This window comes from Trachypithecus francoisi, unplaced genomic scaffold (genome assembly GCF_009764315.1).
Source record: "Trachypithecus francoisi isolate TF-2019V2 unplaced genomic scaffold, Tfra_2.0 Lachesis_group6, whole genome shotgun sequence".
NCBI classification, from domain to species: Eukaryota; Metazoa; Chordata; class Mammalia; order Primates; family Cercopithecidae; genus Trachypithecus; species Trachypithecus francoisi.
The window spans coordinates 45,525,729-45,669,907 of NW_022681471.1; the positions used below are offsets into that span (position 1 = coordinate 45,525,729).

A 144,179-nucleotide genomic window follows, 5' to 3' on the forward strand; every position below is an offset into this window, starting at 1 on the left:
ATGATGCTCCAAGGCATAAACAGGCATTTATAGAAAAGGAGATGCAAATGTATAATAAACATTTGAAAAGATACTCAACCTTACTGGTAATCAGGAAAATGCAAATTAAAACAATAAGGAGATATTACTTTTTATTGAAAAGACTGTCAAAAAGTTAAAAGATTGGGACCATCTAGTGCTATGAACATGGCAAAATGACGCTAATGGTTGCTGGGAGGGCAAATTGCCTATCTTACAGCATTTATTAAGATTAAACCATGCACATGCTATTAGATGCAGCAATCTCATCTTTTGGAATTCATTCTGTGGAGATAACAGTATCAGAAATTAATGACCTGTACATGACTGTGTGAAGGAGCATTTTTTGTATTGTCAAAATTAAAAAAACAGGACAACCTAAATTACCATAAAGGAATGGTCAAATAAATTATAGTTCATTCATGCCATAGAATGTTACATATATTTTTAACGAATCTATTTTTCTATTATCAGGGTATATTTATAGAACATTAGAAAATACAGGTAAGAAAAAAGGAAAAAGTGTCTAGTTCCAGACCCAGAGATGGTCATCTTGCTGTATATCAAGTGGTTTTCGTTGTATGTGTGTATGTATGTGTATATGTGTGTATATGTGTGTATGCATGCATATATATGTATATACGCATACACATATACTTGTTTTTGCAATAGAAAAGGCATCATGCGTTCCACAATATGTTGCAACTCCTTGTTTTCTTCATTCCTTCATGAATATTTTTCTACATCAACACATACTTATCTACAAACATGGCCTTTAACAACTGCACGGCATTTCATTTTATGCATACTTCATAACTCGACCAATCCCCTACTTGGCGGTATTTAAGTGAATCAAATTTCTCCTTTTAGAAACACCGTCCCTGCATTCTAGCAAGACTTTGGAGACAGTTTGCTAAATGCCTTCCAGAAAGTTCTGGGTGCTTCTGGAGGCATTTGAGGCAGAGTAGGTAGAATGTTTTCCCATCAGGCGAGCTTGCTATCTTCCCAGATAGCAACACTGTAGTCTTTAGAACTTGAAAGACTTGTCTTATCTTGCCTGTTAGTCATGCAGCCTAAGCGGGACTAGGTTCCAGAAATCCCATACATCCTCTCCCTCCTCTTGCTTCATTCACGCCCCTCCCCACGCGCCCTCCCCTCGGCCCCCGCGCTTTCCCGCTCGGCGGCCTGGCCTATGGCAAACGCCAAGAATTAATTAGGGGCGGGGATCAAGGAGTGGCTGTCAGGAGGTCGCCATATTTCTGTACGGCCCAGAGGCAGCCCGAGCAGTCGCCGGGTCGGGAGAGGTGCTGACAGGGCGGAGCCGCCGCTTGGCGCAGCCGGCCTCACCCCTCCCGCCTGGGACAGGTGGCTGGAGCCGCGCCCCGCCTCCGCCAGCTGCGAGTGGGAGCCAGGGAGGGCCGGTCCCGGACGGTCGCCGCCAGCTGCGAGTGGGAGTGAGCAAGGGCTAGTCCCGGACCGCCGGGCCAGGGGTCCGGCGGCAGCAGACGGGTACCCTGGCGGCCAAAAAAATGCTCCTGTACCGAGGGGCCCCCGCCGGCCCTGGCGCGCCGGGCTGCGGGCTGGCCCGGCCCGGCGGCGGCCCGCAGGCCTTCGGGATCCGCCTGAGCACGGTAGGTCCGGGGCCCGAGGGGGCGGGCGCGCGCGCGGGCCCCTGGGCTGCGGGGGGCGCGCGGGGAGGGCCCGGCGGGCCGAGGCCTCACGCGGGACGGGACCTTCTCTCGCCCCCAGATGAGCCCCCGCTACCTCCAGAGCAACTCCAGCAGCCACACGCGACCCTTCAGTGCCATCGCGGAGCTGCTAGGTGAGTGGCGAGGGCGGGCCCGGCAGTGTTCGCCCGAGGCAGTGGTGCCAGCGTGGTGCCGCGGACGCGAGAGGAATGCGCAGAGCCGCGCAGGGCGGGCCGGGGCTGGGGTGGGGGCCTCGGAACCGGCCCCGGCTCCGCAGGCGGAGGAGGGGGATGGCTCTCTCGCCAGGAACTGGGTTCCGCTCATAAAACGGAGGAAACGAGGTGTGTCCGAAGCGTTAAAGACACCAGTGTGTTTTTTCTCTCGCGCTCGTGATGTTCGGGCACTTTAGGATAGCTTAGTTAGTAATCAAAAGGAGATGCATAAAAACCTCAGGCCCCGAGGCAGCTGGGCTCAGTAGGGGCTGGCGACCTACGGAGGATGCCCAACTAGCAAAGGGGGGTTGTAGAGGACCGAGGCGCGTCCTGGGGAAAGGTCTGGAAAGCGGAGTTCCTTAACTTTTGAGACAAGAAAGTTAGGAATGATGGGACATCTCTTAAGAGATGACACGAGTGCATTTGGCTCCCTGCTACTGCGGAGGGCTGGGTCCGTGGTCCACGAGCGCCCTCACACCGCTGGAATGAATATTGAGTACTTAACCTCTCGCTCCACCGGTGTTTGCTTTTAAAGTGTTTTCAGTTGATCCCTTCAAGCTAAGTACACCAATTTTTGCAGTAGTGTGCTACTGTGTGGAAAGCAAAGAAGAACCGCAGTCCTGCACAAAATGCAGCAGCATACAGGGCGCATTATACATGCTTTGAAAATCGAAAGAAGGAAGAAGTGTTTATGGACGAAGTTGCACAGAACAAACTCTTGAAAATGTTTTCAAAGCTCCCCAAATGAACCCCAGTCTCTACTTAAGCAATCGCTGTGGCCATGCCATGAGAGTTATCTTGGGTAAGAAGTCAATGGGTAGCAGGAGACTTAGTTGGAAGGTTAATAAGAATGATAGAGACCTTTGATGATTAACCTTAACACGGAATGCTTTACAATATGTATAATTTAATTAGAAGGTGAAAGGCAAAAAGTGGAATTGATATGTTTGGAACCCTAGAGCAGAGGGACTGTATCTTTGAGGTTTGGTACTGTGCCTTGGGGCTGTGCACTGAACCTCTGCAGAATGGAATACAATCCAAGTTAAGTATGTAATTTGCAAGAAAGACTACAAGGGAGCAAAAAATAATGATTTACATAGTGGGGAATGGGAAACCGAAATGTCTTGTTCTCTCATGGTTGGCACGGTGCAGAATGTGATATACCTGTGCTGTGCTTACTGTACTTTCCAGGTGATTTAATAAGTTTTTAATTTGTAATTTTGAATATTTGTGATTTTGGCCATAAGCATTACCTTAAAGAACCTAAGTCAGATCTAAGATGTCCAGTATGAGAGCAAATATGTGTATGTATTATGCACACACATGCATGCATACATGTATACAAACACAGATTTTAAGACCAAATAACAACTATTTGTGGAAATATTAATAATAGGGAAAAGGGAGAGCAAAGTGTTAACTGGCAATCCAAAGCTTTCATTTTAGGTTTTTCCTTCAATCATTTTATCCACTTAGGCATTAATTTTCTAGTGAATCATTCATTTGGTAAATATTTATTGAGCACCCACTGTGTGCAAGACCACTGTGGTAGGCACAAAAATGAATGTAACACAGATTCACTCTTCTAGTAGGGGAGATAAAACATGTACAGAAGGTTTATGCTTTGTATAACAACAAAATAGAAATCGATATATAAACAAAGATAAAAACAAGTGCTGTGGGAGTTCAGAGGAAGGAGGAATGGCTTCCAGTTTATCAGGAAGAGGAAGGTTAGGAAATGCTTTGTGGAGGAGGTGACATTTAAACTGAGATTTGAAGGATTGGGACATGTGGATATGGGTGGGGAGGAATTCCAGGCAAAAAGAACAACTGCTTGAACAAAGGCATGAAGAATATTGAGTGGAGTTTAATTAGAGCATGGGGTTCACAAATAGTAAAAACGATAGGTACTTAAAAAGTTTACAAACAGTTTTCACAAATAACTTTTTAACATTACCCTTTAAGGTAAACATTTACTTTCATCCTGCAGATGAAGAAAAAGAGGTTCAGAAAATTTAATTGACTTTTCCAAGGTTACGTGTATACTAAACAGCAGATCCAGGACTCAAACACAGGCCTTTTTACTCCAGATACTAAGTAAGGATGAGGTTATAAAGGTCATCTGGGATCAGGATGTGACTGGGAGGCTTCAGTATTTGGCTTTTTAGCCTGAAGTTTTCTGAGCAGGGGAATGTCATGATCAGAGCTGTGTTTCAGGAAAGTCAATCTTGCAGCAGTGTATAAAATTGAAGGAGAGAGAGATATAGATTTATATGACTAGTTAGGAGGTTATTGCAATAATCCAGATGAGGGGAAATAAACTCTAAGAGACTGACAATGGAAATAGAGTAAATAGGATATGAGAGAGTCTAGGGATGTATAGGGTAAAGGAGAGGGAGGGATAAGAAAAGTACTTAAATTTCAAATTTGTGGTCTCTTCAGTGCTAACCTTGTGTGTGTTTGTAACAAAGGAAGAATAGGCTTGTGACAAAAGGTGATGACCTTACCTTTAGGCAGGAATACTTTTAGATACCTGTAGGATTTCTGTAGGACAGTAGCTCCACCCTTGGCAATCTTTCATGTAGCCACTTGTAGGCCATCCTTCTGGAACAGGGGAGGATGGGAGCCTTGTGATGCTATGAAACAGAAAAGGATGAGAGGCTTGTGAAGCACTACCTCAAAGCCATCTCCCACTTGCCATCTTATCTCTCCTGGGAGGCTGTCATGGAATAGTTTCTCATTGCCTCCTAGATTCTGATGAGATACGAGAGCAAGGGGAAGGTAGAGATGGGGTCCTCCCACGAAGGGATAGGACAAGCCAAGTTAGCAGAGAGAAGACTCCTTGTGATTTGGTAGCACATGGGATTGTGTGGCCAGGTTAGGGAATGAAGACACTCCAGCATCTGATAGCACACTTCTCACTTAACTGGTGGGCAGGGAGAGAGGAGTAAGGGTTCCTTCATTGCGCTACCTGTTCATTGGCTGGATGGGCCGGGTTAGGAGAGAAGATAGATTTTCTGGGATCCAATAGCATTTGCCATGTATTAGTAAATGTTTGGAGGGTTAAGCATCAAGAAGTAGGATTGAAACCAGCCTCCAGATCGGTGCCTTGTTATCATAAGTTCATTTATTGAGGCCAGCCTTGTTATTATTGTAATTTCATTTGCTGAGACCAAATGAAAGGCCATGTAAAACTGAAAGTAAGTACAAAACCGTGCTTGCTGGTGCCTCTCTGCTGATCTCTCTTTCCCCACTGCTCCAGCTGACCCTGGCCTCTTGCATGCCCCCTCCCCCTTGTATTCCATGAGCTTCTAGCCAAGGAGATAAAATGTTGAGCTGCTCCTGGCAGCTACCTTGTAACTCCTGAAGTGCCTGTGTTAAAACTATTTGGTGTGTTCCTGTAAAAAAAAAAAAAAAAGAAAAAAAAAGTACCTAGTAAAGTTTGGGCAAAATTGTAGTAAAGAGGAAAAGAATTGAGGTGATATTGTGAGAGGCCTTTGAGCTGATTCATTGAATGCACCGTTGGGTAAACATGTAGTTGCAGTTGATAGGTGTTACATGTTTGAATCGTGAATGTTCACAAATTGTTAGAAAAAAATCCCTCTATGTCCAGAGTTTTCAGTGTATAAATGATGTCCAGTTGATTGGCAAGTTGTATCATCAGTCGCAGTGCCTTTGGTTGTCTGCCAGCAGGAGTGTCTGATCAGTCCCAACACAATTCATGGCCTGCTTGCCGAGTAAAGGTTCCTGAAACAGTGTAGACAGCTAAGTAATGCTGAATCCTTTAGTCAGTTAAAGAAAAATACTGCTGCCTCTTACAAAGTAAAGAATTACATTTCTGATAAAGCCACCATTACATGACAGACTTGTAACTCCCGCCAAAACTTAGCCCACTTGTCTTGCCACATTATATGGGCCCTAGGCCCCCCAACCTGGTCCTTAAAGCTTGACTATATCATCCATCAACAGAAGAATGGATAAAGAAAATGTGGTATATAGACACAATGGAATACTGCTCAGCCATAAAAAGAAGGAAATACTGTCATTTGCAGCAACATGGATAAACTTGTAGGACATTATGTTAAATGAAATAAGCCAGGCATAGAAGGCAAACTGTGTGGAATGTTCTAACTTCTACGTGGAAACTAAAAAGTGCTAAGTAGCAGATCCAGGATGCAAATACAGGTCTTTTTACTGGAAATACTCAGTAGGGAATGAGGTTAAAAAGGTCATCTGGGATCAGGGTGTGACTGGGAGGCTCCAGTGTTTAGCCTGAAGTTTTCTGGGCAGAGGAATGTCATGATCAGAGCTGTGCTTCAGGAAAGTTAATCTTCAGCAGTGTATAAAATTGAAAGAGAGATACACGGATTTATAAGAGTAGTTAGGGCCGGGCCGGGCGCGGTGGCTCAAGCCTGTAATCCCAGCACTTGGGAGGCCGAGACGGGTGGATCACGAGGTCAGGAGATCGAGACCATCCTGGTCTACACGGTGAAACCCCGTCTCTACTAAAAAATACAAAAAAAAACTAGCCGGGCGAGGTGGCGGGCGCCTGTAGTCCCAGCTACTCGGGAGGCTGAGGCAGGAGAATGGCGTAAACCCGGGAGGCGGAGCTTGCAGTGAGCCGAGATCGCGCCACTGCACTCCAGCCCGGGCGACAGAGCGAGACTCCGTCTCAAAAAAAAAAAAAAAGTAGTTAGGGCCGGACGCGGTGGCTCACGTCTGTAATCCCAGCACTTTGGGAGGCCGAGGCAGGCGGATCACGAAGTCAGGAGATCAAGACCATCCTGGCTAACACGGTGAAACCCCGTCTCTACTAAAAAATACAAAATATTAGCCAGGCGTGGTGGCGGGCGCCTGTAGTCCCAGCTACTCCGGAAGCTGAGGCAGGATAATGGCATGAACCCGGGAGGTGGAGCTTGCAGTGAGCCGAGATTGCGCCACTGCACTCCAGCCTGGGCGACAGAGCCAGACTCACCTCAAAAAAAAAAAAAAGAGTAGTTAGGAGGTTATTGCAATAAGCTTAGAAGTAGAGAGTGGAATAGTAGTTACTAAAGGCTGGGAAGGGTGGTGGGGGGGATAGCTAGAGATTGGTTAATGACTACAAAATTACAACTAAGATAAAAGAAATAAGTTCTAGTGTTTTATAGCACTGTAGAATGGCTATCATTAATAACAATTAACTGTATATTTTCAAATAGCTAGAAGAATAGATTTTGAATATTCCCAACAAAAGAAGTGATAAATGTTTGAGGTAATGAATATGCTAATTATCCTGATTTGATCATTACACATTGTATAAGTGTATCAAAACATCACATTGTATTCTATAAATATGTACAACTATTATGTGAATTAAAAAAGCAATAAAAACAAAAAAAGTGGCTGCTACTCATATGAAATAAACTTTCCTTAGGGCCTTCTGAATAAATAAAAAAAAAAAGATTGACTATACCAGGCCTCTTAATCCCCTTCTGGGACTATTGGTGATGCCCTACTGCTGTTAAGACTTTTTCCACTTAACAGTCAGTGACAGTTTTATCAGTGACTCTGGCAATACCATTGTGGCCCTTGAAATTAATCTGTGTTTTGTTTTATTTAATGAACATTCCACATATCCAAGTGGCTGTAACTGATATTGTTAATTGTATTATTTAAAAAATGGGTGTTTCGCATATTTGTAATACTGCTCTTGATTGTAAGGGGTGTTCCCGAGAAAAAAATGACATGATTTGATCAGTGGTAATGGAACAAGTATATGGCCAGGACCTGACCTGGCTGTCTCAGCTTAGCTTTTTGGTATCACTAAAGCAGTATAGGATACCAGGGAAAGGGAAGAGGGTGGAAGGCAAGGACTCTGTCTTGCTCAAAGAGCTTAGTAGAGACAGGAACGATTAAGGAACCTATCCAACAGATTGTATAAAGTGCCCCTCAGTTGTGGCCAGTGAGCCACATTTGTCAGTGATTGACAATTATGTAAACTGGTACCTGTGGTAAAAACATGTGACAACTAGACAGTGGCATCCCTGGGGTTGTGAATGTGACACAATTGTTAGACTATGGCAATGTTTGATGTCTTTGGAGTCTTTTTTTTGTTTTTTGCTTTTTGTTTTTTTTTTTTTTGAGATGAAGTCTTGCTCTGTTGCCCAGGTTAGAGTGCAGTGGCGTGATCTCGGCTCACCGCCAGCTCCACCTCCCAGGTTCACGCCGTTCTCCTGCCTCAGCCTCCCAAGTAGCTGGGACTACAGGCTCCTGCCACCATGCCTGGCTAAATTTTTGTATTTTTAGTAGCGACGGGGTTTCACCGTGTTAACCAGGATGGTCTCGATCTCTTGACCTTGTGATCCGCCTGCCTTGGCCTCCCAAAGTGCTGGGATTACAGGCGTGAGCCACCACGCCCGGCCTGGAGTCTTAAATAATTAACTCATTGTGAAGACATAAATCAGGAGGAATCGTGAACCTATGTATTTTTTCTACTTTGATTCTATGTTCTCCATTTCCTGAGAGGATGGACAGCCTTGCCTTTAAAACTATTACAAAATACCTAAGCAAAAATCACTCCTTTTAAGTGTGCTTGCTACCATCACTGAGATCTAGGCAGACAATTAAGTCTTTTGGTTTTAAACTCTAACCCTTTCAGTGCCTCTTAGGCTATAAACAGGAATGGCAGTACTATATGTGTTCTTTAACAGAGGAGGTGATGTAAGAAGAAAATAAAATGATCACAAATAAACTGTAATGTGTGTAATATGCATCATCTTTTACCAAAATTGCTCATTCAGCTTTTCTCTGTAACCACTCTCTGTGTGTATATAAACAGTAAAGGGGCTAAAAGGCAAGAAGAAGTAATAAGACAAAAATGGAGCAAAATGCTTTGTATATGGGAGTAGTTATTAATACTTTTTTCCAAAGACCCTGAAGTTTGAAGTAGAAAGGCAGATTGCAGATCGCTCATGTGAAATCTGGAAATCAGCTTTAGAACTCAATCATCTCTTTTGTTCTCTGTAATTTAGTAAGTGCACTACCATTAATGCTCCCTGATACCTTCTCGAACATCCAAATGAGGGAAAGAAAGGACATTTTCTATGTCTTGGAGTCACTGAACTAGAGATTTTGATACAATATTGGAAAAGGGGATCTAATATCACAGATTTTTACCTTTTGCAGATAATGCTGTAGATCCAGATGTATCTGCCAGGACGGTCTTTATAGATGTTGAGGAGGTCAAGAATAAATCTTGTTTGACCTTTACCGATGATGGATGTGGGATGACACCTCATAAACTACACCGAATGCTCAGGTAAAAATGTCTTCATTGGCTTTTTCTTGTCTTAAGCTCATGAACCCTATTTAAGGCTTCATAATTTTCATTAATATTTTGCTTTCCTTTTGTTTATTCAACAAATATTTATTAAGCATCTCTTATGTGCCAGGACACTGATTATGAAACAAATACTGTCCTGCCCTCACAGAGCTTTCAGCCTAGCTGGCAATTCAGACAATTAAGTAATAAACAGCTATAAGCATAATGATAAGAAGGTACAGAATGCTTGAGATGAGTCATCAGGGGATCCCAATCTGATCCCAGAGGTTAGGAAAAGTATCCTAGACAAAATGATATTTAAGCTGAGATCTAAGAGTGAGTACAGTTTAACCAGGTAAAGGGGCAGGGAGCAAGGGATGACAGTTCGTACAAAGAGAACAGCAAACATAAAGACCCAGAGGCCTTCACTGGTCCGAGACCTCCAATTTATATTAACCTAAACTCCTAAATCAGAAGTATTGGAGTTGGAATGATTTATTGATTAGAACCATGAAGGTGCCTGGGTATAATCAAACCCCATGCAAGATAAATAGAAGGCATTCCGACACATATTCTTTAAAGGTTTTGCAGTAGAATCACAAACTTAGGAAATTCTCGTTTCTAACTGTTGAAGCTGGTGCTAGATTTCTGTTGCCACTCTCAGTTCATTTAATCACTTAAAAACATTTGTAGTTGAGAACGTAAATTTATACTATATCATCTTCGCATATCACTCAGTGGAAGATGAGTGTTCTGTCAACTCCTTCCTTCTCTTTTCCTTTTTAGCAGATGAGGTTGATTACTCTCCCTGTGGCTTCCTGAACTAGAGTGTGTGAAGCATGAGTAACAGTGGAGGAGGGAAAGGGCTCCGAACTATAAAAATGGAAAACAAATTCATGTGGTTGTAGTTACCCTTGTAGGTATTCTAAATGAATTACTCTGTTTGTAGGGAAATCCCTTTGATCCATCAAAGAAACAGACATGAAATTTGGGCAAAGTAAGTGGTTGCATTTTACCACTCAGCAGTCTGTATACCTTGTGTCTCAGACCCTCCTAATTAGAAGACTATTTGAGGAAAACCTCTAAAAGTGAAACAAGAATTGTGACCAGTATGTTAGTGAAGGTAGAGAGTTGGCTCAATCCTTCAACTTATAATATCAGTTTTATATCCTGAAGCTAATATTATATATTAAGAATATATCTATTTTCTTATTATTCTTAACATATATATATTTTCTTATTATATATTAAGAAAAATACAATTTTAGATGGGATGGAACCAAAGCATTTATATATTCAGTTCTGTATGTACTAGTTGGTTTTTTTCCCCCTAAAATTACTTGTCTTCTTATTTTTTGAGACAGTCTCACTCCATCACCCAGGCTGGAGTGCCGTGGCGTTATCTCAGCTCACTGCAACCCCAGCCTCCTGGGTTCAAATGATTCTCATACGTCAGCCTCCCCAGTAGCTGGGATTATAGGCGTGTGCCACCATGCCCGGCTAATTATTTTGTATTTTTAGTAGAGACAGGGTTTTGCCATGTTGTCCAGGCTGGTCTTCAGCTCCTGACCTCAAGTGATTCACCCGCCTCAGCCTCCCAAAGTGCTGGGATCACAGGCATGAACCACCGCACCCATCCAAAATTGCTTATCTTATTAATGATTCCGTCCCATCATACCTTATCCCATTGACATGGGTGTTGAGTAGTGGGCCCAGCAAATCTGATCTTCCATTTTGTGTGTGGGACTACATCTGTGAAATTTGGTTAGAGTTATAAGGTAGAAGGGAGGAGAAGAATGGTTTCAAAATAATTGCCACAATTTTTTTTCCAGAGTCATTCATTTATTCATTCAACAAATTTTTATTGAGCACCTGTGTGCAAGGCACTGGAGATAAAGTAGTGAACCAGATAGACATGATTCTTGGCTGACAGCTTAGTGAGAAAGAACAACATTGACTAGTAATATAACTAAATAGGCTATTCCACCCAGTGGTAAGTGCTATGAAGGTAGAGCACAGTTTCTTTGAGAGCATGTAACAGGGATCTAATCTAGTCTAGAGAATTAAAAAAGGCTCCCCCGAAGAAATGACATTTGAATTGAAATATGAAGGATGAGTATCACCCATTCAAATTTTTTGTTCCCTCCCCAAGAAGAAAAATAGGCCGAAACTTTCTTAGCTGTAGAATTTTCCCTATCATACCAAATATGTTTCCCACCAATTTGAGCTGGGCAGTGTTCCTCCTATTTAAAAAATAATTTTAGAAAATTATTTTAATGAGTCCTTAATGTAGTATATGTACTGACTTTTATTTGTGATTGTATCTTGAAACAAACTTGAATCAGCTAGAAGATACCTTTTTTTTTTTTTTTGAGACGGAGTCTTGCTCTGTCGCCCAGGCTGGAGTGCAGTGGCCGGATCTCAGCTCACTGCAAGCTCTGCCTCCCGGGTTCACGCCATTCTCCCGCCTCAGCCTCCTGAGTAGCTGGGACTACAGGCGCCCGCCACCTCGCCCGGCTAATTTTTTGTATTTTTTTAGTAGAGACGGGGTTTCACCGTGTTAGCCAGGATGGTTTTGATCTCCTGACCTCGTGATCCGCCCGTCTCGGCGATACCTTTTTTTTTAATTAAAAAAATTTTTTTGAGACGGAGTTTCACTCTTGTCCCCCAGGCTAGAGTGCAGTGGCATGATCTTAGCTCACTGCAACCTCCACCTCCTGGGTTCACACACCTCTCCTGCCTCAGCCTCCCGAGTATCTGGGATTATAGGCAGGTACAACCACGCCCAGCTAGTTTTTGCATTTTTAGTAGAGACAGGGTTTCACCATGTTGGCCAGGCTGGTCTCGAACTCCTGACCCAAAGTGATCAGCCCGCCTCGGCCTCCCACAGGGCTGAGATTACAGGCATGAGCCTCCACGCCCGGTGAAGATACCATTTATTTGAAAGAGATCATTTAAGGCCAAGCATGGTGCATCATGTCTATAATTCTAGCACTTCCAAAGGCCAAGGCAGGCAGATCGCCTGAGTCCAGGAGTTTGATACCTGCCTGGGCAACACAGGGGGATCCCCTTCTTACAAAAAAAAAATACAAAAATTAGCTGAACATTTTGGCATGCATCTGCAGTCCCTGCTACTCGGAAGGCTGAGGTGGGAAGATCACTTGAACCCAGGAGGTGGAGGTTGCAGTGAGCTGAGATTGTGCCATTGTAATCCAGCTTGGGCAACAGAGGGAGACCTTGTCTCAAAAATAAATAAATAAATAAAAATAAAAGATTATTTAGTCCAATCCTAACTTCTAGCGAAGGATTCTACTTTTTTTTTTTTTTTTGATGGAGTTTTGCTCTGTCGCCAGGCTGGAGTACAGTGGTGTGATCTCGGCTCACTGCAACCTCCACCTCCTGGGTTCAAGCAATTCTCCTGCCTCAGCCTCCCGAGTAGCTGGGATTACAGGTGTGTGCCACCACGCCCAGCTAATTTTTGCATTTTTAGTAGAGACGGGGTTTTACCATGTTGGCAGCTAGAATGGTCCCGCCTCGGCCTCCCAAAATGCTGGGATTACAGACATGAGCCACCATGCCTAGCCGGAAGGATTCTGTTTTCTGTTTTGTTTTGTTTTTTTTTAAAGGAGTTTCACTCTTGTTGCCCAGGCTGGAGTGCAATGGTGCGATCTTGGCTCACTGCAACCTCTGCCTCCCGGATTCAAGTGATTCTCCTGCTTCAGCCTCCCAAGTAGCTGGGATTATAGGCATGCGCCACCATGCCCGGCTACTTTTGTATATTTAATAGAGACGGGGTTTCACCATGTTGGTCAGCTGGTCTCAAACTCCCGACCTGAAGTGATCCACCCGCCTCGGCCTCCCAAAGTGCTGGGATTACAGGTGTGAGCCACCGCGCCTGGCGCTGTTTTTTATTGAAGGCATATTACTTTTGTATTTGGAAAAAATAATAGAAGTAATTATGCAAATTTATTAAGCCTACAGAAGTTCTATTTGACCTCTAACATTGTTGTTACCCTGTCCACACTTTCCAACTCTTTATGCAACTCTGTTTTCAGACTGATAAAATACTTGTGTAACTGTAGCAACAGTTTCTTCCATAAACATAGAATTTCATGAAAATCAAATTAAAAAGGAAAACCTATTATTAAATTCCTTTAAGGTCCACAACTAATTATCTTTACCTTCTGGGGCTACTGTGTGGATCAGTTAGTCTGTATTTTCAGCTGCCTTTTTCAAGCAAGGTGAGAAATCGCTTTCAAAGTTCAAAGACTAAAAACAGCCACAGAACCACAGAGGGTATTTGCTACCTCAGAAGTGCACTTCCTAGCAGGTATATTCTTCTAAAACAATAGCTGGAGAATAACAGTCTGCTTAGCACGCTTTCATTCTTTTATATTTCATATTGAATCACAAAAATACCTAGGAAATAGCAGTGCCTGCCTTTGTGCGCCCATGGATTTTGCCAAGGTTTGTTTCATTGGTCAGAGTCCTTATTTATTTATTTATTTATTTATCTATCTATCTATCTATCTATCTATGTATTATTTTTCTTAACTTTTGTTTTTGGTTTGGAGGTACACGTGAAGATTTGTTACATAGGTAAACACGTGTCACTGCAGAGTCCCAATTTAAATTTACCTCTCTGGATTCTGGTTTCTTGACATTTTAAGATACTCCAGAGCAAGCTGCTGTAGTTTTGAATTCCACTAAAAGTGCTGGTATCCAAGCCACCTTGATGTGTAAACAGTGTTGTCTCTTACATGAGAGGATAGAGCAGGACTGACTTAGCAAATAGAAACCACCTGAGCCAAGTTAGCTCTGTGGAAAATACTACTGAGCTATAGCAAACTATCATATTCATTCCTACAATTCTATTATGTGTGGTGAGGGCTTTTGTATTAGGTAGTTATTTGATTGGTACCTGGCATTCATTCTGCCAGTTTGCATTTAAATGGAATGCCTAATATGAGAACTTAGGTGGAATAAAAGAGCACACAGGAAGAGTTAAGTGAAACACAGTAACAACAACAAAAATCCAGAGTTTATAGCTCCTCTCTTCTCATTTTTCTTATCCTTTTCCATTCTGGTTCTAGCCTCACGCTACTGGTTATCTTCTCAACCTTGTATCATCATTTGGTCTCCCCAAATTAACACAGTGAGGGTTTATACTTTCAAAGGGAAAAAGAGGTGATAGATGGTGGAAGAGGCTAAAAAATTAAGGGAGTTGTAATCTCCCTATTTTCACCACTTTCCCTTGATCACCTAATTGAAGCTTTTGTGGTATAAGAGAAAGTTAAAGTCCGGTTAACCATACAATTCATTTGAAGTGGTGTGTAAGATACTACTTATCAAGAGCCCTGAGTTTTAGATGTGATCTTAGGTCTGAAGTAGGAGTAGGGGATAGCACATGACAACTATCAGAATGACTTCTAGAGTTAGTTTAAAATTAATGTTTGAATACTACTTTATACTTAATGTATTTTGCATACAGTATATAATTTAATCCTCATAACAAACCTATTTTTTTTTTAAAAAGCCAATTCTTCCACAAGAAGAATGGGAATGCTTGAATCTTACTATTATAAGTCTATATCCTAGAATACTAAGGCCCATAGGCAACACAAACTGAATGTTCTTTTTTTTTTTCCAACAGACTGCTGCTGTGGAAATTACTTTTTTCTGTCACTAGATTTATTTGTGGGATACACACAGCTCCTATAAAGTGTTTACTCTAGGAGGACATATGGTATTACTGTATAATGCTTTGAAATAGAAAATTAAAAGATGGTTCCCTTTCCTAGTGAGTAAACACAAAACCATAGCCTTCAGGAAGTAGAAACCAGATACCTCAGCTCTCCATGCTCAAAAGAGTAACATTGTTAAAGATCAGCCTGCTCAGTCATGGTCTGCTCAGAGCATCTATTTTATTGATGTTGAGAAGCACCTAATGTGTAATATATGAAGTCCTTCCTTAGATTGTAAACTCTGAAGGCAAAAATCATGTCTCTTTTATTAAAAATTGTCTCTAGTGCTTAGCCCAATGCATGGCACATCGTAGGTGCTTAGTTTAAATATTTATTGAATGAATGGTAGTGCACAACATTGTAAAATTAGTCAATCTGGAGAGAAACAATCCTTTTTAGTATGATTTTTTTCTTTCATTGATACCTAATATTTTACATATTTATGGGGTACATGTGAGTACTTTATACATGCATAGACTGTGCAGTGATCAAGTGAGGGTGTTTGGGGTTTCCATCACCTTGAGAATTTATATGTTGGTGACATTGGAAGTCCTCTTTTCTAGCTACTTTGAAATATATGATGTATTATTGCTAATTATAGTCACCCTGGTCTGCTATGGAACATTAGAACTTTTTTCTTCTATCTAACTATAAGTTTTGTACTCATTCACCAAACTCTATTCATTTCTCCTTCTCATCCTGAGAAACAATCCTTACAATTAGTTTTATTGATGATGAGGGAAGATATAATCATTAATTTTTAGTTTTTAAAGTTCTGTTATTTTGGTGTGTACCTGAATGGAAAATACAAGAAAGGGAAAGGTTCTGGCTTCCAGATTAAGCTGATCAAAATGGACTACAGAGATTGTTGAGGTGCCTAAGTGAAAGGTCCTTAATAGAGCAAGAGAGACTTTATACTGCAGCTGTTTGCTGATATTCAGAGGCAGAACTACCTATTTTTATCCTTTGGCCACATTCCAATGAACTGTCCCAGCAGATGGAACAGAGACTAAGAATTGGAAGGGTTATCCTTTGAGTGGAGAGTTGAAATTGTCAAGATATATGATCCCTGACTTTCAGATTTCTAGAGGATGATATAAACAGGTTAGGAGATGCCTAATCTAGTACCTCTGACCAATGGCAATATCTGAAACTTCTGTTACCCTCTCTAGATAACTACCCTTTTCACCTTACCCTAACTTTGCTTCCACAGCAATCAGAGCTGTTTTATCTAGACAGGAAAGACAGCTTCCCAAGCCTTTGCCAGCTATGTTAGCTGGTGAAAAGGGGCCCTTTTTTACTTTTATAAAGTGTGACTCTAACGTAATGGAACTATTTATGTACACACAAACCACACAGAAAAATTAGTCCCATTACCCCATAGTAATTTCCTGTGTTTTTAACCTAATAGTTTTGCCCATAAATACCAAAAGGAATAAAAAAGGAGGGACTTTTTACAAGTGTTATTTATTTGTAGGCCAAATATTCTGCCTGTCACCTATCTTAGGATGCTTTTTACCATTCTGATTTCTTTTTTTCTGATTTGTTTTTTCTTCTGTAATTGCAGCTTTGGCTTTACAGATAAAGTAATAAAGAAGAGCCAGTGTCCCATTGGGGTCTTTGGTAATGGTTTCAAGTCAGGCTCCATGCGGCTAGGAAAGGACGCCCTTGTCTTCACCAAGAATGGGGGTACTCTCACTGTTGGACTTCTATCACAGACCTATCTGGAATGTGTCCAGGCCCAGGCAGTTATTGTACCAATTGTTCCATTCAACCAGCAAAACAATATCCTTTCTGGAAATGGAGAATGTTGGTTAAAAATTAGTCTAATCTGAGTGTTTTGATAGGAACCTCTTCAGGTCAAATCCAACTATCAGAAGTTTTAAAAGAGGTATTCAAATGTCTTAAATTTAACTGGGATTTTTCTCTATTAAATATTTAAAAAATAAGACCATCGACAGAAGCTTAGAAATGTTTTTGCTGTATTGAAATTTTCATTGTTACAGAGTTTGATCTATATAGTATGTGTCTGCTCTACCACCACCCCATGGTAAAGCTCCCGGGGCCTGCCTTTCCCCCCCCCCCCCCAAAAGGATAGCTACATTTGCATTGATACGCCTAGAAAACATACTGTTTATCAGCTTATATAATAGCAGAATAGTCATTTCCCTATATCTGCGCAGCTGTTACTTCTGTTAGACACCTGGTTGTCTTGACTGGAACAGTATAGCAATAAGGTTTTAATTTATTGCTTCCAAATAAGTTAAAAATTTAAGCCTTTGATCTTTACTTTTAAATATAAGACTTTGTTTACATTATACCTTTGAAGCTATATTCTGCATGGGCAACTGATTTTGGAGCTTGTCTCTATAACCTTTCTCCATTTTTCACCTTTCTTCTTTCTATAGCAGTAATATGCATGCTTTATGTCTGTAGTTTTGTCTAAATATGCAACCCAAAGGGCAGATCTTCCTTCTCGATAGCATCCTAAGATATTATTTTTTTCTTTGACTACATTTGATTTTACAAAAAATGATTATTACTGAGGATTCATTGCCCAGCCTAGAAGCCATCTTGAACTATTCCATTTTCAACAGTGAAAATGACCTGCTGGCCCAGTTTGATGCCATCCCAGGCAAAAAAGGCACTCGTGTTCTCATTTGGAACATCCGCAGGTATAGTATTACAAGGGTGATAGCTTCTAATAAACAAAGGTAGTATGATGAAACACATTTTTATTTAATTTTAACTTTCAAAGTTTTTATAGAAAGACAGGGTCTCATTTATGTTGCCCAGGCTAGTCTCGAACACCTGGCTTCAAGCGATATTCCCTCCTTAGCCTCCCAAATTATTGGGATTACAAGTGTGAGCCACTGCACTTGGCCTAGCACATTTTAATAACTCTTTTTAGAGAAGCAAAATAGATAAATTTTGATACATATTTATATCTCATTGCATACTTTTATGTAACTTTGTCTTAGAAAAACAAGAGTTCTGGCTGGGCGCGGTGGCTCATGCTTGTAATCTCTGCACTTTGGGAGGCTGAGGTGGGCAGATCACGAGGTTGAGAGACTGAGACCATCCTGGCCAACATGGTGAAACCCCGTCTCTATTAAAAAAAAAAAAAAAAAAACAAAAATTAGCTGGGCGTGGTGGTGCACGCCTGTAGTCCCAGCTACTTGGGAGGTTGAGGCAGGAGAATCGCTTGAACCCAGGAGTTGGAGCTTGCAGTGAGCCAAGATCATGCCACTGCACTCCAGCTTGGCAACTGAGTGAGACTCCGTCTCAAAAAAAAAAAAAAGAAAAAGGAAAACAATTCTGTTTGAGATAGTGGTTCTTGTTGGTAAAATGTGGTATGTTTAAGGTGGAAACACACATATCCTGAGGCTATTGCCACAGATAATTAAGACAGTTTAGCATATTCTAAGCTCCTCAGAATCCTTTATAAATATCTATTTCATATTCATGGGCACTTTTTTTTTTTTTTTTTTTTAGTGAGGCAGAATCTCTCTTGTCCAGGCTGGAGTGCAGTGGTGGAAACTTGGTTCACTGTAACCTTCACCTTCTGGGTTCAAGTGATTCTTGTGCCTCAGCCTCTCGAGTAGCTGGGATTACAGGTGTGTGCTACCACGTCTGGCTAATTTTTATATTTTTTGTAGAGACAGGGTTTTGCCATGTTGTCTAGGCTGATCTTGTACTCCTGACCTCAAGTGATCCACCAACCCCAGCCTCTATTACTGGAGTGAGACACCGTGCCTGGCCAATAGGCATTTTTTTTATGTTTGGTAATTGATAGTTATTTTACTTATTAGACAATGACAATGAAGCATGAGAAAGAAAAATTAGAGCAAACAAAATACAATAAGATCTTTAAAAAATAACGACTTCTGTATTAGTGCTTTCACAGTAGCTGGATTAGAAGTAGAAAAATCTAGCCAGGCATGGTGGCTCACACCTGTAATTCCAGTACTTTGGGAGGCCAAGGCAGGAGAATCACTTGAGGCCAGGAATTTGAAACTGGCCTGGGCAACAAAGTGAGACCCTGTCTCTTCAAAAAAAAAAAAGAAGTAGAAAAAAATCTTCGAAGCAGATAAATATGAACTATAATGAGACTAGGTTAAGATCATGTCTTCAAATCTAATACAACAATCTAGAAATACTTTATGCTATTTCATTTTTTTAATCTTAGCATGTCTAATGGAATACGTTTAAGAATGGATTATGGCTCAAGCCTGTAATCCCAGCAGTTTGGGAGGCTGAGACGGGCGGATCACGAGGTCAGGAGATGGAGACCATCCTGGCTAACACAGTGAAACCCCTTCTCTACTAAAAAAATACAAAGAACTAGCCGGGCGTGTGGGTGGGTGCCTGTAGTCCCAGCTACTCGGGAGGCTGAGGCAGGAGAATGGCGTGAACCCGGGAGGCGGAGCTTGCAGTGAGTGGAGATCACGCCACTGCACTCCAGCCTGGGCAACACAGCAAGACTCCATCTCAAAAAAAAAAAAGAATGGATTAACACCTAAACACTAAAAAATAACCCTAAAAACCTTAATATAAAATAGAGGTATTACTGATATGCTTAATAGAAAAGATTATCAGATACATTTCTTCATCCTTTTCTCCTTAGATGAAGTATTTTGTCTCATTTACCTGGGTAAAACAAATAAAAACAGTGCTGGTTTATATAGAGAGTACTGTACTTAACAATTAAAAGAAGTGTGACTCACACGTTGGTAATTTAGATCCTCACTGTGTCCCACTGAGAAAACCTCAAGTAATATAGTTTGTATTACAAAGAATTTTTTGAGGTATTACAGTGATTTACATATCTTAAACAGAACTTTTTCTTTTTATGTCATTTCCCAGTTATGTATATGGTACTAGGTGCTATACAGGTTGACTTTCCCTAATCCAAAAATCTGAAATGCTACAAAATCTAAAACATTTTGAGCGCAGACATGACAACTCAAAGGAAATGATCATTGGAGCATTTTGGATTTTGGATTTTTAGATTAGGGGTGCTCAACCAGTAAGTATAATGCAAATATTTCAAAATCCAAAAGGATCCAAAACACTTCTGGTCCCAAACATTTCAGTTAAGGGATACTCAACCTGTATAACTAAAGGATTACATGGTCAAATAAATTTGGGAAAAGCTGACTTAAAGTTTACTGTGTTGCTTTATTGTAGGACTTCTGAGAGTCCTGGAGTACTTTAATATACTAATGTATATTGAAAATATGTGAAAGAGCTATACACTATGCAGTGTTTCCCAATCAATTTTGAAAAAGTATTTCTTTAGGTTGGGTGGTGGCTCACACCTCTAATCCCAGCCCTTTGGGAGAACAACATGGGAGAATCGCTTGAACCCAGAAGTTGGAGGCCATGGTGAGCTATGATCATGCCACTGCACTCCAGCCTGGGCAACAGAGCAAGACCCTGTCTCTAACGAAAATGTTTCTACAGACCTTTTTTCCTTAGATGGGGAAGGTGAGGGACAAGGAAGACAGAGAATCTCCTCAGGGCATATGCCTTGGGGTCGGGTGGAGTAGTGAGAATCAGAATTATCCTGGAAAATCCATAATATGCTGTTATACATTGACATGGACATGATGCAGACAAACCATAATGGCTCTGGTGCAGCCCTATAAAAGGAGCTACAATTTCAACACAGCAGCTCTGAGCTTACAGAGCCTGAAGTATGAAGCAAGAGTTATCACTAGAGCTCGAGGTGACTCTGAGGGCTAAGAATTATTTCTCAATTTTATTTGATCTTAGAACTTTTATGTATTTATTTCTTTTTAAGAGTATCTTGTGAGATTACTGTTCCACAGAATAAATTTTGGGAACTACTGTTCTGATATATACGTTTTCTCTAAAACCTGTCATTTGAGTTTTTTTCAAGAATTAAGATGGGTCTTAACCTTTTTTCCCTGGCAGTGGTTAGTGATATAGCTCAGGGTCTTGGAATGGATCAAAACAAGTGGCCCAAAAAGATTATGGGAAGGAGAAAGTTCCTTATGAAAGGAATATTAGTACCATTATATTTAAATGATAATTCTATAAATGGTATCCTAGAGGACTAGTAAATATATGCTGCTTTTATAACAATCTTTTTTCCTTTTAAGAAATAGGATTAGATCTGGGGAGATGTTAGTATCTTTTTTGTTTGAAGTTGGTAGAAGTGGGTTTTGATTCATCTGTTCATTCAGTTGGGGAAAATGATGTTGAGTGACTTACTAACAATACCTAGAAAGCTTGTGTCTATTTTAAGATCCCACTTTGAAGATAGCTGACATCCATTTGATTTATCAGATCATAGACATTCCACATTCTTTTTTTCTTAGGAATGTGGCATCATCACCTCTATGAAAAAGTGGATTTGTTTAGAATGGGAATACCCTTAAGTATCGTATGATCCTCTACCCAAGTGGTTTGTAGTTCCTTTGCACTGGTAGTCAGGGAAAGAAACAGATACCTGAGTTTTGGCTCATACTGTTTTTTTTCTTTTGGGTTCCTGGTGCATTTTTTGTCCTTTGGAGCCAGTTTTTGTTAGATTGGTACTTGTCTGTTTTCCCCAGAAATAAAAATGGAAAATCTGAGTTGGACTTTGATACAGATCAATATGACATCCTGGTATCAGACTTTGACACAGAAGAAAAAATGACTGGCGGTGTTACCTCTGAGCTGCCAGAAACAGAATATTCTTTAAGGGTAAGTAAGAATGGTTTTTCAACAATGAGAGGTAAGATTTCCTATAACCTGAAAATATTATAGAACAAGATCTTCTTTTAGTTATACAAAGATGACAACCCTCCAGCCATGTGCTAGTATTCCTTTTTATTGTCTCCGTTGAGACAGTTTAGATAATATAGTCAGCAGTACTTTAGTGTGGTAGTTTACATAGTGTAAGAAGGTATGGAAACGGAGCCAAATCTTTACCCAGCATAGAATCAGTTGATAGCAGTGTTTTATGGGGATGTCAGCAGAATTGGCAATATCACATAACTTTCCCTTCACCATTCTGTTCCACAGGCATTTTGTGGTATTCTATACATGAAGCCACGGATGAAAATATTTCTGCGTCAAAAGAAGGTGACTACCCAGATGATTGCCAAGAGCCTGGCCAATGTAGAATATGATACATATAAACCTACCTTCACAGTATCCTTACAACTATACCACTACATGAAGGTGACCTCTTTATTTCAGGATTAAGTTTTCAGGTTGACACAGAAAAACAAAAACTTTCCAATTCAAAAATGTATGTCATAGTACACATTTTATTATAGTGTACTCTGAGGAAGTCTTTCTTAAATGCCAATCTATGTACCATTTTTATCAGAAATCACCTGGAAACTGTTGAAATAATAGAATCCTGAGACTGGAGATTCTGGTTCAGTAGTGTCTGAAACCTTTTTTTAAAAAAATAAGAAATATTTTAAAATCATCAGCTGATTCTAATGAGCAGCCAGTTTTGAGAATCTCTACTGTAAGGAATAATACACATCATTTGGTTTGTACTGGGATTTTGATATATATTAAATTTACTGAAATAAGCAAAATACTGACTAGAACTTCTTAATCTTGCAGATACACTGCAATTTTTTGTTGTAACAGGTCCAGACTTACATTGATTGAAGTTAGGAGGGTGGAAATTAAAAGTTGATTTTCTAGAGTGAAATAAATCTTCTTAGGTTTGACATAAATTCCTGGTACTTCTCATAATGGTAGCCACTCAGAGGAGCCATTGCTTGTTTTTCCTTCTACTTCTCCCCCGCATTGCATCGAGAATGGATTTCAGAGACTAGAAAAAAATCTCAAGATGAACTGTGGAAATTAGGTACAACTTCGTTGATGGCTTTTGGGGCAGAAAATGTCTTTGAAAGGCTGAAAACTTGCAAGGTTATGAAAAATTGTCCTTTTAATTTATTTTCTAGTAACTAAGCACAACTCTTGGCCTGAGAAACATGGTCATGCTCTATTTGCTTTATCAAAGGCATTATCTAGCATGCTTTGTCTTTCCCTGACCAAAAATGAGAAATCGTTGGTCTCTTTTTTCTCCTTTTTGGAAACACATATCTTGGCTACTAGGAATGTTTTCTTAAAGCACTAAACAAATCAATTTAATAAAGCCAGAGCTAGCATTGTTTGCTTCTATAGGTGAATTAGTTATAATCTCACCATATGTAGACTAGGATGTTAGTACCATAGGTTTAACAGAGCCAGTCTAAAGAAGTGCTTTCCAACTACTGTTTTAGGATATAACACATACCTGTCTCTAGCTTTTTTCTTTTGTGGGTTTCTATCCGGGAAACTTTTATGCATGCATTCTATATGTTACCTCAGCTCTTCTCAGACTCCCTTCCCATTAAACCAAATTACCTCCCAATATTATGGTTTGGACTAAACAGATTTACTGTAGGCATGGGTAAAATGAAAGTCCTAATAAAATTTCCCCCAAGGTCACTGAGGAACAAGATCATTGATACTAACTTACTTACTTCTCAATTATCAAAGTCCACTTCTTTCATCTTTGTTCTGTCTCCTTACACTAATTTGTCAAGTCTCCTACCCCAGTGTACCCTCACTCCATAATTTGGAATTTTAAAAGTGCACAACAGAAAGAAAAATTTGACAATCTTTATCTTTACAAAGTTAATTTTATGGCATAGGATTTTGGTTTGTTTGCTTGCAGGAGTTTTGTCTTGTTTTGTTTTTGCATTAGAATAGGTCTCATTTGAGGTTTTATGTGAACTGCTAGAGTTCAGAACATTATATATTCTGAGCCAAACATACTGTGTTATGCACCCACTTGAGTCGTGTCTTTATGTCATATGTGACCCATTTGTTATAGGGTTTTGATGCAAGTAGCTTGTCTTTTAAAGGGGGCATGGAGATCATTTTTTGAATAAGTGACAAAAGTAAATTTTCATTTGACTCATTTAGACATGAAGGTTTCTTAGAATTTGTTTTAATGAAAATCTCAGTTTCTGTGTCTCCCCTTTATCTTTCTCACTTACTTACCTTGGTTTTTAAATTAAGTAGGACCTGTTAAAAACTCATCATTATTCATATTTTACTTGTAATAATTAATTGTCTTCATTTCATTTATCCAAGCTTGTTAACTTCTTCCCATGAGATGTATCACTACAGGACTATTCATTGTTCTTTCCCTTGCTTTTGCTTTCATTGTGTTTGGTATGGTAAGAGGATTTACCTGATTGGATATAATTTTACAGATTCGTATTGGCCCATTTACAGCTCTTATCAGAACCTATGAGCCCTAGCAGCAAATTGAGCAACTAGCAAGGGCTAAGAAATGTTTTGTGATTATTTGTGAATTTTATAATCACTGATGGTATTTAGGTATCTTTTCTTACAGTCTTTATGCGTGTGTGTGTGGGGGGTGTGTGTGTGTGATGTTTTTATAATCTGAGCATTTCCTGATATTCTCAAATATTTCAAGGGCATAATTTTAAAAGAGCTGCATGTAGCTGTATCAACATTTATTTAATCATTTCTTTATTGTTGAACATTTAAATTATTTCTGTTTTTCTGCTTTTATAACAAATTGAAAAATCTCTGTAATTCCTAAACCTTTGTGGGCCTCCCTGACTATTTCTGTGGGATAAATTCTTTAAAAGAGAATTACTTGGTCGAATATTAAGAATATTCTCAAAGCGATTGCAACAGATGTTTAAATGCCCTCTCAAAAGGTTGTACCAATTTATGTCCCTTGGTATTTGATGGTTTTTCTATAATATGGTGCAAAATTTATCGTTGAAGTCCCTGGTATGTTTGTCTCCTTAACAATGTTCTTCTCAGAATAAGCAGGTGAGAATCACCTTTGGGTTCTCTTGCAAGAATAGTAACCAGTTTGGAATAATGATGTATCATAACAACCGACTCATAAAATCCTTTGAGAAGGTGGGGTGCCAGGTGAAGGTGAGTGGTTAATATTTCTTTGTCATAGGAGGCTGAAAAGAGTAGGAAGAGAATTTAAAATTTGCAAAGGGGATAGGCTCATTAATGGCTTTTACTCCCATCTTATGATGCTTATTGAATTCTGATTCTGGAATTGTGTTACCAGTGAGCTGTCTTGTGTTGAAAAACTCTTTCTACCTCTCATTCTTCAGATGTTAATCAACCCAACAACTTTACTGAATGCATTTTCTAAGTAGCTGTTACTAAGAGGCAGAATGAGAATACCAGCAAGTTTACCATGTGTCTCAGCTTATTTGTGTTTTAGGTAACTCTTTCCATTTTCTTGGGAAGACAATAAGGCATAGTGAAAGGCATATAAAATATGGTGGTTGAAGACCAGGATTTGGGTCCTGAATTTTCCATTTACAAGCTGTGTAACCTTGGATAAATTGTTTAATTTATCTGAGGATCAATTTCCTGACCTATGAAGTGGAAACAACAATAATAAACATACCTGCTTTGCCTACCTCGCAGCTTACAGGGTTGAGAGATTTAAATGAGATAAATTATGTGAAAATATTTTTTAAACCACTCTATACAAATTTTACCATCATCTTTAATGTCTTAATGATTATTTAAAGTAGCAATGTCTACAAGTATCCCTTTTATTCCTATTTTACAGATAAGATTGCTAAAGCACAAAAATGATGAACTGCTTCATCATAGTAAAATGTTATATAAAGTTATACAAAGCCCAGGATAACTCATTTTCAGCCTATTTTGTTTTTCCTTGTTATATAGCACCTTTAGACAACTCATGTTTGTGTGCCAGTCTAATACTCGGTTTCTTCCATTAAAGAATTAGAATATGATTTAAATCTATAAAACTCTTGCATCAACTTGTAATTAATAATTGCTGTAAGTGTGACTCTCTTTAGTAGTTGTTTGGTGGCCTATGTATGTGGGAAAATTGTTTATTTTAATATAGGATCACATAGCACCCTTAAAATTGTTTTCAGATGAATATTTGTTTCAGTTCTTTAGAACAGTAATATATAACCTTGGTTTTTTAGCATGGTAATTGTTTATTCAAATGCAGTCTTATGGTAGTCCTGGAATATAAAGCAGATAAAAGTTGAGGTAGTGTGGGTGAAGTAGAGATGGCTACTAATTGCGGAAGACTCCTAGTGATCTATGGATCGTATTTTGAAAATCTCTGCCCTAGAATTTGTCAGAATGTCTAGTTCAGTTTAATGTTTGCAGTCTGTTGATGTACATTCTAAGTGTTTCTCTAGATCTTGATGGTCTTTTCTTGCCCATGAACGTTATGTAACCTTTCTATTATTGTTTGGAATCAAAAGGAAATGCCTCCAGGCAGCCAACAGTAATGTAAGTGTTGAAATTAATATTTTCTTCTAAGCCAACTCGTGGAGAAGGTGTAGGAGTAATTGGAGTCATTGAGTGCAATTTCCTAAAACCTGCCTACAACAAACAAGACTTTGAGTATACCAAGGAGTACCGGTGAGTCACTCCCAACCTGAGGTGCTTCCGTTAGTTTGTTCAGATGTGATTCTATTCTCCAAAGCCTCTAAAACCATCTCTAAAAACCTGCTAAATAGGTTAACTGAGAATTACTTCAAATTTGTTTTCCAAGATTAGAGATAAAATGATTTCATTTTAAATTAAAGTTTGCTGAATGATATATGGAGTCTTGTTGAGATAAACCTTACCTTTAGAAATTATGCAAAGAGCATAGGAGTAATTTGGTAAAAGATTTCTGGGGAAATGAAAAGCTTTGGAATTGATCTTAATGGGAACAGATGAATGGATCTGAAGTTATGGAATACATGGGTAAAAAAAAGCGGATTGAAATTTGTTCCAGAAATTTTTCTTGAAGCCAGTGAACAGATTTAGAGCAAAGTGGTGGAACAGCAGGAAAGACATGTGCTTTCATTAAAGCATCTAGATTTAATAGGGCAGGCAAACAGGTAAGAATCTGAAAGGAACTCGACATTATGGCTGAACCAGTAGGGATATTTTTAGAAGACAAAGAAAGGAGTTTTTAAAGCCAGGTTAGAATAGTTTGTTTTTAAAATGTTGAGAGGGAGATGAGTTTTATTTTGTTAAGTATTATGAGACAGCTTCTATGTGCCAGGTACTAAGGATGAAAAATAAGACTCTTCGACACCTATGAACAAATATGTATGCAAATAAGAAACTTAAATACTTATAAAATAATTGTTTAATAGGGGATATGTGCAAAGCAGGGAGAACTTTAAATATGCTTAAGGAGTCAGGGAAGGCTTCACAAAGCAGATTATATTTGAGATTAAACATGAAGGAAAAGTTTTCTAGGTGTACAGTAGAGGAAGGACATTCTAAGCAGAGGGAAGTATCTGTAAGCGCAAAAAAGGGTAAGGGGTATTCTGGGAGTATGGAGAAAGAAGGCATGAGGACATTTGCTGTCATTTTCCTTGAAGTCTCAGTAGCAAATATTTTTCTTAGAGTGGGAGAAAAGAAATTTCCCAAATCTCTTCTGTTTTGTGCCCAGACTGTAATGAAGTCAAGTCTTGTATCTTAATTTGTCTGGAACCACAAGAATTTTAGGTTTAGTGTTTGAGAGAGATAACTATTTGAATGGCAACTCCAAATTAATTTCAGGGTAATTGGTTCATGGTCACTTGGGCTACTCAGTGGTTATGACAACTACCTGCCCTCAGTCTAAGTAAAATGGTCATTTAAATATAAATCTGGCCCATAATGGAAATCTTTGGCCAGGACTTGACTCTTAGGAGTGAAAGCTTAGGAATGACATTAGTTTGACAAAAGTATCCGAGTCAAGTTGTTATGTTTCAGTTGAATGAAAAGAATAGTGAATTGCTGATGACTAAATAATTAAGATTTGTGAAATTCAAATGTTAGAATATTAAAAATTATTTAACATCTTTCTATATCATCTTTGCCACCAACCCCCCAAATCTACCTTTAAAATTTTACAGGCATTAGACCTTTGGTTTTTGATGTCTAGTTTTGGTATGATGAGGTGATTGCAGTGGATCAGATAGAGATAGTCTGTAGACAGTAGATTTATTCAGTTGAACACACAGGATTTCTGACTTAGCATAACATCTGCTACACACTTTATTAAAAACAGAGAACTAGTGTACTATTCTGTGTACAGTCTTTTGAGAATAACAAATTTGCATAACTCTTGTGCCAATTCTGGCACCTTTGCCCTTTTTTATTCAATTTATTTTATATAAAATGAAAGAGTATTTTAAAAAACAGAAATTTAAGAGAGGGATTAGAGAAGGTTGTCTGCTATAACAAACGCATCCTATGAGTATTATAAATATCAAAACCTGCAAATGATAAAAGAGATACCAGCCATCATACTGCTGGAATGTCTACAAATAAATCATCTGTAATATCACTTTTAACAGTTGTAGAGCTTACAGACATTTGTATAAACAGATTGTAACATATACAAAGTAATTTGGTGAGCAATAAAAAAGCTCTTTGATCAATCAAAGCCTAAGTAGCATGTTATGGGGAAAATGCCTTGATAGAGGAGATGGGGAAGGTTTTGGGTAGAAAGTATGACTTGAGATGTGCCTCACATGTTACAAGACATGGAAGAGAGGAAAGGGAAATTCTAAGATGGAATTGTAGCATGCGCTAAGGTACTGACAGGAACTCAGAATGGTAAGAATATGGGGAGGAGAGATAACGGGATATAACTAGAGTGAAGGCAAATCAAGTTAAATGGGTAGAGTAGAGCCATACCCTAGAGGAGCAGTTGGCAAACTTTTTCTGAAAAGGGCTGGAAGGGGTCACAACTACTCAATTTTGCTGTAGTATGAAAGCAGCCGTAGACAATAAATAAAGGAATCGGCATGGCTATGTCTAATATAATTTTGTTTACAAAAACAGGCAGTGGGCTGGATTTGGCTCCAGTTTGCTGACCCCTGTCCTAGAACCATCATTCCTGAATTACATGCTAAGCTACACATAATGAATTCATAGGAGAGCCATGAGATATTTTACATCTTTGAGGGAAATATAGTGATACTCAACTTCTGTCTATAAACCACAGAAATTGTCTTCTATTGCTGTCATAACAAATTACCACATAACTTAGTGGCTGATAACAATACTAATTTACTGTAGTAGCGTGCTGTAGGTTAGATGTCCTACACAGATCTTACTGGGCTATAATCGAGGTATTGGCAGGGCTGCATTCCTTTCTGGAGGCTCTAGGGAAGAATCCAATTTCCTGTCTTTTCCAGCTTATAGAGGCTGCCAGCATTTCTTGCCCATGGCCCTCTTCCTTCACCTTCAAAGCTAGCAGTGACAGGTTGAGTCCTCATATTGCATCACTCTGATGACCTTACTTTTGTCATCATATCTTCTCTGATTCTGACTCTTCTGTTGCACTCTTCTACTTCTAAGGTCCCTTGTGATTACATTGGATAATTCGGGATATTCTTTCTGTCTTAAGGTCAACTTGATGAGTAACCTAAATTTCCACTTGCTGTGTAAACATTATGTCTATCACAGTCTGCCCTTTGTTCTCTCAGATTCCACTTACATCTCATATGCAAAATATGTTCACCCCATCCCAACGTTTCCAAAAGTCTCCACCCATTACAGCATCAATGCAGGGTCAAAAATTTTATGTAAATGTCATCAACTAAAAAGTCTCAAATCTCATTATCTAATCACATAAGGGCGATACTCTGAGTATGGTACCTCTTTGGGCAAAACTCCTCTACATCTGTGGATATGTATTTTCTTTTTTTGTATTTTGCTGTTAAAATACAGTGGTGGGACAAGCATAGGATACTAATTATATATATTCTTTTTCGAATGGGGGAGAAACTAAAAGGAAAAAAGGGGTCACAGGTCCCAGGCATTTTCAAAATCTGGCTATGCACATTCCATTAAATTTCAAGGCCTTCATCCTCTAGTCTTGAGGCTTTGCTCTCTGGGCTTACGATTCCACCCTCAAAGTTGTCTTTCCTTTTTCCTGAAGGGTAGCATGTGTTTGCAGCTGAGTAGTTTCATCAGCCTGTTTCCTGACTGTAGAATTTTGAGGGTCCAACAGGCTTCTCTCCATCCCTTTCAATTCAAGCTAGCTTTTTGTTTTGTTTTGTTTGTTTATTTGTTTTTGAGATGGAGTTTTGCTCTTGTTGCCCAGGCTGGAGTGCAGTGGCACTCCACAACAACCTCCCCGTCCTGGGTTCAAGCGATTGTCCTGCCTCAGCCTCCCAAGTAGCCGGGATTACAGGCATGCTCCACCACGCCCGGTTAATTTTGTATTCTTAGTAGAGACGAGGTTTCTCCATGTTGGTCAGTCTGGTCTTGAACTCCTGCCTCAGCCTCCCAAAGTGCTGGGATTTCAGGTGCGAGCTACCGCGCCCAGGCTCAAGCTAGTTGTCATGCTACTATGCCACTCCTAAGAATCTTGTGAGTCTCCCATGTATGTCATGTATATTCATGTCATCCAACAAGAGGCTCTGGGCAGGTCTTTCCTGGGGAATCCTATATCTATTTTTTGGCTTCAGCTGAGATGGCTGTGGAGATCTGTGAGTCATATGCTTTATCTTTCTTTTTATTATTATACTTTAAATTCTGGGTTACATGTGCAGAATGTGCAGTTTTGTTACATAGGTATACATGTGCCATGGTGGTTTGCTGCACCCATCAACCCATCACCTACATTAGGTATTTCTCCTAATATTATCCCTGCCCTAGCCCCACAGCCCCTACAGGCCCCAGTTTGTGATGTTCCCCTCCCTGTGTCCATGTGTTCTCGTTGTTCAACTCCCACCTATGAGTGAGAACATGTGGTGTTTGGTTTTCTGATCTTGTTATAGTTTGCTGAGAATAATGGTTTCCAGCTTCATCCATGTCCCTGCAAAGGACATGAACTCATCCTTTTTATGGCTCCTTAGTATTCCATGGTGTATATGTGCCACATTTTCTTAATCCAGTCTATCATTGATGGACATTTGAGTTGGTTCTAAGTCTTTGCTATTGTGAATAATGCCACAATAAACATATGTGTGCAAGTGTCTATAGCAGCATGATTTATAATCTTTTGGGTGTATACCCAGTAATGGGATGGCTGGGTCAAATGGTATTTCTAGTTCTAGATCCTTGAGGAATTGTCACACTGTCTTCCACAATGGTTGAACTAGTTTATACTCCCACCAACAGTGTCAAAGGGTTCCTATTTTCCACAACCTCTCCAGCATCTGTTGTTTCCTGACTTTTTAATGATTGCCGTTCTAACTGGTGTGAGATGGTACCTCATTGTGGTTTTGATTTGCATTTCTCTAATGACCAGTGATAATGAGCATTTTTTTCATATGTCTGTTGGCTGCATAAATGTCTTCTTTTGAGAAGTGTCTGTTTATATCCTTTGCCCATTTTTTGATGGGGTTGTTTGTTTTTTCCTTGTAAATTTGTTTAAGTTCTTTGTAGATTCTGGATATTAGCCCTTTGTCAGATGGATAGCTTACAAAATTTTCCTCCCATTCTATAGGTTGCCTGTTCACTCTGATGGTAGGTTTCTTTTGCTGTGCAGAAGCTCTTTAGTTTAATTAGATCCCATTTGTCAATGTTGGCTTTTGTTACCACTGCTTTTGGTGTTTTAGACATGAAGTCTTTGCCCATGCCTATGTCCTGAATGGTATTGCCCAGGTTTTCTTCTAGGATTTGTATGGTCCTAGGTTTTACATTTAAGTTTTTGATCCATCTTGAGTTGATTTTTCTATAAGGTGTAAGAAGGGGTCCAGTTTCAGTTTTCTGTAGATGACTAGCCAGTTTTCCTAACACCATTTATTAAATATGGAATATTTTTCCCATTGCTTGTGTGTATCAGGTGTGTCAAAGATCAGATGGTGGTAGATGTGTGGTATTATTTCTGAGGCCTCCATTTTGATCCATTAGTCTATATATCTGTTTTGGTACCAATACCATGCTGTTTTTGGTTACTGTAGCCTTGTAGTAAAGTTTAAAGTCAGGTAGCGTGATGCCTCCAGCTTTGTTCTTCTTGCCCAGGATTGTCTTGGCTATGTGGGCTCCTTTTTGGTTCCATATGAAGTTTAAAGTAGGTTTTTCCAATTCTGTGACGAAAGTCAGTGGTAACTTGATGGAGACAGCATTGAATCTATAAATTACTTTGGGCACTAAGGCCATTTTCATGATACTGATTCTTCCTATCCATGAGCATGGAATGTTTTTCCATTTGTTTGTGTCCTCTCTTATTTCCTTGAGCAGTGGTTTGTAGTTCTCCTTGAAGAGCTCCTTCACATCCATTGTAAGTTATATTTCTAGGTGTTTTACTCTCTTAGTAGCAGTTGTGAAGGGGAGTTCACTCATGATTTGGCTCTCTGTTTGTCTGTTATTAGTGTATAGGAATGCTTGTGATTTTTGCACATTGATTTCGTATCCTGAGACTGCTGAAGTTGCTTATCAGCTTAAGGAGATTTTGGGCTGAGACGATGGGGTTTTCTAAATATACAGTCATGTCATCTGCAAACAGAGACAATTTGACTTTCTCTCTTCCTATTTGAATACGGTTTATTGCTTTCTCTTGCCTGATTGTCCTGGCCAGAACTTCCAGTACTGTGTTGAATAGGAGTGGAGAGAGAGGGCATCCTTGTCTTGTGCTGGTTTTCCAAGGGAATACTTACACAGTTTTTGCCCATTCAGTATGATACTGGCTGTGGGCTTGTCATAAATAGCTCTTATAGTGTTGAGATATGTTCCATCGATACCTAGTTTATTGAGAGTTTTTAGCATGAAAGGCTGTTGAATTTCATTGAAGGCTTTTTCTGCATCTATTGAGGTAATCATGTGGTTTTTGTCATTGGTTCTGTTTATGTGATGGATTATGTTTATTGATTTGTATATGTTGAACCAGCCTTGCATCCCAGGGATGAAGCCAACTTGATCGCGGAGGATAAGCTTTTTGATGTGCTGCTGGATTTGGTTTGCCAGTGTTTTATTGAGGATTTTCGCATTGATGTTCATCAGGGATATTGGCCTAAAATTTTCTTTTTTTGTTGTGTCTCTGCCAGACTTTGGTATCAGGATGATGCTGGCCTCATAAAATGAGTTAGGGAGGGTTCCCTCTTTTTCTATCTATTGGAATAGTTTCAGAAGAAATGGTGCCAGCTCCTCTTTGTAGCTCTGGTAGAATTCAGCTGTGGATCCGTCTGGTCCTGGACTTTTTTTGGTTGGTAGGCTATTAATTATTGCCTCAATTTCAGAGCCTGTTATTGGTCTATTCAGAGATTCAACTTCTTCCTGCTTTACACTTAGGAGGGCATATGTGTCCAGGAATTTATCCATTTCTTTTAGATTTTATAGTTTATTTGCTTAGAAGTGTTTATAGTATTCTCTGATGGTAGTTTGTATTTCTGTGGGATTGGTGGTGATATCCCCTTTATCATTTTTCATTGTGTCTATTTGATTCTTCTCTCTTTTCTTCTTTATTAATCTTGCTAGCAGTCTGTCTATTTGGTTGATCTTTTCAAAAAATCAGCTCCTGGATTCATTGAATTTTTGGAGGATTTTTTGTGTCTCTATCTCCTTCAGTTCTGCTCTGATCTTAGTTATTTCTTGTCTTCTGCTAGCTTTTGAATGTGTTGCTCTTGCTTCTCTAGTTCTTTTAATTGTGATGTTAGGATGTGATTTTAGATCTTTCCTCCTTTCTCTTGTGGGCATTTAGTGCTATAAATTTCCCTCTACACACAGCTTTAAACGTGTCCCAGAGATTCTGGTATGTTGTGTCTTTGTTCTCGTTAGTTTCAAAGACCATCTTTATTTCTGCCTTCATTTCGTTATTTACCCAGTAGTCATTCAGGTGCAGGTTGTTCAGTTTCCATGTAGTTGTGTGATTTTGAGTGAGATTATTAATCCTGAGTTATAATTTGATTGCACTGTGGTCTGAGAGACAGTTTTTTGTGATTTCTGTTCTTTTACATTTGATGAGTGTTTTACTTCCAATTATGTGGTCAATTTTAGAATAAGTGCTATGTGGTACTGAGAAGAATGTATATTCTGTTGTTTTGGGGTGGAGAGTTCTGTAGATGTCTATTAGGTCTGATTGATCCAGAGCTGAGTTCAAGTCCTGGATATCCTTGTTAATTTTCTGTCTCATTGATCTGTCTAATGTTGACAGTGGGATGCAAAAGTCTCCCTTTATTATTGTGTGGGAGTCTAAGTCTCTTTGTAGGTCTCCAAGAACTTGCTTTATGAATCTGGGCGTTCTTATATTGGGTATATATATATTTAGGATAGTTAGCTCTTCTTGTTGAATTGATCCCTTTACCATTATGTAATGGCCTTTTTTGTCTCTTTTGATCTTTGTTGGTTTAAAGTCTGTTTTATCAGAGACTAGAATTGCAACCCCTGCTTTTTTTTGCTTTCCAATTCTGCGGTAGATCTTCCTCCATGCCTTTATTTTGAGCCTATGTGTGTCTTTGCGTGTGATATGAGTCTCCTGAATACATCACACCGATGGGTCTTGACTGTTTATCCAGTTTGCCAGTCTGTGTCTTTTAATTGGGGCATTTAGCCCATTTATATTTAAGGTTAATATTGTATGTGTGAATTCGATCCTGTCATTATGATGCTAGCTGATTATTTCGCCTATTAATTCGTGAAGTTTCTTCATAGTGTTGATGGTCTGTACAATTTGGCATGTTTCTGCAGTGACTGGTACCGGTTGTTCCTATCTATGTTTAGTGCCTCCTTCAGGAGCTCTTGTAAGGCAGACCTGGTGGTGACAAAATCTCTCAGCATTTACTTGTCTGTTAAGGATTTTATTTCTCCTTCACTTATGAAGCTTAGTTTGACTGTATATGAAATTCTTATTTGAAAATTCTTTTCTTTAAGAATGTTGAATATTGGCCCCTACTCTGTTCTGGCTTGTAGGGTTTCTGCAGAGAGATCCACTGTTAGTCTGATGGGCTTCCGTTTGTGGGTAACCCGCCCTTTCTCTCTGGCTGCCCTTAACAGTTTTTTCTTCATTTCATCCTTGGTGAAACTGACAATTATGTGTCTTGGGATTGCTCTTCTCGAGGAGTATCTTTGTGGTGTTCTCTGTATTTCCTGAATTTGAATGTTGGCCTGTCTTTCTAGGTTGGGGAAGTTCTCCTGGATAATATCCTGGAGTATTTTCTAACTTGGTTCCATTTTCCTGTCACTTTCAGAATCACCAATCAAATGTGGATTTGGTCTTTTCACGTAATCCCATATTTTTTGGAGGCTTTGTTCATTTCTTTTCACTCTTTTTTCTCTAATCTTGTCTTCTCGCTTTATTTCATTAATTTAATCTTCAGTCATTGATTTCCTTTCTTCTGCTTCATCGAATTGGCTATTGAAGCTTGTGTATGCTTCACGAAGTTCTCCTACTGTGGTTTTCAGCTCTATCAGGTCATTAAAGCTCTTCTCTACACTGGTTATTCTAATTAGCCATTCGTCTAACCTTTTTTCTAGATTTTTAGCTTCCTTGGGATGGGTTAGAACATTTTCCTTTAGCTCAGAGTAGTTTGTTATTACCCACCTTCTGAAGCCTACTTCTGTCAACTCGTCAAACTCATTCTCCATCCAGTTTTGTTCCCTTGCTGGCAAGGAGTTGTGTTCCTTTGGAGGAGAAGAGGTGTTCTGGTTTTTGGAATTTTCAGCCTTTCAGCTCTGGTTTCTCCGCATCATTGTGGTTTCATCTACCTTTGGTCTTTGATGTTGGGGACCTATGGATGGGGTTTTGGTGTGGATGTCCTTTTTGCTGATGTTAATGCTATTCCTTTCTGTTTGTTAGTTTTCCTTCTAACAGACAGGCCCCTCAGCTGCAGGTCTGTTGGAGTTTGCTGGAGGTCCACTCCAGATGCTGTTCGTCTGGGTATCACAAGCGGAGGCTGCAGAACAACAAATATTGCTGCCTGATCCTTTCTCTGGAAGCTTTGTCCCAGAGGGGCACCCACCTGTTTGAGGTGTCTGTTGGCCCTTACTGGAAGGTGTCTCCCAGTCAGGCTACTGGGGGTCAGGGACTCATTTGAGGAGGCAGTCTGTCCATTATCGGAGCTCGAACGCTGCGCTGGAAGAACCACTGCTCTCTTCAGAGCTGTCAGGCAGGGACTTTTAAGTCTGCAGAAGCTGTCTGCTGCCTTTTGTTCAGATATGCCCTGCCCCCAGAGGTGGAATCTAGAGAGGCAGTAGGCCTTGCTGAGATGTGGTGAGCTCCGCCCAGTTTGAGCTTCCCTGCCACTTTGTGTACACTGTGAACATAGAACCGCCTTCTCAAGCCTCAGCAATGGCGATGCCTCTCCCCCTGCCAAGGTCTCATGTTCCAGGTCGATTTCAGACTGCTGCGCTAGCAGCGAGCAGGGCTCTGTGGGCGTGGCACCCGCCAAGCCAGGCACAGGGGGGTTTCTTCTGGTCTGCCGGTTGCAAAGACCATGGGAAAAGTGCAGTATTTGGACACCAGTGTACTGCTTCTCCAGGTACAGTCACTAACGGCTTCTCTTGGCTGGGAAAGGGAAATCCCCCGACCTCTTGTGTTTCCCGGTGAGGCGGTGCACCACCCTGCTTTGGCTGTCCCTCAGTGGCTGCATCCACTCTCCCACCAGTCCCAATGAGATGAACCAGTTACCTCAGTTGGAAATGCAGAAATCACCCGTCTGCTGCGTCAGTCTCGCTGGGAGCTGTAGACTGGGGCTGTTCCTGTTCAGCCATCTTGGAAGCGCTCACTTTATCTTTTCAAAGAGTATTTTGTGTGACTGAATGCTCTGACCTTTTGATTTTCTGAGATATTAACAAAAGATTGTCCAGGCCAGCCTCAACTTTTTCTCTAGAGCATACTTTCCTGACAGTGAATCTCTAAATTTTAGCATATTTTGCAATGTGAATGGGCTGAGAATTTCCCAAGTCATCAAGTCCTGGTTTCTTTTTGTTTAACAGTTCATTCTTCAATTTGTCTCTTTCCTCTTGCATTTTACATAAGCAGCAAGAAGACATCAGGCTATACCTTTAACACTTTTCCTGAAGATCTCCTCAGCTAAATTTCCAGTTCCATCATTTATAAGTTGTGTTTTCCACATAACTGTAGGACAGTTCTGCTAAGCTTTCTGCCACTGTGTAACAAGGATCATCTTCTCTCAAGTTTTCCAATAACATGTTCATCACTTCCTTCTGAGCCTTCACTAGCAATGCCTTTAACATCCATATTTCTACCAATAGTCTGTTTACAATGATTTGGGTATTTTCTAAGATAATTTGTGTTTTTTTCTGCCATATTTTTCACTTCTTTCTGAGCCCTCACTAGTAAAAGCATTTATTAACATCTATATTTCTACTACATTGAATGCAATGTAGGTTTTTTCTGTCAAACTTCTCAAAATTGTTGCAGCCTCTGCCAATTACCAATTCTAAAGCCACTTCCATGTTTTTAGGTATTTGTTATAGTAGTACCCCACTTCCAGATACCATCTGCTATATTCTTTTTCATATATCATATCTTTGTGAATCTGGATTTAATCCATTTACATTTAAAATAATTACTGATAAGGAGAGACTTACTTCTGTCATTTTGTTGTTTGTTTTCTGTGTCCCTTGTAGCTTTCTTTGCCCCTCATTTCCTACATTGCCATCTTTTGTGTTTAGGTGATTTTTTTTATATAGTGAAACATTTAAATTCCTTTCTCATTTCCTTTTGTGTATATTCTATAGCTGTTTTCTTTGTGGTTATCATGGGAATTACATTTAATATCTTTAAGTTATGACACTCTAGTTTCGATTTATACCACCTTAACTTCAATTCCTTACAAAAGTTCTGCTCCTTTAACAGCTGCATCACCATTCCTTTCAGTTGTTGATATCACAGAATTACATCTTTGTACATTGTGTGTCCAAAATCATAAACAAATAATTGTAATGGATTAGCCTTTTAAATTATGTAGAAAACAAAATGTGGAGTTACAAACCAGTTACAATAATACTGGCTTGCAGACTTGTAACTTTTATCTTTTCTTTCTTTTTTTCTTTCTTTTTTTTTTTTTTGAGATGTAGTTTTGCTCGTGTTGCCCAGGCTGGAGTGCAATGGTGCCATCTTGACTCACTACAACCTCCCCTTCCTGGTTCACGCTATTCTCCTGCCTCAGCCTCCCACATAGCTGGGATTATAGGCATGAGCCACTGCAACTGGCCCACTTTTTTCTTTTAAATGTATTATCTTACATTATATAGAAAATAAAAAGTGGAGTTACAAACTTTAAGGATTCCTTGAATGTAATATGTTGTTTCTCTCTTGGTGTTTTTAAGATTCTCTCTTTGTCTTTGACTTTCATGGTTTGACTACAATGTGTCTGGGTCTGAATCTCTCTGAGTTCATCCTACTTGCAGTTAAGGTTGGATGTTTATATTCGTGTCTTTCATCAAATTTGGGAAGTTTTTGGCAATTATTTATTCAAATATTCTTTCTGTTCCTTTCTCTCTTCTCTTTCTGGGACTCTGCTAATGCATGTGTTGGACCAGTTATGGTGTCCTATGGGTCCCTTAGTTTTTGTTCACTTTTCTTCAATCTTTATTCTTTCTGCTCTTAATACTTGATAATTTCCAATTTTTATCTTCAAGTTCACTGATCCTTTTTCTGTCTGATCAGATCTGCCTTTGAATTCCTGCAGTGGATTTTTCATTTCAGTTTTTAGACTCTTCAGCTTCAGACTTTCTTTTGGATTTCTTTTTAGGTTTGTTACCTCTGTTGATTTTCTATTTTGCTTATGCATTGTTTTCTTGACTTTCTGCTCATCTTCATATAGTTTTTTGAGTATCTTTAAGACCATTTTAAAATCTTTGTCGAGTTGATCTATCAGTTCTTTTTCAGGGGTGATTTCTGTTTTTTTCCTTTGAATGGGCTACCCTGTCTTGTTTGTTTGTATGCCTTGTAACTTTTTGTTGCAAACTGAACATTTGAATCTAATAATGTAGTAACACTGGGAATAAAATTCTCCTTTCCTACGGTTTGCAGTTTCTTGTTATTGTTGTTGTTGTTGTTATTGTTGTAGGCTTTCTCTGTGCCAAGGAATAACCTGAGAAGTAAGTTTAAGGTCTTTTCACTTCTTTTTTCAGCTTTCATTTTTTTCTGGACATTCACAGTGGCTTTCTAATTTTCCCTATATGTGGAATTGCTTTTGAATGTCCTGTCTTTATGTCTGGCTCATGAAAGGGGAAAATAGAGAAATAGAGGAGGGAAAAAAGATGCCAGACTTTGAATCCTCTGGATGTCACTTCAACTGGAGGAGGAGAGGGTTGAAACAATGGGGGAGGTTCAACAACAATGGTCTCTTGCTTCTTGTTTTCACATCTGTGATCAAAAGCAGCGAGCAGTGATCAGGGGATAGATTTGCAATATTTGGAGGACAGTGTCCTTTTTGCCCACACTGGCTCCTACAAGTTGCTCTTAGAACACATGCAGGGTTGCTTCTTTAGGGCTGGGAGTGGGGAATGGGTAGCTATTACTGAGCTAAGAACTGAAATTGACCAAAATTAACCACAATTTACCATCCAAGCTTTCCCCTGGAAGTTGCAAACTTTCCAATAGACTCCAGAGTTTCAAAATAGTTACATCATGCAGCTTTTGCTACTGCAGTTGTTGTATATGTAAGGAGACAGCTTCCACATGCTTCTTATTCTGCCATCTTCCCATAAGCCCATCTAATCTACTTCTTTTTAAAGTAGATTTTAAGTAGATTTGTAAGAGGAAATGAGGAATAGTTCTTCATCTGTGACTTGAGGGAAGGATATAGACAAAGAATAGGAACATTAATAGGTTGAAGGGAGTAAGAGTTTATAGGGGAGGTCATATATGATTACTTTAATCTTTTCTGTGTAGTGAGAATCTAATTTAATATGAATAAGGTTGGAGATAAGGAAGAGTTTCTCTTAACAAGAGAAGAGCTCTGCAAAAACCTTGGGGAATGAGCCAGGGGGCCAAGATATTTAAAATATTCTGAATTCTAAGTGTACAGTTTTCCAGTTGTGTATAGCTCTACATTAAGTTGTAATCTTGGGTTATGGAATTAAATAGGAATTAGCAATTCGAAAGTTGAAAGTTTTTAAAAGTAAAATTCAGGTTTTGATTTTTATAAATCACATTTTTTGTTGACCCTGAGTCTTCTGTTGTTCCTTTGGGGAGAGAATAAAAGAGAAAGACCAAGGGCTGGAACTCAGATACAGCCTCCAGTAATGGCTGTGTAGTAGAATGTTGGAGTGCTTGTTCATGGGCACCATAATGCTACTATGATCAGCATTTGGATGAAGAGGGACTATATAGACATACTAGAGTTAATATTTGATTGATTTATAATAGATAGGGTACAGTATTTGATCCTCTGATTTTTACCTTGTTCTGAATTATCTACCTGTAGTCATCTGACAATCAAATAACTCCCCATCAACTTATCAATATTTAGCTCTATCCTGTCTCTGCAGTCATAGTCTCTAATGTCAAGTTACCCACACACTCCATGATTCAACAAGCCCTGAAAATTTGTAGAACTCTACTTTTTAGCACTTGTGACCATTTCACCTTTTCAACCAAAGTGACTGTTCAGTGTTATGACTTTGTCATTTTGACACATAGCTTGCGAAGGCAATGGATTCCCATCTTGGTTTCTTAAAGTGTAGATGTTTGAAAGTATGCCAGATACTCTAAATTATTGGCATCTGTTAAATGGGAACTTTTCAAAGATCAAAGAATTGTTCAACAAGGGCTAAACTTTGACATACTTCTTGCATTTTCTTTCAGGTTAACAATAAATGCCCTTGCCCAGAAGCTCAATGCTTACTGGAGGGAAAAAACATCTCAAGATAATTTTGAGACCTCAGCTGTAGCCAGGCCAATACTGTAAGTAATAGATATAGAATATGAATGTATTAGGGATAATATCCATAGATCAAATGGAAGGAACAAGGGTAATGTGTCCGGAGTTGGTTTCTGCCAGTGGATTCGTGGCCTCACTCACTTCAAGAATGAAGCTGCAGACCTTCCTGGTGAGTGTTACAGCTCTTAAAGATGGCATGGACCCAAAGAGTGAGCGGTAGCAAGGTTTACTGTGAACAGCGAAAGGACAAAGCTTCCACAGCTTGTAAGGGGACCCGAGTGGGTTGCCACTGCTTGCTGGGGTGGCCAGCTTTTATTCCTTTATTGTTCCTGCCCATGTTCCGTTTCTGTCCTATCAGAGTGCCCTTTTTTCAATCCTCCCCACGATTGGCTACTTTTAGAATCCTGCTGATTGGTGCGTTTTACAGAGTGCTGATTGGTACGTTTTACAATCCTTTTGTAAGACAGGAAAGTTCCCTAAGTCCCCACTTGACCCAGTAAGTCCAGCTGGCCTCACCTCTCAGTAGGATGGTGCTTTTCACATCAGGAAGTTTAATTGATTAAAAATAGGAACTCACAGGTACTAATTGCTTCATTCTCTAAACCTCTTCATTCTGCTTTAACACATTTACGGTCTGGATCATAAATGTGAAGAGTTGAGTACTGTCAATTTAAAACTGGTAGTGTGATACAGTAGAAGATTATGGCTATTTAAATCAAACATTCCTGGGTTGAAAATCTGGATCTGCTTTTTAATAGTTGAGTGAGCTTGGGTAAGTAAGTTACTTCACCTGTCTGAATATATTAACTTAGGTGACATACATTTTTAGCACAGTGACTGGCATATAGTAGGTGTTCAGACATGTTAGCAAACTTCCCTTTTTTTTAATTCCTAGTGAATGTTGCTGGGACTGTACCAGTACATGAGAGTAGAAATAGAGAACCCATTATGTTAAAGAAAAGGTAGAATTTATTGACTCTAAGACAAGTCAGGTAAGGAGCATAATACAGAGGATCGAATGTGTAGCAACACATACACAGTCAGTTACACCACCATCAAGACAAACATTGGAGTGGTAGAAGTTCTTTTTGGAGTAGGTACCTGTTATTTTAATGGAAATTATTAGGCAAATGTATGATGTAAAATTTTATTTCAAATGCAACCTAATGGCTGTATTACCCTCTTCTGTTTTTTAATTTTTTTAAATTTTATTTATTTTTAAATTATACTTTAAGTTCTAGGGTACATGTGCACAACATGCAGGTTCGTTACATATGTGTACATGTGCCGTGTTGGTGTGCTGCACTCGTTAATTCATCATTTACATTAGGTATATCTCCTAGTGCTATCCCTCCCCCCACCCCACAGCAGGCCCTGGTGTGATGTTCACCTTCCTGTGTCCAAGTGTTCTCATTGTTCAGTTCCCACCTATGAGTGAGAACATGCGGTATTTGGCTTTTTGTCATTGTGATAGTTTGCTGAGAATGATGGTTTCCAGCTTCATCCATGTCCCTACAAAGGACATGAACTCATCCTTTTTTATGGCTGCATGGTATTCCGTGGTATATGTGTCACATTTTCTTAATCCAGTCTATCATTGATGGACATTTGAGTTGGTTCCAAGTCTTTGCTATTGTGAATAGTGCCACAGTAAACATACGTGTGCATGTGTCTTTATAGCAGCATGATTTATAATCCTTTGGGTATATATCCAGTAATGGGATGGCTGGGTCAAATGGTATTTCTAGTTCTAGATCCTTGAGGAATTGTCACACTGTCTTCCACAATGGTTGAACTAGTTTACAATCCCACCAACAGTGTAAAGTGTTCTTATTTCTCCACATCCCCCCAGCACCTGTTGTTTCCTGACTTTTTAATGATCGCCATTCTAACTGGTATGAGATGGTATCTCATTGTGGTTTTGATTTGCATTTCTCTGATGGCCAGTGATGATGAGCATTTTTTCATGTGTCTGTTGGCTGCATAAATGTCTTCTTTTGAGAAGTGTCTGTTCATATCCTTCACCCACTTTTTGATGGGGTTGTTTTTTTCTTATAAATTTGTTTGAGTTCTTTGTAGATTCTGGATATTAGCCCTTTGTCAGATGAGTAGATTACAAAAATTTTCTCCCATTCTGTAGGTTGCCTGTCCACTCTGATGGTAGTTTCTTTTGCTGTGCAGAAGCTCTTTAGTTTAATTAGATCCCATTTGTCAATTTTGGCTTTTGTTGCGATTGCTTTTGGTATTTTAGACATGAAATCCTTGCCCATGCCTATGTCCTGAATGGTATCGCCTAGGTTTTCTTCTAAGGTTTTTATGGTTTTAGGTCTAACATTTAAGTCTTTAATCCATCTTGAATTGATTTTTGTGTAAGGTGTAAGGAAGGGATCCAGTTTCAGCTTTCTACATATGGCTAGCCAGTTTTCCCAGCACCATTTATTAAATAGGGAATCCTTTCTCCATTTCTGTTTTTGTCATGTTTGTCAAAGATCAGATGGTTGTCAGCTCATGGCCATCCTCCATAGTTTTCAAAGAAGTACAAACTAAGATGAGATGCCATTTTTTGCCTTTCAAATTAGCAGTGATTAATGCAGTGAAACCGATGTTCACATACTGCTAGAGAGTGTGTGTGCTGGAAGCAGAACTGTAATAATGGTAATTATTGAACACTTACTTATATGTCAGGCACTGTTCTAAGTTCTTTACATGCAGTGATTTATTTAATCATCACAACAACCCTATCTGTTAGATATTATTGTTACTTCTTTATAGATGTAGAGACTGATACACCAAGAACTTTAGTAACTTGCCTTAGGTTAGACAAGCAGCAAGTGGTAGACCTAAGGTTCAAATATAGGTTCGAAATCAGGTCCCCCAAACCTAAGTTCTTAACTGCTGCTTTCTTCTGGAGGGATGCAATGAGGGGAATGTAGTACAGCCGCCTCGGCTACCTATTTCCTGAATGCATGGGCTAAAAGGCTCTCCTATCTGCCTGGATTGAAGGATCTACCATGATACCATGATCTGCATGGAACCCGAAACAGACGGTTGCTACCTCTAAGCGTGCCTATCCCCGAGAGAGTAATACTGGCACCCTGCAAGAGACTCTCCTGTGCATATGCATGTAGAACCAAAGCTAATATCATCTTTCTTCTCCCCTCCCACTACTGCTGAAGCTGCTTTTTACTGACTCTGGCTCTAAAACAGTGGCTGTCTAGAAATACATAGACACCAGAGGTCAGGCCTGAGCTTACAGCTTAGAGGTTGCAAGGCTGGAACAGCCTGGAGCTAGGAAATAGGAAGCTGTAGATCCAAAAATGTGCACAAACTTTCTTGTTCAACAGGGTTTAAAAAAAAAAGAGGGCATTGTATTTCAGTGGTAGAATTGTGAGTGCCTTTTATTTTCTGTATATATTTCTCTGTTTTCTAGCTTTTAATATTGAGCTTATATTACTTTTATATTTAGAAAAAAGCACATTTTAAAGCCGGGCACGATGGCTCACACCTGTAATCCCAGCACTTTGGGAGGCCGAGGCAGGTGGATTGCTTGATCTCAGGAGTTCAAGACCAGCCTGGGCAACATGTTGAAACCCCGTCTCTACCAAAAGTACAAACATTAGCTGGGTGTGGTGGCACGTGCCTGTAGTCCCACAGCTACCTGGGAGCCTGAGGTGGGAGGATTGCTTGAGCCCAGGAGGCAGAGGTTGTAGTGAACTGAAATTGTGCCACAGCACTCCAGCCTGGGAGACAGAGTGAGACCCTGTCTAAAAGGAAACAACAACAACCACAAGAAAGTAAAAAGCACAATTTAAGATGTTAAGAAAATTATTGAACTAAGACATAAAAGAACCACGCCAGTCTGTTGAAATATCTAGTATAAGAGCAGTGTAAATATAACATGCATAAATTTCATCCTGGGCTAAATTACATGTTAGTGAAATTGGCTGAGGTGCCCCTCTTCTTACTTTGTGTGTCTTTTCTCCAGCCTTCTTTATTCTCACTCTAGCCTGTCTTTTATACCTTAGGTACTGAGTACTTCTGTCATTATAAGGCCACTTTCTTTCTCAGAGAAACAAATTCACTCTAAAGTGTAGGTAACTGAGGGGAGTGGGAGTGGGTATGCATTTTAAGAGTTGAACTCTGGAAGAGTTTTATCTTAATTTAACCCCATTGTTGTCTGGAGCCACCATTTCTAGTTATGAAATTTAATCAAATTTATATTACTTTTTAAGATTAACTTTGGGAATATCAACCTTGTAAAATTTTGATTGAAGTATTATAAGCAAAGGGTTTTTCTTGAGAGGGAAACAAAAAGGAATAAGGAGTCTCTGTAGGGAAATGGGGGAGATGTTTTAATGGCAATGCTTCTATGACTCCCATAAATGCATTTTAAGCCTGTTACGTGATTGGACAGGAGCAAACAAAATGATTCTATGTGTTTTATTTCTTGGTAATATAGTAATAAACAGAATTTTTCCAAGTTAATAAATTTTAGAGTTAAAATTATCCTATTGTTTGCTTGGAACAAGTGCTACCAGGATAAAAATTATTTTAAAAATTTTGCTGGCTGGGTGCGGTGGCTCACGCCTGTAATCCCAGCACTTTGGGAGGCCGAGGCGGGCGGATCACAAGGTCAGGAGATCGAGACCACAGTGAAACCCCGTCTCTACTAAAAATACAAAAAATTAGCCGGGCGCGGGGGCGGGCGCCTGTAGTCCCAGCTACTCAGGAGGCTGAGGCAGGAGAATGGCGTGAACCTGGGAGGCGGAGCTTGCAGTGAGCTGAGATCCGGCCACTGCACTCCAGCCGGGCGACAGAGCAAGACTCTTGTCTCAAAAAAAAAAAAAAAAAATTTTGTTGCGATAGCTTTTGGGGTACAAGTGGTTTTGGTTACGGGATAAATATTATTGACTTCCATAAAAGTAGCTCACCATGTTAATACTTGTTACTGTTTTTCATATCCATATTTGCTATAGTTCTATCATTTAATCTGTGAAGTTAAAAATATATACATTTGGGCACTGAGATGATAACATTCCCAACACATTTCATATATGAAATTAGGTTCTTTCTCTTTTAGACTGCACCTTTCTAATTTAAGACAAAGCACAGAGCTAAGATACACACAGTCACCCTTCCATTTTCCTTCATTCAGGAAGGTTCCTGACCAGACATGGGTTCAGTGTGATGAGTGTCTTAAATGGAGGAAGCTTCCTGGCAAGATTGATCCATCCATGTTACCTGCAAGATGGTTTTGTTATTATAATTCCCATCCAAAGTACAGGTAAGGTTCCAGGATTCAGTCTTATGCTCGAGGTAACTCCTGATTTATCTCTATAGTCTAAAACATTTTTCATCTGAGGTTCACACCCTTCAGCCTGGCATTCAAGGCCCTGTTCTAAATGACCCCACCTTACCTATCTAGCCTTACATTTCACGGTATCTTAACACAAACTTTGTACTTGAGCCAGGCCTGTGGCTTCACTATTCCCTACACATGCCATGCTTACTCTCATGTCCATGACTTTGATAGTGTCATTCCTCTTGCTTGCAATGACTTTCCGCATTCCATTTGTCTATCCTAATCACATCCATCTGGGGAGGAAGTGTTTTGTGTGATGCTTTTCCTGTTGACCATAGTTTACAGTTATTTTACTCTGCTTTCCTCTGGTATTTGATTATTGACGTTTGTTCACATATTGTTTTGTACTTTTTGGATGTTTTTCACATATGTATCTTTGAAGAGCTTTGGCTCTTCAGGAGGTTGTAAACTCTTTGAGACCAGGGACTTTACATTCCAGGTCAAGTCGATGATGTTCTTTATATGCTTCGTATTTGGAATCAGTGTTCTACAGTAGTACCTGTACCTGTTGTATATTCAGTGTTGTTTGTGTGTTTGGCTTCCTAATATACCGTATGTTCCTTGCAACATCCAACATCTAAATAGCATCTGGCATATCTGTGGGCATTAACTTTAAAAGTTTTTAAAAATTTGACTCAATAGTCATATAGGTTCATAATAATAAGTCAGTGTACTTCAATTCAGCTGTGACTTTCTTAAAATTCTTCTTGCAGGATAAATACTGATAGAAAGGTGCTAAAATGGGTATGTATTTTAGGGGAAAATGTCTAAAATTGAAGAAGTTAAACGAACAAAGATTAGGTCTATAAATACAAACATTTCCTCATAGTCTCTAGATATGCATAAGTATCTTTCCATGGAGAGTAAATGAGATTGTGTAATTAGAATATGGAACTGAGTACTTAGAAGTCTCATTTTTGAATACTTTATCTTTCAGTACAGGAGACATAACCTTGCAGGCCACTTTGCCCTTTTATAAACTGGGTGTAATATAGCTACCAATTATTGTTAAATTTTGTTTGTTTCTGGGATTACTTTTGACACTGAATGTATTTTCTAGTACTCCTTTCAGTTTTTACTCCTAAAATTCTCTTTCTCATGCTTTACATATAACAAGGTTTTATAATTTGAATGGGATCTGAACTCTATAATGTTAGAGAGTTGTTAACCTGCATAGTTGTAAGGAAATTAAAAGGTAAAAGTGAAGGACCCAGTTTTTTTCCAAAGCATGATTTCTTCTCTATACTGCAGGAGATGCTCTGTTCCAGAGGAACAAGAACTCATTGACGAAGACCTGTGCTTGAGCAAAGCTAAGAAACAGTTGAGTATACATGAGATGGTGTTCTCTATCATAGGGTAGAGTAGCCTGACACTTCCTTATAGGACAGGGGAGTTTTGAGAAGAGAGAATTTTTTTTGGTTCTTAAATAATTTCCCTCTTCACCTCTCGGCTCTCCCAGTTCTTTATTCCTTCTAATCATCTCTTGAATGTCTCAACTAGTGATTGTATTTAGTCTTTCTCCTCTCTTTCTCTCGCTCTCTCTCTGGTGGGGCACTTAAAATCTCACTTTAGTAACCTAGTTCAGAAAGCCACCCTGTTATTCAATGAGGCTCACAGTATTTGTTATTTGGAAGGAATATTATAACCGAAATCTACAATTGGCAGTGCATTTCATACTGAGAAGTTTCATGAGTGAATTAAATAGCACTTTTATCTTCTCCTAGGGAACAAACTGTTGAGGAGAAGAAGAAGATGCCTATGGAAAATGAGAACCACCAGGTGAGAGGCAGTGTACACCCTTATCGTTCTCACACAACATTTTCCCCAGCAGAGAATATAAGTTGAAGGAAGCAGCAATCTTGAAAGCTGCATAGAAATAACAAACCATTTCTTTTGGTGGTCTTTTTTCATCGAATGTTTTGGTTTTGCTTTGCTCTGCTGTCACTGATGTTTAGATCACCAAAAATAGAAGAGTCAAATCGTTTATCTTCCAGATTTGGATTCAATACTGAATCTGGACAGTATGAATGTCACATTCAATGTCACAGAATATTCAGGGTTGTGTTCCATCCTCATACAGGCTTCTCCTGTTAAGTGTCTGCTTTTCCTGTCTCTTTTCTTCTAAGATTCAGGGGTGATCCCTTTCTCCTTCCTCTTGGGAAGAAGGGGTGGTTCTTTGTACTCCTCCCCGATCCCTGCTTTCAGGCTGGCTGGCTTTATAAAAACTCTGCTGTTTTGAATTTTCAGGAGCACTGTCTCTCGGACATGGTTGCCCAGCTCCGGACGCTGAAGGGTGCAATAAGGTTGGCCGTCCTTTCAGGGACACTCCTTTCCTGACAGCCACCATAGCACCCTATATCTTCCCCTCCCAACCATGCCTTTCTGCATGATTTCCCTCTTGACCCTCTTTCCCAGAGAGATCTGCTAGTCGCATGTTAGATTCACCTTCCACCCACTCAATCAGGGTAGGTCAGACTGGTGAGGATAGAGGCAATTTAATACTAACTCTTCTTCTGATATCCTGCCAAGACCCAGGCATATGAATAATCAGGTTTCATACCCTAATGCCTTGGTTTAATTGTCTGATGTAGAGATTGGGAGATTTCTAGGACTGCCCTGTTCTCATTCAGTTTACCTCCCGTATATTTTCCCTCACCTTAATCATTCATAGTATTTTCATGAGCTGGCTCTCCCACAGGATCCAGATGCATGTCTGTGTGTGTGTGTGTACTATGAATATATGTTAGTCTGTCGCATGTATTTCTCCCAAACTGGCACAGACACTTGCTGCAGTGCATTTTCCCACCATCCCTACCCTCATCACACATCTGAGAGGAGTGAAAACTCAGCCTTAAACTGGGTCACAAGAGAGAATTAGTGATTGGGGGCCTGGGTTTATATTGGGGATGGGATAATTCTAGGAGCCAGTAAGTAAGTTGGGGGAGGTCTGTTTGGTGTCCAGCTGATAAGGTTGATAACTGAGTATGCCTGGGTTCAGTGTTCTAGTGTACATTACTGCACACTGTTTGTTTTGTGTAGGAAATGGTTTCTTTTTATTTGGCCAAGCATTCTTTCCTAGCATCAAAAGGATTGACTCATCCTTTGACATTTGGTTTGAATTTGAGACTTTTACAAATCATTTCTGTCTTTTCTAGGTATTCAGTAATCCACCGAAGATCCTTACTATTCAAGAAATGGCTGGATTGAATAACAAGACAATTGAATATGAGGGAATTCATAGCCCTAGTGTGCTTCCATCTGGTGGAGAAGAAAGCAGATCACCTTCTCTTCAACTTAAGCCTCTGGATTCCAGTGTTTTTCAGTTTTCCAGGTGACTAAAAAGCATGATCTCTTGTCAATAGTAAGCTTTAGGGTCTGTTTTCCTGTAGAGTAAGTTGGTATGTTTTACCCTGTTTCTATTTTTTCTAAGGCCTAGCATGGAATTCAGAAGTAGAAACACAATTTTAAGTTGATAGAATTGTGTGTTGCATGTACCTCCAGTTTTTCAGTATTATAACTGCTGTATCAGGTCTATAATTTTTAGGTGATCATTTGCTGATGCTCTTTTTATGTATCATGTATTCACATTATATTGGGAATTGTGCAAGTGAAATAATAGGCAAAATTTGAAAAGTGTAAAATACTACACAAATAAGGTAATGTTATTTCGATAAGCATTGTTCCTTTTCTTCAGTGTATGGATATTGAAGTTCTCTGGGGCCTCATAGGCCTAGCACATGTTGGCCACATATAAAAGTAACTATTATATATTTGTGCCATTAGGTAAGCTTTATCATTTGTTGTTTCCTATAATAAATTATTAGTATAAGTTTAGCATTGGACTTTACTTGTTCACCTTCTAGCACCTCATCAGTGTTATTTTGTGTCTTCATAACAAGAAAGCATAACTGTTCTTTTTCTTACATATCAGGAGTATTTAAAGCATTGAAGGATGTGACTGCCCGTTTACTGCCATGGGACTGAACTTAGTACTCCTAATTATGACTCTTTGCTTTCTCCTCTCTATTCTGCTTCTCACTCTTGTAGGGCCAAGCCATATAGGGCAGGGACAGGGTTGCTGTCTAATAGTAGAAATGTCTATGTTCATCAGTAATGTGACTATTATATAGTGGGATGTGAATTTTTTTTTTTTTTTTTTGAGACGGAGTTTCGCTCTTGTTGCCCATGCTGGAGTGCAGTGGTGCAATCTTGGCTCACCACAACCTCCCCCTCCTGGGTTCAAGCGATTCTCCTGCTTCAGCCTCCCGAGTAGCTAGGATTACAGGCATGCGCCACCATGCTCGGCTAATCTTGTATTTTTAGTAGAGACAGGGTTTTTCCATGTTGGTCAGGCTGGTCTTGAACTCCCGACCTCAGGTGATCCACCCACTTCAACCTCCCAAAGTGCCAGGATTATAGGAGTGAGCCACCATGCCCAGTCGGGATGTGAACTTTAGTGACTATTTTCAGTTTGGATATCTTCTTAACATATTGTAGAATAGTCAGTGGAATACATAATAGTATAAAGTGACTCCTGGTTGGTTGGTTTCTTTTTCTCTGTGTTTCTGAGTTCGAGACCAGCCTGGACAACACAGCGAAATCTCATCTCTTAAAAAAAAAAAATACACAATGGAACAGTGCCTTGGAATATAGTAGGTACTCAATAAGTATGGTTGAATCTGAGTCATATCTAAGAAGCAGTTTCTAAGATTGAATTTTGTAGCAATGGGATAAGAAATAGAATCCAACCTTAGTCTCAGGAGCTTGAGCCTAATTATACCGTTTCCATGCATACTTTTCCAACTCCCATTTTAGGTTGGGAGGGGTGCACTGTAAATGCTAAGTGTTTTTGAAGCACATTGTTACCTTTTTACCCTGGTCTCCTGGAGATGCTCATATATCACCATTGCTGCTGGAGTGTCAGGTGTCTTTGCTTTTGAAGACTATCCTTTCCCTACTGTGACCACTTTTCCTTTTTTTCCAGTGTTTCTTTTGTAACTCTGTAGTGGTTTTTGGTAACCTCAAGGGGATTACAAATGCTAATTTATATACTTATTTTATGAATGCAGTACAATAGAACTTCCATTGGGTGGCATACTTCATCAGTCTCTATTGGAATTTTTATATGAGTCTTTATAGATTGCTATATCGAGAGTGAGGTTTTGGCTGTAGAGGACAGGTAAAGTACATTGACCATTCATGTGTAATTTTTATTTATTGAGAATAAAATTATTTTAGAGAGAGATACATAAGAGGTATGTGATAGTTGCTGTTGCTAATGTCATATATGTTACATAAGATCAGTAAATGATGATTGTGTCATTTCAAGTTACCCTTTTTGAGGGAATCACATTGATTGGGCTGAGACTACCTTTTTATGGGAGAAAATGGAGTTACTCAAGAGTCTAGTAAAATATATAGGATTTCTGAGAAAACGTTAAGGTTTAATCAAGAGTTACAAAGGTCTTCTGTTATTATCAGCATAGGAAGCTGATAAGGGTCCTTGGGTCATGTAGTTCAGCTTACTAACTCTAGATAAAATAAAGCCTACGGTATCCAGAAAACACATTTAGTTCTAGTGGGGTAGTTTAGCAGGAGCTCCACAGGTGTCACTGGAAACAGCTTTGTGGGTCCCACAAATCTAGCAAGGGAAGGAGAGGACCTGCAATTAAGAATAGGTTCCACCAGGCCGGGCGCGGTGGCTCAAGCCTGTAATCCCAGCACTTTGGGAGGTCAGGATGGGCGGATCACGAGGTCAGGAGATTAAGACCATCCTGGCTAACATGGTGAAACCCCGTCTTTACTAAAAAAATACAAAAAGCTAGCCAGGCGAGGTGGTGGACGCCTGTAGTCCCAGCTACTCGGGAGGCTGAGGCAGGAGAATGGTGTAAACCTGGGAGGCAGAGCTTGCAGTGAGCTGAGATCCAGCCACTGCACTCCAGCCTGGGTGACAGAGCGAGACTCCGTCTCAAAAACAAAAACAAAAAAAAGAATAGGTTCCACCAGTATGTAAGCAGGTATAACCTTTTAGGGGAAGACAGCTTATTTCTGTTAAAGGAAATAATCCCTTTCTATTTGTTCATTCTATGTGTATAATCACGCCACATAATGACATCTTGTTCAATAACAAGATGTCACATACACAATAGTTATCCCATAAACTTTCAATACTGTATTTTTACTGTACCTTTTGTATATTTGGATATATTTGATATGCAAATACCATTTTGTTACGTTGCCTATAGTATTCACTACAGTCACAGGTTTATAGCCTACGAGCAATAGGTGATTGCCTAGGTGTGTAGTAGGCTATACCATCTGGGTTTGTGTAAGGACTATGATGTTCGCACAATGAGGAAATCGTCTAACAATGGATTTTTCAGAGCGTATGCCCATCAATAAGTAATGCACGACTGTATTTGAGTGCCTACTTTATGAAAGGCCCTGTTCTAGGGTAGTGATAAGGTCAAAGTTTGATATGTAAGGTAGCCCCAATATTTACATATAAAATGCATAAGTTTTCTTCTTTTTTTTTTGACAGTCTCGCTCTGTCACCCAGGCTGGAGTGCAGTGGTGCAGTCTTGGCTCACTGCAACCTCCGCCTCCCGGGTTCAAGCGATTCTCCTGCCTAAGCCTCCTGAGTAGCTGGGATTACAGGTGCGTGCCACCATGCCCGGCTAATTTTTGTATTTTTAGTAGAGACGGAGTTTCACCGTGTTGGTCAGGCTGGTCTCAAACTCCTGACCTTGTGATGTGCCCGCCTTGGCCTCCCAAAGTGCTGGGATTACAGGCATGAGGCACTGCGCCCGGCCAAATACATATAGTTCTCTTATGAGTGATACAAAATAAGATTTAAAGTGGCCGGGCACAGTAGCTCACACCTCTTATACCAGCACTTGAGAGGCCAAGACAGGAGGGTTGCTTGAGCCCAGGAGTTTGAGACCAGCCTGGACAACACAGTGAGATCTCTTCTCTACAAATAATAAAAAACATAGCTGGGTGTGGTGACGTGTGCCTGTGGTCCCAGCTACTCTGGAAGCTGAGGTGGGAGAATCACTTGAGCGTAAGCTGCAGTGAGCCAGCTGTGATTGTGCCACTGCACTCCAGTCTGGGCAACAGAGCAAGACCCTGTCTCAAAAAAAAAGAGAAAGATCTAAAGTAACCGTAAGCATTTGAATGAAGGGAAGAATTAGTGACTGTAATTTATTTAGATATTTAGATTTGAGTAAGCTATATGTCAAAGGCTAATTAGTTCATATTTTTAAAGGTTAACAAGAAATTCTGAATTGCACTGTAATGGTGGAGGGAGAGAAGTAGAGACATTCTAATGTGTCTAAAGGAATACTTGAAATAACAAACAAGGGGTAGAAATAGAAGAACAATTTTGCAAATGAATAAGATTGATTCAGGGGCCAGTATTAACATTTAAAAATATGATCTGGGGAAGCAACTTCCAGAATGGAGAAATGAGCATAGTGGACTCTCTCACCAACAAATAACTGTTTAACTTGAAAAAATATATTTTAAAAAATCAGCATTTCTAGATACTGTCCTAGGGGCACACAGCAAAGGGAGAAATATTCAAGAAATCTACTAAATCTTAGGAAGAACAGCAAGAGTCAGTGGCATTTGAACCACAACGTGTCCCACTCCAAGCTCTGTTTTATGAAAACTATTCAAGGGAATTCTAATCCACGTGGGTGTGGTCTAGAAGATGGGGGCTTCCTCTTCCCCTAGCTCCTTGTCTAGAGCTATGGTTTTACCTGGGAGGTGCAGGCTTCTGGCTTTTCTCATCTCCTGTCCAGTTCTGTTTTGTAGAAGCTCTCTCTTCCAGGGAAACCCACGAAGACTGGGTCTCTCTTCTCCCAGCCTTCTCTTCCCCACATAGTCCTCACTTATAGGGTAGGAGCACTCGCCAAGGAAGAGCAAGTTAGTAATACCATGCCCCTGTTGTTCCTACCCGAGCTTGCTCATAGGTCAGAAGTCTGTGCTAGAAGAAGTAAGCCAAAAATTACCCCAGCACCCATTCATAAAGAAGGGATTTTATTCTGGGAGAAGTATGTTACTGTTGTCTCTAGTTCTTGCACACTGTTCCAGAGATTCTGCTTAAAGAGAGAGGCAAGCATTAAGGATGAAGAACACCACAGCTCTACCTAAAGGAACTGACTTTATGTGGAGCAGAACATGAAGAATTCTGTGACTAAGGGGCGTTGTCAAAAATAATGGAGATCTTGGTGGAGAACAATTATGAGGGCAATTATAACTCCATGACAAGTTTCAACAAGCAAAATGTGCAAGCAATCATAAGTTTGGTAACAGAGAGAATCAGGGAAATACAGTCAAGAGCCCTCTTTGGATCATAGTCAGTCCTGGGTGTCAGAAAGGCTGTGTATAAACACAGGGCTGCACCCACTCAGAAGCAATCAGAGCAGGACCTAAGGTGAACTTGAAAGCAGTCCTCAAGCTGAACACAGATGAAACAGTAAAGAAGAGGAGCCTCCCTGGCACTAGGGGTTTAAGCACAACCTCTAACCAACCACTGGCTGAACAATGTTGCTGTGACCCAGGGGCACTCCTGGGAACCAGGCTTAAAAATGAAATCACATACCTCCCTGGCAATCTGGGAGACTATGTACATGTTCAATGCTATGCTACCTCCAGGGTGATTGAAGAGGGAAAATCTAAGCTATTAGTACCTGGCTGAATGTGGGACAGAAGCATACACTTGAACTTTGGTAGTAACCTCCAAGTCTCGCACACACCCAATGGAAAAGGGTAAAAATCTAACCAGCTGAAGGGACTTAAGCACAACCTTTAACTAACAAGTGGCCTGTGCCAACCCAGGTATGAACTAGGTTGCCAGGTGAAAGATTAAAATCAAGAAAAAAAAATTCTGAACAAGTCTATCAAAGGCTACCTAATACAGGGGAAATAGACTGCATAGAGTCAGTTCAGCCAAGTCACTAAATAAACAACCAAGCAAACAACAACATCAGTGTCATAGGGAAGGGGAGGTCAGTGTCCGAATTGCTATATTATCTAAAATGTCCAGTTGTCAACAAAAATTATGAAACATGAAGAGAAACAGGGAAGTGTGAGCTCTACATGGGAGCAGAGGGTGGGGAGGAACAGCAATAGAAACTGCTCTTGAAGAGATTCAGATGTTGGATTTATCAGACAAATACTTCAATGCAGCTGTTATAAATATGTTCAAAGAACTAAAGGAGACCATGTCTAAAGAATTAAAGTAGAGAATATCAATAAATGGACAGAACTTATAAAAAGAATCAAATGGAAATTCTGAAGGTGCAAAGTATAATAACTGATAATAAAAAAAAATTAAAGGGACTAAACAGCACATTACAGTTGGAAGGATAAAGAATAAAAAAACTTGAAGATAGATCCGTTATAGATTATGAAATTTGAAGAACAGTGGAAAAGAAAAATGAACAGAGCTTCAGAGAAATGTGGAACGCCATGAAATGCACTAACATGCATAATAGGAGTGCAAGAAGAATAGAAAATGAAGTAAAAAAAAATTTCAAGAAATTATGGCTAAAAACTTTCCAAAGTTGATGAAAAACGTTAATGTATACATCTAAGAAGCTCAGCAAACTCAAAATAGGATCAATACAGAGATTCATAGCCAGACACATCATAGTGCAAATATTGAAAGCCAAAAGCAAAGAGAAAATGATTCATCATGTACAAGAGAACCCCAAGAAGATTAAAGTTGATGACTTCTCATGAGAAAAAAATGAGAACAAGAAGGCAGCATGATGACATATTCAAAGTACTGAATGAAAGACTGTCAACCAAGTATCTTAATACAATAAAGTTATCTTTAGGAAATAAAGGTGAACTAAATACATTGCTAGATAAACAAAAGCCGAAGGAATTTGTTGCCAGCAGACCTGCCTTACAAGAAATACTAGAGAGAGTTTTTTAGGATGAAAGCAAGCAATATCAGACAGTAATCTGAATTCACATGAAAAAGCAAAGAGTGCTTGTAAAAGTAATTGTGTAGTTAATTATAAAGTACAATACAATAGCATATTTCTTCCTCTTTCTATTCTTAACCGATTTAAATAATAGCAAAGCAATATATATGTATATAATTGCATATATATATGATTTATCATTGTGCTTATAACATATACACATGTAAAATATTTGACAAGAACAGCACAAAGGAGGTGGATGGGAATAAAGTTACATTGGAGTAAGGAAATGATGCCAGATAGTAAAAAATTGAAAATATAAAGGTTAATGAAACAAACTCTGTAAATATGTACTTGCTCTACTTTCTTCTCTTGGTTTCCTTGGAAGATATAACATTGCATAAAGTAATAATTATAACAATGTATTATTAGATTCGTGACTGTTATACTAGAAAATATATGACGTAAAAAGAGGAACAGTAAAGGTGGGACAAAGGAACAAAGAAGGCATGACACCTGTAGAAAATTTAAAAACTAAATAGCAGATGTAAATTCTGCCTTATCAGTAACATAAAATGTGACTGAATTAAGCAATCCAATCAAAAGACAGACATCAGATTGTGTGTGTGTGTGTGTGGTGTGTGTGTGTATATATATATTTTTTTTTTTTTTTTTTTTTTTTTGAGACAGAGTCTTGCTCTGTCACCCAGGCTGAAGTGCAGTGGCGTGATCTCGGCTCACTGCAAGCTCTGCCTCCCAGGTTCACACCATTCTCCTGCCTCAGCCTCCTGAGTAACTGGGACTACAGGCGCCTGCCACCATGCCCGGCTAATTTTTTGTATTTTTAGTAGAGACGGGGTTTCACCGTGGTCTCGATCTCCTGACCCCATGATCCGCCTGCCTTGGCCTCCAAAGTCCTGGGATTACAGACGAGCCACCACGCCCAGCCTCAGATTATATATTTTTAAAAATGTAAATATACTATTTACAGGAAACACACTTTAGATGCAAAGATACAGATAGGTTGAAAGTAAAAGGATAGAAAAGATTCAACATGCAAACCTGATTATACTAATATCAGACAAAATAGACTTTTGAATAAAAAATGTTACTGGGTATAAAGAGGGACATTTCATTGACGATAAAGTCCATCAGGAAGATGTAGTAACTACACTCACATATGGACCTAACTACACAGCCCCAGAAATACACAAAGCAAAAATGTAGAGAGAAATAGACAATTTAACAATAATAGTTGGAGACTTCAATGCCCTACTTTCAATAATGGATACAACAACTAGGAAGAAGATCAACAAGAAAATAGAAGACTTGAAGAACATTCTGAACCAACCAGACCTGACATTATACAGAAAACTTCACCCAACAACAACATAGTATGTATTCTTCTCAAATGCACATGAATATTCTCCAGGATAGACAGACTGTATGTTAGGTTGTAAAACAAACCTCAGTGAATTTAAAAGGATTGATAATCATACAAAGGATGTTCTCCAATCACAATATAATTAAATTAGAAATCAACAACCTAAGGAAATTTGGAAAATGCACAAATATATGGAAATTAAATGACACGTCTTAATTTCCAAAATAACAAATGGGTAAAAGAAAAAAATCACATTGGAAATGTAAAAATATATTGGAAAGATAAAAAGTAAAACAAAATATATGAAAAGTATGGGTTGAAGCTAAAGAAATACTCAGAGGGAAAATGATATTTTTAGATGCTATATTACAGTTGAAGAAAGAGACTGGGCATGGTGGCTCATACCTGTAATCCCAGCACTTTGGGAGGCCGAGGTGGGAGAATCATTTGAGCCTAGCAGCTCAAGAGCAGCTGGGCAACATAGGAAGACCATGTCTCTACAGAAAATACAAAAATTAGCTGGGCATGTATGTCTGTACTTCCAGCTACTTGGAAGGCTGAGGTGGGAGGATCACTTGCTGGTATAAATGCAAAATGTTGCAGCTACTTTGGAAGACATTCCAGTAGTTTCACAAAATGTTAAACAGAATGCTATATGACTCAGTAATGCCACCCTTAAGTTTTTACCCAAGACAACTGAAAACATGTATCTTTACAAAAACTTGTATATTAATGTTTTAATAGCAGCATCATTCATGGTAGCCAAAAAGTGGATGCAATTTAAATAACCATCAAGTGACGAATGGATATAAAAGTGGCCTATTCATACAATGGACTATTATTTAGCTAGGAAAAGGAATGAAATACTGATTATGTGCTGCAACATGGATGAAACTTGAAAACATTATGTTAAATGAAAGAAGCAAGTTAAAAAAGACCATATGTTTTATTCCATTTAGGTGAAAGAAGCAAGTTTTAAAAAGACCATATGTTGTATTATTCCATTTATATTAAATGCCTAGAACAGGCAAATCTACAGAGACAGAAAGTAGAGTAGTGGCCCAGTGGGAGTATGGGGAGTAAGTGCTGATGTGTAGGAGGTTTCTTGCGGGGTGGTGCATATTTTCACAACTTAGATTGTGGTGATGGTTACACAACTCTGTGAGAATACTAAAATTGTTGAATTGTACACCTTAAATGAATTTATAATTCTGTCCAGTAAAGATGTTGAAAAATACATCATCTGGAAGGAGTATATATACACTATTACAGGCTGTGATTTTTGGTCCTTATTCTTGCCCATTCCTTAAACATAGTAGGAACATTATGAAATGAGTGAGTAAAAAATGAAATATATTAATTTGAATGTATCATTCTCTGTCTTGGTTAATGAAAGAATACAAAAACTGATAGTGGTTTATAGAAGCCTCTCGGAAAGCATTTTGAAGGAGCAGAAACATAGTGTATGTCAGAAAATGTAAAATACTTAAGGAGAAAACCAAAAATGCACCATAAATTGACAGACAATACAGGAATATGACAAAGAGCAGAAAGGAAATAAGAGGGAACTGTGTAGTTGGAGAATTTCTAGTATATCAAACCCATAATTAATCTCTACTCAATGAGTGAATACAAGTCTGGTGTGAGATTGATTCCTAAAAGGACTTGCCAGACTTTCTGGAGAAGTATAGCACCAGTAAGTAAAATCTAGTTATTTTCCTCATTCACGTAATAGTTCTTTTTTTGGTTGCCTCTTATGTGAAACTTTTATTCCTCCTCCCATCTAGCATGGTTAATTAAGCTCCCTTCTGTGTAGGAACTTACACTTTTGTAAGGTACCTAGGAGAGACACACACACACACACACACACACAGTAGTAAGTGATGCATTTTAATAAGAGAGTGTTTGAAGTGCTATAGGAATTCAGAAGTAGCATTTGAGATGGATTTACACATGCAGTGTTGGGTAGAAGACGGTAGTCAAAAGGAGCAGCATGAGGAATTACAGGGCATCCAGTTTGATGTTTGTAAAGGGAGTAAGGAGAGATAAAGCTAGGGCCAAATTATGTCCCAGCTCTGATACTTACTAGCCCCTTGGGAAAGTTACTTAACTTCTTCTGAGCATCCCCTTAAAACAATGGAGATAATAATCCCGCCTGCCTCATGTTTATTGGAAAAATTAGATGAGGCAATACATGTTAAGCACTTCTTACATGATCTGGTACAGAGTAAGTGCTCAGTAAATGTTTACTATGTTTTGGCATGGAAAAGCTGCAATACTGAGCTAAGACATTTAAGCTTTTATGTTGTGGGGAGCAATAAATAAAGATTTTGAATAGAGGAGTAGGATAATCAGAGCAATGCTTTAGGAAGATTAGCTTGGGACAGTGATCTGGAGGTAAGAGAAGGGGAGACTGGAGATAGGAGGAAGCCATTGCAGTAGTCCAGGAAAGGTAGAGGGAGCTTGAACTTGAGTATTAATAATGTATAAAACCTACCGTATAAATATTACTGACAGTTTGGTGCTGTTGTAACACAAATAGGAAACATAGGGAAAAGGAGCAGTTTGAAGGTGAAAATGAAAGATTGGTTTTATACATACTGAGTTTGAGATACTAGTGGGACTCCAGGAAGAAATGTGTCACAGGCAGTTGGAAATTCAGTACTGGGGGTCAGGGTTTGGGAGAATATGGGAGTTGTTACCCAGAGGTTAAACCAAGAGGTTTATAAGATTACGAAGGAGAAGAAACACAGGGTCAGAAGAGAAGATAGTTAAGGACAGAACCCTTAGAGGTGGGAAAACGAAGAGAAGGCAAATAATATGACTGTAATGGCTTTTCACAAGGCTTGGTTGTTGCTATTTAGTATTATATACTTTTCCTTTATACCTGCCAACCGATTGTTTGCTGTCTTCTTCAGTACCACAGCTGAATGGGCCATCACTAGTAGTCCTTATACATCTTCAAAGATGGATACAGTTGTTCTTACATAGGTCCTAAGTCCTTTTGCTTTTACCTAAGGCTAACACGAGAAGATCTATTAAGATGGCAGATCAGTTGTATATCTGAAGAACATATGGGCATTATAAGAAGCTACAGTTTGGTTTGTCTTACAGGTGTTCTCAGAAAATACAGAGAAATATGGGCAGCCTTGAGGTAGTATGAGGTGGCAAATCATATGTCTGATGCTTTCTCATTGAAAATTTGAAAGTTGATTTTATCTTGAAATGTCTTGGTTATCCAGAGAGAGGGCAGAATAGTTGTAAGGATAAAAATGGGGTTCCTACCCTGCTGCACGATTAAAAATTGCCAATGGATTTCTCTGGTGCCAGTTGTTTCATTAGTTCTTCAACCCCTAGTGCATACAGCAGCCAGAAATGGAAGGTGACTTAAGGCCATCATCATGGGCTTTCCTGCAGAACCAGGGAGTGTCTGCTTGTGCTTGAGCACGAGAATTCTTTGTTACAAGGGGGAAATGACTTGAATTGGCTGATTCACTTTCTTTGTTTCTGAATAGGCCCTTGTGATTCAGTTAACTTTTACAATTGAACTGGGGGCATTAGCCACAATCCAGTGGGCTGGTGAAAGATTGTGTGGTTCTGCTGCAATATAAAAAGAAATGTACATAAGTATTTGATACTGGAAGGCATTTGTGACGCTGTAAAATTAATGAGTTGGCACTGTTCTCTGCATACTCCTCTAGGCTTTTTATGGCCTTTTTATTCCATTCTTGTGTTAGGGGATTTGGGGTATGTGTTTTTTGTCTTCCTTCTAGACTTGCATCTTTAGGATACTTCTAAGTCAGGCTGGTCACAATCTTATTTTTAGAATTCTTACCAAGGTCAACCTAGTCCTATTATATCCAGATGCTGCCCATTCACATCTTTCAACTTCACCTCTCCCTTAATACCAATTGCACTGGTGAAAGGGTTGAGGCTTGTGGGTAAAGTTGTATCCCTAACCTGAACTTGTCTGTGGGTAACATCTAGAGCCGGTCTGAATATGGGAAGTTTGAGTTGGGGCTCCATAGGATCAGAAAATACTTAACTTGTACTGTGACAGCTTACAATTTAATTTCCTCTCCTTGCAGTAAGTACAAATGGATCCTAGGTGAAGAACCAGTGGAGAAACGAAGAAGGCTCCAGAATGAGATGACAACACCTTCTCTAGATTATTCCATGCCTGCTCCTTACAGGAGGGTAGAGGCACCTGTTGCCTACCCAGAAGGGGAGAACAGCCATGATAAATCGAGTTCTGAGAGAAGTACACCACCATACCTTTTCCCAGAATATCCAGAAGCAAGCAAGAATACAGGTCAGAATAGGGAGATTTCAATTCTGTATCCAGGGGCCAAAGACCAACGCCAGGGGTCCCTGCTTCCTGAAGAATTAGAAGATCAGATGCCAAGATTGGTGGCAGAAGAATCTAACAGAAGTAGCACAAGCATAAACAAAGGGAGTGAACAAGGGACTTTTGTAGCTGTTGTTGGTGTTGCCAAAGGTGTTAGAGATTCAGGAGCTCCCATTCAGCTGATCCTGTTAACAGAGAGGAGCTTGCTGAGAGACGAAAAGCAGTTGAATCCTGGAACCCTGCCTTATTCTGTGCCTCTGCTGCAATCCCTGCTGCAGCCATTGGGGAGAAAGGAAGAGGCTATGAGGAGAGTGAAGGTCATAATACACCAAAGATGAAGAACCAGAGAGAGCTGGAAGAATTGAAGAGAACCACAGAAAAATTGGAACGTGTTTTGGCTGAAAGGATTTGTTCCAGCAAAAGGTTAGGGTAATACCTCACCACTAGGAATAAGAGACCATTGTAACCAAGAGACCGGGATGTTGGTGCCCTGATTATTTAATGTTCTGAGGCCTTTAAACAAAATACGCCCTTGAACTATTCTGTGGTGTGTTTCAGATAGAGTAACTGTAGTAGGCTTCCTGCCCATTTTAGGGTATTGAAAAGGTCCCTAAGTAGAGGAATATGTATAGTGGAATCACAGGATGACCATATGAGGAATGGTTTTGGGCATGCTTTTTTGTGGGATCATTGAATTTCTGTTTCTTGGACTGCAGGTGGAGGAGCTGGAACAGGAGAGGAATCACTGGCAGTCTGAGTTCAAGAAAGTCCAACATGAATTGGTGATCTACAGTACCCAGGAGGCGGAAGGCTTGTACTGGAGCAAGAAAACATGGGTTATCGCCAAGCTGAATTCCAGATTCTGAAAGCTGAGCTGGAAAGAACCAAAGAGGAAAAGCAAGAGTTAAAAGAGAAATTGAAGGAAGCAGAGACACACCTGGAAATGCTGCAGAAGGCTCAGGTCTCCTATCGGACCCCAGAGGGAGATGACCTAGAAAGGTTAATTACTAGGGTTTAGTTATCAGCTTGTGAGTGCTAATGGGAAGCATCCTCAGGACCCCCTGTTATTGGCCATAGACAAAGGAGGAAGCCTTAATTCACAGGCCCCAAGAATTGAGTATTACTTCTTAGAAAGCTGCAGCCAGTCTCCCTGTGCTTGGTGGTGTTGTGCTTTCTTCTTTCTATCTAATGAAAACATAACTGTGAGAAATGTGGTTCCATTTTGAAGGGGCTTCATTTTATTCTGTTGGTTAATGACTCCATGTCATCTCTTCTCCTGCCCCCTCACTCCTTCATACAGGGCTTTGCAAAGCTTACGCGGCTACGTATCCACGTCAGCTATCTCCTTACTTCTGTCCTCCTCACTTGGAGCTTCGTGAGATCGGGTATGACTCAGAACAAGTGGATGGGATCCTGTACACGGTGCTGGAGGCAAATCACATACTGGATTGAGCACCAGACTGTATACCCTTCGCTTCTCTTCTGTCTCTTCTCTTTTCTCTCCCTCCCCACATCTGTGTCTTTCTTTCTCTCTCTCTCTCTCTCACCCTCACCTTTATGCCTTATATAGAGAATCTGTGTCAATCCTGGCTCATAATCAGTCTCCTTCTTATTAGTTTTGGTGTGGAGAAAGAGGCCGGTTTAAATAGACTTTCAAGAGTCTAGGAATAGAAAAGCAATAGTCACCAAGCTAGGTGACCTGAAAGCTTTAATTTTCATGACCTGGATATATGGTCTATTTTATATCTTTTTCTGAAATGGTTTGTATTCATTTAGGTTAAATCAATCAGCAGATATTGGGTCCGGTATACCAGGTGTTTTGGGGGTAAGCTAATAAGTGTAACTCATGTTTGCAGCCTTCGAAGATGTAACAATCTCGTTGGAAACATAAGACATACATCACATTATACACAAAAGTGTATGATATGTACAACTGAGTGGTACAGATATGACATGGAAGATCTGGGGAGGAAGTTCAAGGAAGGCACCACACCAGAAATGGGACCTAAATTAAGGCTTAAAGAATGAGCATGGCCACACTGTCAATGAGTGTTCTTTAGGTGGTAGGATTATGGTTGATAGTTTTCTTCTTCCTATCTTCCTGCCTTTTTCAGATTTTCAATATTAAACTTGTTATTCTTACATTGGAAAAAATAAATTGTTTTTAAAAAGATCAAGTAGGCTTGGATTTGAATATCAAATGAGAGATTATTTGAAAATATAAGGTAATGTTATATTTCTAATTTATATTAAATTTAGCATTACCTCTGGAAGAAGAAAAGCATAAACAAAGACGTGGAAAAATTGGAATGTGAAAAATGTGTTTGATAGAAGTGGTGGGTTAATGTAAAGGGAACTAAGGTTACATCATGATCTGTTCACCTGCTTGGTATTTGCATTTTAATAAGGGATTCTTGAAAAACAAACCTATAAGGCTCAAATTAAAAAATATATTTATCATCAAATTAATGGGATTTCGGGTAGTTACCGAAGTATTTTAGAGTGGAATCTATCTGATGTCCCCCAGAATACACCTACTCACTCTTCAGGCTAGTGCTGAGTGAGGGGTAAACCTCATACTATCAGAAATAGTAAAACTTACTCTCTTGTAAAAGGAGACATTGTATTCATTTCTTTATTGTGTTTACATAGCACATACTCTCCAAAGAGTTCAGGATACTTTTCAAAAGACATTGAACAATGAACACATAAAAAAATACCAACAGTAAAAAGTAGGAAGTAGAGAAGAAACAATCAAAGGAAGGTGAGATCAAGCAGTGGCAAAAGGATTAGCTAGTCCAGAGGAAATGTCTTGGATATTCATTCTGTTTCTCCCCCACAGAGTTACTTCAGAACACTTTTCCAAATTAATTTTACCTCCTTTGAAAGGGGGTTCATAGTAGATATCCCAGTGAGACTGCAGGGAATGAGGGGAGGCCAGATCCAGGCTTCATCATTAGAATGAGTACTTAAGATATCCCCCTTACCTTCCACCTCACCCCAGCTCTTGCTTGCCATATGATTAATTTTCATGTTAGACATCTGGATTATGATAGTCAAGGCCACGGTTGTCTAAATGTAAATAGTACTGAGGGAAGAGTAGCACATTCCGACATTCTCTCAGTGAGACTTATTCATCAGATGGGGGCTGTGAGCGGGTGGGATTTCACACAGATGAATGGGAGTCTGCTGGAGGAAAAAATTCAGAGCATTGAAGGTTCTGTCTGTGTGAGTGTTTGTTGGCTGAATGAAGGGACGGAGTAGGAAGGAGGGCAGGCAGTGAGGCTTTAAAGGGAAGAAGGTAGGAAATTTGAACTCTTCTTTCCTAGTGCTTACTCTCAGCCCATTCCCTGGTTTGTGGTCCTGACCCCACACTGCTTTTTCCAGCACCACTGTCTGTGTGAGTCCATTCACTTCAATACCAGAGCTACCTCTTTGTTTCCTATTTACTACAAAGCCATACCAGCATGAGATCTCGTTGATAGTGTTAAATCCCACTGTGGAAAAATTGAAAAATAACTCCCAGCCTTACCAGAGGTTATGATCTAGTGTGGAGGCAAAAGATACTGAGAAGAAAAAAGCAGGTGCCTCCTCCTGGCTTTCCTGTTAGGTTAACATAATCATAATTCCCCTTTAAACTGTCTCCCACATTTGCGTTTAACTTTCCATTGCATGATCAACATTTAGGTTATTACCTAAATAACTTATTACCTCATGCCTTGATTATCTAAATAAATTCTTAGATGGCCTCCTTGCCTCCTGTTCTCCCTCCTCAATCCACCCTACTCAGTGTCACCAAATTTTGTTTTTTAACAACTCCGTCAGGTCATGCCTCTGCTCAAAGACTTGCTAGTGCGTTCCCAATTGCCCACCTTGTATAGTACAAATTCCCTAGGATGGTGCTCAAAGCCCTTTGTGATCTGGCTTCAGTCACCCTTTCTAGAGTCATCTAGTAACATTCCAGATACAAGCCACGTTCTGTCTCAACTGAACAATTTTCCAATTTCTGAGCATGCTTTAAGATTTCTCCTGTCTCCACCTTTGCAGTTTCATTCCCTTTACCTGGAATGCTTTCCCTCATCATCTTTCCTTTGGCTCAAATGCCAACTTTTTCCTGCAAACTTCTCTGATTAACCCAGCTAGACAAAAAATTTCTGTGTGAACATTTAACTTTTCAAGGCTTTTATCACAAACATCTGTGTCCTATCTTCCCTATTAGAAAGCTCTAGATTCAATATTCAGCTGCCTACTTGACATGTACACTTAACATGCCTCATTAAAAATAAGCAGTGATACACCCTGAGGCTGTTCCCTTTCTCCCAGTTTTCCTCATCTTAGAAAATGGCATGTCCACCCATCTAGTTGCTTAAGCTAGAAACCTGGAAGTTATCCCTAATTTTCCTCTTCTCTCACTCCCTACATCCAGCCTGTCAACAAGTCTGTCAGTTCTACCTCCAAAGTGTGTCTTGACTCTCTTCACTTTTACTATAGCTACCTTAGTCCAAACTGCCATGATCTCCCGTGGGTTATTATAACTCCTAGCTGGAGTCCTTGCTTCTACTCTTGTTCCTGCAGTTGTCTATAGACAGTGATTTTTTTTTAAAGTAATAAATTAGATCACGTGATCCCCTGCTTGAAGCCCTTAAATGACTTCTCATGGACACTTAGAATAAAATCCAAACTACTTACAGTATCCTGCAAGGCCCCTGCCTACTTGTACTTCGTCTCTTGTGACCCCTCTTCATAATACCACTTTCCCCCTGGCTCACTGTAGTCTTCCTATGGACACATGCCGAGCTCTTACCTCAGAGACTTTACCCTGCTATTCCCTCTCCGCAAACATACTTTACCCATACTGCTTCTCCACTAGAATGCTCCCATCTCCAGTATTAGCATATAGCTGATTAGTCCCCATCCTTCAGGTCTTGGTGTGTCACTTCCTCAGACAGGCATTCTCTGGCAGCCTTTTGTCTCTGTCTTCCCTATTATGCTATCACTGTTTCCTGTTTTCCTGAATTCATAGCACCTCACAATTTATCATGATATATTTGGTCATTTGCTTTCACTCAATAAATATTGGGTACCGACTATGTGCCTTGTGATATACAGTAGTGAACACAACACACATGCTCCCTGTCTGCCTCCCTCACTAGTAAGTTCCATGAGGGGAAGGGCCATGCCTGTTTTTGCCAACCACTGTATCCTAGAGCTTATCATAGTACCCGGGATCTTGGAGGTAATTAGTTAATGATGGGAACTGTGTTTTGTTCATATCTTCATCTCCCTCAGGGTCCTAAAACAGTACCTTGTTCATAGAAGGGGTTGGATAAATGCAGTATGAGTGAGGTAGATGACAATCCTGGACATTCAACTTGGAAAATGAAAGACTGAGATATTAAGTGCTGTAGGTTAGAAGGGGCAATCAGCATGAGCTGCAGTGGCCTAGTGTTTCTCTTTAGCTGATCTTTGGTATGGGTAGGTAGAAGGGCTACCAAAGGAGAAGAGGAATGTGGGTATTCTTTACTACAAACATTCAGAATCTTTTAGAGGTTCCCTGGCATGCAATTTTTAAATACTGAGAACTATAAAACATAACCAGGAGATGTCTGTAGAGACCAGATCTTAAGAATGAGAACTAAAAGGAGAAAAAAACATTCTGAGGAGGCGTCTGTTCACTTTTTCCGAGAGTGGTGATAGTTTGTATCAAGAGAAGAAAGGAGCTATCCTCAAGCAAAGAACAGACAGAACAAGTCTCTAGGAGACAAGTTCTGGGCACTAGGAGGTCGATGCGTGCTTGTTGGATGAACTTGTTGGGCACCTGGTAGAGGGTTAGACCAGGTACCTTGTGGCCCAGGGAACAGGAGAATTTGCTTGCCCAGGTTTAGTGATTGCAAATTATTTGGGCTAACAATTCGGAGGCAGAGGCTTAATTGCAAGCTCTTCATTCCCAGAGGCAGTCTCCATATAGAATGTCTTTCAGAATTCTGTATATGAATTCAAACCCTTTTCTATAGTACTGTATTAACAGTGAAGCACAGGGGTCTACTGAGGAATGCCAGGTGTGAGCTCAGGCTAAGTCAAGTGTAATTTCCTTCAAAGAATGACTTACGCTTTGTGAAATGGACATCTGTAACTCATGACTTCTATTAGGCAAAGGGGGCATTAAGGAACTATACTTTCTGAATCAAAACTTAGAGAACATGTTTGGATAATAGATAATTGAAAGAAGAGCTGATTTAGTCTTATGTATGTGAAAGCTTTAGTTACCAAGTGAGACATAAATGGCATTCATTTTCTAATAGAAAATAAAATCTTACAGAAGAAATTTTTTTTGTTACTTGCCCCCAACACTAAGCCCAAAGTTTTGATGTGATTCACCAGAAATTCGCAACCCATTTTAGATAAAACCGTGCAAATGTTTTGGGTGCTTCCAACATACCAAACACCTTCATATATCTGTCCATTGTGCCTCAGGTAGTCAAGATAACTTTAGACAGAGGCTCAGGAAAGTGTTGCAGAAGGTCTGGTCTTCCAGATAGGCCCTGGAAACCTGGAAGGATTGGAAAGCTGAAGATGTGTGGGGAGGGTTTTACAGGTATAGGGAAGAGTAAGCAAAGTCACAAGACTGGGTGGAGAGTGAATACAGAAATACCAAGAGGGTTTGAGAGAGTAGATTATCTAGTGTGAAGCATAAGGAATAGAATCAACCAAGGGCTGGGAAACGCCAGCAAGAGGGGCTATGCTAAACCTGCTTAATGAATTAGGATGAAGTAGCTGTTGAAATCTCTCCAATTGTCCCTAAATTTGGGATGTTAACCACAGTGTGTAGTTACCTTGGACTGACCTTTCCTCTAGCAGTGCGACCTGGTTAATCATGGTTCTGTTCCAATCCACATGGTCACAGATCTGGATGAGAGCCACCATTATCCCTTCCCTCTCAACTTCTCAGGTCTGCCTTTCCCCTGACTTCCCACATTTTATGAGTGGAAACTCATCCAAAGTCTTCAAGATATTTGAACTTTGGGAAGAATCTTGAGAAGTTTTGGCCTGGGAAAGACCAATAACTTATTACCTCATGCCTTGATTATCTAAATAAATTCTTAGATGGCCTCCCTTGCCTCCTGTTCTCCCTCCCAATCCACCCTACTCAGTGTCACCAAATTTTGTTTTTTAACAACTCCGTCAGGTCATGCCTCTGCTCAAAGACTTGCTAGTGCGTTCCCAATTGCCCACCTTGTATAGTACAAATTCTTGATAACATGGATTCAGATCTGTGGCAGAAAATACACTTTGTTGTCTGCCCCCGTTCCCCAAAGAAACACATTTTGGTGTGGCTTTGACCCTACCTTTAGGTCGCCAGTCTACTTATTTATTACTCATTTGTTAGTACACACTGTATGCCATGACCACACTGAGAGGCAGCTCTCATCCACATTGTGTGGATGAGGAAACTGGATTGTAGAGAATTGAAGTGGCTTTCCCAAGGCCATCCAGCTAGAGTGCAGAGGCAAAATCCAAACCAGATTCATCTGACTCCAGAGCCCAAACCCACTGCCTATACACCATCCTGCCTATCTTGAAAATGATTACTCTTGTCTTCTTCCTTTTAATAGGAAAATGCTAAAACCAGCCCACACTAACAGCAATTCCAAGGAAGACAGTTTCACAGTCCCACACAATGTTTAACGGCCCTCATGATCAGGAAATTGTTCACTTATATAACGAATATCCCTCCAAACAACATGGAAATTCATTTCCCTTGACTGGGTTTTTCACTCACAGCTGTCACTTGGCAGCTTTCCTGATATCCACACAGCCATCGAGATCCTATTCTTACACTCCAGGAGGTCTTGGACTTGCTGGCCTCTGCCCATGGGTGTTCTCACTGGCTGCTTTGAATCCCCCTCTCCAGACAGTGCTGAGTTGGACAAGTCTCTTGGGGAGTGAGAAAGTGACACTTAAGAACATATTGGTTTATTATTACACACAGATAAGTAAAATTAACCATACAAGGTACCTCTGGAATTGCCAACAGGAGGATGGCACCACCTTTCTCATCCTGTCTGCCTTTTCCTTGATTTGTATCTTGCTTCCATTTTTAAGCTATTGAATCATTTTGGTAAAGGGTGTGTTACTCAGAGAAGTCCCCTTCTCCCCCAAATTGCAGTGTCCATTGTTTCTGAATTTTGGTTCTATTTTTTAAACCCACTGAACTCATCTTTTCTGGCTCCTTTTAGGCTAAACTGAGAAACTAGTGCAAATGCTGGTGTTAATACCTGATCTGTGGCTGAATGTGTTTCTTTTCCCAGCCAATATATTTGCTTTTTTAACCAAAGTGTTCAGTGCCTTTAAACCAAGGGAATAGGGTCTTCACAGTATCATCAGATATATCCCTCTGTGGGGGATGCTGATCCATCCTTTTGTGTTCCATTGGGCATTTCCAGACATAAATATAGGTAAAGAGGCTGCAAAGAGCATCTTCTTTTTGTAGGTGTATGTTTGTTTGTTTGTTTTGAGACAGAGTCTCGCTCTGTCACCCAGGCTGGAGTGCAGTGGTGCGATCTCGGCTCACTGCAAGCTCCACCTCCTGGGTTCATGCCATTCTCCTGCCTCAACCTCCTGAGTAGCTGGGAGTACAGGTGCCCACCACCATGCCTGGCTCTTTTTTTTTGTATTTTTAGTAGAGACGGGGTTTCACATGTTAGCTAGGATGGTCTCGATCTCCTGACCTCGTGTCATGATCCCAAAGTGCTGGGATTACAGGCGTGAGCCACTGCGCCCAGCCTCTCTTTGTAGTTTTTGTTTAACTGGCCTTTCTCCTGAGCAGCCCACACAGAACTTGGTCAAATATCACAGACTCCGAAAGCACTGGTGGAGAATAGGAGCTACCACTCAAATGCTGGCTTGTCCGCCACACTATTCGTACTCGTTTGGCATCTCATTTCACATCCCATTAACCTCTTTAGTATCTTTTTTAAAGCATGTGAGTGTTCTCAGTGTTATCTCCACAAGGTCATGAGAATTTTCAAACAGAAACTTCTTCAAAACTCCCGAGGAGGTGACCCGTAAAGTGGCGAGGCCGCCATTCTGGAGGAATAGGACTTCAGAGAGGACAGGAAAGCAGCAGCTCTCTCCTAAAATGGACCTGATGATGTGCCCTTGCATGGTGGCTTCCTGCTTTGTCAAGCTCAAAGGCTGCTGCTTGTCTCGGGGGGTGATGAAGCCCAGAGCAGGGAATTTTAGGTGAGAGTTAACAAGAAATTCCTGAGCTGCAGTTCCCAGGAAAGTGGTGGGCTGTGGGTGGGAGGAAGTGGTCAGAATATAGCCTCTGCATTACTGTGCCTGTTAACAGCCTGTTAATATTTTATCAATGATCACATCACAGCATATAGTGAGCCACCACTTAGGGCAGAAGAGAGAGATAACCTGCTAGACTTCCTGTTTGAGGTTCTTTTCCCTCTTGAGATAACAGAATTTCTCATCAAAGCCGGGAGCCGCTTGAGCAGGGAGACCAGTCTGGGTGAAGGCCAGGCTTCAGCTAGCTGAGGAGAAGCACATGCACTTCCCAGCCTGGGCCTCTGTGTCCCAGAGTGGGCTGCTGCAGGCATGAAAGAATCCCCTGTCCATGGGCCCAGGGCTGAGTGGGAGGGAACAGAGTTGGCCCTACCAGGCCTCATCACCTTCCTTTAGCACTAGGCTCTTCTCTTGCCTGTCTCCCTTCTCCCACACCTGATTTCTCCTCTGGTCCATAGACAGAAGGCCCCTGGCTACCTGAATGGGCACTGCTTGTGCTTCCCCCAGCAAGTTCCAAAGTCTTGTGCAAGAGAAGGAGATGAGGGAGGAGAGGCTGAACCCCAGGGTCACTCCTTTTAAAGTCACATACGGGTCTTGTGAGGCAAACTCAGAAGGATTCCGGATTAGCTGCACAGCATATCCCTGCTACCTCCTTAGCACTGCCTCTCCACCCGATTGCTCAATTTCCCAGAGTCCTTCCATTGCAAGAAGCAGTTTTCATCATGCTTTCCCCAAAAGCTCATGTAGTGGCAGACCCTCATTTCATATGGATTGTAATTTAAGGGCACTTACAAGACTATTTTTACCAGCCCTATCTTATGTCACTTTTGTCATGTCTTTCACAGGACAGCCCATATGCTGCCCTGTACCACAGTTAGGTGTCCATGTCATATCTCCTCTAGATGAGCTGTCAGTTTCTACAGGGTACAAACTTTACCTTGTTCACTCTCATCACCCTCAAAGCCCTTTGCACATTTCCTGACACACAGTAAGAGTTCAGTGAGTGTGGTGGCCAGCAGATGGCTGTTTGAATAGCTGGACAAAGGTCTTTCCGAAAGTTGGAGCTTGCCTTTCCACTAAGAAGCCAGTTTCAGTCCTTCCCCCATTAATGATCACATAGCAGTGGTCACTAGGGCTCCAAGGGGAGAAAATATGAGTCACGTTATTATCAGAGGAATGAGAGAGGGCAGAAACATCTCCTTGTGCAAGGGTCAGAGCCATGAGGCTGGAGCATTAAACATAGTGGCCTTCACTATCCCCAGGTGTGTGGCTAAATTACTTTATGAGGGAAGGCAATGGGGTGAACTGAAAAGTGTTTGCCCTGGACCCAGGAGTCGGGAATATTTCTAGGAAACTACTTAGAGCAAATCCTTTCTTGCTTAACCAGCTGGAGGGAACAGTTGCTCTTTGTTAGGTCTTCCCTGGCTTTTCTGGTTGAGGATGAACTTCGAACTCCTTCCACTGAAACTTCCCAGATTAACAAATGTAGGAGGATCCCTCAGGCCAGCCTCCTTCTAAGATGAAGGGAAGCTCTGTGCTCTATATCCAGCAAAGGCTCTTATATTCCAGTGACTGACAGGGACACGAAGCCTGCAAGAGTTTGAAGAGCAATATGTCCTCATACACCTTCTGAGACCAGAATGCTGGGCCCATGTTGCTATGAGAACTTCCTAAGCTTACGTTCAAACTCTGACACTGTGACCTGAGTGATATTACTCACATATCTGGGCCTCCATTTTGTCTCTTGTGAAAGACCCACTTCACTGGAGTATGTGGAGAATGCAGTGAAATCAGTGGATCTGCAAGTGCTTTAGCAGCCAGATGGTAGGTCATCAGAGCCCATACCAGATTGCTGCCCACTCAGCATAGCAGAGCCAGCAAGGTAGTTTTATCTTCCAACCTCCAGTGGCCCCCAATCAAGAGCTCTGGGGTTCCTGGTGCCAGACCAGGGACATGACTTCTTGTTAAGTTTTTATCCAGGGAGCCTTCTCTCTCTCCCCTTATTCCTGCCTGCTGCCATTCCCTCTAAATGGATTGGCTGCTGACATTCTAGTCTCTGCACCAAAGAAGGCTCACTTCAGAAGTGCAAGGTAGTGTCTGATACAACAGGCTATGTGCTGAGGCCCTCTAGATCCAGGGGCTGGTTAAGCTGAATCAGGTAGGGCCCCCATTATTGTTAGTGTTGCCGCAGTGAACACCCTTATGAATGGGGCTTTGTTAATTCCTAGTGAGGGTAGAACAGGGCCAAGTCATTGGTCTCCCGAACTGCCACACCTTCAGAGTTAGGGGAATTGGAATTGAGGTATTGTGTCTTACTCAATGTAAGCCTGGCATCCCCCTGGTAGAGCAGCTAGCGGGGCCCAGGCTGGCCAGCATAGCAGGAGAGGGCAGTTCCAGGTGGTACACTTGATGATTGCCAGATTGTCCTCATGGGCGACCAGGATTGCCTGTGTGCCCTCCTTGTTACCTGACTGGCTGTGAGTTATTTTCCTCAGGCAGCTTAGGGACCTCTAGAAGGCTCTTCTATTGGCTGTGAATAGTGTGGGATCAGCAGGGTCCTATTTTGGCAGTCAGGAGACTGAGGGAACTAACACTATCTTTGTGGCCCTGGGAAAATCTATTTACTTGTGTGGGCCTTAGTTTCCCCATCTGCCAAATGCAGATGATTAGATCCATTTCACCTTCCTCATGATAGTGGTTCAGAGAATGAAAGGAATAAATACATCATCATTTAGCAAACAATTGAAAACAATTGTTATGAAAAGGAAAGAGCCCTGGGCAAGTTGAAGAGGTTGGAGTTGCCTTGGGGAGGAGATTGTCATGCTTTCTAGTTATTTCTAGTAAGGTCTAGAATTGTCTATCCACCCTGTGGAAAGAAATGCCAGTTTCCACCCTCCCCTCCCCTTAGGCGAAATCCCTTGAGTTTTACTTGCCCATTCTGGGCCCCTTTTAATCAGTAAGACAGTTACTCAATCAACAAGTGTTATTGATCACCTAGTGTGTGCCCGGCACTGTTACAGATACTCTGGGGGAAACAGAGAGGTCTAGGATATGGCCCCCACCCACCGAGGGTTTACAATGTACTTGTGAGATCGGACACACACACACACAAATAATGATCAATCAAAAAATTGTGAATACTAAGCATCAAGAAGCAATTTTTATACATTGAGGGTTGGGGGAGGGAGGGGTAGGAGAGGGATGGAGTGATCAGAGAAGGCTCAATGAAGTAGGTGATGCCGAGGAAGTTCTCCAAGCCTGAGGAGGACTTGGCTAAGGGAGAGGGCCTTCTAGGTTGGGAGAGCAGCTGGAACATGGACAAGAAGGTGGACATGTGAAAGGCATGTTACAGACAACAGATGGGCCCTCTCTGCTGACACTGAGGTTCGAGGTGGTGTGCTGAAATTTTTCAGAAGCCAGTCATGCCTAGACTGGTGCGGGAAAATACTCTGGTGTATGACTGCTCACTCCCACTCCAGGGTAAAGGGAACATTTTCAGACCTTAGAGGTGGAACTGTCTTCCTGGGAACCATTCTCCACTCCCACCTCAGCTATAATCCCAGGCAGCAGTGCAGCTGTCACTCAGATCATGGACACAGCACCGTGGGCATGGATATGCCATGTTGGAGCCCTTAGATGCCCTCTAGCCACTCTGGAACATCTTCTGATGGACAGTGGGGGAATCTGAAGGGACTTGCTTGGTGCTGTGGTCTTTCAGAGGCTCTGTAGTACTCTGTGGGTGGACCCTGGGGGGGCCTGATCTCAGTTGAGCTGATTTTCCATTACGCCTGAAGATTTTCTAGGGGGCTGCCTCTCGCTGGCAGAGTAGAAACACCCACTGGAGCCTCCGCACACATCCACCTGGCTTCTTAGATAGCAAGGTTCTTATTCTTTCTTGGCCACCACCAAGGAATGGTGTCTTCCTCAGTACCCCACAGCTCCCACACTGTCATCCCCCAGCCAAGGGCCATCCCTAGAAAAACTGGTTTACTGTTCCTAAGGAAACCATTGTCTATAGCCCTTAGCCTTGTGGTTTAGGCAAGAGGCCCGGTCAGGTGCCCCAGAGTGAGGCAGGGGCTTCAGCGAAAGTTGTGATCGCAGCTTCTGAGGCAGTTCCTCAGTGGAGTTAGAGTCCGCTGCCACCTGAGCTTTCCACCAGATCTTCTTTCCTTTCCTTGTGCTTTCCTCAAGCCGCAGGCTTGATCCCCAGCCCACAAATATGAGAGAATTCTGGAAAGTGCTCTGGGAAATGGGTTCTGGTTTTTTTTTTTTTTTTTTTTTCATTTTTGGTTTTTTAAATGTCCCAGGCTGCCTTCCTGTCCTCCCATCCTGCATCCTGCATCCTGCTTTCTGTTCCCTGGATACCGTGGGATGGTTTTATTTCAGTTCATGCACCAATTAGTCTGGATACTGTGGAGTCATAACGAGAGTGGGATGGAGGTTCCAGGACCAATCAGTTTCTTTGGAGGGAGGCTTGAGAAGTAGGTTAGAGCAATGCCCACAAAAGCCACTGCTTCTCCTTCCCATCCCCAGCAATGAGCTAAGAGCCAACCTCAGCCAGAGAGAGGGTCTTTGATCACAGAGGGTCAGTCAGTGGGATGTGATTAGTGGGTTTGGGGATGGAGTCCCAGGTAAACCAGAAGGCAAAGGGATCCTCTGAGTCCTGGCTTAAGGTAAGGGGATAGGGTTTCAAGTTGAGGGTTGGGGACTCAGGGCAGGGGAGTGGCAAGGTGAGGAAAACAGAAAGGCTGGCATGGCAAGCATCCTTGGCAATTCAACCTGCATACTGTTACACTAGCCCCCATTCTGCCTTTGCTCAATCCAATGGCCAAAGTCAGTCTATCCTCAGCAGCACCTTCTGACATGATCCAGTGGTAATGTCCCTCACCTGTGGCCCTAGGGGTGCTGTCCACTGTTTTTCACAGACCCAGCCACCCCCCAGCTCTGGCCCCTGGTTCTTCACACATACCCTGTCAGGCTGTAGGAATTGAACTCACTCTTGACTTTGGGAAGTTGACCAGGCCTTGGAGAGCTCCTTGTGGCAAGAGGTTGGGCTTGGTAGGCATCGTAGTAGTTGGAGGCATTTCTCTGGGATGAGCAGGAAAAGCAGAGGATGATTCCAGCTATCAGGGAGAACAGGGAAGAAATAATGCCCAAGTAAAGAGCCTCTCCAATCTCAAATTTCATGCTGTCAGGCACCAGTGGTGAGTAGAAGTCCCGCAGGATCCCATGAAGATTCCAGGCAACAGGAATGAAGCCCAGGAGGCCTCCAAGGATGAAAAACACTCCACCTGCTACCGCCATTCTGTCTTTGACTCGGGATTCCTGGCAGAAGACTGTACATCTCATGCCCACCACAGAGGTAATGCAGGCCAGGGAGGAGATTGCACTGGATGTCACCATCATGGCCTGGGCAGCCTGGATGTCAGCGGGCAGGCCCAGAAGGGTGCTATAGATGTCACACTGGGTGATGCCTGTGCTGTGTGTGGCACACTCCATCCAGAGGCCCTTGGAGAAGCCAACTGCTGTCACAATGCTGGCACCAACGTAAGAACTTGTTTTCCAGCTGGGAAGCAGCATGGCAACCAGTGTTCCCAAAAGCCCCAGAAGGCCTAGGATGTAGCCCACAAGTTGGAGGCCAAGAGAGGCCATGGCAGATCTCTCAGTAGAAGCGTCTTCAGGGACTGCTCCCTTGTCTTCAGGCTGAAGCTCTTGCTCCTTGGACACCTCTAATCCCTCATTTCAGAGTCTCTCTGCCAGGCTGACTTCTTTCCTCCTTACAAGTGTCTGTGGGTGGCCACAAGCAGGCTCAAGAAGGCATCTAGAAGACCTAAAAATCCATAAACCAGATTAAATATTGACCAGAAGCTTATGAGAAACCAGAAAACGCTGGATGCCTTTTGACCTTTGTTATCTCTAGAAATAACACATGAGAAAGGAAAAAAAAAAAAAACTTTGAACGTGGAGCCAAAATGTCATCGCCTCCTGCGTAGGCACATGCCTTAGGTTGGCAGCTGGACAAAGCCAGGAGCCAGACAGGTGGCTGCCTTCCGGGAAGGTGATAATGGCTGTGGCGGTTGTGGTGGCTGTGTTAACTCAAGTACTAGTCTCCAAGGCCTGCTGTTTTATACATTGCCAAGCAACAGTGCCATAGGGCCCCTCAATTGCAGACTGAGGTCAAACTGCAGACTGCATCAGGAGAAACAGATCCTAGAATGTAGCCTTGGACTCCAGCTTATTAGAGGCCTCTTGAATCTCCAGGGGCCTAGAGAGTAGTGGCCTAGCCCTGAATCATTCTGCCCATGTTGAAAATCTACTCCAGGGCAGATGGGGGTAGGCAGCAAAGCCTTCTGTCCATACTCTGAGAGTTCAGATCCTCCCAGCCATGCCCAAATCCCCCTCTGCAGCCTAGTCTAAGGCCTCCTGCATGTATAACATGCCCAGACATTTCCTGTCCAGTCTCCTAAGAGATGCTCCCATCATCAGCCTCTTGGATGATGAGGGAGCACTCTGGAACAAGGGTTCCAGGACTGAGAGGGAGCCTTGAAATTCCCTGGGACATCTGTTAGGGGGACAAGAGTCTGCCACGGAGGAAAGGGAAACTGCTCTAGAATATAGGGCTTTGCATGAGGTGGGTATCTGAGTCAATGCTTTGGAATCTCAGAGCCATATAAGATTTTGCAGTGTTCAAGGAGCCCCCAGTGTTGCCAAGATTCAGGACACTAAGGGTCAAGGGTACACCTCCCTATTCTCTATAAGACCCTCTGACCCATTGATTTTTCTTTCTTTCTTTCTGAGACAGGTTCTCACTTTGTCACCCAGACTGGAGTACAGTGGCATGATCTTGGCTCATTGCAGCCTCCATCTTCTGGGCTTAAGCGATCCTCCTGCCTCAGCACCCCAAGTAGCTGGGACTACAGGAGCATAGCACCACACCTGGCTAATTTTGTGTGTGTGTGTGTGTGTGTGTGTGTGTGCGTATTTTTTGTAGAGACCGGGTTTTGCCGTGTTGCCCATACTGGTCTTGAACTCCTGAGCTCAAGAAATCCGCCTGCCTCAGCCTCCCAAAGTGCTGGGATTACAGGCATGAGCCACCGTCTGACCTAACCCACTAATTTTTCAACCCACCACAATCTGGCTATTCCATTTTAGCCTTCTTCAAGATTTCTCTTTCCCTACTCATCTCTTAAATGTGAGTATTCCTCAGAAGTCCATCCTTTTCTCAATTAACACTCTGTCCCTGAGCAAACTCATCTTGCCCCCATAACTTAATCTACTACCCATCCACTGACCCTCCAAATCTGAATTGCCAGGATAGACCCTTCTGAGCTTCAAGACTGGCAGAGCAATCACCTAGTCAGAATCTCCACAGGGAAATCTCATAGACATCTCGAATTTGACATGTCCAAAAGAGAACTCATCACCTCCCCCATGCAGCTTTCCCAAAACAGTTCTTCCCTGGGTTCCCTGTGTTCACTGAATGATACTTCTATCCGTCCCCTTGTGCCAGACCAAAATCTGGAAAGTGATCTTTGGCATCTTTCTTGTACTTACCTCCTGCACCCTATAGTCCCTGTGTCCCACCAGTTCTACCTTATGAATATACCTCAAATCCATGGTTCCTTTGTCTCCATTTCCACTGCTACTTGCCTAGTTCAGGGTTTCACCATTCTTTTTTTTTTTGAGACAAAATTTTGCTTTTGTCGCCCAGGCTGGAGTGGGGTGGTGTGATCTTAGCTTACTGCAACCTCCACCTCCCGGGAGTGATTCTTGTGCCTCAGCTTCCTGAGTAGCTGGGACTACAGGTGCATGCCACCACACCCAGCTAATTTTGTATTTTTAGTAGAGACAGGGTTTCACCATGTTGGCCAGGCTGATCTCGAACTCCTGACCGCAAGTGATCTGCCCACCTCTGCCTCCCAAAGTGCTAGGATTACAGGCGTGAGCCACCACGCATGACCTCCTCATTCTCTTTCACCTGGATTATAACTGGTCTTTCTCCCAATTCATTCTCCACATCATTGCCAAGGTGATCTTTCAACATATTAATCTGATCAAGTCACTACTCTACATAGAGCATTCCAATGGCTCCCCATTTGCTAAAAAGTAAAAGTCCAAACTTGCTTGTACTCCATGACCTCTCAAGCTTCATCTCTTGCCCTTTCCCTCCTCATAGTCTATACTATTGTGGAACTAAATTACTTCCAGTCTTCAGTCATGCCATGTGGACTTTTGCTCCCAAATGGAAATAGAACAGAATGTTCTTTGCAGAGTGTTAATGTATTCTTCTTCCTCTGTTTAGTGCCTTCTCGTCTTTTAGGATTCAGTGCAGATGTCTCTTACTCTAGCCTGGGTCAAGTACCCTTCCTGTCTATTCTTACAGTATCTTGTGTTTACTTCCATCATAGTAATAATAATAATAATAGTAACACTTATGTAGTGTTTCTTATGGGACCATTATAAGCACTTTTTACATGCTAACTTATTTAATCATCACAAGTTTTCTTGTGGTAGGCACTAATAATCCTTATTGTATAGATGAAGAAACTGAGGCAGAGATAGTACATTTTGCATTATGTTGCAGTTTCCTGTTTAAACCCTTATTCTTCCCTATTAGCCTGTGAGCTACTTGAGGGCAAGACTGTATCTTACTTATCTCTGTATCTCGTGTGCCTTACACACTGCTTTACCCAGAGCAGCAATTCAAAAACTATCTTCTTAATGAATGAATGAAGTTGGCAAAGAGGTTTGAGGGGCTCCATATGACTAAAATATAGGGACTTCCCAAATGAGTCAATAACGCTTCGGTGTAAGGGTCATTGAAGTGCTGCCCAATGTTGGGAAAAAAGAACGAGAGAGAGATGGGGGATCAGAGGAAGACATAGGTAAAGGGGGAGAGAGAGGGCAGAGCTTCGCCATATATATAATGTATATTATATATATATTTATAATACATATATTTGTGGAATATTTCATCTCTTCAACCAAATCCTAACAATTTGAGGGTGAAAAAATATATATTAAATGTCTGTCATGCTTCCACAGCATTGGGCACATGATTGATAGTCAATACGATTCATCAGCATTGGAAACACCAATGCCAGTGTTGATGCAAAGCACTGCAGAGCAGGAGCTGAGAAACATTTGATGAATGGAGAGAGACATAGTTTGAATCTCACCTCTGTCACTCACTAACAAGTCTTTCTTGACATTGGTTTCTTACTGCTAACCTTGGCACAATTGTACCTGTCCTGATCATGACTGTGCATCTCATTGAGGCCTTCAGTGCTGCTTGGAAATCCTTCTACTTCTCCCTGGTAAGCACCCTTCTGATGACTACTTCAAATATTTACTACTACTTTTTGAGCTCCCTACCCTACCTCCTCCCTGTGCAGCTGTTACTTCTATCTTGATCATTCTCTTTGCAGTCAAGATCCTTAAGCCATTCATTATTGATGTCTCCACTTCTTCACCCTCCCACTCACTGCTCAGCCCTCTGCAGTCTGGCTTCCATCATTAGCCCTTCACTGAAAATATTCTCACCAAAGTTATCAACTCTTTTCTTGTTCCAAAATACAATGATCATATCTCTGTCATCTCACCTTGTCTCTCTCCTTCATAAAACTATCTTTTCCCTTGTTTTCTGTAGCACCATTCCACTTTACCTACTTCTCAAAATGATTCTTCTAGTTTTCCTTTATAAGTTCCTCTTCTGCTGCTCACTCTTTAAGTCTAACTATCTATCTCTGCCCCTGTAGCCTCCTCAGGGTTTCATCTTGACTTCTAGACGGCTCTTCTTATCCTTCACATTCTTCATAGGTTATCTCATCTACTCTGTCTCCATGCCAGTGACTCCTGAATTCATACCTCTGCCACAGATTTCTCTCCTGAGCTCAAGATTTGTGTAGTTAACTGTTACTTGGAATGGCCCTACCTGAATGTTTTAATGGCCTCAAATTCAACATTTGCAAAGCTGGAATCATCTGCCCTTTCTCTCCCCATGCCCAAACTGCTCCTCATGCAGTGTCCTTACCTCAGTGGGGCCATCGCCCAGTTAATAACCCAAGCCAGTCATCCTTGCTTTTTCACCTCTTGTTGACATATAATTAATTATAACGTACCATCAGGTCTGCCTTCAGAAATAGACCGTGAATCCATCTACTTCTTTGTGTCGCCACTGCCCAAACCATAGTTCAGACTATGCAACCATTGTTTCTTGACTATTTGGAAATCTCATAGACACCTCAAATTGATCTCTCTAATTTCACTTCTGCCCCAATCCTGCATTAATGAATTACCCACCCAGTAGTCAAAGATCTTTGTAAAGTTGAAATCAAATTGTGACTCTCACCTCACCTTTTGCCATGCTTAAAAATCTTCAGGAGCTCAGCCGGGCGCGGTGGCTCACGCCTGTAATCCCAGCACTTTGGGAGGCCGAGGTGGGCAGATCACGCGGTCAGGAGTTTGAGACCATCCTGGCCAACATAGTGAAACCCCGTCTCTACTAAAACTACAAAAATTAGCTGGGCGTGGTGGCATGTGCCTGTAATCCCAGCTACTTGGGAGGCTGAGGCAGGAGAATCGCTTGAACTGGGAGGTGGAGGTTGCAGTGAGCCGAGATTGTGCCACTGCACTCCAGCCTGGGCGACAGAGCAAGACTTTGTCTCAAAAAACAAACAACAACAACAACAACAAAATCTTCAGGAGCTCTTAAGTATTTCAGGATGAAGTTCAAACTTGCTAGCCCAGGAAACCAGGAAAGCCCTCCATTATTTCACCCCTGCTTTTCTTCACAGCCTCATCTCACACCATTAACCTCCAACCTCATGCTTTATGCTCCTATACATACACATATGATCCAGCCAAACCTAAGCACTTGAATTTCTCTGACTTTGCCTTTCTCTGTGTGTCCAAGCCCATACGCATGCTATTCTACCATCCACCGTTTGCTTGGATAATTGCAAATCATCTTTCAGGACGCATCCTTGCCTTGAAACCATCCTTGGGCCCTCCCTGCTGCTCACCCAGGCTGGGTTCAGTACTTTTCCCTTCTTCCTCCTATTTGTATCTGAGCTTTCAGTGAGAATTGGTGAGATACCTTGAGGTTTTCAAGGGGAAGACCTACTTACTGCTTCCCAGAGGAGCAGCTCCTGCTTCAGCCTTCCTGGGATGGGAGCAGAAGAGCCAAGCTTGAGTTTCTCAAGGGAATCAATAGTGTCCCCAAGAGGAAAGCCTCTCCCCAGAGCCTGTCCTAAGTAGTAGTAAGTAGGCAAGTATTTTGGGGTGAGGGAGAGGACAGAGTCAAGAAAATGCCATTACTGAGGCTTAGAATCTCTAGAGTCTGACTTGACATAGCAGCATGCCCAGGCAGGAGGAAGAACAAGTTATTGAAGCTTATTCGAGTGGCAAAAATGGCCCCATGCAGGGGCGGGGGGCATGGGGTGATGGGTTCAGCTTTCCACCAGGGTTAGGAAGACCAGTTAAATGGCAAATGGTTGGGTGGTGAGCCAGGCTGGATTCAGCCAGGGTTTTGTTTGTCTGATGAGCAGTAGAGGTGAGGGCAGACAGGGTCCTGGTGTTGGAATCAAAAGATCTAGCTTCTTGTTGTGTCAATTCTGCCTGGAACCTGTTGAGGAAGTCCTATAGCTTCTCTAGGCCCTAGTTTGTCATCTCCAAGATTTTGAGTCTCAAATAAAGGCATGGGGACAGGAAGCCACTTTGACAAATATAGAAGACTGAAGAGCTGTTATTAGAAGCAGCCAGCTTTAATAGAAACCTCTCTTTGAGGGATCCTCCTAGAAGTCAAGTACTGGCTGTTCTGGAGGTACAGAAGACTCTAGGCCTTGCCATCTGAATTTGTCTTCTGGGCATGGGGCCAACATACTCCATGGCCCAAGGACTGGGCAAGAAAGTTTAACTTAGGATCCTTACTTAATCTTCCCTAGTGGGGGGTTTGGAGCTGCAGGAGAGGATTAGGAGGGTCAAGATTGACCGCAGCTCCTGACTTAACCCCTTCTCACCTGGGCACTTTCCCGCTATTCTCCCCATCTCTTGCTCCAAGAGTCTTACGCGTGGTACTCTTTCTTTGGCAGTACCCTCCTAAGAGTACATGGGACAGGCACTTGGGGTTCCCAGGCTCAAGGAAGGAACTGATGTGGCCTTCTGGGGGTGATGGTGGCCACCACAGCCCTCTTCTGTCAGTCAGCCTCATTTCTCCATCCCTTGATCTCGCTGCCCCTCATAAGAATCTGAGACACTTGCCCCCTTCTCTGAACCGCACTTCCAGCTGCCAAGGGCACTGGTATGTGGCAAAGCCATTCCCTCGAGGCTCTACTTTCTCAAAAGTTTGTCCTTAGTGCAGTTCATCTTTCCTTCTGCATCAATTGATTGATGGCAGTTCAGAGAATTGCAACTGGATTGAGAGATTTTCTAATTGTTTGAAAAGGAAGTTGATTTTTGTCCTGATCATCAAAGTAAAGCATTCTCACTTTAGAACACTGGAAGACACAAAAAAGCAGAATTTAGAAAACAAAAATCACCTACAATCTCCCCAGGCATAAGTGCTGTGAATGTTTTGGTTCCAACTTCATTTTCAGAGAGGTCACTTGAAGAGGGTAATGCCTCAGTCCAAAGAAGGAATTTCTAATGACAGACTTGCAGACCAGTGGGGGAGAGTTATTGAAGGGCTTCATGGGGAAACTTTATGACTTCACTTAGGAACCCACCTTCTGTTACCTCCCTGAGCCTTCGTGCCAAGGAGGGCACTGGAACTGGCTGTGAGGGAGTGCCCCTTCTGCCCCTCCTCAGCCCCCTACACTTAGGCAGAGAGGTAAACTGTGGCTCCCTTCCTCCAGTTTTTATCCCAGTCCTTTTAACCCCCCAAACCAGAAAATATCTGATTTGGAGAGTGCTTTCTCTGGTCCTGAAGTTTTAAAGACTAGAATCTTTGTGATAGCTTTGAGGAAACAAATACCACCAACCCAAATGCCACTGGAGTTTCCCCTCCCACGCCCTTCACTCAGAAACCCAAAGTGGCCCAGCCTGGCTCCACCATGGGGTGAATGGATAGTGACTAGGAAGGAAGAGTGCCCACCTCGGTGAATTTAAAAGGCAGCAACTATATCAGGATGGAGATACTTACAGGGCAGTTCTTTGCAGAGCCTTGGAGGGGGAGATGCCCCTGGAGAGGGAGAAAGGGATCCTGAGGGAGGGGAGCGAAGTACAAAGGGCCACGGGCTGAGGTGATAAAGGATTTCTAATCGTTAACCACAGCTTTGCAAAATCCATCTGCAAATCTGAGCCGTGGGTCAGAGACTTATTACAGATCAGAATTAAACCCCTGGAGGCTGGGAAAGATTGAGATACTTTAGGAAAAAAAAAAAAAAAAAAGGTTTGCTGGGTTTTGTGTGTGTGTGTGTGTGTGTGTGTTTTCTGTCAAAAACTCCACTCTAGCTGGGCTTTTGTGTGGTGACCTCTGTGAACCCAGGAGAGGTCTTGTGGGGAGGGGGATTTGGCCCAAGAAGGAATTCAGAACATTCCAGCTTTGAGGGTGGTGAGAGGAGAGGGCTCTGTCCCGCCAATTAGGTGTCCCTGGCTAGCAGCCCTGAAGCCCGGTGGGAAGTAAGCTGCATAAACACAGTCCTGGTGAGCCAGTGCCCAAGCAGCCCTGCATGGCCTGCAGCCCCACAGACTTTTCTACTCAGCATGATTCTCTGGCAGGCCCTCAGCCCTACCCCACCCCTAAGGTTGGTCCCAAGGCTCAAGGGCAAACATGGGTACTGTAACTTCAGACTCAGTTCAAAGAGCAGGTCCTACAAGGTGGAACTGAGTAGGCCAGCATAAGGACAGGGCTCTCCTTTTTACCACACACGGCAGTGCCATGCACTATGTCATTTAAGCCTCTCAAAAATGCTGTAAAGGCCAGGTGCAGTGGCTCATGCCTGTAATCCCAGCACTTTAGGAGGCTGAGGCTAGTGGATCACCTGAGGTCAGGAGTTTGAAAACAGCCTGGCCAACATGGTGAAACCTCGTCTCTACTAAAAATACAAAAATTAGCTGAGCGTGGTGGCACACACCTGTAGTCCCAGCTACTGGGGAAACTGAGGCAGGAGAATCACTTGAACCCGGGAGGCAGAGGTTGCAATGAGCCGAGATCACACCACTGCACTCCAGCCTCAGTGACAGAGTGAGACTCCATCTCAAAAAAGCAAAGCAAACAAACAAAAATCCAAACAACAACAATAACAACAAAAACGTGCTGTGGAGTAGTAGAGTGCAGTGACTAGCTTTACTCTCCCAATGCAAAAAAGCTTTCTTGTTTTTTCTAAGTAGAAAAATACTAGATGCTATTGAAAAGAATTCAGAAAATGAACTATAAAGAAGAAAACAGAGGTCCTCATAATGCCACCAGCCAGCGATAATCATTGCTAACGTTTTGATGTAGAAGATATCGATGGGATTTGTTTTATAAAATTGAATCACACTATACCTACAATTTATGTAACCTTCCATCATTTGTAATAACATATCATGGACCTATTTCCATGTCCATTAAAACACAGAACTACATCATTCTGTCATGGCTGCACTGCATTCTATATATCAAATATGATTTATTTGTTAACTACTAGACATTTTGTTATTTTCATTTTCACTATAACCTAGCATCTTTGCACATAATACTGACAAAGTCTTAAGAATAGAATTGCTAGGTGAAAGAGTGCATGTTTTAAAGGCCAATACAACATATTACAAAAATAGGGCAGCCATTACTATTTCCAGATGAGGAAACCTAGGCCCAATGAGATGAAAAGAGTTGCCCAACATCCCTAGTTGAGCAGTAATAGTTAGACCTGGAATCTAGGTCTGTAGATGTCTAGCTTGGCAAACTTTGCGATGTACAACACCAGCTCCCTCCCAAGGATTCCCATGTACGAATGATACATTGAACACTTGCTAGGTGCCAGGCACTGTCCTGAAGTGTTTCCTATCCATAGTCTTTCTGTGCTAGTACAGAGCAGAGCGAGGCCTGGGTACCAAACCTTTCCACCTCTAGAGCTTGCCTCATAATCATTATGCTTGACTCTCTTTTTCAAGTCATATCAAAGCAAACAGTCAGATTTGTTGTCTAGAGTGAACTCAGTGAAGCAAAACAGAAATCCTCCTCCTTCCCAAGGCAGCCCATCCCTACCTTGCAGGTACAAATGGAGCCCTGACCCCCTGGCAGTGCTCCTGAGCAAGAGTCTCTCTAGGTCACTCCCTCTTGGCAGGCTGGGACACGCTAAAAGGGCAGCCATGCCTGAGCTCAGGCCTGGGGAGTCTTTGGGCATGAAGGCAAGCAAGGCTGAAGGGGTGGGAGGGATACCAGGCTAATCCTCTAACCAACTATGTGACCTCAGGCAAGTCTCTCCATTTTCTTTGTCCAGGCTTCACCCAGCCAAATTCTCAAGGCTGAGTGAATGAATGTGAATGCATTTTGACAAGTAGAAAATGCTGATTAAACACAGAATATTAGAATTTGTAGTAGAAGGGCACCTTATCAGTTCGTAGTGACTGTGCAGTTGAGGATAGGAAAAGGCAGAATCTTAGGGGCAGGTGCCAGGGCGGATGAGGAGACTGTGTTGGCAGGATGTGGTTTCCAGATTGGCAATCATTCAAGGAATGGGTTCTAACACTGTGTTTCCTTCAGGTCGGCATTGTCAGATCCTGGTGGAATCATGCCAAATATTATGACTCCTCAGTGTTGAGCCTGGGAGGTTTTTAGTAATCCTTCTGCCAAGACCCCTGCTGAGATCCAAAGAGCTTAGATGGGTGCGGGAATGGAGAGGGGGCTGAAAGAACAGGAACAAATAGCAGTCTGAGAAAAGCAGCATTTAGTTCAGGAGACAAGTGAGTGGGGAGAGAATAAAGGGAGGGAAATAAGGGTATGGAGAAGAGGTGGGTTGGGGAAGAGAAAAGGAGAAGAGAGAAAAAGGGTCTTTGAGGAAGAAAATCGAAGAGAGCTCTGTAGAAAGCAAGGTCCCGAAGGAGAGGCAGGAAATGATGCTATGAAAAGAGGAGTCTAGAAGGAGAAATAAGAGATTCTAAGGAAGAGGGTGCAGGGATGGACTCTGGGAGAAGAAGTTAGGGTCTAGGGCAGAGAGAAGCTTAGAGATATTTCACCCTCACTATTCCACCAAAAGAAGTTCTTGTCATAGTTACCAATGACCACATGTCACCAAATCCAACGGCCACTTTTTAGTCCTTAATTTCCATGACCTCTATGCAACATTCAATGCCCTTGATAACCTTGTCTTTCTTGAAATGCTTTCTCCTCTTGGCCTCTGTGATAGTAACACTCCTCTGGTTTTCCTCTTATCTTTCTGGGTACTTCTTCATTGGTACCTCTGCCTCTGCCAGACCCTTAAATATGGGCGCTTCTCAGGAGCCTGACCTAAGTCCTCGTTCCTCACTCTGCATTCCCACTCTGGGAAGTCTCATTTATCCTCTGTGGTTTCAATTATCCTCTATCATCTGACGACTTCCAAATCATCATTTTCAGCCCAGACTTCTCTGGGCTTCAGACCTTTATATACTGGCATCTCCATTTGGATAGCTGAAAGTTGTCTCAAATGCAACATGTCCAGGGCCTTGCTCTGTTGCCTGGGCTGGAATGCAGTGGCATGATCACAGCTCACAGTAACCTTGAGCTCCTGGACTGAAGCGATCCTCCTGCCTCAGCCTTCCAAGTAGCTGAGACTACAAGCATGTGCCACCACGCCCAGCTAATTTTTATAATTTTTTTTGTAGAGATGGCGTCTCACCATATTGCACAGGTTAGTCTCAAACTCCTAGGCTCAAGCCATCCTCCTGCTTCAGCCCCGCAAAGCGTTGGGATTACAGGTGTGAGTCACTATGCCCAGCCTCAAAATTGTATCCTTGATTTCCCTTTGAACTGAAACCAGTCCTCCCTCAGTCTTCTCCCTTTGAGAAAGCCAGTTGTTTAAGCCAGAAATCTCGGAGTTAGCCTTAATTCCACCGTTTTCTCTTTCTCTGACCCTCATTGTATCAGACCTGTAAGTCTTTCCCATTCTACCTCCAAAATTTAGCTCTTTCGTCCATCTGCTGGTTTCCACTTCCACTCCCCTTAGCATCATCTCTCAATGGGATGCTGCAATACCCTTCTGATTTTCCTACTTTTCCTTTTGACTTTCTACAGTCCATTCTCCACATAGTAGTATGATTTGGCCCCCAAACTGGTTTCATACTACTCTCCTCACTCCCCACTCTCCCAACTGGCTTCCTTTCAGTTTCTCAGGCCTACAATGCTCTCCCTCCCCTCTAGGCCTTTACAAGTCCTGTTCCTTCTGCCTGGAACTCTTTCTGGACCCTGACCCTACTCCACCTTCAGCTGGTTTTGTTTGGAAAACTCCTTATCCTTTAGGGCTCAGCTTAAGCATTGCTTCCCTGATTCCTGGGGTCTGTTGGTTGGATGTTTCTCCTCTGTGCTCCCAAAGCATCTTGTTATCCCCCGGCAATTGTCTCGGGTTGCATTTGTTGTTGTTGCTCCTGCATAGGACTGTGAATGCCTGAAGGGTTTGGCTTTCTTTTTTAAAATTTTCTTAATTTAACTTTTATTTTAGGTTCAGGGGTATATGTGCAGGTTTGTTATGTAGGTAAACATGTGTCATGGGGATTTGGGTTTGGCTTTCAATTGTTATTTTCATCACTATTCTAGTCTAATACATAGTAGGTGCACCATTGAATTGATGGGATCAGACTGAGAAGAGATTGTGGTAAGAAGGGAAACAGTAGATGGGTCTGGGAAGAAAGGGGTCCAGGAGAAGAGGAAGGAGAGACAAAATGATTATGTAAGGGAAAGGTGGGTGAAGAAGATAAGTTCTGGGAGGGGAGGCAGGAGAAGGGCTCATGAGGACATGTCTGGGAGGAAAGAGAGAATAAAGGTTTGAGAGGCAATGGATAAGCAGATCTAGGAGGAGAAATGTTGAGCAAGTGCTTCCTAAGCACTAATGCACAGACTTAAGAAGAAAGGAAGGCCGGGCGCGGTGGCTCAAGCCTGTAATCCCAGCACTTTGGGAGGCCGAGATGGGCGGATCACAAGGTCAGGAGATCGAGACCATCCTGGCTAACACGGTGAAACCCCGTCTCTACTAAAAAATATAAAAACTAGCCGGGCGAGGTGGTGGGTGCCTGTAGTCCCAGCTACTCGGGAGGCTGAGGCAGGAGAATGGCGTGAACCTGGGAGGCGGAGCTTGCAGTGAGCTGAGAGCCGGCCACTGCACTCCAGCCTGGGCGGCAGAGCAAGACTCCGTCTCAAAAAAAAAAAAAAAAAAAAAATTTTGTAATTGCACTGGTCCACAAAAATCCCAAATTGAGGAGACCTCTGGGAAGAGCACATTCTGTCAATGGGTCTCAACATTTTGGTCTCAGGATCACTTTACACTCTTCTTTAGGAAATGACCTAAATGTCTTTCAACTAGTGAATGAATAAACTGGTACATCTGTGTAATAGAATACTACTCCACAATCAAAAGGAATGTACTATTGATACACACAGCTACATGGGTGAAACTCAAATGTGTTATGCTGAATGGAAGAAGCCAGACTCAAAAAGCTGCTTACTGTTATGTTCTATGTATATGACATTCTTGAAATGACACTACTGTATTGTAAATGATTACTACTGTAGGGATGGATAATAGATTACTGGTTGCCAGGGGCTGGGGTGGTAGAAGGGGTTTACTATAATGGTGTGGCATAAGGAAATTATTTGGGGTGTTGAAGCTCTAAATTGTTGTTACATAACTCTATGCATTTGCCAAAATTCATGGAGCTGCACACCGAAAAGAGTGAATTTTATACATCCCTCCACATTTTGTCATTCAGAACCTTAATATCTATGCAAATTTAAAAATAAACAAATAAAAGATATTAGTTAACAAATTATTGAGGACTCCAAAGGGCTTTTATTTGCCTAACCTCCAAAGGGTTATATCTATTGACATTCAATATATTTGAAATTAAAACTTACATTTTAACTATTTATATATTACTTTAAAATAAAAATTATAAACCTATTACATTATAACATAAATAATATATATTTATGACAATTATAGTTTTCAAAACAAAAAAATGGCAAGAAAGTGGCATTATATTCAATTTTTGCAAATCTAATGTCTGGCTGAGCACAAGGCAGCTGGATTCTCGTATCTGCTCTTGCACTCCAGCTGTTGCAATATGTGGTTTTTGGTTGAAGTGTGTAAAGAAAATCCAGCCCCACAAAGATAGGGAGGTAGAGAAGGTGGGTATTTAATAGCCTTTATAGGCAGAATTCTAAGAATGACCCCCAAATGACCCTCACCTGCTTATACATTCCCTCTCTTTTGGGAGTATTTCTGATGAGATATCACTCCCATGTTTGTGTTAGTTATATGGCAAAGGGAAATTATCAAGGTTGTACTCACCTAATCACGGGAGTCCTTTGAAAGAGAGTTCGTGGCCGGGTGCAGTGGCTCATGCCTGTAATCCTAGCACTTTGGGAGGCCGAGGTAGGCAAATCACCTGAGCTTAGGAGTTCGAGACTCCCCTGGGCAACATGGCAAAACCTACCTCTATCAAAAATGCAAAAATTAGCCAGGCGTGGTGGTATATACCTGTAATCCCAGCTACTCAGGAGCCTGAGACAGGAGAATCACTTGAGCCCAGGAGGTGGAGGTTGCAGTGCAGTGGGCCGAGATTGCACTGCTGCACTCCAACCTGGGCCACAGAGTGAGACCCTGTCTCAAAAAAAAAAAAAAAAAAAAAAAAAGTTTTCTAGTGGCGGAAAAGGAAGTCAGAAGTCAGAGAGATGCAAACTTGACTATGCTGTTGATGGTTTCCAAATGAAGAGAGCTGCATAAGAAGAAGTGTAGGTAGCCTCTAGGAGCCACGGGCAGCCTCTGGATGATAACTAGCAAGTCAAGGGGCCTCAGACCCACATCCTGAAGGACCTGGATTCTGCTAACAACCTGAGTAAGCTTGGAAGGGGACTTTTCCCCAGAGCCTCCAGATAAGAGCCCAGCTCAGCTGACCACTTCACCTCAGCCTTGTGAGATCCTAAGCAGGGAAATCAGGTGAACACACCTGGATTTCTAACCTATATAACTGCGAGATGATAAATGGGTATCATACTAAGTTGTTAAGTTTGTAGTAATTTGTTATGGCAGCAATAGAGAACTAATAAATGGTGTGGGGATTCTTGATAACTACACCTAAACTTCACAAGTGGTTGTTTCTTAATGTTTCTTTGCAATGCTGAATCTGAAACTAAACTGTATCAGTGAACTTTTTGTACTCTGTTACATTAAAATCTACTGGTCCGCCAGGTGCCGTGGCTCACAGCTGTAGTCCCAGCACTTTGGGAGGCTGAGGTGGGTGGATTGCTTGAGGTAAGGGGTTCAAAACCAGCCTGGCCAATATGGCAAAACCCTGTCTGTACAAAAAATACAAAAATTAGCCAGGCATGGTGGTGTACACCTATAGTCCCAGCTACTTGGGAAGTTGAGGCACGGAAATTGCTTGAACCTGGGAGGCAGAGGTTGCAGTGAGCCAAGATTGTGCCATTGTGCTCCAGCCTGGGCAACAGAGTGAGATTCTGTCTCAAAAAAAAAAAAAAAAAGAAAGAAAGAAAGAAAAATCAATTACACTTTGAATGGATCTGTTATCCATGCTTGATTTTGTAACATCATGCATTAGTCATCTGGAAAATATCTGTCTACCCAGTTATGCAGATCTTCCCATTGTTGACTCGCTTTTTGATTGTACAATATTAAAAAATCACATTCATTAATATCCCTACTAATCTTATTAGAAAGCTCTTTAGGATATTGAGAAGCTCTCAAGTTCACAGTGGCTGATACAGGTTTTCCAAAATTGTACTTTTTCCTTGAAAGCTTAACTTTTATCATTGACAACAAATAGTAACAGTTGTTTTCCTTGAGGTGACAGGATCATTTTGTCCATTTTTAACAAAATACTTGCCAAGCACCCAAGTTCGAATAACCACAATTTATCTGTCAATCATTCAAGTAAAAAAATAACGTGCTCCCCAGCACTTTGGGAAGCTGAGACAGGTGGAATGCTTGAGCCGGGAGTTTGAGACCAGCCTGGGCAACATAGCGACACTGTGTCTCTACTAAAAAAAAAAACAATTAGCTGGGCATGGTGGCACAAGCCTGTAGTCCCAGCTACTTGGGAGGCTGAAGTGGGAAGATTGCTTGAGGCTGGGAGATCGAGGCTGCAGTGAGCCATGATGGCATCACTGCACTTCAGCCTGCATGACAGAGCCAGACCCCGTCTGAAAAAAAAAAAAAAAAAGAGTTCCATACAAAATTCACTAGTTCAGCTTGCAAGTCAATTGTGCAAGTGCTTTTCCTCATGACAATTGCACTTTAGTATGCAAAAGTGCTTTATATATCCATATATACTTCCTATTTTGTCACACAGATGATTACAAAGACATACTCAAAAGTTTGATATTGAATAAAAATTAATAACTTTTGCTGTTTCATTGAGACATTCTTAAATGAACCTGACATTTCTTCTACCAGGAATACATTGGTGACAAAGAAGAACATGAATACAATGTAGTGTCACTGCCTTGATCCATGCTAAGTCGCCAGCACTTTCACCCACCATAGCTTTTTCATCCTCAGTGCAAATGTCAACACAGCAAAAAAAGGCAAATAACGTCTTAGTACTATATGAAACGAGATCGTTTTTTGTTTGTTTGTTTGTTTTTAGAGACAGGGTCTCACTCTATCGCCCAGGCTGGAGAGCAGTGGTGCAATCGTAGCTCACTACAGCCTTGAAGTTCTAGGCTCCAGTGATCCTCCCACCTCAGCCTCCTGAGTAGCTGGGATGACAGGTGTGCACCACCATGCCCAGCTAGTTTCTATTACTTTTTTTGTAGAGACAGGGTCTCATATGTTGCCCAGGCTGGTCTGGAACTCCTGGCTTCAAAAGATCCTACTGCCTTGGACTCCCAAATTGCTGGGATTACAGGTGTGAGCCACCATGCCTGGCTCCATGAAAGCAGTTTTGACTGAACCTCCTGAATCTTAGGGGCTCCCTGGATCTTTGGACCACATTTTTAGGGCTGCTGGTCTAGGCTGAGGCTGGAAGGGGAGGGAAGAGGCCTGGGAAAGAGTGGAGATGAAATTTTAATAATGCTTAGAAATGTCCTGTCAGTAGAGGAGACAGCTGGGCATGAACAGGAGGAGAGGATTCCTAGGTTCCTTCCCAAAGGACCTCTGCTGTTGTTGTGCCCTTTCCTACTCCTGACCTGCCTTGTTCATGAGCTGTCCCAGCCAAGTCAATAGCAACCCTCTATAACTACTCATATCCTCGGATCTTGAGTGCTCTGTCTTACAAGGCCCCAATACAAACAGAGAATCCCACCCTGGCCCATTCACCTGTCATAGCTGTCTGCCACCCTACCGTGGAGCCCCAAGGCTACTTGCTAGACTAAATCTATTAGTCTTCTCAGACCAATTACCTGTGTCAACACCATTCCATTTGCATGAAATGAATGCCTGCCATGTCCCCAGTCCTGGGCCAGGTGCTGATGGGAGGGAGGAGACGAGACTAAGCCACAGCACCTCAATACAAAGGCTTGCTTCCTATCCAAAACAGTGACTGAAAAGAGGGCTGACACCCCTACATGGGGGAAAGCTCAAATGAGAGACCTGCAGAAGGAGGCAGATGTTAGGGTGGCTTGGAGGCTTCCTGCAGTCAGTGTGAATTCAAGGAGGACCTGGAAGGGAGGGCAGAATTTGTGTCATGGGGAAGAGAGGTGTTCTAGACTTGGAAGGGGTTAGGGGTGTGGAGATGGTCATGTGCAGGGTTACTGTAGTAACAAGCCTGCTGGAAGTAAGGGGGAGAACAGGGTGGAGTCAGAGGTGAGGCTTGAAGGAATAGGGAAAACGTGTAAATGCCTTTTATTCCCATCACTCATGAGCTGCCATTGCAGGTGTCTGAGCAGGATGGAAGCTATTTTCTGGGAAGCCAAATCTGGCCCAGTATGCAAAACACCTGAAAGTATGTGGGACAGAAAAGGAACACTAGCTTCCATACAGTATTTTATTTCATCCTCACTCCAGTCCTGGGAGATGGGTACTATTGTTTTCATCCCCAGGAAATTGAGGCTCAGAAATTGGTTCACTTACCCAACATTACCTTCATGGTAAAGGATCGAGGAAGGCTTCCAACCTAGGCCTGCTTCTAAACCCTGTGCTCTGAATAGCCACAATGTATGCAATGATGGAGGGGCAAAAGAAATAATCATCATAGTCACCATTTACTGAGTGCTAACTACATGTCAGGTTTTAAGCAAAATTCATGCACTATTTCTTTCGGTCTTCACTGCAACTCTGTGAAGTAGGAACCATTATTTTTTCCCCACACCCAAGTCTAGCTGTAGGGCCCAAGCTTTTTCCACTTTAAGTTTGACTGCAAAAGTACAGGCATTAGACAAGAAGGCCCTGAGTTAGAGTGGCAGACAAACCTCTCAATAGCTCCTTGAGCCTGGGTAAATTGCTTAATCTCTCCATGCCTCAGTTTTGTGCTCACCTTTATTTTTATGGCTTTTTTTTTTTTTTTTTTTTAGATGGAGTTTCACTCTATCCGCCCAGGCTGGAGTATACTGGTGTGATCTCATTTTACTTCAGCCTCCACCTCCTGGGGTTCAAGTGATTCTCCTGTTTCAGCCTCCCGAGTAGCCGGGATTACAGGTGCCCCAAGCCACCACGCTCAACTAATTTTTGTATTTTTAGTAGAGACAGGGTTTTGCCATGTTGGCCAGGAGGGTCTTGAACTGCTGACCTCAGGTGATCCATCCATCTCGGGCAGATCACCCAAAGTGCTGGGATTACAGGCATGAGCCACTGTGCCCGGCCTCTGCTCACCTTTAAATGGCAGCAATAATAGTAACTACCTCATAAGATTTTTGTGGGGAGTCAATAATAAAACAATAAAGCACTTAGCATGGTGCCTGGCACACAGTAAACAGTCAATAGATGTGAGCTATTTTTCTTGTCATTGTTTTTGTTAGTTTCTCAGAATCCACATCCCAGGAAAATAGCTGCCACTAGTTACTAGTATCTTTTGCTTACGTAGCCAGGATCATCAGGACACCAAGACTAAAAGGACAAGAGGAAAGACCACGCTACTGAGAATTCAGCATCGCTTCATCTTCCCAAGGTCTCAGGCCAGGCTGGGAAAAGGGTCTGTCTCAGAGAAGAGAGGATGGAGAGGCTGGCCCAAGGAGCCAGGGGAGGAGCTGGATGGAAGGACAGGACGGAGAAGGGATGGAGCCCAGCTGGGAGTGACGTTTCCAAACACCTCCCTCCTGCCCACCTTCTTCCTCAGAGCTTTGTTTTTCTAGGCTTCTGCAGTCCAAATGAGGAGCAAATGGGGAGCTGCGAGAGGTTCTGCCAAGAGAATCTGCACCACATGGGCCACAGCCCTGGCTCAAATGGTGGACCAAGCGGCGGAGGGTGTAGGAAGAGAGCTGACCCGGGAACAAACTGTTCTCCAGAGGGGACCCCCCGTCCCAGGAACCCAAGGGACTGCATATAAGAGTTGGCACATTTGGGACATTTGGACTGGAGGGCAGAGGCCCCAGGCACCATTTGCTATTTATGATTTGGAGGCAGGCCCAGGTTGGGGAGAGAAACTTCTCCTTTGCTCCTCTTTCAGAGCAGGCCCTGTGTTACTTCGGGCCTCCACCAGGCACCCTCACTGGATGTTTAGGCCTCCTGCCTTCAACCCCAGGAGCCCCAGCTTGCAAGGCAGAGGGCAGAGGGAAAGAGGAAGAGCTCCTTTCTGGAGAGGAGTTCAGAACCTGTTGCTGGAACTTTCAACCTGGCATTCAACGTTCTCCTCCCTCTGTTGCCCGCTGGCCTAGGCTCTCGCTTCCCAAGACAGCCCACTCTCCCCACTGTTCCCCAGTGGCAGGGTAGGGCTGGGCAGTGGTTAGGAGCACAGAGACTCCCTGAGTTCAAATCCCAATCTTGTCACTTTTAGTTCTGTGACCCTGGGTAAGTTCCCCGGTCTCATCTTTAAAATGCAGCTTTTAATAGTATCTTCCTCACTGGGTTGTTTTGTGAGACTTGAATTAATTCACGCAGAGTGCTTAGAACAATGCCTGGCATATAAATATTTAACAAGTGTTCTCTACTCTTATTATCCACCTCTGTGTCACTTTTCTCTGCCAGAATTGCATTTCCACCTGCTCTCTGCCTCCTTAAACCCAGTCCAGCTCAATCTCCCCCTCCTCCATGAAATCTTTGGGCAGTATCCAGTCTCCTGACCTCTGTTACACCCAGCAATGAGACCAGAACCATTTTGAGAGCAAAGGACAATGACGTGAGCAGCACTAACTAAATGAATCACAGAATAACATCTGTACTATTCTCCTTAGTGCTATCAAACTTTTTGACTGTGACCACAGTAAGAAATATATTTTACAGCATGGCCCAGTCCATGCATTTGGTATCAGTGTATTCATTTGATATACAATGCATTTGTATATAAACATTGCTATAGAATATGAAAAAAAATAGCCGTGGGTGTTGGGACGTACCTGTGGTCCCAGCTACTTGGGAAGCTGAGGTGGAAGGATTGTTTGAGCCCAGGAAGTCAAGGCTGCAGTGAGCTGTGATCGTGCCACTGCATTCCAGCCTGGGTGACAGGGTGAGACCCTGTCTAAAAAAAAAAGAAAAAAAGAAAAAAATACACTGTTCCAAGAATGATCCTGAGCATCCAGAGGCCCTAAACCCTGAAAAGTTTACAGGTGAACGGCGTGTTTGCGGGATGGAGATAGAGTCGAGGGAGGCTGCAGTGGATGGCGTGTGGAAGGCCTTCTGAGGCAGAAGACCAGAGAGCAGGCTGAGCTCAGATGTCAAAGGGCTTTAACTGCCACACGAAGGAGTTTAGACATTTTCTATAGGCACTGGAAGTTTTTAAGGAGAGGAAGACCATACTTGGCTATGTATTTTAGAAAGATCTCTGGGGCAGCTGTGAGAAGAATGGATTGGAAAGGCTAACTCACAGACAGGGAAAACTATGAGGAAGCTCTGTTGAGCATCCAGGTGAGAGAGGATGGATGAGGCCATAATTTAAGAAACAACTGGGAGAGTGGAGGAGTGCAGAACATGGAGGAGACAAAAGTCAGAAATGGTGAAGACTGAAATCAGCAGCCAAAGTTTTGAGCTTGAGTAACTGGGTCAATATGATGCTGATTTCCAAGGTAGGTACAGAGGAGATTTGTCCTGGGAGAAAACAGTTCAGTTTTGGAATAAGTTTGAGATACCCATTGGGAAAATTTCAGTGGGAAACATAGCTCTCATTCTTTCATTCATTCAATAAACATTTATGAGACTGACATAGATAAACTAACATTTTGTTTTGCCAAAGTAGAAACATTAAAGAAATAAAGTAACTTTCATCATTGCCATCATTTCAAAGAACATTTTACTGCCAAAAGTAGGAAGAGCATAATCTCAGGACGAAGGAGAGTCCTTTATAATTTTTTTTTTTTTTTTTTGAGAAGGAGTCTTGCTTTGTTGCCCAAGCTGGAGTGCAGTGGCACAATCTCGGCTCACTGCAACCTCCACCTCCTGGGTTCAAACAATTCTCCTGCCTCAGCCTCCTGAGTAGCTGGGATTACAGGTGTGTGCCACCATGCCTGGCTAACGTTTGTACTTTTAGTAGAGATGGGGTTTTGCCATGTTGGCCAGGCTGGTCTTGAACTCCTGACCTCAAGTGATCTGCCCGCCTCAGCCTCCCAAAGTGCTGGGATTACAGGCGTGAGCCACAGTGCCCGGCCTAATCCTTTATAACTGAAAAGATTTATTTATTGAAAAACTTTCCTAGTAACGTTTTTTTCATTTTGCCGTGAAAACATCGCTGTATAATATCAGCCTGTTTTGTGGACTGTAATTGGAGAACCACTGATTCAAGGAATGGGCAGAGGAAGAGAGGCCAGCAAAAGAGACCATGAGGAATGGTTCCAGAGGCAGGAGGAAAACCAAGAAAGCGTGACCATGCAGGCCAAAAGAGGGGACAGTTTCAGAAATGAGGACTTGGCCAACAGTGTCTTTTGCCACCCAGAGTTCAAAGAAGTAATCAAATTTGGCAATTAGGAGGTCATTGGTGACAGAGCCCTTTCACTGAGATAATGTGGCTGGAGCCAAACTCCTTTTGGTTGAGGTGTGAGTGGGAAGCCAGGAAAAGCGGAAGTCTAGCATGTAGACTACTTTCAATAAATTTGAGACTGAGGGAAAGAAAATAGAGAGAGGAAAGGAGGGAGGGAGGGAGAGAAAGAGATCAAGAGAGAAAGAGCAAGTTAGAGGAGCAAGAGAACACACAGTGGAGGGGAAGTTCTTGTTTTTTGGGATAACAGAGACAAGCATTTTATAATCAGGAGAGAAAGAGCTGGTATAGAGAAGCTGAACTTTCCCAAAGACAAGAAGCGTAACAAACGGCTGGAGGAAGGGCCCAGGAAGGAGGTGGATGAGGCCAAGGCCCAGGCGAAGGGATTAGCCTTTAACCAGAGGGGCACCTTGTCCCCTGAGAAGAGAGGGCTGGAGGGGAAGGAAGTTGGAAAGGCAGGCCAAGTTTGAGGGGGGAGTGGGGCAGGGCACTGAGGTAATTCACGCTTGAAGGCCTCTGTTTTCTCAGGGAAGTAGAAGGAGAGGTTATTCCACGCAGAGAGGGGAGGGGCAGGAACAAGGTAAGGAGGTGAAGGAAGTTTGGAATGTGGCCAAAGCAAAATGTGGAGGCTGGAGCTGGGGCCTTGACAAGGGAACATGCTCAAGGATGACTGAGGGGCGCTGGGAGTCAGCTGAGATTGGTCAAGTCTGTCTTCCCTCTGCGGGTCTTGTCTCCCTCGCTAAGCTTGAGGCAGAGTCCACGGCACTTTCTTTCCTGTCTGTCCCTTTGCTAGGCAATGCTAACCCCAGTACTCTCAGAAAGGTCTGGAAAAGCAATCACTGGCAAAATCCAGAAGCACTATAAGGCTGTTACGGAGAACACAGGTAAGATCTTAATTGCTCTGATAGGAAGGTCTCCATCTTGTTTGATCCAGACCTTTTCTGCTGCCTTGCTGACCAGTTTACTCCTGTTTTGTGTTAAGTGAAAAGGAGAACAGCCAACTTTTACCCAGCAACACTTGCAGGCCTTAAATCTTACAGGCCAGGGAAAAGACAACAAGAGGAGCCAGCGGCTTCATGTCCCACAAGCTAAATGAGGCTGAGGCAATTCCTAGGAGGTAGCAAGACAGAGCCATTGTGTAGGGAGGACAAAGACCCATGGAAATAGGACTGAAGGCTCCCTGGGCTCCAGGAGAGCATGCTGGGAGCTGAGTGTAAGTGGAACCCTGAGGCCTGCTAGTCAGAGGAGTGAAGGGACTGGACAGCTCCTAATGTGAAGGGAGTGACTGAAGGAACACAAGTTGAAGATGGGAGGTGGCATGATGGGTGGCATGGTTGAGTCTGGTCAGGCATGAGCCCCAAGCTCAGGAGGAATATCTGCCTCTTAGCCCTCTCCCTCCTTCTGCTGATTCTCGGAGGCCACTTACAAGTGGAAAAGATCCTAGAGTGTGACAACAGGTATTGTGCTTCTTTCTCCTTTGCACGCCATCTCCTTCCAGCCCAGTCTTTTCAGCCTGACTCCTTCTCTGAGCCACAATCCTCCTTTCAGCCAATGATGCAGTCAGTACAAGCAAATGCTCAGCTCATGAAGGTAAATTTAGCAAGAACTCTTGGAGATTGATAGATGCTCCGGCTCCCCAGCAACCCTCTCTTTCCCCACAAGATTTCCTCTTCAGGACCTGGGATCTAGCTTGCACTTAGAAAATTCGGGGACAGAGAGCTATCTCCAGTCCAAGGCAGCACATTCCACTGAACTCATTTCATCTCATATAATAAACCTCTGTTTATTGAGGGCTGGGACTATGCCAGGTCCTTGGGTTAGGTGGTGACTGAGCCATTAGAAAGTTTTCCTTTGATTGAGCCAAAATGTGTCTCCCTGTAGCTTCTAGCCATGGGCCTCAGTCCTGCCCTTTGAAGTCACCCAGAACAAGTGTAATCTCACTGCAGTCTAATCTTCAGATATTTGAAAATATCTGTCATTTCACCCAGCTTTCTCTCCTCCATGGATAAACATTTCTTTCTTGGTTTATATTTATTTTTAGTGCCTTTCCTTTTCATTACTCAAATAATATCAGTTCATTGTGGAACTTTTTAGAAAATTCAGAAAAACATAAAGTAAAAATCCACCCCACTGTTACTCCCAGAAATGACAACCCTAGCATTCTTTCTTCTCACCAGTCTTATTTTTTCTCTGCACGCTGTCCATTCTACATCTTTTGTCTTACCAAAATGGGATCATCCTTTAAGTAATATTTTAGACACTTACTTTGTTTTCACTCTTTCAATATGTTAACTTTTCCCTCATTCTTCTACCATGCCAATTTTAATATGAAATTGTGTAATTGCCCAATGATTTATCTAACCAGCTTTTAAAAGTGAGACATTTAGGTTGTTTTCAATTTTCCTTTGCTGAAAAGAACATAGTGAGACTAGAATTGGAAGTGGGGTGAAGATGGGGGGTAGGTGAACAGAGAAACGAGGAGCCCTTAAATTAGTCATGCTATCTTACCATCTGATTTTTTTCCATTGTCTGTGTTGAAAAATTACACTTCCCAGAACATGATCATGAGCACCTGCTTGGTATTCAGTTGCAAGCATTTGCCCTAATTAATGTAACTGGTTTCCTATTATTGGACATTGAGGTTGTTTCTAATTTTCGACCATTACAAACCGGACTGTGATGAACACCCAAGAAGCTAAATCTGTGCTGGGGCTAGACGCTGAGGTCAGGAGGAATATTTTTGAGACCTCTGAAGCGGAAGGTCCCTGCCAGTAGTTGTAACTAGAAGCTTTCTGGCAAAGGCCCAGAAGGCTGGCTAAGGCCGAGGACTGTGCTCAAGTCTCTGGGCTTGCCCAGGTTCAGTACCCATTTATGTAGCCCCCGTCAGAGAGTGTTCAGGCTGGCATGGTCCTATGGGACCACTGGGTCAGCACCCTCATCTTTCATGTGAGGGAACTGAGGCCTAGGGCTGGGGCTGGTCCTTCAGCGGCTCTGTAGTCCGGCAGAACTTTGCCTCTCCCCAGCACCCTGGCTCCTGAACTGGAAGCTGAGCTCTGAGGTTTGGAATCTCACCCAGAGGCCTGTGAAATCCTGCCTGCTCTCCTTCACTGGGCCACTTACTGCTGAGGCTGGAGGGGGCACTTTGGCAAATGAACTGATCAGTAAGGGGCTGAGGGGCATTGAAAGAAGAGTTAAGGTTTACTGTACAGGCAACTGGGCCTGCTGTGCCCAGAATGCCCCCTTTTTTCCCTAACCCAGATGATATGCTTAATGGCAGTCACCCTATATTCAGGTCCACCTGGCAAATCTATTTGAGGTTGAGCTGAAATAACAAGTGAGTCCCTCACTCTCCTTAAAGAAGTCAGCTGTCTCTTCTTGCCAGGAATTGGCTTTGTTAAAGGCCTGTCTATTCAGCCCTCTGTCCCTGACAGCTCTATGGTTTCAGAGTGCTAATGAGCTCCTCTCCTTCCCCTCTCAGGCCTTGCTACTGCCTGGAGAATTCACACAAATGGTGTGCGATTTGCCCCTTCTGTGTTTTCCTTTCTGACTTGGAGGCAAAGCAAATCCCTCACCTCCCACTGACACCATGTTTATTCAACTGGGAGAGATTTCACACCCAGGAACCCAGCTCTCCCTCCTTGAGCCCTTTCCCTAAATCTTTGTCTCCCTCCCGAATCATCCCACCCCTGTCCTCCCTGAATAATATATAAGACCAGGCAGGGCTTATAAAAGGGTGTCCCAGGAAAGGCCAAAAGAGTGCAGAAGTTTCTGGGAAGTAGGGGACCCCACAGTCTGCCTGGCTCTGGTCCCCTAAGAATGGACTCTGCTGCCTGTGTTGCTGCTGCCACCCCTGTTCCAGCCCTGGCCCTGGCCCTAGCTCCAGACCTAGCACAAGCCCCACTGGCACTCCCTGACCTGCTAAGCCCATCTCCCCTTCTCTCCTTTGGAAAAGAAGTAGATGGGAGTGAAGGTAAGTTGAGCGTGGCCTTTGGCAAACTGAACTTAGGCTTGAGGGCTTCCTGAGAGAAGAAGGAAAATGAGATGTCCAGGGCACCCTGTTCTCTGTGAAGGGGAAAAGCAATGGCCTCATAGCCCTCCCTCCTCATCTCTAGCTGGAATATCTCATCTGGCTTTTCACCTCACTAATCCCGCTGGGTGGCAAGAGGGGACTTGGGGACAGTGGCTGTTGCCAAAGCTGAAGGTGAAGCAGCCAGGTCTTCATAGGCCAGGTGGCTGAGTCCCCTGAGGGGGATGGGGAACTGCTATGAAACCTGGGCTTAACACAATCTAGACTGTGGCGGTGCGGAGTGTGGGGAAAGAGGACCAAAGTCTAAAGAGGCCCTTGACTGGGACATTGCCTTTTTCCTGACCACGACATAAGATTTCCATTGGCTTTTTTCCTACCTCTGCAAGTACAGTGGGGAAGCAGTGGGCCCAGGAACATTTCTGGCCCTCTTCCTCAGCCCAGGAAGATGGTAGAGCTCTGAATTCTACTTCTTGGAGCAGGAAGTAGGAGGCAAGATATTTTCCATCTAACCCCTATTCATTACTCCAAACATTTAGCCTTCAACAAACATTTACTGAAACAGCTACTGTGTAGCAGATATTGTGCTAGGTGTTGAGGATTCAGATACGATTGAACATATCTTTGAGCTTAAGAAGCCCAAAGACAAGTAAATAGACAATTACAAAACAGGATGATAAAAGCAATAATAACATTGCTGAAGCTGAGAGAAGGGGCATCTGTCCTGGAATGGGCTCAGGAGCCTTAGGAAAGGCTTCCTGGAGCAGATGGCACCTGAGCCAGGCTTTTGGGAGGCCTCTTGTTATCTCAGGGAGTCCACCTTTCAGTCTCTTCCTCTAATGATTAATTTATTCTCTTTGTCCCAGAGGAACTTGTCTCTGGAGGCCCTGGCTGTCTTCCACAAATGACTCCCCAAGGCAGATGAGGAAGCTGGTGGATTTGGTGAGTTCAAGCCCTTGTGATGCATGACATGCAGCCACATGCATTAACACTGACCAGGTCACTTCCCAGAGAACCCCTGACCTCAGTCCAAGGGTGCAGATCTGAGATAGCATCCTCACAGTTTTGCCAACATTTGATTCCAACGGAGAGCAGATCCAAGTTTTCTGTGGCAATTGGAAAGATGAGGAGACCAATGCTCAGAGTGGACAAGGGATCTGGGCAGGCCCCACATCCAGTGTGGGGCAGTGCTGGTGCTTGAGGCCTGGTCTCCTGGCACCTTGCTCCAGTGCTCTCCCACCCACCCCATCTCCTTGAATCTTTGCTGCTCCAGTAGAACTCTGTCCCCTGGAGAGCCTCCAAACAGGTGCTGGAACAGAAGAGGGAAGCAAACAACCCACAGGACTCTGTCTGCTTATTTTTTAACCAGAAACAAGAGAGACCCCTTGTTGAGGGGCAGGTGTTGGGGGTTGCTGGGTCCCAGAGATGTCTAAGATCTCTTCAAGATCATTTTACATGCAGCTTTCTGACCTCTGGTACAGACGAGGAAGTTATCTAGCCATGTACTTTGAACCACATGCTAGCTTTTGCTTTGGACAGGCTGCTGGCGGAGCAACAGCTGCTGAGGTCACCAAGGCTGAATCCAAGTTCCATCACCCTGTCAGGTAAGCTTCTGGCATCAAGCTCCAAACTTGACATAGATCCATTAGTTCTTTGAATCTTCACAAAGGTCTTGTGAAGCAGGAGAAGGGAGGGATTGCTATCTATGATCGCTGTTTCATAGAAGAGAAAGTTGGAGCCCAGAGAGGTTAAGGGACTTGGCCAAGGCTGTCTTCCCTGGAGGCGTTGTTAATGATGCCCAAGAATGATCCCCCATGGGTGGGTCAGTGAAATAATTCTCAGTGGAAGGAGATGGAGGCCACAGGGCTGGAGAATTCTTGGCTAGAAGCCTTCTGGGGTAGGTAGCAGATGGGGTCAGAGCCATAATTGATAGATGCTGGGGCTGGGCCCCCGCCCCCACCACTATAGGTCCATAAGGGGTTACCTTCCTGCATGGGGCCATTTTGTAACAATGCAGAAGGTTCTGTTACAAAACTTTCTTTCTTCCTTTCCCTCTGACCTCATTGTTGCAGCCAAGAGAAGGGGTTTAGGGGCCAGCTTCTTTCTTGGCCCTACTGGCCCCTCTGCACATATGAGACCTGTCTAAGTTAGGGGCCATGTTTCTTCTCTGTCCACAGGCTCTTCTGGCCTAAATCCCACTCCTTCGACTATCTGTATAGTGCTGGGGAGATTTTACTGCAGAACTTTCCTGTCCAGGCAACCATCAACCTATATGAGGACTCAGACAATGAAGAAGAAGAGGAAGATGAAGAAGAGGAGGATGAAGAAGAGAAGTAGGAGGCTGATGAAAAGGGGCTAGAAGGGTGTGTGAGGGTACCAGGGTCCATATCCTACAGCACCACAGCTCATCCCCCTTCCCCACCACTAACCTATTCAAATGGTGGCAGCCAGAGTCTGATTGGGATTCAATTTGTCTGGCAAGTTTCCACAGACCTCAATTAGATAGAGCTTTCTGGACTGAAAATTGGGTCCTTTAACTGCCCAGCTCACCCTGGCTTACCTGACTGGCCTATAAGCCCAGGCCTCTGACATCTCATTGTCTGGGCTGCTGTTGTGTTGACTATGGGAGGGTTCTAGGAGCTCTAGAAGAAGGAAGGCTTGCTGAAGCCTCCAGGAAGCAGAGCAGGGCAGGGCATGCCCTTGCGGAGGGAAGTAGTCACTCCTCAAGTCCTTTGACTCCCCAGCCTTCCCAGGTGGGCATGTAGTCTCGTCTCTCTGTGGAAAGCCTGACTTCTGGCTTCACCCCAGGAATACCAACAGCAGATCCATGCAAGGTTGGGGTGCCTTTTTGATGAGTCTTACAGTAAGGGAAGAGGGCATGTAGAGAATCGGCTTCCTCTGGGGATGACCCCCATTTTGCCTGCTGTCCATTGAAGTCTGTGTGTTGGCATGAGATGAATCAGGAGAAAATAAACTGGAGGGTGTTTTCCTTTTTCTTGGAACTGTGCTGATTTCTTAACTGAACTCTGCCCATGCTGTGAAGCCATGGGCAGAGGGGTCAGAGACCAGCTCAAGGCCAATTCATTGCTTTTCCTACCTGAGGTCAGTTGACAAGTTTTTCTTCATGGGGTTGTAGGGCTGGGGACTCAGCATGGGGCCAGGCCCCCTCCATCAACTTGTGAAATCAGATTTGATTAAACTTCAAGGACGGCTTGGAAAGGAAACAAAAAGGCCCCCAAAAGGCAGCTTGAAAGTTGGGAGTAGGGATGGAGGTGAGAGGGGAAAAGTGACAGGTGCAGCCTCATTTGAGCCTCAGAGATGGCTGTGTGCATGTGGGGAGGAGGGCTACTAGGTCCTAGCATTTTTTCCCCTCAATTCCCTTTGTATTTACTGCAGCTCAGCCCCTCATGCTTACCCTTGCTCCAATTGCTCTTCGACTATTTTTTTTTTGCCCTCCAGCTGTCCCTTTGTGATTCATCTTCCACACTGACCACCAGATTAGACCATATCATGCCTTTGCCACACTTTTGGGCTTATCTTGTTTTTTTGTTTTTTTTTTTTTTTTTTTTTGTCACAGATCCCCTTGAGAACCTGTGGCTTCTCAGAAAAATATATGCGTTCACACCACACACACATACACACACACACTCACACACAGTGCTATATCTTCACAAATCAAGTACTTAACTTGATATTCTAGGCCTTTCAATTGTGTGGGTTTTGCCTGTCTCTTCAGACTCATCTCTCAACTCTTGAAGTTTACACTGCCTCTCCTTGAATGTGGCATGCTAACACCTCTGTGTCCTTAACCCTGTCTGGAATGCCTTTCCACTTTCGCATGCCTGGTAAACTCTCATTCATCCAACAGAACCAGCTCAGACACCCCTGCTGTAGGAAGTCTCCCCAGACCCCTCAGGCACCAGGTTGGGTGCCCCCACACATTCAGAGCCTCCCCTAACATAGCATTTGCCTCCTTTCCTATGTAGTAACCTGGGGCTGTATTTGATATTCCCATATGACTTCATTGCACAGAACACTGCCTGGCACAAAGGAGGTGCTCAGAAAATGCTGAAGAGAAAAGATTCTCAAGTCTTCCGAAAGCAGCTCTTGGTGGAACCACCATTGTTCCTCAACTTGCCAGCTTCCTGGTTTAGCTACAAAGGGGAGAGGGTAATGTCATCTCTCTCAGGAGCAAAACGATGACCATCTTTCTTTTCCTCCTCTCTCAACATGAGACAGGCTGCTTCGGTTCTGAACCCTAGCTGGGACTTGCCTGCATTGGACAAAACCTTGAGTAGGCCACCATACTTACACACTGGTGCCATCTATTGGTCAAAATTTAACCTTGTTCTTTAATTAAGGCTTCCAGGCAGTTGACCTTTGACTACATTAATTCTTTTAGTCCATTCTGTTTCTGTTTGTAAGTTAAGTGGAATCTACCATATACTAGCAGTATGACCTTGGGCCAGTTACTTATCCACTCTGAGTCTCAGTCTCCTCATCTGTAAAATGGGGCCAATAATACTTCCTTTCAGAGTTATTGTGAGGATTAAATGAGATAATATATGTTAAGTACTTAGCATGCCCCCTGTCGTATAGTACAAACTCTCAATAAATGGTAGTAGTCATAATAATAGTAGTCTTAGTAGCTGCTATTACTGATTTTATAAAGGAAACAATCTTATAGGCCAGAGTCAGCTAATGACGATTTACTCAACTAATAACTGATTTGTCAGTTATCACCACTTGATCTTCCTGGCACCATTTGATGGTTTACCAGTAAAAGCATCTTTTCAGTGTTTATTCCAAAATAAAAAAAAAAAAAAAGAAAGAAACCCCAAACAATAAAACAACAACAACAACAACAACAACAACAAAAAGCAGAGGCGAAGTGTGGCTCCCTGGACCACTGTCTGCATTCAAATGGTAGCCCACAGGTTTCAGCTCCCTTTTTCCAAGGCCAGAGGTTTGTAAACACATTTTTTGTGCTTTAGCAGGAAAACTTTTCTTTTGAATTGAATGCAGAAGCCCAATATATAAATCAAATAAAAATGGAGCTACCCTGGTGGAAGCCATAATGGGGAGGAGGGCAGAATTCTTATGCTGGTGTCTTCTCTGGTAAAGTAGCTGTCTCCACCCCTTTCTGTGAGGCACTTTCAGGGATCCCTAGACTATGGGAAGCACAATTTGGAAACCACTGTTCCAAGGGTTAAACCAGGATTGATTTGAAGTAGAAGGGAGATTAATTAGTACTTCAAAATGTCAGCTGTTCTGTTTAAAATCCTTGTTTTGGGTCCTAAGCACCCAGCATTTCATAGCTCAAAAATTGCTTGAATCCTTATACCATAGGTTATAGGGATTTAAAATCCTTGGAATCCCAATATCCTTGGTTTTAAGGTATTATGTAGCATAGAATTACAAATCCCTAAATCCTCAGGGATTTAAAGACCCTAAAATCCTTGGAGTAGTAATTCTTAACTCAGAATGGACTCTTCTCATTTCCCAACCCCACCTCCCTTACGGCACACGTGGTGTTGTTTTCTGGGCAGACATTTTGTCTCACTGTCCTCTCCATCCCCTGTCTTGAAATGGCTTCCAATCCTCCTCCCCATACGTGGTTGCTGAGTAATTGGAATTCACTGATCTGACTAATCAGAGCTCAGTATGAGTTACTTTGTTATGGGCGTTTCCAATGTTTGTACCAACTTCAACTCCAGTGCATAAACTCAGGAGAAAAATCTCTGTGCAAAACTCAAGAGTCCTTCCTCCAGCTCCACCCAGCTGGCCCATCCTAGTGTTCCAGCATTTCCCCATCCTAGCACTGATTTCCTCCTGTTTCTCCCACCTTGTAGCAGCAGTGAGAGGACACATCTGTTGGGGTGAGGCTGCATTTGAGCCGGGCTTTGAAGGATGGGCATGAGTAGTAACGGAGGGAGAAAACTTTTCAGAAAGAGGCAGCACTATGAATTCCTTCATTAAACAATACTTATTGAGCACTTACTATGTGCCAGCCCTTAATGTTGTAATGATTAAGAGCATGGGCTTTGGAAGCAGATGTACCTGGGTTCAAATGCCTTATCTGCTGCATGCTGGCTCAATTCATAGGCCCACTCCCCTCAAGTGTCAAGGTCAACTCTCTGCTCTTAACGCTTTCACTACAACCTCTGTAGTAGTTTTTTTTTTTTTCTTTTTCTTTTTCTTTTTTTTTTGAGACAACGTCTCACTCTGTTGCCCAGACTCAAGTGCAGTGGTGCGATCTTGACTCACTGCAACCTCCAACTCCCAGGCTCAAGCAATTCTCCTGCCTCAGCCTCCCGAGCAGCTGGAATTACAGGTGTGCACCACCATGCCCGGTTAATTTTTGCATTTTTAGTAGAGACAGGGTTTCACTATGTTGGCCAGGCTGGTCTTGAACTCTTGACTGTAGTTCTTTATTGTATCACACCTCTTCCCCACACGGCACATGCTCATTAAAATAGTTGCCTGTTCTCCTTTGCCTGGTCATGGAAAGCTGTCTGCCTACCCAGTGGGTGTTACAAAACCTCACCTCTCAGTCCCTCCTCGAAACTGTGCCTGTGTGACCCATCTAGTGGGTAGATACATTGTCTCCTTTCCTCCCCACTTCCCTTTTGCCAAATGGTGGCCAATCCCCGTCCCAAACAAGGTTGTTAGCGGACCTGAATCCACTGTTTTGGCCTATCAGGAACATAGTGTTGGTTCCTGTGTTTTTCGTTTATCCCCTGGCTGGCAAGGCTCGTGACAACCTCCATGGAAACACAGAAACCCAGATACAGAAAGCCAACAAGGAAAGAGTGCTCTGACAGCGGGTGCCACAGCACTTGCTACTGACATTACACCCATCGTCTCGTGTGGTACTTGTAATCACAACAGTCCTAGAGATAGCTTTTATTATTATCCCCACTTATTAATGAGAAAACTAAGAGTTAGTTGGGTTTCTATGCCTGGGTTTGTGTGCCTGCATGGAAGATGCTACAAACCTTGTCAGCAGTGATTAAGTAAAAAATACAGGAACCAACACCAGGCCATGACAGGTAAAACAGTGAAGTCAGGTCACCAGTTTATGACAGGAGACTGGAGAAGAGAGGAGATGAACTGTCTGTCCACTAGAGAGCCATACAAGCACAGTGGGGTGGGGGTGGGTAGGAGGTGGTGACACCCACAAGTGTGGGAGTGGGGCTTTCCCTGTCCAGAGAAGACTAGACAACAGGATACCTAGGAGGATAAGAGTGAGAACAGTTGATAATTCTGGAATTCTTGTTACGAACCTTACATGGATTAACTCCTTTAATACAACAACTTTGAAGGATCGGTATAGTTGGGAAAACTGAGGCTTAGACTGGTTTTTAAAATTTGCCCCAAATCACACAGTTGGTAAACTGTGGCACCTTCTAAGTGTCAGACTCTTTACACATTTTACCTCATTTAACCCTTATGGCAACCCTAAAACTCAAGCACTATTATTTTCCTTGTTTTATGGATGAGGAAACTGAGGTTCAGAGAGGTTAAGGAATCTTAAGGTCACGTAATGAATAAATGACCGACCCAAGATTTGAGAGATGACAGCAATTGCTCCAGGTTACATTAATGGTAAGTGGCAGAACCAGGGTTCAGGGCCGCCTGACTCCAGAGCCCTGTGCTTTCAGGAGGTGGAATCAACAGGGTTTGCTGAAGGATTAAATCTGTGGGAGGGCAAGGGAGAAAAGGTTTAAGTTCTGGCTGCAGGGAAGTGAGTCAGAGGATATGAAGAACTCTGGGCCAGGTGCCAGGAAAAACTGAAGGGCCTCTGAAAGGTGTCACTGAGGGAGGAATGTTTGGGGACCTCCTGCCTGGCAGTGGCAGACTCTCACAGCACCTGGGCTGCGGGCACAGTGCTACCAGAGGTGAGAGGGGGATGAGAGAATTCTGTTCCTGCCCCTCAGTGCTGTGCTGCCTCAGAGTGGAATGGGCCCTGGCTGGGCATGTCTCATTCTGGCTGAAAAGTGGGAGGAACTACCAATTGCTGAGCTCTCCTGTGCTATCCCAGGCACTATGCTTGGCACCACACACGCTTTATCCTGAACTGGGTGGTGTGGGACATCCTAATGTTTACAGATAAGAAACTGGGACTCAGATAAGTGAAGTGACCTGTTAGTGGCACAGGCAGTGAGTAGGAAGCTGGGGTAGAACAGGACAGTGCGACTACAGAGTCCTGGCTCTTAACTACTAGGCTCCTCCTTCCCTCCTCCTTATTCCCCCAGAGAAGCCCTGAAAGTTCCTTAGGGCAGGCAGCTCACCCTGGCCTCCTGCAGCCTATGGGGAAAGAAGTGTGTAAACTGTCACACAAAGGCATTGCTATCCCCATCACTGGGGACACTTTGAGGCCTGGGACCAACTATGAATTAAAAGAGGTTGAGGGAGAGACCAGGAATCAGCTGGAGTAATGCTCTGGGTTCTTCTAGAAGTCTTCCACCCAAGGGAGAGAACTGCGGCCCCGAAGTCCGTAGGGATTCAACGTGTGTTCGCTAACAGCAAGACAGGCAACCCCCTCTAGTGGCTGAACTCTAAACCTACAGCACAAGGCCCGGGATGAGGGGGCTCATCCACCCAGAGGATTCTATGGCCAGGACTGTTTTGTGCCTGGTGGTTAGGGAGACAGACGCTGGACTTAAAAATAAACCTGGGTTCAAATACTGGCTCGACTCCTTGTTAGCTAAGTGTCCATGAGAAAATGTCTCTAAGCCTTAGTTTCTTCATCTATAAAATAAGAATGATAATAATACCATTTTAACAGGGTTAATGTAAGAATTAAATGAGACAGCATATGTAAGGGGCTAGCAGAGTACTTGGCACATTACAGATGTGATAGAGACATACATATATATTTATATATACATGTACACACACTACTATATATAGTGCATAGGTGTATATATGAATGTATACACATCTAATAATTGTTCTTTTTGACACATGGTATCATAATACTCATCACTCGTCACCATTTTGACTTCTCTTGCCTTTCCCAACTGATATGGTTTGGCTGTGCCCCCCGCCCCCCAATCTCAAATTGAATTGTAGTTCCCATAATCCGCACATGTCATGGGAGGGACATGGTGGGAGGTAACTGAATCATGGGGGTGGTTACCTCATTCTGTTGTTCTCGTGACAGTGAGTTCTCAGAAGAGTTAATGGTTTTGTAAGGGGCTTTTCCCCAATTTGCTTGGCACTTCTCCTTGCTGCTCCATGTGAACAAAGACTTGTTTGCTTCTCCTTCCACCATGATCCTAAGTTTCCTGAGGCCTTCCCATCCCTGGGAACTGTGAGTCAATTCCTTTATAAATTACCCAGTCTTGGATATGTCTCTATTAGCAGCATGAGAACAGACGAATACACTATCTAGCTCTCCTAAGCCCTGGTGCCCCAAGTACTGTCAACACACTCCCTTGAAGCTTATGGGAAAGACATGGGCTAAGATACTTGCTTTTCTCCATGTACACTTTCAAGAATCTTGGACTGCACATCTTTGTCCTTCAATATTCTGGGAATGTTAATAAGCTTGCTTTACACAGGCTCTAGGCTCTTTCTGTGTTTCAAAGCAGCTTTACCTCCGTGATCTCATTTGAATCTCTTAATACTCCCAGTACTCTCATTTTTTTTCATCTTGTTTTAGAGATGGGGTCTCACTGTCACCCAGGCTGGAGTGTAGTGGCTCAATCATAGCTCACTGCAGCCTCAAACTCCTGGGCTCAAACAATACTTCCACCTCAGCCTACTGAGTAACTAGGACTACAGGCGTGTGGCATCATGCTCTGCTGATTTATTTATTTATTTATTTTTGTAGAGACAGTGGTCTCATTTTGTTGTCCAAGCTGGTCTTGAACTCCTGGGCTCAAGCAATCCTTCTACTTCAACCTTCTAAATTGAATTACAGGTATGAGCCACTGTGCCCGGTAACAATTTTTTAATGAAGATATTGAAGATGATGACAAGGGAAATGACTTGCTCAAGGTTGCACAGCAAGTCAGTACAGGAGTCAGGACTAACCTCCAGAATCTCGATGTTGAGTCCAGTGCTTTCTACCGACCCTTGCAATCGTCCAGGGCCTTGAGTTCTGACTAAATATGAAGCACTAGTAATCCAGGACGGAGCTTACTTTTGAAGGCCACACCACTACACTTTGACACCAATTTCCCGCTTCTACTGAGGCCAAGGTTGTATTTCCAGGAAACTATCAAACTATGATTCTTCACCTAAAAGAAGTGGCACCATGTTGCCAGGACTGGTGACCCAAGACAGCCACATCTCCAAACATGCCAAGAATACAATTAAATGTTAGATGATGGGTTTGCAGAGAGGTGAACATTATCTTCTCAGCCAAGCTGCATGCACTGCTAAAGAATTAGCTGCTGTCCCATACTCACAGCCAGCTTGACTTAGCCACTCTTTTCGTGTTGGACATAACCATCAGGGCAGGGTCTCAAAAGGGCAGCCTTGTCCCTAGTCAGCACAAAGATTGGGAGGTGTTGATGCATGTCATCAGCGTGGGTCCTGATGGCAGCATCTGTGTGTAGGCACTGAGAGAAGCAGTACGATAATAACTCAAAGCTCTCGGTGTCATCTGATATGACTTTGGGGGCAGAGGATGCAGGCTTGACTGTCAATATCAGTGGCCTTGTTTTCTCATTCTAACAGACTGGTGACAAAATGAGCACTGCTGAGATAACAAATCATAGAGCCCAAACACCCTCTTCCTAGCCCCCATGTAACACTGGCAAGCTTGGTTCTGCTCAGAGGGAAATCTTGTTACTTCCTTCTGGAGTGTTGGATCTCTGGGTGGCACTGAATTTCTCTTTCTGCTATCATTTGTTTTTCACTTGCTCATCACCATGGCAACTCGAGAGCAGGAACCAACATTGAAATCAATCTCTCCCCAACAGACATATGTGAAACAGCAAGTGTACTCCCTCTCTAATATTAGGGAAGCAAAACATTTTTAACCCTCTCTCCGTGCTTCAGCCTTAGTCCATGGTGAGAGAAAATACTTTCACCTGCAATTTCAGGCACCTTTGCTCTTCCTGCATGGGAGTTTCTAATCTCATTGGTCTGAGGCCAATCATTGGGCCACAGCTCACTGGTGAGCTAGGTCATCACGGTGAAAAGAATTATACACATCTGTGACTAGATAGCCAGTTCCACTTGCTGCTGGATGATTAGGTCAGGCCAAATTTTTTCTGAAGACTTTAGCTTCTCAGTTTCAGAGTGAAGGGAGTAGCTTAAGCTGCATTTTCCAATCCATTTTTTTTTTAAACCAAAGAACCCTGCAACAGAAAGAGGAGAACAAGGTTACCAAGCCTATGCTGAATTCTCAGATCAAGCGTTTATTAATAGATACTTTGCTTACTATTGCTTACTATTGCTCCTTGCACATATAGTTTTCTTGGTGGGAAGGGTTGAGGAGAAGGGTGAGATTCAGGAATTCAGGAATAAAAACTCCAACTTGAACCCACAACATCTAGGAAGGTTTGCCCAAGGTCAGAGTCTTGTCCCAGCCTGTGTCTACACTGGGCAGAAAGGATGCACATGTTCAATTTCCTCACCTTCCACTGGGGATTTTGGGAGTAAATTCAATTGAAAATCAAATTTTATATTGAGCTTTCAGTAGTGTGTAACTTTTTCACGGATACCGAGAAGTGACCTGCCCATGTAGTGAAATTGTTAGCCTGGGAGTAGGAGCTTTGCCTTGGACTAACAGTGGAATTTCCCTCTGCTCAAACACAACCATAGAAACTTGAGTACCAAAATATTCTTAGAAAACTGATGACAATTTCCACGTGTAAGAAAGGCCTGAAATAAAAAGCCATTCTTTGCAAACTTAGCAGATTTTTGAATGGATATTTAATATCTTCTGAGATGGGGGCAGTGTGGTGGGAAGGAAAGGGCACCAAGCATCAGAAGACTGACTCAGGTACTTGTTTAGTTCTGTCATTTGTTACTTGTTTGGTTCTCTAATACGTTGGACAAGTGATTTAATTTTCTCATCTCTAAAATGGGGACAACCTTTAGCCTATCAACCGCACAGGTTTTTGGCAATGAGGTTCCAGTATATAGTTACATTATATGAGGTTCCAGTATATAGTTACATTATTAAACCACTCAGAAAACTGTAAAATGTTATATAAAGTTGTACTTTAATAAGCACTGTGAAAAGAACTTCAGGATAATAGTCTGTCTTTCAAAATGCAGACACAAGCCCTATAAATTTCTGGGAGAAACCCGTGGCGATCTTGCATAGAAGTCATTCGTGTAAATTCCTAGAGAAGCTAAACCTCATGGCTTCACTTAAAAAGGTAGTAGAAATAGTTTTTGTCTGCCCACTTTTCCTGGATACCTCATTACCTAATAAACTTGGGGAAGTTTTCCAAGAGGTCCTGTATGTGAAACTGTAAATGTGGGAACAGTAACTTTGCCTGAATTACTGGGAGTGGTGACATTTGGTGGTTGCCATTGGCAGTGGCTTACAAAATCTGAAGTTCACGTTATTTCTCTGAAGCTAGGCTGCTTGTGCATTTGAGTAACATGAACATATTATTTCATTCATTTTTTTTTTGAGACAGTCTCACTCTGTCGCCCAGGCTGGAGTGCAGTGGTGCGATCTCAGCTCACCGCAACCTCCATCTCCAGGGTGCAAGCAATTCTTATGTCTCAGCCTCCCGAGTAGCTGAGACTATAGGCGAGAGCCACCATGCCCAGCTAATTTTTGTATTTTTAGTAAAGACGGAGTTTCATGTTGGCCAGGCTGGTCTTGAACTCCTGACCTCAAGTGATCTGCCTGCCTCGGCCTCCCAAAGTGCTGGGATTACAGGCATGAGGCACCGCACCCGGCTACATATTATTTCACTCTGAGGACACTCAGCATGTTAGGAAAATGGACTTTTTTTTCTACAAACAACTTTAAGGATTCATACTATTTAAACTCCAAAAAGGTAGAGGGAAATTTTCAGGGTGTTTTTTTCTCCAAAATAGTGGAAAAACTTACAAATAATCCATAAGAGAATCATTCCAGGTATAAGAACACCACCAAAAATAGTAGGCAAAATTCCAACTGACCAAAATGTTTGCTGAAACATAAAAAGTAAAATGAAGATAGAGGAATACAAATAAAATGATCAAAGGTAGGAGACTTTCTTTTTACTTTTAAGAAAAGGAAGGGTGAAGATACTAGTTTTTATGTAACATGTTATACACTTTTTGTGGACTCTTCCCCTATTAGATATATAGAAAACCATACATAGGCTCATGAGGAGTTAGTAGAAATGAAAACTTTGCTCTTCCTATCTGAATAGAAGGTAAGAATCATAAATGTAGATGTTTGCAATGCTTCCTTGTATCTATTTTTATGAGTCCAATAAAATTGCATGCAGCTGGAGACTCCACAACTTTAACCAAATAGAAGGCAGTAGGATTAGACTGGGCATGGTGGCTCATGCCTGTAATCCCAGCATGGATAACTTGAGGTCAGGAGTTCAAGACCAGCCTGGTCAATGTGGCAAAACCCCCTCTCTACTAAAAATACAAAAATTAGCCGGGCATGGTGGCAGGAGCCTGTAATCCCAGCTACTTGGGAGGCTGAGGCAGAAGAATCGCTTGAACCCAGGAGGCGGAGGTTGCAGTGAGCCGAGATTGCACCACTGCACTCCAGCCTGGGCGACAGAGTGAGATCCCATCTCAAAAGGGGGGAAAAAACGACAGTAGGATTAAAAAGAAAGAAATAGGCAGGGGATTGAATAATGAACCCTCTTTAAAATGTTTAGTATCCAGAAGCGCAAATCTGTGGTTGTGCTAGGCTGATGACATTAGATGTGATTTTACTTCATTTCCTCTTTTTTTCCAAATGTTCCTTAAAGGGCTTACATTGTTTTTAGACTTTTAAGTTAAGGGTCAAGACAGTTGGAGGGAAAAAAGAAGACATATTAACCTCAAAAGTACAACAATAAAACTGACAGCTTAAGAGAACCAATAAAAGTCAAAGACAATAGAACGAGCTTATCAAAGTGCTGGAAAATTAAAAAAAAAAACAAAAGTAATCGAGAACTTGATATCCAGCAAAAATATCTTTGTAAAATTAAGGTGAATATCCTCATACAAATATGTGAAATTGATTTTTACCAAGACGTAAAAGCAGCCATTTCAAAAAATGGTACTGGAACAATTGGACAGGCAGAGGCAAAAATAGAAAATGAACCTTGATCTAAACCTCACATCTTCACAAAAATTAACTAAAAATGGATTATAAACAAATGTAAAATGTGAAATTACGAAACTTTTAGAGAAAACTATAGCAGAAAATCTGTGGTATCTACAATTAGGCAAAGATTTCTAGACTTGATGCCAGTATCATGATACTATATAGGAAAAATTGATAAATTAGACCTCATTAAAATTAAAAACCTGTGCTCTGTGAAATGTCCTGTGAATTAGATGGAAAGACAAGTTAGAGACTAGGGGAAAATATTTGCAAACCATATAACTGACAAAGGACTCACATCTAGAATAGAAAAGGAACTTTTAAAACTCAACAATAAAGAACTCAAACAATTCAATTAGAAAATTGGCAAAAGACACGAACAAATGTTTTTCCAGAGAGGATATATCCATAGTGAATAAGCACGTGAAAAGATGTTCAACATCATTAGCTGCATTCATTTACTAGGGCTGCCATAACAAAATACCACAGACTGTGTGGCTTAAACAACAGAAGTTAATTTGCTTACAGTTTTGGAGACTAGAAGTCCAAGATCAAGGTGTCAGTAGTGTTGGTTTCATTGCGAGGCCTCTCTTGTTGATGGCTTGTAGATGGCCATTCTTGCTGCCCTTTCGTATGATTGTCTTTCTGTACATATGTGCCCCTGTATATCCATCTCTTCTTACAAGGACACCCTTATATTGGATTAATGCCCTAATCTAATGGTCTCATTTTAACTTAATAACAATTTTAAAGACCCTATCTCAAATATGGTCACCTTCTGAGTTACTGGGGGTTGGGACTTCAACATATAAATTTGGAGGGGACACAGTTCATCCAATAATATGTAATAAGAACATAAAAAGATGCTCACATTAGGGAAATACAAAATAAAACTGCAATGAGATACCACTAGATACCTACTAGGATGGTTACATAAAAAGACAGATAATAACAAGTGTTGGCAAGGATGTGGAGAAAATGGAAACCTCATACACTGCTGGTAATGTAAAATGGTTCATTCACTTTGGGAAACAAAAGTGGCAGGTCTTTAAAATGTTAGACATAGAGCTACCATATGACACAGCAATCTCACTCCTAGGTATATACCCAAGATAAATTAAATCATGTCCACACAAAAACATACCATGAATGTTCATAGCAGCATTATTGATAATAGAAAAAAGGTGAAAACAATCCAAATGTTCATCAATTGTTGAATGAATATATAGATAGCAATATATCCATACAATGGATAACAACTCAGCAATTAAAAGGAACTAACTACTGATACTTGGCTACAACATGAATAGCCTCAAAAACATTATATGTAAATGTAGCCACATGCAAAGACCAAATGTTGTATGATTTCATTTATATTCACTGTACAGAAAAGGCAAATTACAAAAGGTAGACAACAGATTAGTGGTTACCTGGGCCAGGAATGGGAATGAGGATTGGGAGCTCTTTTTGGAGTGATGGAAATGTTCTAAATTTGGATTTTGTTGATGGTTGTAAAACTGTAAATTTACTTAAAAATCATTGAATCTTACATTTAAAAATGGGTGGATGTGCATTGGGCACAGTGGCTAACATCTGTAATCTCAGCACTTTGGGATCTGACACAGGAGGAGCATATGAAGTCAGGAGTTTGAGCCCAGCCAGGGCAACAGAACAAGACCCCATCTCTACAAAAGATTTAAAAATTAGCTGGGCATGGTGGCATGTACCTGTAGTCCTAGCTACTTGGGAGGCTGAGGCAGGAGGGTCACTTAAGCCTAGGAGTTTAAGGCTGCAGTAAGCCATCAACATGCCACTGCACTCCAGCCTGGGTGACAGAGTGAGACACTGTCTCAAAAATAAAAATTAAAACAAAAAACACAAAAGGATGAAATTTGCGGTACATAAATTGTATCTCACAGAAGCTATTTTTAGAAGTATATAAGCAATAAAAATAACATCTTATAAAATAAAACAATGCTACATACTGTATGATTCTATTTATATGAAAGTCTAGAAAAACCAAAACTACAGTGATAGAAAGCTGTTCAGTGTTGCCAAGGGCGAGGGGTGGAAGGAGGTGATTGCCTCAAAGGGGCCGGAGGGAACTTTTTAAACTGATGGAAATGTTCTATATCTTGATTGGAGTGGTGGTTGTATGAGTGTATACTTTCTTTCAAACTCTTCAAACTGTTTAAAATTGGTAAAATTTCATTATCTATGCATTATATCTCAATAAAATAGATTTAAATATTTTTAATCAGTGAAAGATTTTAACAAGCTTCACAAAAGATGATAAAAGAAACATCCATAAGTACATTAAGTGACATTGGACTCCATTACATCAGTGAAATGCAAATTAACATGACAATATGAAATACTCTACACACCCTCTAGAATGGCCAAAATTTAAAAAGACAAAATTTTTAAAATGCCAAGTGCTAGTGAGAATGTGGAACAACTGGAGCTCACATATACTGCTGGTGGGAATGCAAAATGGTTCATTAATCTGAAAAACAGTTTGGAAGTTCCCTAGGAAGTTAAAAAATATGTTCCATCATTTTCATTCCTGAACATTTACCCTAGAGAAATGAAAATATGTTTACACAAAGACTTGTAAACAACTGTTCCTAATAACATTATTCATAATTGCCCAAAACTGGGTACAACCCAAATGACAATCAAAGGGTGAATGGATATACAAATTGTGGTATATTTATACTAATAGAACACTAAAAGGAATAAACTTCTGATATGGGCATGGATGATTCTCACAAACATTATTCCAGAAATAGCAGACAGAAAAACTTAGTGTATGATTCAGTTTTTATAAAACTCTAGAAAAGAAAAATCTATGATGACAGAAAGCAGATTAGAGGTTACCTGGAACTGAGGGTGGGGGAGGTTGACCTGGTTGAGGAACAAGGGAACTTTCAGGGTGATGGAAATATTCTGTATCTTGATTGTGGTGTGGTTAGTTACATGGGTGTATACATTTTGTAAAATTCATACATTATACATTTTGTCAAAATTTATACTTTAAATGAGTGCCTTAACTCTGTGTTAATTATACTTCGGTAAAGTGTACTTTAAAAAAATAATTAGGAAAATGCAAATTAAAACTGCAATGAGATACTATTATATGCCACCAGAATGGCTAAGATGTAAAAAGGTAGACGATACCAAGTGTTGGTGAGGATATAGAGAGATCAGAATTCTTTTTTTTTTTTTTTTTTTTTTTTTTTTTTTTTTTTTTTTGAGACGGAGTCTCGCTCTATCGCCCAGGCTGGAGTGCAGTGGCCGGATCTCAGCTCACTGCAAGCTCCGCCTCCCGGGTTTACGCCATTCTCTCGCCTCAGCCTCCCGAGTAGCTGGGACTACAGGCGCCCGCCATCTCGCCCGGCTAATTTTTTGTATTTTTTTTTTTAGTAGAGACGGGGTTTCACCGTGTTAGCCAGGATGGTCTCGATCTCCTGACCTCGTGATCCGCCCGTCTCGGCCTCCCAAAGTGCTGGGATTACAGGCTTGAGCCACCGCGCCCGGCCAGAATTCTTATTTATGACTGATTGGAGTATTAATTGGCACAACCACTTGGAACATTGTTTAGCAGTATCTATCAAAGCTGAACATATACATACTCTATTGACGTAGCAATTTCGTCATTTAAATATATAAATATATTTCCCAAAAGATATTTAAATATATACCCAAAAGAAATGCATAAATAAGGGCATCAAAAGACAAATATAAGAAAGCTTACAGCCACATTATTTTTATATCCCCAAACTGGAAACAATCCAAATTTCCATCAACGGTAGAATGGATTTTAAAAACCATAACATAGCCATACAATGAATTATCACACACAATAAAAGGGAATGAACTGTTGATACGTAACATAGATGAATTACAAAAACATAATGTTGAGTGAAAGAAGCCAACTAAAAAGATGCATATTGTATTATAGCCGTAAGATTCAATTTATATAATTTTTAATGGTATTTTTAATGGACACAATAATTGCACATATTTATGGAATACAGTGTGATATTTTGATACATGTATACAATGTGTAATGATTAAATAAAAAGTATTAATGTATTATTCACTTCAAACATATATTTTTTCTCATGTGCTGAGAACATTAAAAATTATCTCCTCTAGTTATTTGAAAATATACAGTAAATTATTAAATATCGTCAGTCTATGGTGATATAGAACACTAGAACTTATTCTCCTATCTAGCTATAATTTTAAATCTGTTAATCAATCTCTTTCTATCCTCCCCTCCCCCTACACTTTCCAGCCTCTAGAAACCACTGTTCTCTATTTCTGTCTCAACATTTTTAGCTTCTACATGAGTGAGAACATACAATATTTCACTTTCTGTGCCTGGCTTATTTCACTTAACATAATATCCTTTAGGCCCATCCATGTTGCCACAAATGACAGGATTTCATTATTTTTATGCTGAATAGTATTCCACTGGGTATATGTACCACATTTTCTTTATCCATTTGTCTGTTGATGGACAATTAGGTGGATTCCACATCTTCACTATTGTGAATAGTGCTGAAATAAATATGGTAGTGCAGATATCTCTTGGACATACTGATTTCCTTTCCTTTGAATATATACCCTGTAGTGGTATTGCTGGATCATATGGTTTTCTATTTTTAATTTTTTGAGGAATCTAAATACTGATTTCCATATTGGCTAATTTATTAGTTTACATTCCCACCAACAGTATATAAGAGTTCCGTTTTCAGCGGGGCACAGTGGCTGACACCTGTAATCCCAGCACTTTGGGAAGCTGAGGTGAGCTGATCGCTTGAGCCCAGGAGTTTAAGATCAGCCTGGGCAGCATGACGAAGCCCCGTCTCTACTAAAAATACAAAATTAGCTGGGCGTGGTGGCGTGCACCTATAGTCCCAGCTATTTGGGAGGCTGAGGTGAAAGGATCACTTGAGCCCGGCAGACAGAGGTTGCAGTGAGTGATCATGCCACTGCAGTCCAGCCTGGGCAACAGATGGAAACCCTGTTTCAAAACAAAAAAAGAGGTCCCTTTGTCTCCACACCCTTGCCAGCAATTTGTTATTTTTTGTCTTTTTAATAATAGCTATTTGGACTGGGGTAAGATGATACCTCATTGTGGTTTTGATTGGCATTTCCCTGATTAGTGATGTTGACCGTACTTCCATGTACCTGTGGCCATTTTGTATGTCTTATTTTGAGAAATGTCTATTCACCTTATTTGCCCATTTTTAAATCGCATCATTTGAGGGTTTTTTTTTTTTTTTTTTAATGTGCTTAAGTTCCTTGTGCATTCTGGATATCGATGCCTTGCTGGATGAATAGTTTGCAAATATTTTCTCCCACTCTGCAGGCTATCTTTTCACTTTGCTGATTATTTCTTTTGCCCTGCAGAAGATTTTTAGTTTGGTATAGTCTCATTGGGTCTATTTTTGATTTTGTTGCTTATGCTTTTGAGGTCTTATCCATAAAATCACTGGTCAAAGTCCTGAAATGTTTTCCCTGTGTTTTCTTATAGTAGTTTCATATTTTTTGTGTCTGACATTTAAGCCTCTAATCCGTTTGAGTTAATTTTTGTATATGGTGGGAGGGGTCCAGTTTCATTCTTCTGCATATAGATATCCAGTTTTCCCAGCACCATTAATTGAAGAGACTATCCTTTCCCCAATATGTTCTTGGTACCTTTGTTGAAAACGAACTCTGCTGTAGGTGTGTGGATTTATTTCTGTGTTCTCTATTTTGTTCCATTGGTCCATGCCTGTTTTTGTGCCAGTACTATGCTGCTTTGTCCACTATAGCTTTGTAGTGTATACTTTGAAGTCAGGTAGTCTGATGTCTCCAGCTTTATTCTTTTTGCTCAGGATTACTTTGGCTATTCAAGGTCTTTATTGGTCCCATACAAATTTTGGGATTGTTTTTTCTATTTTTGTGAAGACTGTCATTGGTATTTTGATGGGAATTGCATTGAATCTGTAGATCACTTTGTGTAAAATACGGTCCTTTTAGCAGTGTTAATTCTTCTAATCCATGAGCATGAGACGTCTTTCCATTTTTTATGTTCTCTTCAATTTCTTTCATCTGTCTTTTATAGTTTTCATTATAGAGATCTTTCCTTTACTTTCTTACATTTATTCCTAGGTATTATATTTTTAATAGCTATTGTTAATGAGATTGATTTCTTGATTTTTTTTCAGCTAGTTCATTATTGGTGTATGAAAATGCTATTGATATTTGCATGTTGATTTTGTATCCTGCAAATTTATCGAATGTATCAGTTCTAAGAATTTTTGGGTGGAGTCTTTAGGCTTTTTCTATATATAAGATCATGTCATTTGAAAACAGGGACAATTTGACTTCCTCCTTTTCTATTGAATGCCCTTTATTTCTTTCTATTGCCTATTGTTCTGGCTAGAACTTCTGGTACTATGTTGAATAAGAGTAGTGAAAGTGGGCATCTTCGTCCTGTTCCAGTTTTTAGAGGAAGTTTTCAACTTTTCCTTGTTCAGTATGATGTTGGCTGTGGGTTTGTCATACGTGTTTTTGTGTTGAGACACATTCCTTCTATACCTAATTTGTTGAGAGTTTTTATCATGAAAAGATGTTGAAATTTATGAAATGCTTTTTCTGCATCTATTGAGATGATAAATAAAGAATGTAGTGCCTGGAGTGCTTGCAGGTGATAACATTTCAAGGAAATAGGAAACTGGAGATTAAATAATCTGGTTGAGTTTGAAAGCAGTGATAATTCTTTTAGTATTATAATATGGGATGTTGGTAGTCCATGTGCCTATTGAAGGCAAGGCTAGATGAACCAGCTAACTGCCACTACAGATTATTTTGGCATTAATAATGAACCCAAGAATTGTGAAGTGGGCTAACTTTTTCTAACTGTGCTCTAGAGTTTAAAGAAAGAAAATGGCTACACTGGGATTTACATGGTCAGCACAAGAAACAGACAACTATGAGTTTCTATTCCCTTATTTCTTGTTGATGTAGAACTGACATAGTTGAAAATTGGCCAGAGTCTGATATAATGGGTCATTAAATTATAGAATACATTGAACTCACAGCCGCACTAGCTCATTTTTGTGAAAGTAAGGATATTTATCGGGATAGAGTGAGACCACCCAAGAATAGAAATGTGGACATTTGGTGCCTGTCAATGATAGACTGGATAAAGAAAATGTGGTACATATACACCATGGAATACTATGCAGCCATAAAAATGAATGAGTTCATGTCCTTTTCAGGGACATGGATGAAGCTGGAAACCATCATTCTCAGCAAACTAACACAGGAACAGAAAACCAAACTCCGCATGTTCTCACTCATAAGTGAGAGATGAACAATGAGAACATATGGGCACAGGGAGGGGAACATCACACACCAGAGCCTGTCAGGGGTTTGGGGGGCAAGGGGAGGGATAGCATTAGGAGAAATACCTAATGTAGATGACATGTTGATGGGTGTAGCAAACCACCACGGCACATGTATACCTATGTAACAAAATTGCACATTCTGCATATGTATCTCAGAATTTAAAGTATAATAATATATTTTTTTAAAGAAATGGGTACATTTGGGTAGATTCAGATAACTCTAAGTAGTTTACCAACAAGTGTGCTTTGCCAGCAGAAGCAGCCCCGGTTTGATAAGGCTGGTCCTGCCTTCCTTGAACACTCTGAATTTACTTTTAGGGGAATGTAAACTTTCTTCATAAAGCACCCCTACCCCCTCTTATTGCTTCCAGACTTGTAACTAGAGTCAGATAAGCATATGCTCCAAGGGTACAAATATGAAGTCTGACCTGGAAGGAGATAAGAATTGCAAAATTTTGCTAAGTCACAATGACAGAAATCTGGAGAATATATGTAGAAATGTGTCTTAGAATGGTATACCACGGGAGAAAAAAATAATTTTTGATCAGGCCAAATAGACCAACATCTGCATATTTACCAGAGAGTCTAAATTCAATTACTAGCTTACCTAATTGGAAGTGGTTTTGTTTGATCAGTTGATTGACGGAAGCCAAGGCTCAAAACTAGCCCATATTAAACGAAGTTGATATGGCAGATATTCCTTGGCATGCTGAAGAGGAAGTACTCCAAAGACTTAAGGAGACAGAAACATCGGAGTACATTTATATGATTCAGTCACCTACATTTTAACCATGTCCCTCTTCAAACAGGGACCAGAGGATGCTTTATTACTCAAGGCATTGAAAATTACCTTAATGAGAGGAGTCCCAGTATCCTTGAAACATGCTACAGTGGCTGTCTTTTGTAGGCTATGATTTATGGTGAAATTAAGTCTCCCTAGCTTCTTTTTTAAAATAATTTTTGACACATAATTGTACATATTATGGGGTGAAGTGTGATGTTTCAATACATGTATACATTGTGCAATGATCAAATACGTGTATTTAGCATATCCATCACCTCATATATTTATCATTTTTTTTTTTTTTTTTTTTTTTGTTGAGACGGAGTTTCGCTCTGTCGCCCAGGCTGGAGTGCAGTGGCCGGATCTCAGCTCACTGCAAGCTCTGCCTCCGGGTTTACGCCATTCTCCTGCCTCAGCCTCCCGAGTAGCTGGGACTACAGGTGCCCGCCACCTCGCCCGGCTAGTTTTCTGTATTTTTTAGTAGAGACGGGGTTTCACCGTGTTAGCCAGGGTGGTCTCGATCTGCTGACCTCGTGATCCGCCCGTCTCGGCCTCCCAAAGTGCTGGGATTACAGGCTTGAGCCACCGCGCCCGGCCTATATTTATCATTTCTTCGTGGTGAGGACATTCAAAATCTTCTCTCCCATCTTTCCCAGCTATTTTGAAATATATAATACAATATTGTTAATCATAGTCACCCTAATATTCTAACACCAGAACTTATTCTTCCTATCTAACTGTAACTTTGTACTCCCTAATCCATCTCTCTCCATCCCTTCCTCCCCACTACCCTTCCAACCCTCTGGTAACCATGATTTCTACTTTCTTCTATGAGACCAACTTTTTCTAGATTTCGCATATTAGTGAGATCATGCAGTATGTGTCTCTCTGTGTCTGGCTTATTTCACTTAACATAATGTCTTCTAGGTTCATCCATGTTGTCATGAATGACAAAATTTCACTTTATTTTATGGCTGAATAGTATTCTATTGTGAAAATATACCACATTAAAAAAATCCATTCATTCATTGATGATTCCTTAGGCTGATTCCATATCTTGGTTATGTAAATAGTGCTGCAACAAACATTACAGTGCAGATATCTATTAGACGTACTGATTTCCTTTCCTTTGGATATATTCCTAGAAGAGGGATTGCTGGATCATATGTTAGTTCTATTTTTAATTGAGGAACCTCCCCACTGTTTTCCATAATGGCTATACTAATTTACATTCCCACCAACACTGTGTAAGTGTTCCCCTTTCTCCACATTCACACCAGTATTTGTTAATTTTTGTCTTTTTGATAGCAGTCATTCTAACTGGGGTGAGGTGATATCTGATTGTGGTTTTGATTTGCATTTCCCTGATGAAAATGGTGAGCATTTATTCATATATCTACTGGTCATGTCTTCTTCTGAGAACTGTCTATTCAGGTGGTTTGCCCATTTTTCAATTGGGTTGCTTCTTTTTTTGCTGTTGTTTGACTTCCTTGTATATTCCGGAATATTAGCTCCATATTAGCTCCATGTCAGATGGATAGTTTGCAAATATTTTCCCCCAGTCTGTAGGTTGTCTCTTTACTCTGTTATTTCCTTTCCCATGCAGAAGCTTTTTAATTTGATGCAATCCCATTTGTCTATTTTTAATTTTGTCATCTGTGCTTTTAATTGTGTCATCTGTGTCTTATCAAAAAAAAAAAAAAAATCCTTGACCAAACCAATGTCATGAAACACTTCCCCTATGTTTTCCTCTAGTTGTTTTATCATTTCTGGGCTTATATTTAAGTCTTTAATCCATTTTGACTCCACTTTTGTATATAGTGCGAGACAGAGGTCTAGTTTCAATCTTCTGCATGTGGCTATCTAGTTTTTCCAGTACCATTTATTGAAGACTGTCCTTTCCTCAATGTACATTCTTGGTGTCTTTGTTGAAAATCAGTCAGCTATAAATGCATAAATTTATTTCTGTGTTCTCTATTCTGTTTTATTGGTCTATGTGTCTGTTTTTGTGCCAGTAACATTCTGTTTTGGTTATTATAGCTTTGTAGTATACTTTGAAGTCAGATAGTATGACACCTCCAGCTTTGTTCCTTTTGCTCAGGATTACTTTGGCTATTCATGGTCTTTTGTGGTCAAACATGAATTTTAATTTTTTTTTACCATTTCCGTGAAGAATGTCATTTTTTCATATAAATTGCATCGAATCTGTAGATCACTTTGGGTAGTATGAGCATTTTAACAATATTATTTGTAGGTCTCCTTAATTTCTTAGTTCATGCTGCCATTGTCAGGAACTTGCTAATTCCTATGAGAATAATGGGAACCTAGAATGGCAGAGACCAAGTGGTATAACTTAATGACTAGAGATGAGGTGAGCATGGTGAGTATGATAAGAGCATGGCCAAGGAAGTAATCTATATGTTTTGAATTACAGAGATGTTGGTAGTGGCTAATTTTTCTTCAGGTCTCTTAGATTAAAATAAATAGTAGCCTACTAATTCCTACTTTATTTGTATAGGCAAAATATTTGCAGTCTGGTGAACAAAGATCTAATTTGAGTAATCATTATGGAGATTTAAGGTTTTTCACCCAATTTGCAGACCTGAGTCAGTTTACACACTCAGAGGCTCCTGAAGGAAAACCAGGTAACCTTGAGGAAGGATTTTGCAACACCATGAGCATGTGTTGTAAATCTTCTTTTAGGAAGAGGAGCCATTTACCAGGGTAATTTGCACTGGGCAAATGACTTGGACTTTCAGAGATTATTTGACACTGACTCTGAGTTCACATTCATTCCTGGGAGAGATTAGAAGGGGTTAGAACACAGTGGTTAACTAGTGGTCAAAGGCAGGGCTTATGGAGTCAAGAGATACAGTTTTATCTTGAATCCGTCTACAATGGATCTAGTGTATTTGCAAATATATTATATAGCTATTTCCTGGTTCATGAATGCACAACTTGAAATAGCCACAATCAGCAACTGACAGCTATACTACATCTGCTCCTTGATCAGTGTAGTAAGAACTTTTTGTGGTAGAAAGGGCCAAGTAGAATTAGTTGGGACTGTCTAGGGAAATCACAGAGATGAGTGTGTACCAAAGATTTGAAGAACGTGTGTGTATGGCAGGTGGGGGTGATTTCTATCATACCCTCCTTTAACTTGCCTGTTTGGACTATGCCGAAGGTAGAGAGGTCTTAGAAAATGATATTCAATTATCAAAATTTAATCATTTATCTCAAACAGGATTTTTTTAAAGCTGGATAAATCATAGGAAACTGTAGAACACTAGAAAGATCAAGATCTTAAAGTAGTCATAAAGAAATGGCATTACCTGCAAAAGGAAGACAAGTAGAATTAGGAGCTGGGAAATACATTGCTTGATGTTTCTGGGATGGGAGAAATATGTAGTTCTGATGACAGAAGTGGAAACTGCAGCACAATGTGAGAGATAGGATAAAATGTGCTTCTTTTGATGGTTATATGCCTATGAATGTAGTTACTGGAATAATCTGCCTTGCTTTAGGGACCAGAGCTACAGGGCCCCAGTGTCACATGCATCAATCTTGTTCCTCTCCCTTGAGTGTGCGCAGGACCTGTGATTTGCCTTTAACCAACAGAACATGGTGAAGGGGATGGGATGTCATGGCTATAATTATGTTACATTACAGAAGACACTGTCTTGCTAGCAGATTTGCTCTAGAGACTTCCCTTGCTGGCTTGATAAAGTAAGTGGCCATTTTGGGGGAAGCCGATGCGGCAAAGAACTGTCCACAGAAGGTGAAGGCAGCTGTTAGGAACTGACTGAAGCCTCTAGAAGCTGATGGTGGCTGCCAAGTGACTACCAGCAAGAAGCTGTTGCCCCAGACCAGAAACCACAAGGAAATGAATTCTGCCAACAGCCTGAGTGAACCTGGAAGTGAATTATTCCTTACATGATCCTTCACATGAGAACCATCCTGGCTGACACTTTGGTTGCAGCCTTGTGAGATCCTAAGCAGAAGGTTGAGCTAAGTTGAGCCCAGAGTCCTGACCCACTGAAATGGTGAGATAATAAATGTGTGCTGGAATTAGTTATGCAACAATAGAAAACAAACACACTGTTCAATTTGCTTTCCACCCTCTTAGTTTGCCTTTCTATACTGTAGAGGCTAAAAAGCTAAATTTCCCAGATTCCTCTGTAACTAGGATTCTGGATTTATTAGAGGCCAATCAGATGCACACATGTGAGACTTGAATGACAGGAATGAGGTGTTGGCTATGTTTCTGCCATTTCTGCTGGTAAACATAGTTGTGAAGATGTTTGGCTGTTCTATTGCAATTTAGTCATGAGTTTGTGGGTGATGAGAGGCAGGGTGCCTGTCTATTTTGCTAGTGTAAATCACAGCAGTTGAAGCATGGTTCCTGAGGTAGCAGCAGTAGTGATGGCTTTTTATGACAGCATAGGAAGTAGCAGTGTCCTTATCACTGAAGAGTTAGCAATTCCCTTGGTGGCCTGATAGTGGTGTGTCTTTGGAAGTTGTTCTTGAAAGCTCAAGTTAGTCTATCCTCCTGGTATTATGTAAGCACTTGATATCCAGTAATCAATCTTTTCCTGACTAAACTAACTAGAGTGAACTAGTTCTCTGCAATTGAATTCTGATACAAGAGGGAAGTCCTCAAGTGATATCTGAGTTAAGTGTAAGTAAAAATATATCATAGTTCTGTGTGAACTGAAATTTAGAAAAAGAAAAAAAAAAAAGGCTGAACATGGTGACTCACACCTGTAGTTCACACTTTGGGAGGCTGGGGCGGTAGGATTGCTTGAGCCTCGGAGTTTGAGAACAGCCTGGGCTACATAGGGAGACCACATCTCTACCAAAAAAAAAAAAAAAAAAAAATAGCCAGGCATGGTAGTGTGTGTCTGTGGTCTCAGCTACTTGGGAGGCTGAGATATAAGGACTGCATGAGCCTGAGAGATCAAGGCTGTACTGCACTCCAATCTAGGTGACAGAATGAGACCTGTCTCAATAAAAAGAAAAAATAAAGAAGAAGATAGAAAAGAAAAGAAAAAGGAAAAAAAGGTATCATAATAAACAATATAATCTTTTTAAGTAAACCATTTTTCATGTTTAGTAGATATAATATTTATTTTTATAAAGACAAGTAAAGCCACCTTATAACATATTTAATTTAATGTATAAGGTATAATGAACTGGTTCAGCTTAACACAACTACATAAGATTTTTAATATTATGAACAACCTGTTTGATTAACAAGATAGCAGCTATAAAAAACTATAATGTTTAGTTTGTTTCTCCTGCAGACTCAGAAAATAAATGTTTTCTTTTTGCTTTGCATTTATAAAATTTTGCAACTCAAAAAATCTCTTTCAGTATTCAATTTTAATTAATCGAGGCTAAAATATACTCAGTAATCTGTACTGTTCTGACTTTAAAATCATATCAAATATTAATAACATATGCTCTTAAGAAAGTACCTTTCTTTGTAAATACAACTGATAAAATATTCAACAAAGTGTGTACAATACAGTGTGTACAATAGTGCCTTGTATACATGTGTCTTTCTAGAGCTACTTCAGTGTAATTTAACAATCATTGCATAATAGCAGATGTATAATAGTTTCCATATAAACTATTAACTAAGCTCTAAAATACAGACATAGTTCAGCAAATCATTTCTGAGGAAAGGCATAGATGTTTATTTACCAACTATCTCTTTAAGTGGTAATTTCCTTGAAAACACAAGGTTTATTAAATCATTTTAAAGATACTACTAGTAAGTGTTTAGCTAAAACCAACTTATGGAATTTTCAAAGGCTCAACTTGAAAATTCTGAACTTCTTTGAAAATAACATATTCTATGGGCGATGAAGCCCCACGTGTTGAGCTTTGTTCACAGTGGATTATTCCCAAAGGCTGACTGTACCAACTCCCTCCAAGAAAGGGAGACCTCTTGAGTCACTCTGAAGGAGGTCTGCCCTTTCATGGTTTCACATCTAGAAAAGTCAAAGAGCTTATAACCAACGTCTTTTGTAAAGAAAGAAGCTCCAATGAATGATTTCTCCCCCATTTCCTAAGTCAATTGATTAATAAATTGCCCCTGGTAGGAATAGCACAGGACAGTGGACAAATGTGGTTTGCTGTTTTTTTTTTTTTTTTTTTTAAAGTGCTAACAAAGCCCATTATCTCTAAATGGACTGTCTGTGTCTGTGTAATGATTGAAATATAAGCACATAAAGTATATAGAAATTACACATCTAAATTGGATAGTCAAAACTTTTTAGACTGATGTCAGCAATTCTGTTACCTTGGCAATCATTACATACAAGTATACTTTATGTGCTTGCCAGACTATAAGATAATTCAGTCTTAGTGTAGCCATTCTTTACTATCTAATGTAAATTAACATATGACTGGTGAAAATCCGAAATCTACAGCTAGAACCAAAGCAGTCATAAGCTACTCTGAGACAAATGCCACAAACAGCAGTGCCCAGAATTTCTAGTGATTTCTTGGTCTAATGAAAGACCTATACATTTTTTTTTTTTTTTTGAGCGGAGTCTCGCTCTGCCGCCCAGGCTGGAGTGCAGTGGCCGGATCTCAGCTCACTGCAAGCTCCGCCTCCTGGGTTTACGCCATTCTCCTGCCTCGGCCTCCCGAGTAGCTGGGACTACAGGCGCCCGCCACCTCCCGCCCGGCTAGTTTTTTGTATTTTTAGTAGAGACGGGGTTTCACCGTGTTAGCCAGGAGGGTCTCAATCTCCTGACCTCATGATCCGCCCATCTCGGCCTCCCAAAGTGCTGGGATTACAGGCTTGAGCCACCGTCCCGGCCAAGACCTATACATTTAATTGAACCGTTTCTTAGCCCTTCTCAGAAGGCTGGTTTTATCCAGCTTAAATCCAAATCCAATATTGTTTTTTTCTTAATACCAGCCCAGAATTTAGAGGTATTGATTTGCTTTTATCAGTAACAGAGTTAGCAGTGTGAGTCAGCAGCCTCTGAACCCCTCAGGTAGGAAGACTGTAGAAGGTACTTAAAAAACCATTTATTACTAGAAGACTGAATGAGATTAACTTTAAAAAGTTAATAATATTTCAGTTAGATAACCTGAAAACAAGGGCTCCAAATGGTAATCTTCTAGATAATTTGGAAAGTAGGGTTTATCGATTGACATGACATATCAGCCTCACTAACACCCAAGCATAACACTGTCTTTTCAAAATCGTCAGTAATTCATATGTAAATAGCAACACAAGCTAGTAATTTCCTTACTAAAAGTGATATGCTTGTGCCCTCTGGTGGTAACATTTAGCATATTCCCCTGATATTGCATATATTGTGAAATATAAAAAAGTATATTTGTATTTGAGAATATCATCAAAATTTGAGATAACAAATGTGGTTTGTTTTTGTTTGTTTTTTGTTTTTTTAAAAATGTGCTAACAAAGCCCATTATCAACAACAAAGGAATGATGCATTGTGCTTCTGGATATATATTTTGGCCTTCAGACACATTTTTAACAAGATAAATCCCTGAGCCCTACTCACAGGAATCAAGCTGACAGCTACAGGAATCTTAGTAAATTGGTGGTCTATGATAGGCAATTCCTAGGGATTTACATCTTGGTTCTAGACCTTAACTGAGAAATTTTTGCATTTTCCAGCTTGGCTTTTACATCTATGGGTTTCTCAAAAAACCTCACCAATGCTGGTTCATTCAACAGCGATGCAAGAATCTGTTCAAATGCAAATGACCACTGGCTCCCTGTTTTTTCCTCACTGGGTCCTCCAGAAGCACAGACAGTACCAGAGAATCCTTTGGCTGACGATGTAGGGCTATGTAGTTTCCTTCCAACTTCTTCCATCCTGAGTAAAAGGCTGGTTACAACAGCAATGGCTTGATACAATGATTCTTCTTCAGGGTCCTCATGAAATAAGTTATAGAGGGTCTTTGAAAATTGAATAAACTGAAACTAGAAGACACAAGTTGAAAATATCACATTTGAATATTAGACTTAGCAAATATAAAGAGAACTTAGAAGTGAATAATCTCCTATATAGGATTTGTACCACAGAAGCTTCACCCTAGAAGTTATAAGAACTGGTGATTAATCCCAAAATAAATCTTGGTTCTAGAAAGTTGAGTATGGGCCAAGCGCAGTGGCACACGCCTGTAATCCCAGCACTTTGGGAGGCCGAGGCAGGTGGATCACCTGAGGTCAGGAGTTCGAGACCAGCCTGGCCAACATGATGAAACCTCGTCTCTACTAAAAATACAAAAAATCAGCTGGGCGTGGTGGCAGGCGCCTGTAATCCCAGCTACTCAGGAGGCTGAGGCAGAAGAATTGCCTGAACCATGGAGGCAGAGGTTGCAGTCAGCCGAGATTGTGCCACTGCACTCCAGCCTGGGCAACAAGAGAGAAACTCCATCTTAAAAAAAAAGATGAGTATGAAGCATGGAAAAAAATTGCATTAGATGCTCTCACTTATTGCCTAAAGCAGTACATTTTATCCAGACTAATTGGACTGTTGCCTGCCAGATTACTTAAATGTTAGGTGCTATTTTTTTTTTTTCCTAGACAGGTCTTGCTGTGTTGTCCAGGCTTGAGTACAGTGGTACAATCATAGCTCACTGCAGCTTCCAACTTCTGGGCTCAAGTGATCCTCACACCTCAGCTTCTCAAGTAGCTAGGACTATAGGCACGTGCCAACCATTCCTGGCTAATTTTCACATTTTTTGTAGAGACAGGATCTCACTATGTTGCCTGGGCTGATCTCAAACTCCTGGACTGATCTCAAACTCCTGGCCTCAAGTGATCCTCTCCCACTTTAGCCTCCCAAAGCACTCAGATTACATGCATGAGCCACTGTGCTGGCCAGGTGGTACTTCTAATTAGGCAAAGTCCCTTTGAAGCTGTCCTCACAGGGTGAACAAGAATTCTGGACAGAAATATAGTTATAATTATGCATAAATTAGGCTGCACTTGGACCTGCTTCCATGTAATGAAAAGTCACTGACATTAGAATCATAAGGCTTTTGTTTAAGAATTGTTTAAGATGTTTAATCCTGAATTCCAGCAAAATAGCTGATGAAAACCAGTTTGAAGACCCCGACAGAAGAACAAAACCAGCATGAGAATAGTTTCTTCATCTCCCCGTCCAATGATTACACCCTGCATTCTTCGACCAATGATCTCCACACTTTGGCCCACTCCAAACCCCTTAAAAACCCTAGTCTCAAACTCCTCGAGGAGATGGATTTGAGGCCTCCTCCTATATTATTCAGCAACCCTACAATCAAACCTCTTTCTCTGCTGTAATCTGATGTCTCGGTTTACTGACTTGCTGTGTACATCAGGTAAAGGACCTATATGGTTACACCGTATTTCCCTACACATAAATCATTCATTCATTAACCAATTCTAACAATTAAAAATGAGTTCCACGTAATCCAAAATGGCTGGAGTGGTAGCTCAGCCAGAAGGTGGGCGGATCACAAGGTCAGGAGATCGAGACCATCCTGGCTAATATGGTGAAACCCTGTCTCTACTAAAAAAATACAAAAAATTAGCCGGGCATGGTGGCGGGCGCCTGTAGTCCCAGCTACTCGGGAGGCTGAGGCAGGAGAATGGCGTGAACTCAGGAGACGGAGCTTGCAGTGAGCTGAGATCCGGCCACTGCACTCCAGTCCAGACTGGGAGAGAGAGCCAGACTCTGTCTCAAAAATAAAAAAGAAAATTTAAGGAAGAATAAGTTCTGGGACCAGCTAGTAGTACAAGGTGACTCCAAGGAATACTTTTTTTTTTTTGAGACAGAGTCTTGCTCTGTCACCCAGACTGCAGTGCAGTAGCACGACGACAGCTCACTGCAGCCTTGACCTCCTGGACTCAAGCAAACCTCCACCTTGGCCTCCCAAAGTGCTGGGATAGAAAAAACATAAGCCACCGTGCCCAGCCCAAGGAACCCATTTGGACATGTTTCTCTTTAAAGGCTGAAGTGGGGCCTAAGTTGACAGATAAACTGGTTTGCCTGCTAATTGCACCTTGATGATCCATAGATATTCCTAGAAGATACCTGTCAATTTACAAAAGCAATTCCACTTAAGAATTCTACAAGTCATCATCCTACCAGAAAAGTTTACTTGTAATAAAATCATATACAAAAGATATACTTCATGATAATATATTGTAACATTTTTCTTTCTTAATCTACAGTTTTAGTGTTCCTAATAAATATAAATATATATATATAATATATTTTTCTGGGTTCCTAGTTCACAACTCCCATAGTCCTTTGTTACAGTATTTTCTTATAATGTTGGGTGTATTAGGCCACAGGGGCAGGCCTCAGAAAACAGAATCTTCTCCCCACTCTAATCTTCTTCCAACCTTCCTTTATTCCTTCCTTCCTTCTTTCCTTCCTTCCTTCCTTCTTCTCCTTCTCCTTTCCTTCCTTCCTCCCTCCCTCCCCCCTTCCTTCCTCCCTCCCCCCTTCCTTCCTCCTCCCCCCTTCCTTCCTCCCTCCCCCCTTCCTTCTCCTTCCCTTCCCTTCCCTCCCTTTTCCCTCCTCCTCCCCTCCCTCTCCCCTCCCCTCCCCTTCTTCTTTCTTTTTGACAGAGTTTCGCTCTTGTCACCCAGGCTGGAGGGCAATGGTGCAATCTTGGCTCATTGCAACCACCTCCTCCCAGGTTCAAGTGATTCTCCTACCTCAGCCTCCCGAGTAGCTTTCTGATAGTTGGTCTTAAAACCCTCCCTAGAAAGGATCCTACCTCATATCCTTGGGGGAAGGACATCATGAAGCTTCCATAAAAACCCAAGAGAACTGGGTTCAGGGAGCTTTTGATAGCTGAATGCATGGAGGCTGACAGGAGGAAGGTAAAGAAGAACTCATCCACATGCCGGGAGGGTGACACACCCCAACTCCATGGGGACAGAAGCTCCTGCACTTGGGACCCTTCCAGACCTCGCCTATGTATCTCTTCTTCAGGCTGTTTATCTGTATTCTTTAAAATATCCTTCTTAGTAAACCAGTAATATAAGGATTTCTCTGAGTTCTGTAAGTCTCTCTGTAGCAAATTAATCAAACTCAAAGAAGGGATAGTGGGAACCCCAACTTGAAGTTGATCAGCCAGAAGTTCAGGAGATCAGACTTGTTACTGGGTGAAAGGAGGGAGCAGTCCTGGGGACTGAACACTCAACCTGTGGGATCTCATACTATTTCTAGGTAGATAGTGTTGGAATTTACTTGGAGGACACTCAGCTGGTATCTGCTGCTTGGTGGGGGGAAAACTCCCACACATTTGGCCACAGATGTTTTCTTCTATGTTGATGATTGTTATTGTTGTGGTGTGAGAGTAGAGGAATAAAGGTACTTTGAGAGAATTTTTCCCTAAACAATAGTACTGTTCATTTATAATAATTCTAGAATAAATATATCATATTGACTCATTTTAGAAAGTACTTATTCAATTGTCAAATGATACAGTCCACTGAAAAATATGAAGTTATTTGATAGTTTTCATTTTGGTAAAGTTCTTGGGATCCTCCGTATCTGTACTAATCAGATTTTAATTAAAAAAAGAAGAACATATTTTGATTAGGCAGTGTATAAGAAAAAGAGGAACTAAGATTATGTTCGGATATAAGATCAGTAGGAACCAGGGTGTGAACCATCTCAGTAATTTATCATTCCAGTACCTAGCATTGGGTTTGGTATCTGGTAGACAGTAAACAATGTTTACTGAATAAATTAACGTTTCCAATACAGTTGGAAAGATATTACACATATATTTTTTCTATAGGTGCATGTCATAGCAGAAGAATTCTCTGAAACACTAGACACATTTAAGTGTTAAAAATAAAAAAAAAATCATTAAAAATTTCTTCCCACTCTTCCATGCTCATCTGAAACTTAGATAATACATATATTATTTAATTATTTTGGGAATAGCATGTTAGCTATTTTAGAGGTTACACTCACATTCATACAAACAAGCAAGAACTTAGAATTTTCTTTTTGAAAATGCTATACCTGATTCATTCTTGGTAAATCCTTAATGTTTTCTTCTTTTTTGAAAAGCTCATCTTGCCATTGACTTAGATATGCTTGAATATCAATTTTCTCTTTGCCTGAAGAAAGGGAGTAAAACCATTTCATCAGGAACAGCCCACTATACTTTCTCAAATTTCAAAAATAATAATTATGATTAAAAGGTATTTCACTGAAATATAAGAGTCTATTTTTTTTTTAATCCAGGAAATGATCTGAAATTACCTTTTATTTCACCCACTGGCTCTCAGAATACTTTTCCCATTTCTGTTTAGACTAAAACGTTTACTTTGGGAAGGTGGGAACTAGTGAAGATGTGGTGAGAGAGGGAGAAAGGACATATTAGATTAAAACAATACACCCTGACTTAATAATGCAAATTTTATGTATTCATTCTCATGTATACTATTAAGTTTAAAACAGCTTCTATATTATGTTCTTAATATGCATATATTGTACCAAAGTGGGCTGGGCACGGCGGTTCACACCTGTAATCCCACCACCATGGGAGGCCAAGGCGGGCAGATCACCTGAGGCCAGGAGTTCGAGACCAGCCTGGCCAACATGGTGAAACCTTATCTCTACTAAAAATATGAAAATTAGCCGGGTGTGGTGGCAGGTGCCTGTAGTTCCAGCTACTCGGAATGCTGAAGCAGGAAAATGACTTGAATCTGGGAAGCGGAGGTTGTAGTAAGCTGAGATGATGCCACTGCACTCCAGCCTGGGTGACAGAGCAAGACTCCATCTCAAAACAAACAAACAAACAAAACAAAGTGGTCTGTAGTGGCTCTTTTTCAAAAATTTGAAACACTACTTATTCATTCAAAGAGTTTAAGATACAAACGTACTGACATTAAAAGATGTCCATGATATATTGCAAAATCAAAAAAGGATATTACAAAACAGTACTTATGGATTTTTGTTTTAAAAAGAGAGATGTCTGCATATGTTGTGTATACACAGAAATAGATCTGAAAAGGATATAGGCAAAAATGTTTTCGGAAGGGTTGAGTGAAGGCAAAAGGACTTATGTACTGTCTGAATTTCTTTTCCAAGAATTATCTATTACTTTTGAAATTAAAAATAAATCTTTTTAAAATAATAAAATTAAATGAATATGGGTCATTTACTATCATATTTTCTATAATTTCTGAGACATCAATAGCATTTAAAAGGAATCCATCTTTTCCCCCTTTGTAGCTATCCTTATTTACATAAACAATAACTAAATAAATTAAATGATAACTCCTAGATCATAGTACCTTTTTCAGGGCTGTGTTTTGCTGATTCTGCTTCCTTCTCATTTTCAGGCTTGGAAACTAGAAGAAAAGATGCAATTGCATTCTGTAGGATGTTTAACAAATACTCTTTGAAAGTAAAACAATATTTCGTATAGACGTATAGCACATTACTTTATTCAGTTCTGCAAACAAATTTTAGCTGACTTGACCTATCATCAGAAGACAAAATATTCCAAAACTTTCACAGTAAAAAGAACACTGGGGGGAAATCCATATTTTAAAAAATCTTAGAAGGAAGTATGCCAAATATTAAGTATTTATCTCTGAGTGGTATTTTCTTCTTTGTGACTTTCTTTAAATAAAGTTATATTACTTTTATTATCAGGGGGGAAAAAGCACATACTGGAAGTCAGAAGAGTGTGCCACAAAGCCCTGACTGTGGCAATAACTCACTGTGAAACCTTGCACAAGTCACTTCTCTCTGGGCCTCAGTGCCTTTATCTATAAAAGGAAGAGACTTGACTTACCTTTATCTACAAAAGGAAGAGATTTGTAAGGTCCCTTCAAACTTAATGTTCAAACACTTTAACATATAATAACCACAAATATACATTAATCAGGGTTCATCCATCTATAGGACATTGAATATTTATGAAAATAAACTAAAGGACACAAAAATAAGCTCATATCACTTTAAATTTTGTCTTGGAGACAGACTCATCCCTGTCTCCTACACCTACAGTGATTTATAATAAGTATTCACTGTTTGAAAAATAGCTATGACCTTTAATCATCAAATATTCTATTGTATTTTATCAAGGCATGAAAATGGTCTAATACATTTTAGAAATTTCTGCAACATAAGTAGAAACAAAATACTTTTTTGAGTCTCCAATAAGCAAGAAATTCCATAAATCAAAGCCCCAAAATGCAATTTGGTTAACCGGTCAAACATTTATGGACCATGCTAAGTGCTGTGGTAATACAAAAGAAGCATAAGGTAAAATGAAGCCCAATTTTAGCTGGGTAAAGTATATCTAAGTCAACAAGATCTTTATGGGTGACTAATCATCAAAACAGTTAAAGTTTTAAACAGGTATTTACCATGGAGCTGGCTGAAATAAAGTAATTCTTCCTTGGAAAGTTCATCTCCTTTTGAAGTATCCTTAGATTTCACTTCAGTATAAGCTGAAAACATATAAATAACCCAAATTACATTTATTAACAACCAGGGGCAGAGATGAGGTCAGGAAAATCTGGGAATCGGGTATTAAAGTGTTTCTGTATAAGAAAGATGTAAGTGAAGAAATGTAGAGGTGGTTCTACTCTACTGTAATATATAGTAATTATACTGTAATATATATAAAATATAGTAAATACAAGAAGTACTTGATCATTTTGAGTTCTATTATTTTCCTACTTGTTGTTTTAATTGTTTTCCAAGAGCTATTAAAAGTTGAAATTGTTTAAATCTGGCATTTAGAAATCTCTGAAAATGTGACCTCAGCCATTTAAAAGCCATCCTCAATAATAAGGAAAACAGAAAGTTGGGTGCTTTAGTTTACTTCCTACCTGTGCTTTAACAGGTAAATATTGGTTTTCCTATTTTTATCCCTCTGTTAAAAGCATAGTTGATGACAATATAAACATTCTAAACTCCTTTTATAATTAAATTTTTAGGTGATTTGTCTTTTGCTTTTAATACTGTGTTTGTGATTTGAGTGTGTGAAGGGTTAAAGATGGCCTTCAGTTTGTTGGTCTGGTAAAGAATGTTTCCTGGCTATCCTGAGAAAAGCTGAAAAGGATCCCAGGTGTAGCTTTAAACAAATTATGAGGTGCTGTTTGTTTTTGTGAATTACCCAATCTCGGTTAAAAGGTACTTTTTGCAATGCTCCTTCAGTTTAAAGCCTAAGACTGTTTTCACAAAGTAGGGATCAGGCCTTGGCAAGGCATCCTCTTCAGGTCAGTGGGAAAAACAAGTAAACTGAATGGTGTGGTAATTTTGAGGTAGTACAGAAGAATATAAAAAAATGTGAGCTTTGGAGTTAGACTTCAGTTTGCTATACAATTCATTAGCGATGTGATCTTTGGCAAATTTTAATCTTTCAGCTCTCAGTTTCCTTATCAAAATTGGAAGGATAATACTACCTATCAGGGATATTGTGAGAATTAAATTTAAAAAATGCATGTAAAGTTAATATCTTGTCAGCGCAAGTGCTTAATACATGATAGCTTTTATTGTGCTTCCTTTTTAAAATGTTTAAAAAGGAACATTTTAAATGTTAAGTGCTGCCTTGTCCCATTTTTCTGAATAATTTGTAGTATTTTGCAAGTTTGGCAATTTGTCTAAAGTTAATTTCCACTCTAATGACAACAACAATTCAACATTATACCAACAAGCAAATGATATGTAATTCTTATATACAAACTATTTATCATTAAATTGACCACTAACAGGAAGGAAACTTGTGGGCCCATATGTTACACAGGATCTCTTCCATAGAAGATCACTGTATCTATATCAGCAAAAGTAGTCATAATATAATTTGAGGGCCACAATGAAGCAACGATCTTATATCGTGTTGAAAATTAGTTTAGTTAAAAAAATCTGTAATTATACTTGTTAAAATGGAATAAATTCCTGCTGTACATCATTAAAGACTGGTAAACTCTTACCTGGAGGAATATGTAGCTTAAAAAGCAGCTTAAGCTTCTCAGTAAAACTTCCATTGTACATTATGTCTGTTCAATAAAATTCAATTGTAAATAATCATGTATCTAAAGAACATTGAATCAATTTCAGCAACAAAGATTAAGATATAGATATTAGTCAAAAATTAGGATTTAGAAATCTGTTACTTAAGCTAACAATTAACCACCTAGTCAGTCAGATGCTCTCCTTCAAGTGTATAATTGTATAAGCAAAATACTCTTTATCAAAAAAGTAAAATGCTCTCTTTCCTAGCTCCTTTCCCCCAATCTCAGATTTCTCTTTTCTTTTGAATGAGGCCTGTGGAAGACAGAACTGATCTTCAAGGGGTGATCCCCGATAAGAAAGCATGCTGGGGTATCTGGAAAAGCAAAGGAATAATGTCTACAGGTACAACATCTTGACTATCTGTAGGTACAACATGTTTGCTGGGTATTTAGATAAATACCACTCTTCTAGGCTATGTGGTTGAATTTTTACAGGGAGGTGGGGGGGGGGGGAAGTCCTTCTGTAGTACCCATGCATCTGAGTGTGGAAAATTGGGACGTTGTCTTCCTTATGTTAACCCTTAAAATACTCACATCTAACAGCTTGCTTTTCTGAAAGGATTGGGGAAAATAATATCAAAATACTTAGATTTAGTAACAAATGCAGAAAAGGGTCCATTTATTACTAAACATACTGTAACCCATGGTGATATAGCTGACTAAATTGGCAATAATAGGCAGTACTAAGTATTTCTAGGAGCACTTTTTTTTTTTTTTTTACTTAAAAAAATCATCTTACCAATTGCAGAGGAGAATTCTTTGAAGTTTATAAGGCAATCAGAGTTTTCGTCCAACAATCTGAATGTCCATAAAGCTAGTGAGTCTCTATTTGCCGAATGAGCCCAGGGACTCAACAAGTGATACAATGCTCTGAACTGCTGGCAGTCAATCTGATACTGTTCCAAATATGGCAGACTGGGGTCATGATGCTTCAATACGGGACAACCCAAACACCAATAACAAGATAAAAACAGCTCTTTCTATTAAAAATAAATAAAAGGGAAAGTTACTAATTAGAAAAAGTAATTTTGGAAGATTTTAAAAACCCTGTCTGCTAAAATAAAGATAAAAAAAATTAGAATGGCTGTGATACAATTCTGCTAAAAAAGCTTTATTTTTCATTTAAAAAAGAACAACAGTACCTTAAAGATGACATAAAGTTCATCCAATTCATGAAGGCTCAATTTCACATCTTGTGATACAACACGCAACTTTAAAAAGATTAAAAGCAATTTAGTACACAGAATTTAACATTGCAATAAAGAAATTCTCTTTGAATTAGAGTCTCTCTCTGCTAGAAGAAAATATTTGTCTTTTAACTTCTTAAATGAATAATAAAAAGTTATGTTATAAAGTTATCTATTTTATCCTTTTAAAAGTAGTAGTAGACTAGTTCAATTCTACTTTAATACGTACTTTGCTATTCATCTCTTCATACTCAGAAATCACTGCCAAAGGACAGCCACTTAATGTCTATAAATATAAGTAACACTATTCTAAGTCTTATTCCATATATTACTCTCTTGCCACATAAGCAGCATATCTAGTCATCATGTGAGGTTGCCATTAAATACTTCAAAGGCATTGGGAGATGTACATTCCCTATCTATGCCAAAAAACATAATCCAATAAGTAATAAGCTTAGAAAATATGTAATTTTATCCTGTTCCATGAAGAAGAAGCACTTCTTTATGTTAACCCTTAAAACACTCACATCTAACAGTTTGCTTTCTGAAAGGGTTGGGGAAAATAATATCAAAATACTTAGATTTAGCAACAAATGCAGAAAAGGGTCCATTTATTACTAAAGCTAAACACACTGTAACCCATGGTGATATAATCTGACTGAATTGGCAATAATAGGCAGTACTAAGTATTTCTAGGAGCACTTTCTTCTTTTTTTTTTTTTTGCTTAAAAAAATCATCTTACCAATTGCAGAGGAGAATTCTTTGAAGTTTATAAGGCAATCAGAGTTTTCATCCAACAATCTGAATGTCCATAAAGCTAGTGAGTCTCTATTTGCCGAATGAGCCCAGGGACTTAACAAGTGATACAACTCAATAAGTGATACAATAATGGTACAATCATTATGGTATCTAAGAAATTTGAAAGCAAAGGTAAAGAAAAAAAGCTAGAATTGAGGAAATAGGGAAAATTTAAAAAATCCCAGTAGACTCAGTAAATAAAATTAAGAGTTGGTTTATTGAAAAAATCAATAAGATAGACAAATTTCTGGCAAGTGAGATGAAAGAAATCACGAATGACCATCATTGAGAAGTGGATAATTTAAGCATGGATACAGAGGTCATTTAAAGTGCCCAGCAGGGGCATGGTGGCTCACGCCTGTAATCCCAGCACTTGGGAGGCCGAGGCAGGCAGATAACTTGAGGCCAGGAGTTCAAGACCAGCCTGGCCAACATGGTGAAACCCTGTCTCTACTAAAAATACAAAAATTAGCCAGGTGTGGTGGCGTACGCCTATAATCCCAGCTATTTGGGAGGCTGAGGTACAAGAATCACTTGAACCTGGGAGGCAGAGGTTGCAGTGAGCCGAGATCATGCCACTATACTCCAGCCTGGGCGACAGAGTGAGACTGTCTAAAAACCTGTCTAAAAAAATAAAAATATGTAATCCCAGCACTTTGGGAGGCCGAGACGGGCGGATCACGAGGTCAGGAGATCGAGACCATCCTGGCTAACACGGTGAAACCCCGTCTCTACTAAAAAATACAAAAAAAATTAGCCGGGCGAGGTGGCGGGCGCCTGTAGTCCCAGCTACTCGGGAGGCTGAGGCAGGAGAATGGCGTGAACCCGGGAGGCGGAGCTTGCAGTGAGCTGAGATCCGGCCACTGCACTCCAGCCTGGGCGCAGAGCCAGACTCCGTCTCAAAAAAAAAAAAATAAAAAATAAAAAAATAAAAAATAAAAAATAAAAAAAAGGTGCCCAGCATGGGATGGGCCAATATGGCAAACTAGAAGCAGATCATGGGTGCTGCTCTCGTATGGAGGGGAAACAAAGGGTTTAGTGAACACTGACCCTAAAAGCCGACCATCTAAGAAACCACACTGGGAACCATCAAAGCAGCAAGAGTACACAGAGAGTGAGAGGAGTGAAGCTGGGCAGTAGCCTATCTGGCATCAATGTTGAGTCAGGAGAAGCTCCCCAATACGGGAAAGGGTAATTCACACTCTCCATGGGGATCTGTGTAAGGCTGGGAATGGGAGAATCCCCCTGCCCTAACCCCCTACTCACGACTCCCATCCTCCCACCTCACATCTAAACTGAGGCAGAGAGCCACCCAGACGGTTTGTGGAGGCAAATCTTAAGTCCAAGGGGACCTCTACAAGCCTCAGATCCCGG

At 41.3% G+C, this 144,179-nt stretch overlaps 4 protein-coding genes across 4 annotated transcripts in view; 2 read left to right on the forward strand and 2 right to left on the reverse strand.

Annotated features, from left to right (window-relative positions):
* Window positions 1-1,254: 1,254 nt before the first annotated feature.
* MORC4 (MORC family CW-type zinc finger 4) lies at window positions 1,255-65,568 on the forward strand. The gene is given in 21 exon segments (XM_033201069.1): window positions 1,255-1,649; window positions 1,768-1,840; window positions 9,083-9,215; window positions 16,530-16,747; window positions 17,490-17,637; window positions 21,544-21,676; window positions 21,998-22,126; window positions 24,791-24,910; window positions 26,310-26,410; window positions 40,710-40,808; window positions 45,941-46,069; window positions 47,399-47,467; window positions 47,872-47,926; window positions 49,303-49,478; window positions 61,561-62,000; window positions 62,003-62,224; window positions 62,227-62,243; window positions 62,537-62,648; window positions 62,651-62,781; window position 62,832; window positions 63,121-65,568. Coding segments are annotated over 21 exon segments (2,760 nt in total). The 5' UTR covers window positions 1,255-1,547; the 3' UTR covers window positions 63,273-65,568.
* An 8,514-nt stretch (window positions 65,569-74,082) lies between these two features.
* On the reverse strand, window positions 74,083-76,960 carry CLDN2 (claudin 2). The gene has a single exon (XM_033201070.1). The coding sequence runs from the start codon at window positions 76,764-76,766 to the stop codon at window positions 76,074-76,076; it is 693 nt and encodes a 230-aa protein (XP_033056961.1). The 5' UTR covers window positions 76,767-76,960; the 3' UTR covers window positions 74,083-76,073.
* Window positions 76,961-102,074: 25,114 nt separating this feature from the next.
* RIPPLY1 (ripply transcriptional repressor 1) lies at window positions 102,075-105,325 on the forward strand. Its single transcript, XM_033201071.1, has 4 exons — window positions 102,075-102,283; window positions 103,200-103,275; window positions 103,873-103,937; window positions 104,511-105,325. The coding sequence occupies exons 1-4, from the start codon at window positions 102,126-102,128 to the stop codon at window positions 104,668-104,670; spliced, it is 459 nt and encodes a 152-aa protein (XP_033056962.1). The 5' UTR covers window positions 102,075-102,125; the 3' UTR covers window positions 104,671-105,325.
* Window positions 105,326-129,879: 24,554 nt separating this feature from the next.
* The window catches only part of TBC1D8B (TBC1 domain family member 8B), a 71,859-nt gene continuing 57,559 nt past the window's right edge, over window positions 129,880-144,179 (reverse strand). Inside the window, 8 exon segments of the mRNA XM_033201216.1 lie at window positions 129,880-131,300; window positions 131,610-132,746; window positions 136,804-136,901; window positions 138,084-138,140; window positions 139,167-139,250; window positions 140,739-140,804; window positions 141,559-141,799; window positions 141,962-142,030. Of these exon segments, the coding sequence (XP_033057107.1) occupies window positions 132,390-132,746; window positions 136,804-136,901; window positions 138,084-138,140; window positions 139,167-139,250; window positions 140,739-140,804; window positions 141,559-141,799; window positions 141,962-142,030 (972 nt within the window). The 3' untranslated portion in view covers window positions 129,880-131,300; window positions 131,610-132,389.

Excerpts from the sequence above, each read along its gene's own strand:
- CLDN2 (XM_033201070.1), bottom strand. The coding sequence starts at position 76,766 with ATGGCCTCTCTTGGCCTCCAACTTGTGGGCTACATCCTAGGCCTTCTG.
- RIPPLY1 (XM_033201071.1), top strand. The coding sequence starts at position 102,126 with ATGGACTCTGCTGCCTGTGTTGCTGCTGCCACCCCTGTTCCAGCCCTG. Across the intron at positions 102,284-103,199 it reads GTAGATGGGAGTGAAGGTAA|AGGAACTTGTCTCTGGAGGC; the intron begins GTTGAGCGTGGC and ends TCTTTGTCCCAG. Across the intron at positions 103,276-103,872 it reads TGAGGAAGCTGGTGGATTTG|GCTGCTGGCGGAGCAACAGC; the intron begins GTGAGTTCAAGC and ends TGCTTTGGACAG.